Here is a 144,179-nt window from a genome sequence, read left to right as displayed (position 1 = left end):
TGACGTGATGAAAGCATACCACGAAAAATTGTTTGCTTGTATTCGCAATGGCCCCAGAAAAATTTGCAAGAAGTTAACCCTCTTAGACATAAACCTCGCAATCCTAATACCACTATTCCTACAGCTAATACAAGTATGCCACAGTCTTTTACAGCAGCAGAACTAAATAGGAATTTCATAAGTTATGGAACGTATATCTCATCACAATGTCATGATCCTGACAGTGTGCTACGACTGGAAAAACCTAGCATTTAGAACTCGATAGTCATGGCTATGGTGACAGAAACAGAAATAGAGAACATAATTAAAAATCTGAAGAACGAATCTGCGACTGGCTTTGATGATATTATGGCACATCCCTTGAAGCATGTAGCTGGCATTTTGAGCCGACCTTTAAAATACATTATTAACCGCATGTTGGAAACTAGTATATTCCCAGATGAGCTTAAGATTGCCCGTGTTTGCTCTGTTAGCATAAGATGCGGTGAGGCTGCTATAAATAACTACAGGCCGACTTCTGTTTTCCCAGTTTTGTCCAAAGTGTTTGAGATTGTTATAAACAAGCGTCTAACAAGTTCCATTGAGAAGTATAATATTATATCTACTAATCAATATGGATTCCACAAAAACAAATGTACCGAGGAAGCTTTACTAAATACCAAACATGAAATACTCCACAATATTGAAAACAAGTTGTTCACACTTGGACTATTTCTTGACCTATGTAAAGCTTTTGATTCCGTTAACCATGAAATATTATTTACCAAACTTTGTAATTATGGAATACGCTGTGGTGCATTAGATTTGATGCGGAATTATGTCACTAATAGGTATCAGTATGTAAAACTCAACAATGATGTATCGCCCAAACTAAAAGTAATCAGTGGTTTCTCGCAAGGGTCTATACTGGGTCCAACTTTATTTAATCTTTATATAAATGACTTCTCTGATATACCTGATTTCTCTCGTCTGATTTTGTACGCAGATGATGCTAATGTGTTTTTTGAATCTACTTCGCTTCCAAATCTAGAACGCACAGTTAATGAATATTTGAGGAAACTTTCAGCATGGTTGCATGCAATTAGGCTACAACTAAATATAAATAAAACCAAATATATAATTTTTTCTCCAGCTAATAAACCTGTTGAAACAACCACTACTATATTATTTAATAATATTAAAATAGAACACCGATCTATCTTGGAACACATATGTAGACAAGCTATGTGCGGAATTAAGTAAGGTTGTTGGATGCCTTTGTAGCTTACTAACTTGATACCTCTCTGGTTGAAGAAAACATTGTACTACACTTTATTTTATTCCCGACTATCATATTGCAGCCTAGTATGGGGTACTACGAGTAAAAAAATTATACCCGGTTAACCATATTACAGAAAAAATTTTTAATAATGTTTGAAAGCTTCAGGGGTAGACCTCAGGATTTACCTATTAAACCACTCTTCTTAAGACATGAAATCCTTAAACCTAGTCATATATACTATTACAAGCTTGCACAATCCATAAAAAAATAAGCTATATGATAACGCCGCGCCTAAGACACCAAGTCTATATTGCTTACGAAAAGAAACACTTAGCACACCACGCATACGTACAAACAATGGCACGCAACACTTACACTACCAAGTCCAACTATTTTTAAATAACCTAGGAAACAGGATTGATTTCAGCGCACGTATTTCAAAGAAGCCACTCAGAATATTCCTGCTGGAGAGTGAAAAATAAAGTATTAACTTTATATTTCTCCTTATGTTGTTTTGTTAAAATTCAATAATTTAACTTTCTGTTTAAACGTGTGCTACGTATAATTGATGTATTTTATATGCCTGCTAGTGTTTTTAGTATTATTTTGTGTTCACGTTTTCTGTCTGTACAAGATGTATGGTATATGCTTTCAAGTTTTGTGTTGAATTGCACCTTGTCGGCCGTTACTGCTCGATAGGGCAGGAACCCCTGACAGGCTACGCCTTTAGCTCCTACTCTATTGCGCGTTTGTTATCTGTTACCAATGAATGAATAAACTTCAAACTTCAAATCGCACAAAGCAATGCCAAATTTGATGACTTACTGCACCCGTTATTTTCAATACTCGGGAACGACCAGTCGATATACGGAAAATTGAAGTCACCCAGCAAAAAAAAAAAAGAAACTGGAATATTGGTAAACTAGTATAAATTATATTTAAGCTGTCATAAGATCCTGAGAGAATCCAGTGGGCTCAGATGGTGCGCGATATCAGGCACAGAGTAAGAGCTTTTGACGGTTAACTGTTGCCTGCACGCAAATACATTCTAATCAAGCCAAAATTTAACATGAAGGATTCGATTCGTTCAGACACTGCTAATAACACGCCGCCACCACGGCCTGAAGAGCGATCATATCGAAATACACTAGTTTTCGTGGCAGGAAAAAGTTTGTTGTCTATGACAGAACTGTGCAGCCAAGTTTCTGTTAGCACAATCATGTCACATGACGTAGTGTCCGCTGCACAGGACCAGCAAACTCGGTTACGGATGACACTGCATATATTAAGTAAACAAAAGCGAGATATCTTATCGCGCTTGTGTACATCTATGCGTCGGAGCAGCACAGAGAATCGGACCAATATTGGAAATGTGTTGGCAAATGCCGGTCCTACAAAGGACCAGCCTTTGCCAACATTTTTTCCACTATTGGCCCGATACCCTGTGCTGCTTGGGAACTCCGGTTAGCTACGGAAATGTGCTTGATTGTGTCTCGCTCATTGTATCACGTGCGCTTTTTATCTCCTAGACACTATCAGTGGTCGGACAGTACAGGACACACTTATTATTTAGAACTAGCTCATTATACCGTAGACTAAACGCTTCGTTGGGTGCTGTTCCTTTGGCGAATTTGAATAGCTTTTTGAGCGCATGCCCGGTAACTTGGCAGATGTCCTGAGATACCGCAATATCCGAATCCTTCAAATTCCTTCTGCCGCTGAATAATTGCTCTTTCACTTTTTAACTGCCAAACTTAACTATCATAGGCCTCGCCTTTTTGGAAAACTACTGCGCCAACCCTGAGGACCCGGACAAAACCGGTGTCATCTACATTAATTGACATTTAATTTAACATTGTATTCTTTGCTTCCTCTTCTGACTTAGCTCACGTCTCATTTGCTGATCTCAAATATTGTAAAACGCTGGATTATCCCTGCGGGACTTATCTTGAAGATCGTTGAAACGTGCCTAGAATGTTTCTTTCTCACTGATTAGCATATTGATGAATTCTTTCAGGGAGGCTAGGTCGTTCCGACGGTATTCTAATGCATCAAGTTCGCTTTCAACAGAATCCAGTCTACAAAGAATACCTGTAATTTTATTTTTAAGTAATCCTGATTGTCCTTGAGAGTTGGAATTGAGTCGAACATGCGCGCCTGTGTTTCCTCAATAATGCAGGTCTCTTCTTTGAGGTCACAAAACAATTAAAGAATGTCTGCATTGTCACGCTCCGCCAGTGCGTCATTCTGTGCAGCTGCTCGGTAATATTTCAATAATTAGCGCCCGGGTTCAATTCCACATCTCCCGATAACAATAGTATTAGCACAAAGAAACACTCGTAGGCATAGTCGAAAAGCAGTTGGGGGCATGGAAGCATAATAAGATAAATATCGTTTGAATGTTTACAAGCCATGTAGCACACCTACTAAAGGCAGCGATGAAACGGACTTGTAGCGAAGCCCCCATTCCCACTGAAATCATGGAGATGGTGGGAGGCATTTATGTGGAGCGGTGTGGCTGATGTTGATGTTGACGAAGCGGACGATCCGGAGGGAGCTACGTGGTCTTGCTTCAAAGCGGCATAAGAAGCGGTACTAGGGCAGATATTAGGTACGGGCTCTTGGAACAAGAAGCAGGAATCATCGCGTAAGGACCGATAAGGCACAGAGAGCACGCGCTGAGTAGAGTTGACAGCCGCAAAAGGCAGAGATGAAACGGGTTTGTGGTCTGCATCGCAGCGAAGCACCCTTGCCCACACATCTTCAAACTAGAAATGGATAGAAAATATCATTCAGTGTTGCCAGAGCTCAGAGCGGTTAGCAGAAAATGTTGGGAACCAAACCAATGAGTGGGTGAGGGAACAAACGCGGGTTGATGACATGTCAAAACCAAGAAAAAGAAATGGGCTTGGGCATTTAATGGAAAGGCAAGATAATCGCTTGTCCTTAAGGGTGACTGAGTGGATCCCAAGAGAGGGCAAGCTTAGCAGGGGGCGGCAGAATGTTAGGTGGGCGGCGCAGATTAAAAAGTTTGTGGGAATACTGTGGGCGCAGCTGGCAAAGTTCAGGTTTAAATGGAGACACATGGGGGAGGCCTTTGCTTTGCAGTAGGAGTAGTCAGGCTAATGATGATGATCATGCAAGTAAAGACAGAAGTTTTTAATTATCCAACAGTGGTGGTGATGTTGGTGGTTTTATTCCCCCCCCCCCCCCCCCAAAAAAAAAAAGAGAGTGAAGCGAAATTGGCGGAGTAGTTGTGCAAAATTTTCTGTGTTCATTTTAGACAGCAGAGCAGTCTATTTGTACCGACGGACATGGTGCATCGAACTTCCTTGCGGCCAATATGAAATGCCCATGAAATATGATAAAAGCCTGTGACTGCTCTCTGGCCCCATAGTACTGTAGCGCTGTCATTAGTATTTCGAACGAATTATGCGTGCGTGTTCACCTTGTCTAGTGAGTGGGCGACGCCGTTATCAGCATCAACTTGATGGTAGGTCATACCCTTGGAAGATATTTAAATATAGTTGAATATCTAGAAAGGCTAACGTAACGGAGTAAAAAATTGTTTTCTGTCTAGAATATATGCGCCGTATTTTATGGTAGCGCGGTTCCGGCATCGGTGAGTGTGTTTTCGTTCGCTTATTTTGCAAGCGGCAGCGTTTTAAAGTGATAAATATCTGATTTGCTTTCGTAACGACTTAGAATGCTATTATGTATTTAAAACCGATTCAGCTGTCTACTTCTGTGCAACTTTCTACTTCTGTGCCCAAAATCATGTCACGGTTATTTTCTGCTCCCACACTTTGGACCAAGTGGCACAAAACGGCACCCTGTTGAACTATATTTAAGACATCTGTAGCCCACCCAGTTTTCGAGGGCAGATGTTAGCGTATAATGCACGGGAGAAAAGGCATAGCGCCTTTTTTAGGGCTGCTCACAGATGAGGCTATGCGCACTCCAGTACTGGGCAGGCATTTCGGCTGCTGAACATAATCCTGCCTTTATCCGCTGTGATCGGCGAGGTGGGCAGAGTGCATGCATGGTGTCTCTCGTCGCTCTCAGAGCTTGACATCAAATGCCAATTTTGTTAGCTGGACAAGCATATTTGTCTTCTTTTGCACTTTTGGCGTTACGTGCCAGCGCGTTCAATGGATTCATCTTTTAGTGCATGCTTAAGATATCCAGGTGGTCGGGATTAATCCGGAGTCTTTCGCTACTGCACCTTTCTCCTTTTCCTCTTTCAGTCCACTCTTTATCACTTCCATTGTGACGTGGTTGAAGTGTGCACCGCGATTCGAGAGAGTTACTGCCTCCTTATTTTCCTCAAAACAAATTTTTTTCTATTTTCTTTTCACAGCGATAACTGTTAAGGCCAAAATTCTAGCACTTGTGGAGTAGTCCGAGGTGGCGATGTAAGACAAAAATTCGCAGTTTTTTAGGAAAGCAAATGGCGCAGTAACTGTGTCCATTTTCGCTGGACACGTCAACTGCGGAGTGAGGAAAGGATGAAGGTAGTAGTGAAAAAGGAAGGTTGGACCGTAGGGGAGGGCTTCTGAATGGTTTCGGCCACCTGGCTGTCTTTGACGTGCACTGACATCGCACACCACACGGGTGCCTGTTGCGCTTCAGCTTAATCGAAAGAGGGCAAATTGTGTAGGACAACGGGCTAACGAGAAGGAAAGGAGAACAGAGAAAGGGACATGTGGCGGCGTGGCGCACTAACTCCTCCGAACTTTTAGTGAAACGCTTTCGTTGCACCCTCGGATTTCTCTATTCCGCTTGTAAGTTTGGTCTCTACTACGGCGCCTCGGACGGCAGGATCTCATTTAGTGAGACGCTGTGCCTCGGCTTCGGCCCATCGCACGGCGGGATCGCTCAAGTCCTTGGCTTCTCCTTATGTTCTTGATGTAGTACGCAGAACGAAGCTGCAGGAGATGCTCCCTGATCCATCTTCTCTCAAGATTGTCTCTGAGGCGCAGTCTGTTTGTGTATCTTCCTATTGCCTTCACTCTCGACATGCCGTAATTCTGGGGATCCGCTATCTTACTACAACGCTATCTTACTACAACATGGACCGCAAGCATCTCACTGTGACACATTCTTCGCGGTGGAGAGAACCCGTCAGTTGCAGCGGCCACTGGTCTGCTTGGATTTGAAGCCACTCGGGTCCATGTCACCACATGGACGTGGACAAGATCTTTTCAATGGAAACTTCACAAGTTAAGAGGTCTACAGAATTGTGGCAATATTGGGTTCGTTCTCCAATTTCTGCTGCCCTGTTGCAGATAAATGGGCCCCACTTGACTGCGTCGCGGTGAATCTAGGTCAGAGCGATAATACAATCCGTCCACATGTTGTAGTAGACCCTGAGACTATGATAGCTGCTGCATACATGGATGAGCAACCTGTAACCTATCCGTGCTCCCAGCAGCTATAATCGAGGCAAGACCGTTCTCTTAAGTGAGGCCACATGGGACTTTCTTAGAAGCAAGCGTGCTTCTCTAGGAGTGGTCGTCATGATGTACACTGCTGCACAATATGCTAATGGGGTTTGCATCACAAAATACCTGTACTTCGAGTACTCTAGCTAGCTTGCGTCCGCCGCCGATGTACCACGGGATTAAAAGTGCTTGCATTTTAGGCAGCTGTCGTACCCACTCATGCCATTCGTTCATAAGGTCTTCAGGGAGATCCTCATCCGACGCGACACTACGTGACCAAAGTTTTTGGAAGAAGATTCGCATGGAGATGGTAAAAGAACCAAGAAACCTCAGGGAGTCGAAAATTCTCGAAGCTGCTTGTAGTGCCAACCGCTTTGTGTCCGACTTTGCTTTTAGGAAGTCCAGCAGACTCGATATTTAAAAACTGAAGTTGTCTTGTTCGGGATGCTAAGCAATGCCGAAAACTTTTACTGACGTCTCTCGGAGGACGACAATTTCTTTGCAAGCTTAGTTTTGTTCCTGCTCCAAGAATTGTATTAACCGGTTCGAATTCATAGTACATTTCCGAACGGTCATACCCGCTTCTTGCTTAAGGTCTTGCGCCTCGAGACACAGTTGGAGAGCTTCTTCGTCTCTGACCGCACCACTTATGTTGACATCAATACAAAACGATTCGGAAAGCATTTTGGCAGTCGCAGCTTTGTCGGTAAGTGCTCGAAAATGTTGAGGGTGGGCCGCGGGCAGGGAGCTAAAGATTGAACTCTTGGATGGTTAGAAGGGGGCGTTAATGAGTGCGCACTAAACCAAGGGGCAGTCCGGCACGTCACAGCGCGTGTTACCTGGCGCACACTATCAGCGCTCGTTCTCTTCTGCGCTGGCTGGGCAGCGAAGACGATGAAAAAGATTCAACACTTTATGCGGCGCGAGCTGCTCGGTCTTCTCGTCGCAGAAGTTTTGCGGCTGCTTCCTCGGCTCTCACTGCGGGAAATAGTCACTTTCTTCCTTTCGCTCCTGCTTTGGAACCTCTCACTGCTGGATCATAACGCTGTCGCCACTGCGCCTCTGACATGGAGGGGCGTTTTGCAGGAGCTTGGAGAACAATAGAAAGCCCGGGCTCTTCCTTGGCATACTTCCTATTGCTGAATCTGGCATTACAAAGTTCTAAGTGGCCCAGGTCGTTTACATGTGATAGCCGTTCTTATGATTTATGGGGTTTGACGACCGAAAGCGACTCCGTCTATTGGGAAAGCCGCAGTGGAGGGCTCCGGAAATTTCAACCACCTAGGGTTCTTTAATGTGTACTGATATCGTACAGTACACTTGCATCTAGCTTTTCGCCTACATTGAAATGGGACCGGCAAAGCCGGGATCGAACCCGCGTCCTTCGGGTCAGCAGCCGAGCACCATAACCAATGAGCCACCTTGGCGGCAGTTTGGCGAGGAATGCCAGCAGGCAAAATCTGTGCTGGACTACATCCGGGAGTGCCGAAAGGGTGGAGAGGAGAAACTCGTTATGATCAAAACGAAAGGCCCAGTAGCGATATCATCGCGCCGTGGGCTGTAGGAGGAAAGAGACAGCGAAAAAAAAACATGAAGAGAAGGACCCGCCGCGGTGGCTCAGTGGTTAGGGCGCTCGACTACTGATCCGGAGTTCCCGGGTTCGAACCCGACCCCGGCGGCTGCGTTTTTATGGAGGAAAAACGCTAAGGCGCCCGTGTGCTGTGCAATGTGAGTGCACGTTAAAGATCCCCAGGTGGTCGAAATTATTCCGGAGCCCTCCATTACGGCACCCCTTCCTTCCTTTCTTCTTTCACTCCCTCCCTTATCCCTTCCCTTACGGCGCGGTTCAGGTGTCCAACGATATATGAGACAAGATACTGCGCCATTTCCTTTCCTCAAAAACCAATTATTATTATTAAAGAGTAGGAGGAGGAGGAGGAGGAAAACTTTTATTTCTATTTACAGTGAGAGGTCGATGGGGCGAGCCGGAAGGGCCCGTCCCTTACAAACACTAGGAGGGAGCCCTAGTCCGGGATCCCTGTAGCTTCCGCAGCGGCTCGGGCTCTAGCTACCAATGCCTGTTGGGCATGGAGTTCGGAGGAGCCGCGCAGGGCAGCTTCCCAGGCTTCTCGAGTGGGGTGGAGGTGGGGTGGGTAGGCAGGATTGGAAGGGCATGCCCACACCATGTGGTAGGTGTCCGAAAACTCCTCCTCACAGTGTGGGCACGCGCCCGAGAAAGAAGAATTGAAGTGCTTAAGTACTGCCGGGCACAGTACAGTATTGGTATAGAGGCGGAGAAGCCAGCGCTCCTCCACCCTGGTGAGGCCTTTACAGGGAGGGGGATAGAGACCATGAAAATTTTGATAAAGAGAGGTGATCTCTTTAAAGGTGATGGCCGGATTGAAATTGAATTCCGGAGCAGGCTGCGGATGAGGCGACGCCCGGTGAGTAAGCGCGCGGGCGGCAGCGTCGGCTGCCTCGTTCCCCTCAAGACCCGCATGAGCCGGAGCCCACACGATGGTACGATGGGTCGGAAACCCTGTGTAATCGCATGCGTGGAGAATTTTGAAAGCACGGTCTGGAATGTACCCTTGCTCAATATTGCGGCAGGCGCCCCTGGAGTCCGTAATAATGACTCGGGACACTGGATCTGCGGCAGCCAGTGCAATGGCGATCTCTTCCGCAAATGTAATGTTTGGGGCACGGAAAGTAAGGCCCTGAACTGTAGTGTTTTGGTGGATGACGGCCGCCGTGTACCAACCCCCATGGTGCGGGCCGGCCGCATCCACATAGAAGACACCTGGCTTGTGGCCATATTGTTGAGAAATAGCCTCCGCCCGCGCGAGACGGCGACCATCATGGGTGTCTGCAGTCATGTTCTTCGGAAGGGGTCGCACCTGGAGTGCAAAGCGCCAGGCTTCAGGGATGCGGACCCGTTCTTCTGTATGTGTTGCGTAGGAAATGTGTAAGCGGGTTAGAAGGCGGCTCCCCGCAGGTGTTTTGCTTAGGCGCAAGTATTGATTGTTAAGATGAGCTTCTCGTAACTCCCCAAAGGTGTTGGTCATCCCCAGACCGAGGAGACGCTTGTTGGACGTCGTTATGGGGAGGTCGAGCGCTCTCTTATAAATCTTGCGGAGAACTACCTCTAAGGCATTCTCATCGCATTTGCGTAGGTGGAGGTAGGGAGCCGAATATAAAATCCGGCTGGTCACGAATGCATTGGCCAGCCGCAGGGCATCTTTGGATCGTAGTCCCCCCCTGTTATTGGACACCCGGCGGAGCATTCGACCCAACTGGTCCCCCACCTTACGTAACTTGTTTAGGGTAGTGTCTATCTTGCGCCTATGATGAATGAAAAGCCCCAGTACCCGGATCTCCGCGTGTTCAGGTATCGGTCCGCTAAGTAGGGAAAGGGCAATTTTGGTTGTGCACTTTGAGTTGGGGCGTATGTGCACAAATTCAGATTTGCTCGGGGAGCATTCAAGACCACAGCGACGAGCGTATTCGTCCACTATAGCTGCCGCTTGTTGCAGGTTGGTCTCGATGTCTCCAACCGATTGTTGTGTTGCCCAGAGGGTGATGTCGTCCGCATACAGAGCGTGCTGCACACCGGCGACCTCCGCCAGCTGGGTAGGGAGCTTCATCATGGCCAGATTAAATAGTAATGGCGAGAGGACAGCTCCCTGTGGGGTCCCTCGTGTACCAAGTTGATATGGGCCATATTCTGTGTCTTGTAGCCGGATATAGGATTGGCGATCTGTAAGGAATTGTTTGATATAATTGAAAGTATTGCGCCCACAATGTGTTTGCGACAAGTGGGATAGGATGATCTCGTGGGTCACATTGTCGAAAGCCCCCCGCAGGTCAAGTGCGACGACTACTTTATCATTGCCGGGGTGCTCGACGGGGTCGAGAATCTCCTTGTGAAGTTGCAACAGGACATCTTGTGCGGACCGGTGTGGGCGGAAACCGTACATGGTGTCTGCGAAAATGTTTTGTTGTTCCAGGAAAGCCGACAATCTGTCGCGGACCATAGTCTCCATCAGCTTCCCCACACACGAAGTGAAGGAGATGGGCCGGAGGTTGTCGGTGTTAATGGCTTTACCTGGCTTGGGAATGAAAGTTACTAGTGCCGTTTTCCAATCTATGGGGAGTGGTGTGCCTCCAATCCAGATAGTGTTGAAGTAATCGAGGAGAGTTTCGTAGGCGGGATCTGGGAGGTTGGCAATAAGCTTTACCGTCACCTTGTCCCGGCCTGGTGCTGTACCTCGCTTCATTTTAGCCAGGGCCGCTTTGAGGTCATGGAGCAGGAACGGTTGATCCGAATCCGCGTTCTCGGAACCTGCATACGAGTACGCCTGACCACGGGGATCCTGGTGTATACTCAAATATTGGTCGCGGAGCGCATCGGCCAGTTTGGCCGTGTCTCCAGTGAAGTTATGTATAGCCCTTTGAAGCTGTTTTTGTGTCTCAGTACGGGTTTGTGCCGGATCAATAAGAGCGCGGAAGAGGCGCCACGTACTCCGACTCGACATTTGCCGAGCTGCAGTGTTGCATCGGTGCACCCAATTGGAGTCGGCGAGTTGGGCCGCGTATTGTGCCGCCTGTTGGGTGATATCCGCAATTCGAATTTTGAGTTTCCGATTGTGTTTTTGACGACGCCAGCGGCGGACTAGGGTGTGTCGTGCCTCCCAGAGGTGGAGGAGGTGGTTATCCACCGCCGGGCTCACCTCTGAGAGTTGAACATTTTGCTCGACTGATTTCAAGTGGGATACTAGGTGTTGGGACCACGTTGAGTATCCTTGGTCCATTATCGATTGAGGATTGGTGTAACTGTTCCTAAATTTGATCCAGTCGGGTAGTTTTGTATTGGCCTGTGGTCTTGTGAGTGGCTTGGTATGGATTGTAGTGGTAATTATGCAGTGGTCACTACCGAGGGATTCCTCGGTGTTCCTCCAATCTGCATAGCGAATATTTTTCGTAAAGGTGAGGTCCGGACACGTATCGCGTGTAACGGAGTTACCTATACGAGTGGGTTGCGCGGGATCCGTGTGAAGAGTAAGGCCCAGTGTGGAAACAAGCTCCGCCAACTTGCGTCCGCGTTTCTCTTCACGTGTGTACCCCCATAAGGTGCTGGGAGCATTAAAGTCCCCAACGATTATGAGGGGATCCCGATTCGCCACCTTCAAAGCCCGGCTGAAGATATCTGCGAATGTAACATTTGGTAGCTTTGGGGGACAGTAAATGTTGAGTATGTGCAATGGGGGGTCCTGTTTGCGTAGCGGAAGGATCGTCACAATTACATAGGAGAAAGTAGCGCTAAGATCCAGGTCAACCTGGGAGGCCGTGTAATTTTTATGTACGCAGAGGCAGCTATGCGCATCCTGCTGGTACACCGTGTAACTGGCAAGGGTGGCGCCATTTCCTGGCTCCTGAAGGGCCACCACAGCAGGTAATTCTGGGAACGTTGTAAGGAAAAGGCGTAGATCGGCTCGCTTTGTGCGTGCCTTGAATCCGCGACAGTTCCACTGTACAATTTGAATAGGGATCGAATTGCTTCGCGGATGCTTCCTATTTCTAGGGGCGCCCGCCATGATCAAGGGTAGAGTTGTGAGTTTGGAGAGAGGAGGCTTGAGAGCCAGTGGCTCCAAAGAGAGGAGCGTTCTCTATACTGAGGATGGCACAGGGGACCTCTTCTTCTTCTCCGGCGATTCGACGCCTAGACGCTTTGAGCTGCCGGCCTGCGGAGGTTTTGAGCGGGCCAGCGCGCTTGGGAGCGCGGGTGAGTTGAGCGAACTGAGCGGTTATGAGGTTCGGGATAGATGCCGCAAGGTGGCTAATTTTGTTGAGTGCCGCCGTAAGTGTGGCATTGATTTGCGTTTCCAATGCGGATATTCTGTTGTTAACTTGAGTTTCGAGCGCGCTCACTCTCGCCTCGAGTGCCGTGAGGGCATGCGCAGCCTGTCCTGAAGGGGTTGCGTCGCTTTCCATTGCCTCTGCTGCGGGTGAGGCAGAGGTGTGGTTGGGGGAATTTTGGCGGGGCTCCGCTATTGCGAGGCGCTTTTGAAAATTTGCAACCTGCTCGCGGAGAGCAGATATTTCTTTTTGTTCGGCAGAGATTGGCCGTTGTTGGGATTGGGAAGGGGGAGCGAAGGGAGAAGCTGCCCTGCCGGCGCCGCTCACCTGGGAGTGTTGCTTGACAACGGTTGCCCACGTCTTGGAGCCGCCGTTTTGTGGAGGTCCCAGGGGCTTCGCTGCACCGGCTTGAGGCGGCGGTGGCGCAGCTGGAGGTTTCCCTTGGCTCCCAGTAGAGGAATTCACAGGCTGGTCCATGGCTTGGTCGGCAGCCTTGGCCTTCAGCTTGTCCGGGCGACGCTTGCCACGCTTGCGTCGGTTTCGCTTCGATTTACGCCCGCGCTCGGCCTGCGTGGGCTGGATAGCGCGATATTTAGCAGTACACGCTGGGCCCCCCGTGGCATGGGCCGCGCCGCACACTGAACACTTTGGGTTGCACTGGTGAGGGGCCCGCTCCCCCTCAACGAGTAGAGCCTGCTGTCCGCACAGGCCGCACCGGTCCAGCCTCTGGCCGGGGCAGGCGTCCACGCGGTGGCCGACCACACCGCAATGTCGGCAGGCTGGAATGGTTCGCTGGTATGGCCTAACTTGTACAAGCTCCGAGTCGTAGTGCACGAAACGTGGCTTCTCTGTTCCGGCGAAAGTCAGTCTCGCTTTGTTGGATGTCCCAAATTTTCGCACTTCCACGATGGTGCCGAAGCGCCATTGGAGCCTAGTACGGAGCGAGTCCGTAGTTTCAGAGTTACGGACGGTAATGACGCCGTAGCAGACGTCCTTGTCGTCTTGGCGCAGGTGCCCCACAAGGGGGACCTTCCCGTCGGGTCCATTAAGTTCAAATTCGCCGATGATACGGTCGGCTAGCTCAGGTTTCGCAGTGTGGACAATAATGAGGTTTTGTTCTCTTACCGGTATTATGGTAAGATCTGTTGCGGGTTGCGCGCCCAGGAGAGCCGTGAACGCCCGGCCGTAGCCGGTCTCCTGGAAAGTCTCGTACAAAGAGGCGCGGGTCCGGGGCTTGATGACGACGACGTAGTCGTCTGGAGCAGGCTTGGGAATAACAGGCGGTTTCCACTTCGTGAGCAGTCGCCGACTGCGGCCCGAGGCGCGCGGGGCGGGTGACTGCTGGTTTCCGGCGTGAACGCCGGCCGCGTCTACGGACGCCGGCTTTAAGGCTTGGTCTTGCGCTCGGCGCAGCACTGCGGCGTTCAACGCGGCGCTGCGAAATCTTGCCGAATCTGGGCCTCCGGTTGCCGCTGGGGTAACCGTTGCCGAAACTGGGCCTGCGGTTTCCGCTGGGTGAACCGTTGTCCAGTGCATGTTCTCGGGGTCGTAGCCTCGGCAGGAGATTTGCGTAGCAGCCATACTGGCGTCAGTGGCCAGAGGCCCCGATGTGCCGGGTACCGGTTCGGCCGTTAGGCCTAGCCGCGCCACCGGCCCGATCGGGCCATGTGTTGCCCGAAAAGGGGGTTTAACCGGGTCCACCTTGGAAAAAACTGGTGTCCAGATGTTCCCGACAGCTTTCGGTGCACGTTGCGGATGATCTTGCTAGGGTCAGGCGGAAACTACCGCTGCTCCGGCTGAAAATCGCCGAAGCCGACGACCAGCACGTCTGACTCCCCGTGCGAACGCCGAGCGAATCTCTATTAAAGAGTAGGCGTAGTGCACAGGCTGGGAGAAATGTTTAAAGTGTAGGGATAGTTCATGTGTATGTGTGACGTTGCCGCGTCATTAGGCAGTTCTGGCTGCGCACGTAAAACGCTGGCACAAAACCAACCGCGAAAAATTTTTCTTGGGGCTAACGACAGCCGTTGGTTGCGGTGACAGTGAAATTCTTGAAACACGTCAGTAATTGTAATCCTATATGTGTCGTGCAGTAAAATAATCTTACTAGTGTCGAACGATGAGCTCTGGCAGTTTGGCTGTTTGGTCTGTTAGCTACATTGCTGGCAGGGTTTCGGCTGTCGCCGCTGTTCCTTTGCAGAACAGGGCAAGGAACCCGGAATTTATTCCGTTTAGAACTGCAGTTCGCTCAGTGTCTCTCACTGCTTTCACTCTATGGCATTCCATAGCACTCGCCAGCTCAGTGGCCTTCGAAACAGCCCCGGAGGAGAACGAAGGGTGACCAATGTTGAATAATGATGATAAAGACTAGCAGTTAAACACGCTGCCCGCGTTATTCGGTGATGGCGAAGCGGTATAAGGCATCGGGTAATCATGCTCTGTGTTTTGCACTGGATCGAACGCCGCTCGGTGTTCTACTGTGGTAAATTCAACTGCTTGATACCATTCGAGCCTAAGTTCAGCTTCAGTATTGGGTCCAGGTTTGCCGCAGTTTTGGCGGATGTTCCTTTGGTTGCCCAGACTGGACAATAACACCAATTCATGCTTCAAAACTATCGTACATGCCTTGAAGCCAGTACTCAGCCGCGTTGGGGAGATATGACGACTCGATTGGAATTAAAAAATATTTATCCATCGAGCGGGAATATATTCTGTGATATATTTGCATCCTGTAAAGAAATATGAAAATTTTAAAAATTTTATTTAGAAAAAGGAAACCAGAACAAGGACATTAGAAAAATGAGAACCAGACCGAGTGAAAATGATTTATTTGCGTGTTCAGTAGATACCGAGGAGAAAAAATTAAATAAACCCCTCCATTCTCCGTCTCCCCCTTTTTTTCCGTCAACCCCGATCTCTTGTCCCTCTCCTAGCTGGCCACGGCCATTTTTTCACGTACTTCCATCGCTTTGCACTCCGTCCTTCGCCTTCTTCTCCATGCGGGGCTGCTGTGGGGGACATTCTCCATTACTTAGGCTCCTGTCCACTCACCGCGGACATAGTAGCATGGCTCCCCGGCTATCCACACTTGCTTTCCCCTCACTACTTCCCGTCTTTGTTGTTGTTGCTGTTGCCTTCGTGACACGGCACATACCCACGACGGGGGATTGGCCAGGGTTCAGTTGGGCGACCCCACCGAATAGGGTACGCTGGTGCCAAGCTAATGATTGTGCCTTGGGTTAAATTTCAAATTAAAAAGAAAAAACAAACAAAATATTGCGAGAAAATATCTGAGAAATAAATATATGAAAATAACCAAACGCTCTTATAAATGCGGTAATTTTGGAAACAATTAGCAAAGGAATCTGCCGGTACCTGTAATGTAATTGTGGAGGTATTCGCAAACTTGATGCAATGCTAAACCCCTGACGCTCGCGCGGAAAGAGAGGAGGAGAAGAACCGACAAAGTGAGTCCCAACTTTGTAATGGGAATTTCTAGGTGTGCTCTCCTCTGATGTGCAAACCTCCGGGAAGAGAGTAGGAAATTCTCCAATATTTCGACTTCACCACAAGCCACACAAAGGTTTGTGGGACCTGTCTTTGTAATCCTCCACTCGGTCTCATGCGCTGCTTATTCCCACTGGCGTTCGCGTTTATTCTTTCTTTCCACCCGCCTATCGTGTTTATTCGCGCCTGGATTGTTCGTAGGCCTACCTGCCATTACTGAGCTTCCCACATGTCTCATGTGGTCTTGGGCACCATATGATCAATTTTGGTGCCTAGGGACCTGCCCCTGCCGAAAGGGCAGGGGAACCTTGATCTTTACTCGTCCCGCTTACACCTGTAGTATTTCTTTTCGTTTGTTCTTCTTGTCCATTCTTTTTAAGTGTTTTTGGTTTTATTTGTGTTATTATGATTTGTTTCTTTTTTTCTCCTAGGGGTTAGATTTGAACATATGCTATATTTTTTATTTCCTGTTTGTTTCCTGCAATGATTGCTTTCCTTTTTTACCGTATTTACGTCTTTTAATTTTACTCTTTCTTCATTTTTTCTTCTCTCCCTACCGATTTCTCATTTCTCATGGTCCACTTTCCTCTCTCCCATATTTTTTATATATCCCCTCTGCTTTCTAAAGCCTATTTACTGGTTGTTTTTTTCTCGATCACTTTTCTCGCCTTTTCTTCCTTCCTACAGATCCCCGAACCTTCCCTCCTCCTGGACACCAGAGAGCACGTCAGAAGCTCCTGGGCACGCTGGATCCATCCATGCTTTTTTCTTCCTTCTTAATTATTAGTCCTCAGTGAGGGGGGGGGGGGCACTCCGCTCTAAAACCAGCTAGGTCCGGCCGTCATTTGCGCGTTTTTTTCTTCCTCTTCTAAATGGTTTACTTAAATTTTCTCTTCAGCGTAGGACACTATACTTTTATTTTTAATTGGCGTTGCCTGGAAAGACCTCTCGTTTGGTGCGGCCTTCCTGTCACAATTATTTTAGACCTTCATGTATTTCATGCACGTTTCATAATTAAGGGCGCAGGGACGACGCCGATATCAAATCTAAACATGAACTGTCTTTTAACGGCAGTGGTACAGACGCATTGTTGGGTAGACCGTTCTGTTCGACCCAATCCACGGAGAGTCCTCTTCATGCCGCAGGATGTTCACCAGAGGTCCTTCCGCCCGCGACCGTCTTCAAGCTGACGTCACCCCCGCACGGGCACATAGCCAAAGGTACTTCTAAACACGTGGTCGACAAGGGCTGCACACACAGCTGCGTGGTGGGGACTGTTTCAAAGAACTGGTTGCTTGGGAGCATGGTGTTTGATCCCGTGGCACCCTTCTGATTCGCTACTCATAAGAAGTCTAGGGCTTTCTTCGGCGTTCCTTTGCCAAAAATGCAGGCGCTGTTTTGCTCCTCAATCGTCCCATTTTACGCGACAGCGTATACAGCACGTCTGTTGGAAAAGCCCTCGCCGGTACGTTGGATTGAGAGGAAGGCCGCAGAAACGTGGCAAAAATATTCCCAAATATTAAAATTAAAAATTAACGCCGGGATTGGGGTTCGAACCCCACCCTCAGTATGGCAGGCAGGCACACAACCCATACGCCAGAAAGGGTCTGTTTTTCTTTATTGCATATAGATATTGCCAAGAAGAAAAGTCTAAGCATGCTTACGCCACAAAACACCAGGCCATCATACCCCTGCATGACCCGTCATTCCACAACATCAAAAGTCTGCGACGTACACGCATGCATCCAGATAGGGGAGACAGCTAGGCGGCTCTTACAGGGCAGCATATACTCCGCGCACCAAAGCGCATTCTTCACGACACGAAGATTTCAACGATCGTGGTGATTCGGCGTGGCGGTCCATCATGTGGCTCTTCTAGAGCCTAAATAGTCTCAGCTACATAAATGGATCATACGGCACAACACTGTTTTTCTCCACGGGCAAAAAACGATACTCAGAAGAACAGAGCATCAATGTACAGAATAAAACACTCGTCAATTGTCTCTGGTGCACTGCGCATGCGGCAGTTCGCCGACCATGGCGCAAGCATCTGCATAGTATGAAGAGTTTAAAGAAGAATGTTCCTGCAGCAGAAGGAATGCACATCCGCCTAACACGTTTTAAAACACTGGAGCCAAGGAACTCCCCAAAAGGTTGCCTATATATACAACGGTACGGGGAACAAATACTCTGTCAGTGCCTGAGCCCGTTGCCTTCTGCAGAGGCTATAGAGGTAGTCTGAGGAAAAGAGCACAGTGAAGAAATTGAAGCTGTCAGCAAATTCTTCAAGGAATCCCCATAATGGCTCCTCACGAGTGTGTCCAGTCGGTGCGAATAGGAAAGGCGAATGAGCACTGAGACGCCTAACAAGCACTGCTATTAAAAAGGGTGGTTTCACAATTTGAAATAGAAAAAAAAACGCGAAACAAGCTGATGCACGCATAAGTGAACACGGCCGATTTCGCCAGACTCTACAGAATGAAATAGGTTATTGCGACGCATGGGTTGCCATGGTAATGTCACCCGATTGTAGCAAATATTATGTGCGTCACCTGCACTTTCTTCCGCGCACAGTGGAGAACATGTAGCGCATAGGCAGGTTTTGCAAATAAAAATGTTGCAGACTTCGGCCGAGCAAGCAAAGACAGTTCCCTACCCATCCAAGCCTGGGTTTAGCGCCTTATGAAGACTATCTGTGAATCCCAGTATGCTCCACTTTTGCGAATTTAGTGAAGAGGAACGCCTAGGTAGTGAAGGGTTCCTAAGTCCCAGCTTATGCCACGATAATGATTTGGCCGTTGTACCCCAATGGCCCAACAAAATCCTTTTGGATTTATCTAGAATAAGAGCCGCACGTGATATATTCCAAAACAGTTCAGTCAAAGCCTCAAGCGCACTCTTTTTGTCAGAACAAAAGCGGGCGACATCATCTGCATAGGCTAAAATCTTAATTTCACATTGCGCCAGGAAGAAATCACGGATAGTTTCGCAGTTAATAATACTTAGGAAAAGGGGTTCAAGATATAGGTCAAACAACAAAGGCGATAATGGACAGCCTCGGCGAAAAGATAATATCAATGGAATAGGTTTGGTTAGCTCTTGGTTAAAAATTAGCCTTGTATAGGAATCTTTATAGCAGTCTTATGCGCCTAAGCGGAAATTCTCCAATTATTTTATGCTCTAAGACCGCAATCAAAAAATCGTGCGCAATTTTATTAAAGGCATTGGCAAGGTCAATCTGAATTAGAGCTACTTGTCCGGTCTCTACTGATACTGTCTCCACTACTGAACGTGCAATATGAATAAGGGTTTAGATGCTGCGGCTTCTCATACCGCAGACCTGATGCGTGCCTTTTAAGTGAGCGACAACTAGATGCAGGCGAGTACAAAGAACCTTTACAAAAAGTTTGTAACCTACATTACAGATGGAAATTGTACGATATTCCACAGCTATCTGCAACCGATTTGTATCTGTGCCTTTTGGAATTCATATAGTATGCCCAGAATACAAAGTGTGGGGGGGGGGGGGGGGGCAAAAACCAACAGCGTAAGAGGCCTAGAAAATCTCCATCAAGACAGGCGCTAAGGCAGGTGAAAAATGTTTTATAGAACTCGCTGGTAATGCCATCTGGCCCAGGAGATTTCTGAGACGCTGGACAGGAATTGTAGATTTAATTTCGCCCAAAGTGACAGACCCTCCACTACAGCACGCTGCTCATTGTCCAGTCGGGGAAAGGTTTCAAATAAGCGACTGTAATCTGATCACCTATTTGTGCCCGCACAACCCCCAAACAGCTTCCGATAATAGTCAAAGTAAGCCTCGTTGAACATGCTTTCGATTACACTGAAATTATGTTCTATATACATGATCTTTTTAGAAAGTTCTCAGAGAACGCCGCTAAATACATCTCAAAAGACCCAGCAACCGAGCATTGGACAGGAGGTAAGGATGAGCACGTCACCAGGAGGGAGTCCCACTCCAGTTTAAAGTCATTCTGTTCATACAATTTTTAGAGATGAGCAGTTATTTGGGTGAAATGAGATTCTGTCTAATCAACTGATTCACAGTGCTGGTCTATCATTCTTGTTTTTCATAAGCTGTACAGTTTAATCTTAAAAACATGCCAGGAGGTTCATAAATATATTGCACTCCGATGAGGTACAGTATGCAATGAGAAGTCAAATAAATCCACATTTTAAGGTCCCTTGCAACACATCCCAGAACAAAATTGCACCCGTACAACAAATGAAGCAATGCTTAATTGTTTGAGAAACATCGCAGAGGCGGCAGTGCACTGATTGCGAAAACATGTTTTCTTTTATCTGAAGCCAAGTGTTTACGGCGAATGATTCCGTATGTAACTTGTAGAAGAAAGGCGTTGCGCATGATGAAAGTAACATTTTTCGCACCCGCGTAAGTGCATCATGCCCTGGCAATCTAAAATTAAATGAGTGGTAAATAGGCGGAGGGAAAAACAACAAAATTGCCTTTGCACAAATGTTCGCACGACATTCGAAATACGAACTGTGTTGAAAGACGGACTGCCAGAAAACACACAACAAAATATACCTGATGCGTAAGCCCCAATAAACAAGTACGATCAGAGAAGTTTCAGGACAAAATCACTGTGGGCAAAGCATTAACTAAATCTGGCTGCAAAAATGCTGGAAGTATCGGGTGGGAAGCACCGCGAAAAATAATAAGAGGGTAACAATCTGCAACAAAAAGGCAGCGATGGCCTAGATATAGAGCATACGCCTCGCGTGCACGCGGACCGGGGCTCGAATCCTGGCGCCGCGTAATTCCCCACCGGGTAAAAAAAAAAAAAACTCCGCGTGTCGGTGGAATTTCATAACCAGGCCTGGAGTGCGGCCTGAGCTCGGTGACCAGAGCGCCCTCCCTTACCAGAACAGCATTTGGCCTCCCTGATGCAGTGCATGGCCACAACCTTCCATGATCAAACCAATTAACCCTCGGTCCTCGGTCCCCAGCAGCTGCGGAGCAACTGACCAAGGCGGCGGTCAGACCTGCGACGCAGCGGAGGGTGCTAAGAATCTCTGGATCCGGACAGGCCGCCATTGGAATCTGAACCTGGCAGCGTTCAACGCTAGAACCTTATCTAGTGAGCTTAACCAAGCCGTGATGTTTGAGGAGTTCGTGAGCATTAAATGGGATGTCATTAGGCTCAGTGAATGCCTTCTTGTGCAAACCAGAGTGCCGGAAGTGGACCTGGAAGAGCTTCAGTGGTGAGACAAAAAATGGAATCGAATTCATAAATGCGCTCAACCTGGAATCATTCAGGATGCAGACGTCCTCAGAAAGCTGAGCTATAGCGAAAACAGAATGGTATGATCTCGTATTAGCGTAGACGTGAAGAGGAAACGGAAGAAGCTAGTGAAGAGGGAGTCCATTAACGGTTAGTGATAACAGGGAAAATAGAGGAATTCAGGATATCGCTGCAGAACAGATACTGAGCCTTAACTGAGGAAGATGACCTTAATATTCATACAATGATCAATAATCTGACAGCTATAATTACGGAGTGCGCATTAGAAGTAGGCGGTAGGGCGGTTTGACAGGATACTGGCAAGCAACCTCAGGAGACGAAAAATCTGATTAAAAACGCCAAAGCATGAGGACGTCTAACCCTAAAGACTGGGTAGAACTAGCAGAGCTATCGAAGTTAATAAATAAGCGCAAGGTAGCCGACATAAGGAAGTTCAATATGGAGAGAATCGAGCATGCTCTGAAGAATGGGGGTAGCCTGAAACCGGTGAAGAGCTAACTAGGCATAGGTAAAAACGAGATGAATGTGTTAACAAACAAGGAGGGTGATGTAATTAATATATTTAAAGTAGCCGAAGAGTTCTGCACAAGTCTAAACAGCAGCTAATGTAATCAGAGTGCTAATGAGAGAAACACTAGCGCACAGCAATGCGTCATCCGGGCAGTAACGAAAGAGGAATAAAGCCTTAGGGAGCAATGCACATGGGAAAAACAGCTGTTGAAGATCAGGTAACAGAAGATCTATTGAAGGACGGAGAGGAAATTGTGGTAGAAAAACTAGCGACCCTGAATACGCAATTCCTTATGACCTTGACCGTACGGAAAGCTTGGAAGAACGCAAATATCTTTTGTTCATAAGAAAGGAGACGCCAAGGACTTGAAAATTTACAGACCGATCAGCTTACTGTTCGTTGCCTACAAGGTATTGACTAAGGTAATAACCAATAGAGTCAGGGCCAGCTTAGACTTTAATCAACAAAATGGTCAGGCAGGCTTTCGTAAAGCGTATGCCACAATAGATGGTATTCACACTATCAATCAGCTGATAGAGAAATGCGCAGAATATTCCCAACCCCTATATATAGCCTTCATTGATTACGAGAAAGCATTCCACTCTGTGGAATCGTCAGCAGTCATAGAGGCATTGCGGAATCATGGTGTAGAAGAGCCTTATGTTAATATACTGGAATATATCTATAGCTACTGCACAGCTACCATAGTCCTCCATAAAATCAGAAATAAAATTCCAAAAGGAAGGGCGCCATACAAGTAGACACGATCTAGCCAATGCTGTTCACCGCCTGTTTAGAGGACGTATTCTGAGGCCTCAACTGGGAACAGTTAAACATAAGAGTTAATGCAGAATACCAAAATAATCTGCGATTCGCTAATGATCTTGTTTTGGTTAGAAACTCAAGAGACGAATTGCAAAGCATGATCGATGATTTAGACAGGCAGAGCAGATTGGCGCGTTTAAAAATTGGGATGCAGAAATTCAAAGTAATGCTCTACAGTTTAGCAAGGAAAGAGCAGTTCACAAATGGAAGCGTGGTCCTGGAAGTGGTAATGGAATATGTCTACTCAGGGGAGGTAGTGACAGCTGATCCTGGTCATGAGAGAAAATAACCAGAACGATAAGAACAGGTTGGAGCGCATAAGGCAGGTTCTCTCAGATCATGAATGGCAGTTTACCAAGTTCCATCAAAAGGAAAGTGCACAACAGCTGTATCTGACCGGTACTCACCTACGGGGCAGAAACGTGGAGGCTAATGAAAAGGGTTCAACTTAAGTTAAGGAAAATGCGGTGAGCTATGGAAAGAAAAATGATAGGCGTAACGATAAGAGACCGGAATCGGGGACAGTAGGTGAGGAAACAAACAAGGGTTAATGACATCCCAGTCGGAATCAAGATGAAGAAATGGGCTTGGGCAGGGCATGTGATGCGAAGGCAAGATTAACGCTGGTCCTCATGGCTAACGGAGTGGATTCCAAAAGAAGGCAACCGTAGCAGGGGGCGGAAGAAGGTTTGGGTGGGCGGATGAGATTAAGGAGTTAACAGGCATAGGGTGGGCGCAGCTGGCATTTGATAGGGTTAATTGGAGAGAATGATGAGATGATTATTAATCTGCTGCACATCAAGATGTGTTAAACATTGTCCCCCCGCTCTGGCGGGCCGGAAAAAGATAGCCATGTCGCATGGGTTCCAGTGAGGTACCCTAAACAAAACTTTCAAAATCTCGGTGGAAGTGTTGAATATAAATGCTGCAGCTGTGATTATTCTGAAAAATATAATAAATTTTTGCTGCTAGAAAGAAGTTACAGGCGTTAGCGTTGCCGAACATGGACAGACCATGTGGGACAAATGCCTGAGCACAGCGCTGTACAGCTGGTACGCACTCTTTCCAACAGCTCTGACTGGGTCTGTAGGCTAATGGTACGCCAAGGTACTTTAGACTGTACAGAGGACCATGCCACGTCAGCATATTCAGCTGGTGTTGATCCCCACACACCAACCTACAGACCTCTACTCTTGGAACAATTCATCTGGATGCCCAAAACTGTGCTAAACACTCAGATAAGCGACTAGCTTCATCCATGCCAGTCTTGTCTGCGCAGAAAAACGCCAAGTCATCTGCATAAGCTAATACTTTCAGCTCACTATCTAGGGTAAGGAAACCTCGAAAGGCACTGTTCTCCAGAATGCTGATACATAATGGCTCTGAGTGGAGTGCGAACAGAAGTAGCAAAAATAAGATCCCTGTTTGACAGAGGAAAATGTGGACACGTGTTGTAACAGAGGACCACTCGCCATGAAACGGTTAGAGCAATTTTTGTGGCAGACAGACTCTGTCGTAGACAACTGAAACAACATTAACATAGCCTAATTGTGAGAAACGAAAATTGTGCTGCACACGATAAAAGGCCTTCGCAAGGTTAATTTGAAGCTTTGCCAGTTGTTGAGGGCTGGTGTAAAACTGTTGAACTGTTCGGGCATTATGTAAGTTAGTTTGAATGGAATGACTCCTTAAACCACAGGTCTAATGAGGTCCAATGGCAGTCGACTTTACAAACTGTAGCCGATACTCTAGTACTTCTTCAGAAATCTTCTAGTCCACATTTGATACCGTTATGGGCCTATGACTCTCTAGATACTGCAATTTTTTCTTTATCAGTGCAGGACTCCAATATTAAGACTAATGGTGAAAATATTCAGTAAAATGGGGACTCAAGACACACTTAAGGGCATTGTAAAATCCTCCAGAAAGGCCACCAGGGCCGGCTGTTTTTGAAAGTGGCAACTGATCAATGGCATCTTCTAGTTCTGGAAATTTAAAGGGCCACTTATTGTCGAGCACTCGTAATCTGATAGCGGCTTCACAAGAAAGACGAAGCGCGCCACAGCCTCAGGATCTGAGGCTTGAGCGAATGCGGTAAAATGAGACGCGCAGTATTTTTCGTATTCCGGTAGTAGAAAATTAGTGCTATTCACCAAGGCATTGCCATAGTAAAGTGCTCACACTCTCTAGACTACCACATGACGGCGCTCATCAAGCAAATCCTCACGAAACGGTTCCACAGAGAGGAAAGTGCGATTGGTGCCAGACTAGATACGGGCAGCCCTGTAGCGTTCCGCGTCAAACCATTGAACCTGGCACTGGACACCAGCGATTTCCTCCGAGTACAAACCAGGAGCGTCATAATAGTGATCATAAAGGTTATCAAGTGTTTTCCATACCTACTTCTCTTGTGCTTATTTAAAGTAGGACCTAACCGAACCAGTCTCAATTGCCATGCTTCCCACTTTCTGCTTAAATATCTCCCAAGCTCCAAGTAAATTCATTTGCCTTGAGAAACAAGATTCTAAAGGTAAATTTGCGCGTTCTATAAAACCCTCGTAGCCAGTAAGTGTAGCAATGAGCTTCCAAAAAGCCCAAGGAGGTTGCAACTCAGGACGGCTGCATTAATCCTTAGACACAATAACCTTCTTGTGATCTGAGAAAGGCACTGGCACGAGCTGCTTCGAGTAAGGACAAGCGAAGGAAGATACGTAGATTCAGTCCATACGGGCATGAGAATTTCCTTGGATACGTGCATAGGAGCAGGACGTCGTCTCGGACAGTCCAGTGTCTAGTAATCCCGTGATTTTTCTAATGCAAAATAGCACTGCAGCACTCATATAGCTACTTATGCTCAATACAGTGCGATCAATAAGGCTGCATGAAGTCCGACATAAAAACAACATGACGCTCAGGCTCAAACACTGCTAGGTTTTCAAAACACTTACGCCCTTTCTTTGATCACAGAAAGCGTCGACGTTAATCAATCGGCAAAACTCGCCATACGTCCAAAAGTCGCAACATATGAACCGCTCCTCCGTACCTACTCGGTCCACAAGGCAAGGAAGGGTGTGCTCTTCTTCAGAAAAGGAGGAAACCTGCCATGAGACCCACAGAGTGCGGCACGCAAACACTGTAATCTGCTAGAGAAGGCCGGAGGGCTTTCTGCGCGTCACCACTCTTTATCTTGGTCCGCACAGAAACTAAGTCGAGCCAACTGCCTCAAAAAAGGTGGCGCAGCTGTAGCTGTTTTTGGCGAGTACGGATTGCAAAGACGTTCAGAGTATCGAAGTGCGGTTGCTGGGCAGTTGCCATGATGACCTATTGACGCTGAAATTACGCATCCATGAGGCCAAACAAGAAGTGGGAGGGCGAGGCCTCTCTTGAGGCAGCACCCTTTCTCCTTGATCTTTAGCGACGTAATGTATTGTTCTTGGACGCTTTACAGACGGGCTTATGCCTTGCAGGAAGAACGCCCTCTGTTTTCTCAGATCTAGATGTTGGCGATGAGCACCGCTTTGCAGCGAAATTTTCAAACAATGGGTCTGCATTTGAGCATTCACCACGCCGCTGTACACGCGCAGGTTTTTAGGCTCTTCGATGGCGCACACTGACGTCACTGTATTCCACAGCAGAACGCAGCCGAGGGCATGTCGCAGCTGGCCCAACTCCATTTCTCTGGAACTCAACGGCCTTTTCAACACTGATGGACTTAACAGACGTTCCTGGTGCAGAAGAATCTCCGCAGAACTCGTCGTCAGGAGGCAGCAGTCCTTGAGACGGCTGAGATGCAGCAAGCATGTCCGTAGAAAGCGCGGCATTGGAAACTGTCTTTATCTTTCCGAGAGGCATCACTAACTGCTCCAACGAGCGCTCCATCTGATAGGCCGCCAGCCGAGTGCAGTACTTTAGAGCAATCAATAAAATTCTTCTTTAGGGCTTATAAGTATTACACACTGTTCAGTAGAGTGGCCAAAACGCTGAAAATCATTACAGCACGGATTACAGCAGTGGCACCCGACATGACCTACTTTGCGACACCGTAGCGACAATCGAGGCCACCCCGAAATTAAAACGAAATACTAAATTCCACAGACTGTCAAGAGATAAGGAACATTACTCACCTCGACGCCATGACACCATCAGCGAGAGTGAACACAATATTCCTATTCAATATCCACATCTTCTCAATTTCTGCGACTCTCAATTTTTCAACCGTGATCGACGTCACTCTGCCGCAAGATCGCACGGCGTCCGCAATGCACACTACCTTCAGATATGTTCTGGGAGACAGAGGAGTTATTTCCTAACTCTCTTCGGCTCTGGGTCAGTTACGATGCACTGACGGTTTCTGACTTGTAGTTTTCCGGTATTAACGAGTTTTTCCTTTGCTAACGCTGACTTGTAGGTGACCATCCATACGTGAGACATTTGAAACTGTCCGATGGAACTAACGTCACTCAATCGATGAGAGAACGCAGTGTCTCGAAAGTCCTGAGCATGGTAGCGACGTCCAGCAAGATCCGCATGCAGAAACACAGAATTGAAGACGAGCTTTCCCGCAGGCAAACGTTCGCGGTCTCTGTGATACGGATTCTTACTGCCGGCTGGTGCTATAGAGCGGTACCTATGAGGCAGAATGCAATACACAAAGCTTCACTAATTGAGGTCAGGTTCGGGGTATATAAAACTTGGAGTCTCACAAGGGTCCGTTTTTGGTTCCTGGCTTTTTGTTTTATACATCAACGATATGCTAATATTCTTTTAACCGCTGCCATTGCTATTTACGCCGATGGCCCTAACGTGTTCTTTACAGGTTGCAGACCTTTACTCAATAGAGCAGCGTGTTATCATCTGGATTAAGGAGCTTCACATTTGGCTTAATGTGAATTAGATTAACTTAAACGTTACGAAAACTCTGTTCATAATATTTCACTCTAAAACTAGTTAATGATAAAATCTTGAGCATTAATGATTCTAAAATATTACCCGCAAACTGATGTCGATTTCTAAGAGTTTTTTTGATGTCTGACTTAAGTTGGCCTTAGCACATTAATCATATCCGAGTGACGTTAACCAAATGTGTTGGCATTATATGCAGACAATTTTTTTTTTGTTTTGCCACTGCGTGTTAGGAAAGAACTGCATTTCTCATTTGTCCACTCTCACCCGACGTACTGCCATCCAGACTGGGGAACGTGCAACAAGGTAGATTTTGAGCGTCTTTCTTCCTTACAAAAAGAGTCTTGAAGATGACATCTTTGCTTCAATTTTCATCAACAGGCTCTCTGTACGCGAGTTTGAAGATATTACCATTATCACAGGTTTACAATTTTTGTTTCGCCACAAAAATTTTCCGCGGAGTTAAAAATGATTATGGCGCTTTTTCAAGCACATATTCAGATATATTTAAATAGAGATGTGACACACAACTTACGCACGATTTCATTGACGGGGTTAAGAACATTGTACTAAGATAGTACATAATCAAACAATTGCGCTGTGTAATGCATATCGATACTTAAACTCGCCAAAGGAAACGAAATTATACCTTGTTCTAAAAACAAGTAAAGCTGCTCCTGCTTCCCTCAAACGCATATTACCTTTCTCCTGATGGCCAATTAAAGTATTCTCAAATTCTTTAGAGGTTATTATTGCATGATTCAAGTTCATGTATCGTTGCTTTGTGAAATACTTGCTCAATGATGGTTCTAAATCCTGTTTGAAATTGTATAACCGTCTTCAAGAATAAATTTATTACAGTGTATATATATATATATATATATATATATATATATATATATATATATATATATATATATATATATATATGTTCACTGTTCTGTGCATACCTGGGTAGATAGCTTTGTATTTTTCACCGTGTCCAACACCCTTTTAGCGATTGTGTACCGGCTGTCAGACGTGCACGTACGGGGAGAAGGCCTCGTCAGGAGGCATAGGAGTCTCCTTTCGTCTTACCTCGCGGGCATATTTCACATCGTATATTTATGTCCGAAATAAATTGAAATTACAAAATTGAACATCAGGCACAATAATTCCGTTTTGGGTGCCCTGCTTCTTTTTTTTTTAACGTAAGCGCTTCTTTTCACTCCACGTGGGCCGTGAATGCAATGAAACGCACAAGTTTGACATTATAGCTTTTAATCGAGCTGTTTAGTACGGTATGGTGTGAAAACTCCGCGAGGACTATGAGAGACGCTGTAATGAAAGGAGCGGGATTAATGTAGTCCAGTTGAGATGCAATAACCTCCGTAGGCATCGAATAGTACACAGTATGCTTTTCCATTTAGCCACCATTGCGAGCCAACTTAAAGCCAGTAACCAAACACCATAGCCGAGGAACCACCACAATGGAGACGGTGCAGTTTTCTGGCATTATGGCTTGCAATCTTTCTCACGTGAGGCAACTGGTAAAATTTCCTGTTTGAAATGCTCCCGGAGCTCGCCTCAGATTGGCTACATGGAGCATCATGAGAAGTTTTTCAGAGCTTTTCACGATCTCCCGGCACAGTTTCTTTTAGCCGGTTCCGGGAGAAGCAGCAGACTGACGTACTCCTGCACTGATGGGTTAGAGCATGAACGCAGTACCATTTGTTATTTCTTGCGACCATTCTTGGCTACTGAGAGCTTTAGACTGCTAAGCTTAAAGATCCATGCGGCTCGACACCATGCCGCTTAAAGATCCATGCGGCTGGAAATGCGGGATATCTGCATATGTCGACAATAAGAAAAAACAGCTCGAGTGTTAAAACTGCTGATTATGAGGGTAAGGATAAAGCTGAGCGAATAAATTTTATTATGTGAGGGTGAGGACTAGGGAGGCACAGAGAATTTTATAAAGTAAAGGTGAGAGAGGGCAAGGACATAATGGTGAGGGTGAGTGAGGAAAGGCGAAAACAGAGCATTAACGCATCTCTGATCGGACTTGTGACGCAGCGGAGGGTGCTTAGAATCACTGTCTCAGGACAGGCAGCCATTGGTATCTTAAACTGACAGCGTTTAACCCTAGAACATTATCCAGGGAGGCTAGTCGATGAACTAGCAGGTATTAGATAGAATTTCATAGGGCTTAGCGAGTTAAGGACAGATGAGGTATAAACAGCGCTAAAGTGTGGGCACGTACTATTCTATCGAGGATTAGCGGACAGAGGAGAGCTAGGTATGGGAATCCTCCTAAACAAGGATATTGCTGGCAACGCTGAGGTATTCTATAGTATTAACGAGAGGGTGACAGCTGTTGTAATTAAGCTCAATAAGAGGTACAAACTGAAGGTCGTTCAGGGCTACGCGCTTAAATACAGCCACGATGATCAGATCGTCGAAAGCTTCTATCAGGTCGTGGAATCAGTAACGAGCAAAGTAAAAGCACAGTACACTGTACTTATGGGTGAACTCAATGTCAAGTTTTTCAAGAATATGGCTGGAAACCAGGAAATTGGGCTACTGGATATCTGTGAGAGAGTCGCTGAAGTGGGGCTGTGCTGAAACTGTACAGTGCATTCAGAACTTCAAGGAATTGCTTGCAGATAGGGATGTTTCTTTATTCTCAAAAGTGACACATATTCCTTTTCACTCGCAAACGGCGTTCCTGCATATCTGGAATGAAGGTAAAAACAATAAATATAAAATTTAGCTAGTCTTCGTCCTACATGGTTAGAACAAGGTCACAGCATCTTAAATTTCAATTCATTTTTCGCGCTACTGCTTAGAACGAATGGTGTCATACGAGAGCAGAGCATGGTCCCATGGCTAGAAATGGAACGAACCGGGATCCTGGTGTTATTTAATTGTCAAAAGTAAAGCGAAACTTAATTATAGATTTTTCCTCGCCGTGACCATTAGACATAGATGAATGGCTACACAAACTCTATTCGCAATTTCAAAGCGCCCTACGCGATAACACCGTAAGTGATGTTTTTTCTATGTGAACTGTCCGTTTTGATAAGATGAGTTTATTTATTAAGAGAACAAAGAAAAACGGCTCGAAATAAATTTCTTGGTTGTTTGTAATTTTAAAAACTAGGCATAGACCCCATGGATTACATAACTAAACAGTAATTTAAGAAATCTTGTCGTAAGCATAAAAACTACTTTGAACCCATTTTTGCCCGCAAGAAGGAATATAAAAATTCATTTTTTCTTAATACGATTACTGATTGGAACGCACTGCCTCATTATTCTACTTTGCTTGCCTCTCTTGAGTAATTTCAGCCGTCGGTTGCTGCTTTCTATGACGCGCTATGTTGTTGACACAGCGTTTTGCTTCTTTCTTACTGTGCCCGTTAAGCGTTGTATAAGTGTTGGTCGTCCTTCTTTAGTACTTGTTTCGTCATAATGTATGCTTTTTCTTCTTTTAATGCTGAAGTTTTTTACTTCATTGTTTTGTACTGTGCCTCTTGCTTGGACCGTATTTGGTCCGCAGTATGTGATAAAAAAAATTATATGAGGGGTGGCAACCAAAAGCGCGTCGCGGTCAGATGCGAGAAAGTACAGGGAAATGAGATGGCTTCCGCGGGCCGGCCATTCATGAGGAGGCTAGCGCAGGCTCGGTCTATGATGTGCTGGCACTACTTTGAGCCGAAACTTATGTTTCGACGCGTGTCCTAAGCAAGCAAGAAAACGCTGAACCCTGTAAGCCACAAGAATTTCGCACTTTTGCCTTGGTCATTTAAAGGTTTGTTCAGCTTATTTACATGAATAGCTGCTCTAATGCGTCTAGCTGTTTGGCGGTGTTGTGTAGACAACACCCAGAACGCACTCGCCGTGCGCCATTGTATGCCTCTGTGTTTCACAACATCACAACCTTGTGGCACGGGAGTTCTAGTACCTAATTTTTCTTGTGCAATGCGGTTTTACGTTTATTCTACAAACTTCAAACATACAGAAGCGAATTTTTTGTTGTTCGTTTCTCTTCCCTCTGCAGGAGTAGTCATTTAATTTTTGTACTGAAAAAAGCTGCTGTGACACGTTCGTGAAATTCGCAGTTTTCTTAAGGGAGCAGTCAAATTTAGAGCTCTGCGCATTGACAAGTTTCAATGGTTATATTTTGAGCATGTACAGGTATCTTAGATAAATGTTGTAGAACTTAAAATCAGATTTTTTTCTTCAACTCAACGTACTGAGGAACGAATACCTAGTATTTCTCTCAAAATGTCTATAATGGTCTTAGCTTGGGCTAAAGCAGACTTCAACACGACTCTGTTTGACACTTGTCTAGAAGCCATCTTAGCCTAGACGTTAGGAAGCTATTTTTGGAAGCATTTTTAGGTCTTCAGCTACGCCAGAGGTTTACAAGTCAGCTTCAGCAAGTTGTTTGCTAGACAGTCTGCTTAAGTTGTCTGGAGGGCTTCTTCACAAGATGTTTTACGGCTTCAGCTACATAGCCGCATTTAGAGCAGCAGCGCAGTATGCACTCTTAAACAGGAGAAACCTACAGTGCCGCGTGGCCATCGAAAATAGGCCATTAGTGTGGGGAGCGAAGGTTTTCTGGTAGAGTAGCGTAAATGCAAGATTTTGTATTTATTGATGTTTCGTGTCCTTGCGTGGGTGATTCTGTGGCTGCCTTTGTTAATCAGTACATCATCAACAAAGCTCGGTCAGGCATGGCGACAACTAGGCTTGTTAATCTAGGTGAGACTCCTGATAGCCGGGCTGTAGAAGGATTGGTGTTCGGATTTCTTGTGTCTGGGTTTTCTACAAGATATATTGCAAGAGCTCTTGGGGACTTTTAAACGAGTGGGGAACATCTTGTAGCCATCTTCTTCTATATGGCTACAAGATGTCTAGAAAAGTTTACCATGCAGTTCGCGAAATATCCTATGAAGACATCTTATAAGCTTTTACTGATAGTCTCAGGTGCCAGTTGAGACGTCTCTTAGACGGCTTGTTTATCGTGGCGAGATGAACTATAACAGTGCAGTAGCCTGGTTAGTGAGTGGAAAAGGCATCTGTAGACATTTATAACCAGTCAGAGAATTCTACAAGATGTCCTGCAAGAAGCCTCGCAGCCTAAAAAAGTGGGTGCATTAGTTGAGCTAGAAGATGACTACCGGGTTTATCAAAATACCTAGAAATGTCTTAGGCATTTTGTCCAGATATCTCGTAAACGTTTAGCAACTGTCACGGGGCCAGTTACGATGCTTGTAAGAGGGCTTGTTTATCCTGACGAGACCCCTTATAGGCGTCAGAATATAAGTTGGCATTCATTTGTTAATGCTGGAATTGTTACTTACTGTTTCTTATCGATGCCAGTTTATATATCTACAAGAATTTTATTCATGCTCGCATCTGGCGCAAAGTTTACAGCTTCGGCATAATGCCTCTGTTTCGATATTGGAATGAAAGATATTCATTTAACTTTATTTTTATGCGTTGCATGCTACTACAACTGTTGAAGTTTTACCAACAAATTCCGCGAAAGTCACACATTATGCCTGCACATAAGACACAGCTATATACGCCATGAATTTATGCGCTTTGGGAGTATGCGGATTTTGTAGAGGGTCGTCCAGTCTCAGTGCGAACATGCAAGCGCGTGGCAGCGCTCATCGGACTACGCGCATCGAAGTGAAGTGGCATATAACGAGAAGCATCACTTTTAGATCCACCTTCGCCTGCCCCACTTTGCTGCGGTGAGCGGCCGTGTCGTACGCAGTGGCGCCCCGAAGAGTGAGGCAGCCGCGCTCGCGCATTCGCACTAAGAGTAAATGAGCCTGTGAACAGTGAGTCAAATCTTGTATTTTGTGGCAGTGCTTGTTGGGGCCAGTTTTGTTTCGTTCGAAGTAGTGGTAACGCCTTTTTGGTATTTACACTACGGAATAAATTCCATTACAAAAGTAGGTGTATCCAGCTCTGACAGCGGATGCCAACCTATCTTCAGATCACACCCGCAACAGGTGCACGTAATCTCAGCGGCCTCTAAAATTTCCTTGAACACCGAAATATTCAACTTGTACAAAATGACTGATTGGTAAATGTCTAGTCTCTAAGAATTTTCGCCACATTGAAAGCCCTATGCCCAACTAAATATTTGTGCCTTTTTTTCCATGGTCCTCCGGTATAAAATTTGCATTTTCCGGAGATGTTCTACGTAATTGTTTCCTCGCGCCGAAATCGTCTGCAAAGAATTATTTTGTGAAGAACAAGAGATTTTTGTGATCAGGGGTGCGTTTGGCTTCATCTTTTTTTGCAGGGCAAGCTGGCTCACAATGTGAGGACCGGGTTTGATGACCTGAGAAAGTTCCGCGCGCATTAGTATGCTGGAGAGCTTTCTTTACATAAAGTATTAGTTACAGAATCTGAAGCATCCGGCTGGAGTAAAGTATATTCTTTTGCTCCAATTGTTCCTTTTATTTTTGCAGTGATTTCTGATCGTACAATAAGCGCGCCTCACATTTTCGCCACTGGACAAGGCAATCCTGTCAGCAACAAAATCAAGACCTTATTTAAAGTCATGCAGTAACCAAACATGTGTTACTTGTTTGAGAAGGTTTTTTTTCACCGAAACGTACGCAGGGCTTGGCAAGAGCGCCCTCAAAACATCCTGTTGAGAAGTTTTACATATGCAGAGCAAGACCTCATAGTGATCTTGCTGAAACTTGGCCCGAATGGTGAACACCGGTGATACAGTGAGCAGCACCACAAACTAGAGTCCTTTCCTCTAGGACATTTGCTCCAAATGTCTATATCATATTGGAAGGCATTACAATAGCGACATTGGCATGAGCGTCAATGTTGGACTGCGGGAACACGACAAGTATGGGCGCCGGCAATCATATAGGTACTCGGCCTAGAATTTTACCAAGAGTGCGGGTGAATGACATTTCAAGTTGCCACTTTCTAGAGTCAGAGCGATCGGCTTACCAGGGAAGTCAAAGAGGCGGCTGAGGTTGCGCGGATTTTATTCGGCTTTAACGCGAGCCTTTAGTTCGGTTCGCACGTATACAAATGAAACTTCTGGCGTCAGTAGCGTACAGGTGAGAAGCTGACAAGTCTCTAAATGGGGTCACTTTGTTTCATTCTCGACTTAACCTTGGATAGGGCGGAGTATGTGTACCGTGCCCTGTACAGCGAAGTTAACGCTAGAGAGAGAGAGAGATAGAGAGAGGGAAACCGGTTAATGAAAAAAAAAACAGGGAATTTAGCCGAATTTTAAAATCGCTGGCATGCTGCTCTGCACGGGGAAGGAAATTTGTGAGTTATAGCCGGAAAGAGAGCAGCGACAAAAAGGAAAAATAAAACGAATAAGAAAGCGAGGAGATAAAATGCGGCCATTAAATGCGAACTAAGGTGAACAGACGAGTAATGATTTTACATGTGAAATGATGACGCGCATAGTCCGACAAATGGGCAAACAAAATTCACTGCGTGAAAAACGTATCAGGATAACATGCAACGTGAAATTATAGCTTGTCCTTTAAATATACAAACACTTGTAAGTGCCTCCCCACTCGGACACCCGTAACTCTCCTGGGTCCCGCGAGAAAGAGTTCTAAAACTCTGTAGTGAGACGAGCCACACTGGTGTATGAATAAGCACTAACGAAGTAGCCTTTGTGAGCTCATTATTTTACAGTTCTCACTGTTGATTAAAAAAGGACTCGATTTCGCATTTGCGGAATCTAACGAAGAAATGGCTACAGCGGAGCCTTGCTGTAGAAATACACAGCTGCTACTGCCATTGCTGGACAAAGGCACTTTTTAAATAGCTGAGCCGAGATATCATCGCGGCTAATTACTGCGCTTCAGTATGAATTCTGCCGCTTGCCTATGTCATAACTATCAGTGGCTGATCACGCGCTGTTGCCAAGCAATGTGCAACACATATCGTGTTTTGTTTCACTTTTGCCGCCTTCAGTAGGTAAGATAGCGCTAAATTGTTTTCTTTAATCGAATTGTTGTAATCCTTTTGATGCTCTTCATTTTTTTCATGTGTTTATCAGCAATGACCTAAGACTGAGGCCGGCTGTGTCTTGTAAATAAATAAATACTCGAAATGAAGTATGCCCCCAACCAGCGTATTGATCCACAGGTAAAAGCTTGCTAATGAGCAAATATTTTCGATGAGTTATAACGCTCTAACCATTTTTCCGCTTCCTGGTAAAATCCTAGGGGAAAGTGGCTTTGGCGTTTTCAGAACAATGAGCCATCATCCGCAAGCACGGTCTCTGCCGCCCTTCGGCGCAGCTAGTGAAAAGAAGAGCCCGAGGCCCACAATTCCCAAGAAAATTTTTCAGTAAGGAAGACTTCGTCAGGTATTTTGCTGAAATAATACTAATTTTTGCAATGGAATAAAAGCCCAAAGCAGGATGAACCATTTCTTACCTTGAATGATGTTTACAACGCTAAGGCAGGAATACCATTGAAGAAACAGGAACGGTTACTTTAACGCCTGAACTCATCCTCGCATCACGACTTTCAGTAGATACTGTCTTATCTGCTGAAATTTGTTTTTATTGCAAAAACCGGCATAAAGCGCACATACCATGTTTGGTTTAGACCTGTTGCAGGGTGTTCCGTCGAGCGCAAACCTGATTGCATAATGTGGGTCTCCATTTTTCTTCCAGCCTATTCTGCAGCGAAACTTGCATTTTGAAAGATCGGAATCCCACTGTACATGAAGGAAAAAAAAAACTACAGTAATCGCTTTCCAAACGAACTTTTTGAAAGAATATAGATTCATAACAAGCCCATTACACCAGTAGTTTACGTCCACCGGAGAATTTAGGCTCCATTTAGCACTGATGACACTTCGTGAAAAGTTCTTGAGATGGTAGGCTCAAATTTGAAATTTTACAGGTTATGTTTGTCTAAGCACTTTAACCTCAATACCACTTTGGCTTCTTCTACAGCTCTGTTGGTATTTCTGGGGTAATAATAATAATAATAATAATAATAATAATAATAAATCTTTCATTGAACATAACATATACAGAGCAATGAAACGGGCCTCTCAAAGCCTCTAGTGCCTTGAGGGACTTGGCCCGGCAAAGTCGGCAGACGGACGTGCAATTTCTTAATAAAGTGTCAACTCTGTTTTGTCATCTGGCCGAGCACAAAGCAAAAACAGTAATCCCATATTGGAGAATGCTGTACACCAGAGCATGAGCAATAGTTTTCTTATGTGGAAAGGAACAATGAATTTTATATGGAAAAACAGCCAGGCCGCGCTCCGAAGCTTATCACAGACGTGTGATAGCTGGCTGTGCCAGACATATCAATGTCGAAGAAGACTCCCAAGTAGTTTACCGAACTCACATAGGTGACCGGCACGCACCGACCGAGAAAACAGTCGTGAAAATGTAGAAAGACCGATGCATTTATAGCTGTTAGTTTTAATGTGGATCTGAAGTAAACGAGTTTTGTTTTAAAAGGGTTAACCTCCGAGCAGTTATTAGTGAACCAAGTGATTGTTTCGTGTATATTATTCTGGAGATTAGTAATGGCCATGTTGTGCGAAAAGTGCTTGGAAAGCAAAACAGTGTCGTCGGCGTATTGAAATGTTAGACCTTTGGAAATTACTTGAGATAAGTAATTAAAAACAATGTGAAAAGAGGAGGTGATAATATAGAGCCCTGCGGATCTCCGGCCTTCAGTGGAAGTTGACTACTTACATTTGTCATCCCGTCTAAAACAACAACTTGCGATCGACCGGAAAGATAATTCTTGAGCACATCGTAAAACGGACCTCTGAAACCTATGAAGTATAGTTTTCTAATAAAATACCATGATGAACTGTTTCAAAAGCTTTGGAAATGTCTAAAAATAAAGCAACACTAACAAGTTTTGATCGAAAGATGAAAAAAAGTTCATCGGAGAACTCTTCCAGAAGAGCTACTGTACCACGATCGGCAACGAAACCAAACTGACGGGTTGACAAAATGGAAAACCTTTCAACAAAGGATGACATGGATCTCGAAAGAAATGTTTCGATTATGTGGGAAAGTATAGGCAAGATCGAGAGCGGTCGATATTTTTTCATGTCGCCTTTGTGCCCTCTCTTAAATACCGGTTTAACTATAGCAGTTTTAAGTTCATCCGGGAAACACGCAGTGTGCAGAAAACCATTCAGCATGAAAATCAGAACATCAGACAATGCCTCGAAGTTTCTTTGGAGCGAATTTGCTGACAAGCGGCCAATACCAGGAGGTTTATTTCGCTTGAAGCTAAAGATTATATCACACAGTTCTTGTTTTGTAATGCTGGCTAGAAAAGCGGACGCAGAGTTTGATTCTTTCAACGTGTATTGGTATGTCTGACTGGAAGATGTTTTCTGTGAGGCCAGTGCAAAAAAAAAAACGATTAAAACTATTTGCGACTTCGATGCAATCTCCAGGAAAGAAATAAAGCGGGGAGGTACTTCCAGAATTTTTGCCGCGAAGATGGTTTATTAGTGACCACGTTTAAGTGGCATTCCTTGACGAAAATACTATTTGTTGGGCGAGTTGGTATTCACGATAATCCATAACAGCGCGACAGACGGGACAGAGAATAGAGGACACAACACAATCTCCCACGTATCTCTCACCTGTTGACACGTGCCTGATGTACTGGCGTTTTTGATTGTTACGCAAGTCAAGCGTGAGTGTTTCCTTCCCGGCCACCAGGGCAGTATTTATACTGGCTGGCGGCCAATAAACGTTTTAGTTGTGAGTCAGCGCTCTGTGTTGAGTCCTCTCTTCTCTGTCCCGTCTGTCGCGCTGTTATGGATTATTCCTTGACGACTGGCGAAATTATTGAAAAAAGTACTGGCGCTTCGTGGACCTTAGCAGAGCGACCACTCTATTTCTTGCGGCTTTATACTCCAGACATAAGGCTTGATTTTTTTATACACGTTTGTATCGTCTCCAAAGTATGTCTGTGTATTAAATCGCACGCATTACGTTAGCGGTTAACCAGTTATATTCTCTTCGGCGCTCTTTTATTACGACGCGTGTAGAATTGCTCTCAAACTTTATTTCTTTGCCCAAGATACTATAGACCTTATGCGGCGAATTACACTCAGTTATGGCTAACCAGTTAAAACTGCTAATTAAGCTATCTATGATTTTTGGTCAGTTATTGTGATATAGATGATGTTATTTGGAACAGCGTTTCGTGAACCATTTATTAAAGAAAAAGATGAAGACGAACCACAAGCAACCGGATAGGGATCCGCGAAGCGCTGTAAAATAACACCGGAGGAAAAGAAGTAGTTAGGAGAACATTAGACAATTTGGTCTATACATGAACTGGTTAGATTATCGTTAACCATTTCGTCACGAGTTTGAACTGTTGTCGTATTTATTAAACCACATAAGGACAGGAAAGACAAGTAATCGGAAACGGTGCCCATTGTAAGGCGCAATGTATTTATAGTTAAGTCGCCTACTAAACTTATTTCTTCCGCGGAATTCCTGAGGTGCAATATTTTTTAGATTTATAACAGAAATCGGCTGATACTAGAGCACGGCGGCCGATATACAGCCAGCAAACTTAGACACCGGGCGCCGCAAGTTATCTTCAATGCTACACATTCCGCATAAGCGAAGTTCACGTCCGTCGATCAAACATCAAATATATCATTTACAAAGATGGCGATTCCACCACCTCGTCGATGAGACCTTGTCACAAAACGACTCTGAGAACCTGGCACTGACAATGCACGCAAGAAAACACCTGAAGTATTGATTTCTATCATCACGAAATCATCGACGAATTCCTGACGTAGCGACTAGCATGAATTCTTCGCAGTATTTGCAAAGGCTCCTGATATTGGTATTTACAATAGTGAAATCATTATCAACGCTCACACCAAAAGTGTCCTTGAACGACTGAAAGTTTGGAAGCCGGTAGCAGGTGTTAGTCATGACGGCTACACAATATTAACCAAGCCTGCTGTCTGATTAATCGAAGAAGAGACGATCCTTCACTCTTCTTCACAAAAATCTTGCCACGCTTCACCCAGGCAAACTTGTACTTCATTTGCTTTTCTCTGGTGCTAGCACGCCAGAATAGGTCACGTTTTAGTCTTTTCAGGTTTTCGTTCAAAAATATGTTTTCAAGCGAACCAGCCTCGGGGAGTTAAAGAAGCTTTCCTCGGGCATCGAACAGATTGTTTCTGGCAGCAATAGATGTGAAGCGCATGAGTACCCTCGGAATTTATCACGTTTGCCCGGCAGACGATGAATCGCCTCAACGTCCGACAGAGAAAATTTCTGGAGGTGTAGTTTTTCAGTGATATCACAGAGCACTTCCTTCAGATTTTCGTTCTCTTTTGCTGACAGACCATGGATTTAAAAGTTGATGTGGCTGCTGTATTGCTCACTCTCATTTATGTCAACCTGCAGCCGCTCTAGCCGTTCGGCTTCTGCCTGAACTGTTGCTCGGAAGGCGGTGATCTCCGCATCTCTAGATGGTGCTTGTTCTTTGGCGGTCTTCATTTCATCAAGAATGGAATCATATTGTTTTGCTAGAAAAGTCTCCGAGTCCTCTAGTTCACGAACTGACTGGGTTAAGCTGACAACTTCGGCTTTCAAGAGGAGCAATGCATCAACCGTTTTGTTAAGCTCAGGTAAACATTTTAGACACTTTTTTATCTCGAGCAGTTCCAGAAGCAACGGTGAATCCACACCTGAACCTTCATCAGCATCGGAAGCATCTTCCTGAGACGCGGAACCACCAGCTCGTTTTTTTTTGCTGCTCTGCATGTTTTACACACCCACATGTCCGTTTTGGCTGGGGCCATTGTATTTAAGGTACTTGGTGCAAGTCCAGAACATCTGTGACCTAAGTGGTACGATAGCGTACAATTCGAACAGATCATGAATTAGCCGTCATCGGGAACTTCTTTGTGGCAAGCAATGCATTCAGTAGTACCATTAAACATTGTAACTTGTATAGAGCGTACACTGAGCAGTCGTACGGAGCGTACACAGAGTGCAGTCTTCAGCAAATTCGAATTAACAACGCAGGCAGCGAAAAAGACACACTAATACAATGTGAAGTGCAGTGTGTCAGCGTTGGGCAACGCAATCGCCACCGACTGCAGATGATCCCGCGATGTCCAATGGATTAACTAGTTTTTCGATGAATTCAGGTCTTCAGACGAAGTTGGTGTTTGCCGTCAGAAGCGGCAGGATGGTTATCTTCGACGAAGGTGATAGTGGCATCCGGGGTATTACGGGAACTACATCCAAGACACCGCCTGTTGAAATACATTGTGTCAGCGTTGGGCAACGTAATCGCCGCCGACTGCAGAGGGTCCCGGGATGTCCGATGGTTTCAGTGGTTTTCCGATGAATTCTGGTTTTCAGACGAAGTTGGTGTTTGCTACCAGAAGCGGCAGGACGGTTAGCTTCGAGTAAGGCGATAGTAACACCCGGGGTATCACGGGAACTGCATCCAGGGCACCGCCTGTTGAAAGACATTGTGTCAGCGTTGGGCAACGTAATCGCCGCCGACTGCAGAGGATCCCGCGATGTCCAATGGTTTAAGTAGTTTTCCAATGAATTCATGTTTTCATACGAAGTTGGTGTTTTCCACCAGAAGTGGCAGGACGGTTAGCTTCGACGAAGGTGATAGTGGCATCCGGGGTATCACGGAACCTCGTGAACCTGTTTTTTGTGTCCCTTACTCTGTCCGTCGTCCGGTATTTGGCGCTTCCTATAGTTTACAACATCTCCGCAGCTTCTCAGCCGTGTGCGCGATTTTCACCTTAAACCGAGCATAAACCACGTAACAGCTATGACGTTATTCAGCAGCCGCTACCGCCACCGAAACAGAGCGCTCGCCTTTGTTTCAATAGGTCGCCGGTATTCGTTGTGTTCATTGCCGTTGGCGTTGACAACATTCTAGACTCCGATGATTTTGAAGAAAGGAAGGGCGCATAACTGGCTCCCGGGGTCAGTGGACGCCTCAAATCGTGCTATGAGGTACGTGGCGGTGATGAGAGAGAGATGCGACCTGCAAGCATTAACGCTGGCAACGTTGTGGCAGACACGTGTCACTGCAGCAATAGGCCGCAGCGTTCATTGGGTGCCCAACTTCTCGCAATCAACCATTAATTTAACTGCCACCTGCCAGGGTGTCACGGTGAGCGTGTTGCCGATGCAGTGTGAAACCTCACTCAACCTTGCAGCAGCCAAGCGGCGTCTGCTTGCCCGCTAAAGCACAGATTTCGCTCTCTAACCAGGTTCGGCAGTACTTAAACCGCAGCAATCTTTTTGTATTTTACAGGTGTAGAAGAAAGGTCATATATCAAAGTGTATTTACACTAATTATTCACAATGGTGCAGTTCAACGGAGTGCAGATCCATTCGCATCGTTCGCGCTTATAAAGAATAGCCAGTGATCTCTCCCAATTTTCAGCTCCCTCTTTCACACATTTCGGAATAAAATGCCTGAAGAAAAGAAGTAGGCACTGCTTCTGGCCTGCGGAAGGAGATGCGCCCAATGTTGGTGGTCCTCTTGGCTGCTAGGTAATAATTTCAGAGAGCGTAGAAGACAGGATCCTAGTTGCAGCTTCTTTTTGCAGCATAGAGCACTCTGGCAGGAGTCCGCGCTAACTGAGAAGTCCTGGAAGGAGCCGGATTCTTCGAGGTTGGTTCCCTCAGGCCAGGTTGAGTGGCTTGACCAGTACCTTATCCTTGGCGTTACCAGTTCCTCCACCAGATGCCTCGCTGTGCTGACAACACAGTGAACAGGCGAGCAGATTAACCTTGAAGGCGCCTCTAATACTCGAGCTGGAGCCCACAAAGAATTGAAAAAATCGGAGGCCTACGGTATACCAACATGCGGGCTCGATGGTCGTCGAAATACAAACCGCTCCGCTTTCCGACGGGCTGAATTGAAAGGTGAAATTTGGCCGAGTTTGGAAGCATTCAGCGCTTGTCTTGCCTTTGTCCCGCCTTTGTTGCGCTGTTCAGCCCCCTGAATTGAAAGCCAGCGTCCAGTATTCAAGATAAGGGTGCCAAGAAAAAAGGTAATCATAATCAACAGCGCCGGTGCAGAAGCGTGTGATTGAGTTTTTGACAGCACTGCCGTTCCTTCTTGCCGTATAACTATCGTGATGAGCCCCTGAGATAAGCTCAATGTGGGAATGGTGATAAACAAAAGCTGGAAAGCAAAGATGTCAGATGAAAAACCAACGCTACGCGCCAATAAAGACGGTTCCACCTTCTCAGAACCCCCACTTCACGTTCGTGTTAACTTAAAAGGAGGGTAAGAGTGGGGTGCCTGCGAGTACAAAAAACAACACGCACGTGATCTTGACGACTGCGGGATTGCGATAGCATTCGTCTGCCTCAAGTAATTGGTAATAGTCCAATGTCTATTTATGTTGGCGCTCGCAAGCCATACTGCTTTTATAGCTTGCAGTATTACAGTTTTGGGCCCGTTTTACAACCTTTCATGCACGCAAACTATACGGTAACCGCCGCGCTGCCTACGCTGCTAGGTATCTTGAAGGGATTTGATGAAAAAGTGAGCACAATTGTTTCATGAAAAGCAGAGTACTGCGATGTCGAAAATGTTGCCAGAATTGGAAGCTGTCACTCCTGACTCTCTAGCCACAGTGGCTGTAAGGCATCTGGTCCCTACGTGACGATTTACATTGAAAAAACTTTTTGTGTTCTGTTCTCTCAAGTAGTCGGAGACGTGGAGAGACACAATCAAGCGAAACGTTTTGTAAGGTGCGTACATTATTTCCGCTTATTCTTCTGGTTGTTTAACGTCCCAAAGTGAATCTGGCTATGAAGGGCGCACATGTACTTGATTTCCATCTACATCCGCAAATCCCGAGGCCCGTATTCGACCGTCACCTTTTTTCTCATCCCATGGCAAGTTTTGTTGTGAAAAGGCCAAATTCCTCTCTTCGCGCATCACGTGCCTCCTAGTAATGCACAGTTTCCTGCCAGCGCCTGTTCATCGCCGCCAGTGCGCTCAGGTTGTCCCAGCCCTTACATGGGCGTCTTGCTTGGTGGACTCGTCAGGTGGAAGTCTGATTTGAAAAAATTACAGGTTCGCACTTGTCTGCTATAAGCGAAAGTGCGAAAGCCTTTCCCTGTCGTCTTTTTCTGCATCTATTCAAAAATTTTCAGTTTTCTTTGTTTTTGATATGATCATTTATTTTAATTTCTTGCTTTATTGTTTTTATTATTTCTTCACTTTAGTTTTCATTTCATTGTTTTTTCTAAATTTTTCTTTCTTGATTCTTTATTTGTTATTTTTATTTTTCATTCTCGTTTTTTTTGTTCTTTGTTGCTGCTTATGAACTGTTGATTCGCACTTCGTGCCGGAAAACTTCTGTCTACAACTTCTGTCTACGCCACGCATGAGCCAAGGAAGGCTTACGCCTTAAAAAAATTCTATCCCCTCAGTTCGCACTTCTGTTTACGCTGTCAAGCGCTCATCGCGCTACAAGGACCGCTTTTCTACAGATTCTTCGCCATTCCCCATTCCTTTTTCTTGAGTTAACCGTTTGGGCATGGAATGCCGCCTTTTCGTCCTACTAGCTCGGACACCTTTCGGACACCATATTTACTATCCTAGATCTTGCCTATGCGAAAGATAGCTTGACCAGCGAAAAAAAATTAGGTTATTGTACACTGCTCTCCCTAATCCCTATGCCCAGTTTTCGCGCCTCCCATGATTGCACATGTATACAGAGAGGTACTACATGCAAACGGCGTCTGGGGCGGCAACTGTGGCTTTCGGTGGCAACCAGGCTCGCCGCCGTGTGGGTCGGTTTCAATGTCAGGTTGCCTCCATCGTCTACTGGGCTGAGGAAGTAGCATTTCATGAGGCCTGCTTCTAAGCCCTTAGAGCTTCGTCTTGAACATGACTTTACAAATAGTTTAACAGTAAGCACCTTCTAACGTTCCTATCAACTATAAGCATTACTGACTCACACATACAGGAGATTAGAACACATTGACCACCCTCTCTGTGGTCTGTGGGTTGGTTTGCTTCAAGTCAATGCCTATGAAGGCATATAGGGCAATGAACTAGCCTACCTCCCCACCTCTCAGCGCTATCGCCAGTTTTGGTGCTCCATCAGCAGTATGAGCAGCGCCACGCATCCCACTATGCTGTACTTGCTGCCGTCTCAGTGGTCACGCTCAAAACGAGGGCACCTTCCTTTCGACGCGGTCGTGATATACTTCATCGTTACTCGACTTCCTGCCGCCACTCCTCCCATTGCATTCCCTTCTTGCTGGGCATGGATGGTTTAGGCTGATTCACACCATGCATCGATGGCCTGCGGACCAGGTGTGACGTCACGTTCCATTACCGCTCCATCTCGTTCTTACCTGGCCAACATATTCGGCAAGCTAGGATAGCGAATGACCGTGGTCGTGTCTAATCCGCTTGACGCCAAGTGCGAAGGGAAGACTGGATGAGCAGCGATATGTGGATGGCATGCGTTAGCGCTGTTATTTTTGCTACAAGTAAATGGATTAAAATGGGTGCGGCGCTGGCTCTTGAGCGAGCAGGCCAAAATACCATGAACAATGTTGAGGGGGTGTTTGCCAGGCGCGTGCCTCACGGAGAGGAAGCGGAACGTCACGTGACGCCTGGTTCATGTGCGAGTGATCTCTGGTGTGAATAGGCCTTTTCCCGCCTGTTACTGACACTCTGACCTGAGCAGCGACTGGGTGTCCCCATGAGGACTTCCTTACGGCGGCATACCTCATTGGCGATGTTGGTGTACCTTCAGGCTCGCCACTGTCAACGAGCTCATGGGTGGCCTCGTCCCATACCCGCAGCTCACTTTCGCAGTCTGCCTAAGTCGCCCCATGTGCGAGCCGTTTTCATTCGTTAGAACGGGTGATCGAGGTGGTCGAGGCGTAAGCGGTACAATCCCGTCGTGGTCCTGCTCCGTGATTGAAACTGGTGACATATTTCCTTCAATATTTTCATAAGTGTCTTCCTTAAATGTCTTAATGTCATAACGTCCCAATTGACCCTTCCCGCGTCGCTCTTTATTACCCACCATTTGCAATTTATTTTCCTCGCTGAGAAGAGTATTCATTGGGTATAAAACCGCACTGTTCGCTGAATAATAGCCATCATGGTTCCACAGTTGAAAGTTTTACACAGGGATTTCCGCAGAGGTTCTACACAAGAAACGATGCATTTCATAGTAGCGTACTCACGCTGAATTCGGGAAAATACCTCTACTAAAAATTTTGAATTCGACTTCATAATGTCTGCTCCAGTGTAGTGCGATGTGAAGATGTAGCATTGGAGACAGTGGTTGGTCGCTATTTTTCATGGTCGTCTCGCCAACGACAGGGTCGTGAAGAGGCTGTTTAGAAAGGCTTTGATAAAACGATTCCTTTCTATGAATATCTGGTTCACTGAAGAAATTGAGAGAATTCGGGCCATTGCTCAACCATTGCTTCAAAACATTGTTTTGTCGGTACCGCATTCACTTGAGACGTTATCCATCAATGAGCAAAGTCTAGAGTGAATGCGCATTTTTTTTAAATTCTCACTTATGAAACGTCCGTTCCGCTAGAAACTTATTCTCTCAGAGTAGTACAGAGGGAAACACTCACCTTTATATACGTGACATTTTGTTTTGCTTTGAAGTAGAGTTTGCAGTACTGCGTTCCATTTATTAATACACCTGGCAACTTTGCAGTGGGATTGGGGAAGAAAGCGATGTGTCTTGACCAATCAAATTCCAAACAGTATGCATCGATTGTCCTGTTTCAAAGAGCATAATGTGAAGGCGTACAAAATGTACAAACCGGACCACACTTGCCTATAGTGCTCGAGCGGGGTTTGGTGTAAGAAAAACTTCCGGGACAATTCGCTTTAATCGTAGCACGAGATAGCGTTAGGGTCCTTACGGTCGCTTGGGGGTCCCCGGGCACACCCTTTCGCAGACTTCGCCACGTTTGTTGCCATCTCATTTTGCTTTATTACACATCAGTGTTAATTTCGTACTCTAATTTTTCACCCTAAATAACTAAATGTTCCTGCAATGCAATTCACATACTATGCGTTGTGAGGTTCCTGTAAATGGCTTCCAATTATCCCACTGAGCGATCGTTCCTTAGCCGTATAGAGGCAGCGTGCTCACCTCCCGACTTTAAGTACAAACGTTTGATTCCGCTTAACCTTTTTTTCGTTTCACCCCAACTGCTTTTATATGCCACAAACCTCTCGACTAATCAGGAGTTTCGCGGACGTCGACCCCGACGCCGCATTTTCTGCCGAGCGAGATCTTTAATGCTTTTCGTTAACAAAATTATATTCTAAAGCAGCTATTTACATTACGTGTTAATACTGTCGCACGAAACAAGACGACGAGACTTGAGAACAGCACGGCTGGGAACAAGCACCTTGCCTCTAGGAAAGCAGCTGCAATACCATTTAACTTTCTTCACTTGATCCACAGCGCACCACTCGAGCGCTCTTGACGAGTGTGACAAAGCCGGTAACTCACTTAAGCAACACTTCTGTGGCATAAAACACTGTCTTTGCAAAGAAGTTATTGCGTACTAGTGGTGAAAAAACGTTGGAAGTTGCAAGTGAACAATATTAAGAACTAATTTTGATCTGGGCAGTGTATTATTGAGTATTATACACTCATTGGTTACTCGCTCGATATTACTCCGGAGCATTCGGCTACGCCACACCCCGTATTACAGGGGAAGGATTGTGCCCAAGCATTCAATAACTTTATAAAGTGTCGTTTCATTCGTTGCCGCTTCTTTTTGAGCCAGTGAACGCTAGTGTTACGTCTACATAGGTGTTTTATATCTGGTGTAGCACCACAGTTTCAGGTGCTTCCCCTTACTTCTTTCCTTAGTTTTATTTGCGGAAGTTAATCAACTCACGTCATAAATGAAGCGATGTCATTCTTGCTGCAGTTAGAGAAATAGAAATTTTGCCTTCCTCCTGCACGAGGGCTCATTAAGTATCCATCTTTGTCTGAACAAGAGCTTGATGTTCCGTAGCCATCGTGATCCGAACCAAGCCTGCACAAAAAATTGTTATGCCTTTTGTATTTCTTTGGTAAACACAAAATCAAATCTTTCGTCACAAAACGTTTTCACGAAAGGGAAACAAGTAGTCAATCGACAAGCGGACTGCAGCTTTCAAGCCAAATGTTTTATTAGGCAAACTTCTGCAAAACAATTAAGGTAAGAAGCGGCTCCCTAGAGAGAAATCGACATTTACGGTCATTGAGGTCACGATCTCCTTGAATCAAACTTGATCTTTTTCAGAACACGGCGCAGAGATACAAAAGTATATAGCCAGCTTGCAGTCTCGAGAATAGTCAGGAGCAACGATCGGAGTCCTTGAATGAACTGGTCGTCTCCCACGTACATCGAGTAAAGACAATTATTTAATACCGTAGTGGCTATGGTGCAAGCAGCGGAGTTATATAGACCCCCGCCAACTAGGAAGCCAATTGAAGGACAAACATGACACTTAACCTCGCTGACAAGTAAAATATACTTGTGTGGAAGGAGCTACTAAGCACTTGAGTCAATGCTGGGTCCAATAAAAACTGGTCATATTTAATGGCTAGTTCAAAGAGTTCATGCTATTCTATATTGCTACGCTACTAACTACTCTAGTGGCGCCATACAGCGGCTAAACTGCATTTCCTGGCAGTTGGCAAGCCTTGAGCCATCTCGGGGCTAGATGCTTCTTCTTCATCTCTCGTGCTGCCTGCTGCCTTGCGCGTTCCAACGTCTTGCGCGTCTAATTAAACCAAGTAAACCAGCCCTGCTTACGCCAACCGTTTCTCAGTGCCATATTTGGTGGAGGTGCTGGGTTACGGCCCATATACGCTGACCTCGAGGGCACCTTTGACGTCAGATCTCAACGCGTGGCTACAACACAAGTCCACAAGGCGAGCCGCCGCCTGCGAGGCCTACAACCCGAGTTCGGCCAACTGACAGCGCCGGTAAGGGCCATGACATCCACCGCGGCTAGCCAGACAAGTCAGCACTCCGGGAGTGCCCCGCCATTTGTCCTTCACGCACATCGATCGCCGCCACCGTTCCACGGGGACAGGTTCGAGGACGTCGAAGACTGGTTGGCCAGCTTTGACCGAGTGGCGGGTTTCAATGAGTGGGACGGCGAGCGCAAGCTGCGCAACGTCTACTTTGCGCTGCAGGACTCGGCCAAAACGTGGTTTGAGAACCACGAAGCTTCCTTTACCACCTGGGAGGCTTTTCGTCGAGAGCTGCTAGCGACATTTACCAGCAGCGAAAGAAAAGAGAAGGCTGAAATCGCCCTGCGCTCGAGATCACAGCAGCCGAACGAGGGCGTCGCGATGTTCATCGAGGACATGACCCGACTGTTCAATCGGGCCGACCCTGCTATGCCCGAAGCCGAGAAGGTACGCCACTTAATGCGTGGCGTAAAAGTGCAGCTGTTTGCCGGACTGGTCCGTGACCCGCCACGAACAGTGTCCGACTTCACCAAGGAGGCAATGAGTATCGAGCGCTCTTTACAGGAACGGGGCGCCCACTACGGACGTCAGGCTACTGTAGCAGCCGCTTCCCAGTCCCCGTACACGCCTACGTCGCTGCCCGCCGAGGACCTTCGGGAGCTTGCAAGAAGCCTGGTGCGCGAGGAACTGGCGAAACTTCGCTTTGAAGCTCCACAGGTCAGCGTCGCTGCCGTTACGGACATGGTCCGCGAAGAAATCCGACGAGTTGTGCAGCCACCCCCAGCTCCACACCCGGTGCCCTCCGTTATGACGTAAAGCGAGGCGCTACGAAGTCCCGGGCCAGCTATGCGAGCCTTTTCCCCCATCGCTCCTGTGCAATACCTGCAGGAGCCAATCGCAACAGCACCCTCCCGTGCCGCAGGAGATCAGCCCCCTCCCCCCCCCCCCCCCACCCCGTGAGCAAAGCGCACGTTTGGCGTACGCAAACAATCGGCCGCTCTGTTACCACTGCGGAGAGGCTGGCCACATCCTCAGCCACTGCCCCTACCGCAGGATGGGTTTAAGGGGGTTTTCACCTGATGCACCTCGACCACGCTACGGTGGAAGACCACGGGATATCGAACAGTATTTGGCTGAAAACGTGCAATCTTCGACCTCGCAGCGACGCCAGTCCCGATCGCCATCCCCATGGCGGTTCTCTTTGCCCGGCCGCCCGTCATCCTCTGGCCAGTTCAAAGGTACGTCCCCACGTCGGGAAAACTGAAGACGGCGTCCTCCGGGGGTAGGGCTGCCGCTACTGGACCGAGTCAAGAGCGTCCACCCGACGATTCGCCGCGACGCTCCGACCGACGACGACCTGACCCGACGACCTCGACGACGCGCTGCGACCGACTGGCCTCCGCCGAAATTCCGGTATCCGCCGACAACCACGACGTTACCGCACTCGTGGATACCGGCGCCGATTTTTCGGCAATGAGCAGACGGTTAGCCACGGTCTTGAGGAACGTTCTGACCCCTTTGTCTGGGCCGCAGATCCGGACAGCCGGTGGCCACGTGATAACTCCGATCGGAGTCTGCACTTCGCGAATCCAGATCCGCGGCGTTACTTTCCCTGGCTGCTTTGCTGTGTTACCCGAGTGCTCCAAAGACCACATACTCGGTTTGGATTTCCTTCAAGAGTACGGTGCCGTTATCGACCTCCAGGAGCTAATCGTGTCGTTTTCCACCCAAGGTCCTGTCGACGACGATACCGAGCCACGCAGGGCTAAGTTATGCATCTGTGACGACCACATTTTGATCCCATCAAGATCCAGCATGTTTGTTACGGTAGAGTGCGATAACAGCACCAAAATTCGTGGCATTGCTGAAACCAACATGTCGCTGCTCCTTGGTCGGCAAGTCTGTGTTGCTCGAGGAATTGTTGAACAGGACAGGGGCCGAACCGAACTCTTGGTGACCAATTTTGGTTGTGAACCTCAGTGTTTGCCTGGTAGAACAGCTATTGCGTATTTCGAGGAACTCAGCGAATTCGCGAGACAGCACGCTTTGTCCGGAGCCCCAGCATCAGTGGAGGAACCGACCACTCCCATAAACACTGACGTGAACACAAACCTACCAACTAACCAGAAACGCTGCTTGGAAAGCGTTATCCAGTCTTTCTGCGACTGCTTTGCCTCGACCTCCAAGGTTAGGCAGACACCGCTCACAAAGCACCGAATTATAGTTGACGCCAACCAACGGCCGTTATGTCAGCCGCCCTACCGCATCTCTTCGAAGGAGCGCGATGCCATTCGCCGCCAAGTTCAAGAAATGCTCAAGGACGACGTGATACAGCCGTCGACGAGCCCGTGGGCGTCGCCTGTTGTTCTAGTGTCGAAAGAAAGATGGAACCCTACGGTTCTGCGTTGATTACAGACGTTTAAACAAAGTCACTAAAAAGGATGTTTATCCTCTCCCGCGTATTGATGACTACCTGAACCGGCTACGCCACGCCAAGTACTTCTCATCGCTAGATTTACGAAGCGGCTATTGGCAAATCGAGGTGGACGAACGCGACCGGGAAAAGACCGCCTTTATTACACCGGACGGTCTGTACGAATTCCGGGTGCTCCCTTCCGGCCTGTGCTCGGCTCCTGCAACCTTCCAGAGGATGATGGACACCGTTCTTGCCGATCTCAAATGGCAGTCCTGTCTCGTGTACTTGGATGACGTTGTCATCTTTTCTGACACGTTCGAAGAGCACCTGAGACGCCTGCGCGCTGTGTTCGAAGCAATTCGGTCGGCCGGTCTTTCCCTGAAGCCCGAAAAGTGTCACTTCGCTTTCGAACAGTTGAAGTTTCTGGGCCACATCGTGAGCACTAAAGGGGTTAGCCCAGACCCCGATAAGTCTGCTGCCGTGGCTGCTTTTCCTGCACCCACTGATAAGCGCAGTGTGCGCCGCTTTCTGGGTCTCTGCGCCTATTATCGGCGTTTTGTGCAGAACTTCTCCCAGATCGCTGAGCTCCTCACGCGACTCACGAAAGATTCTGAACCATTCTTCTGGGGCCTGGAGCAACAGCAAGCCTTTGAAGACCTCGTCTCCAAGGTACGCCCATCCTTGGACACTTCGACGAGTCAGCCGACACTGAACTACACACAGACGCCAGCAACATCGGCCTCGGTGTGGTCCTTGTGCAGAGGCAGGATGGTCTCGAACGCGTAATCGCATACGCGAGCCGCACATTGTCACAATCTGAGGCGAACTATTCCACCACCGAAAAAGAATGCCTGGCCATTGTGTGGGCAGTAACAAAATTTCGCCCGTACCTATATGGCCGCCCTTTCAGGGTCGTCAGCGACCACCACTCGCTGTGTTGGCTGGCGAACCTCAAAGATCCCTCGGGATGGCTTGCACGCTGGAGCCTTCGACTTCAGGAATTCGATGTCAGCATCGTCTATAAGTCTGGTAAGAAGCACAGTGATGCCGACTGTTTGTCTCGTGCTCCTATCGAGAACAACCGAGCTGACCCCGACGACGATTGTTTTTCTTGGTGCCATCTCCACGTCCATCCTCATTCAACACCAAAGGGACGACAGCGAACTACGGCCCCTCATTGAGTATCTAGAAGGAAGCGCTCAGTCTCCCCCGCGAATCTTTTCGCGCGGGCTGTCGTCGTTCTGTTTACGTGACGGCGCCCTGTATAAGAAAAACTACAGTCCAACAGAAGCTGTCTATCTACTCGTCGTGCCTACGGCCCTTCGCGACGAAGTCCTGCAGGCGAGCCATGATGACCCATCTTCTGGTCACCTGGGTTTTTGTCGAACTTTGGCGCGAACACGGCAAAAATACTACTGGCCAAGGGTTGCTGCTGTTGTGAAACGTTACGTAAGAACTTGCCGCGAGTGCCAGCGTCGCAAGACGCCGCCTACTAAGCCAGCCAGCCTACTCCAGCCTATTGATCCGCCTCAGGTTCCCTTCCACCAAGTTGGCATGGACATACTCGGCCCATTTCCGGAGTCCTCGCTGGGCAACCGCTACATTGTCGTCGCTACCGACTACCTCAGCCGATACTGTGAGACTAAAGCTCTTCGCCTTGGTACTGCTGACGAAATTGCGAACTTTTTAATTCAAAACATTGCGCTTCGTCACGGTGCACCCGCCATCGTTTTAACTGACCGGGGAACAGCGTTCACCTCGGCCCTTACGCAGGAGGTTATGCGCCTACGCGGCACCAGTCACCGCAAAACAACCGCTTACCACCCTCAAACGAACGGCCTCAGCGAACGGCTCAACAAGACGATCGCCGACATGATTTCTATGTATGTCGACGCGGACCACCAGAACTGGGACGCCATACTCCCTTACGTCACCTTTGCTTATAATACTGCGGTCCAGGAAACGACACGCTTCACTCCATGTCGTTTAGTACATGGTCGCGAAGCCACAACCATGCTGGATGCAGTGCTGCTTCCAGCTAGCACTGCCCCCTCTGTTATGGGTGCTGCCCACTTTGTTCGTTACGCTGAGGCCGCCCACCAACTCGCTCTACAGCGCATCCGGCACCAGCAAGTTCACGACGCTCAGCGATACAACCTCCGCCACCGATATGTGCGTTACCTTCCCGGCGAACAAGTCTGGTTGTGGAGCCCAATCCGCATGAGGGGACGCTCTGAGAAGCTTCTACGCAGATACTTTGGCCCCTACGAGGTGCTTTGCCAGCTCAGTCAAGTTACCTACGAAGTTCTCCCCCAAGGAACAGTTCGCTCTTCTAGACAGCCGACCTCCGAAGTGGTCCACGTCGCTCGGATGAAGCCGTACCACGCCCGCTAGCCCCTCGCGCTTGTCTACACCACACGCCAGACACGTGCGACTACTCTTGTGGTCCTGCCTGCAATTGCTACCACACCGAGTCGGTGTCTTCAAGAGAGGGGGAGCAATGCTACCGCTACTAACGCTACTAACTACGCTACTAACTACTCTATTGGCGCCATACAGCGGCTAAACTGCATTTCCTGGCAGGTGGCAAGCCTTGAGCCATCTCGGGGCTAGACGCTTCGTCTTCTTCATCTCTCGTGCTGCCTGCTGCCTTGCGCGTTCCAACGTCTTGCGCGTCTAATTAAAGCAAGTAAACCAGCCCTGCTTACGCCAACCGTTTCTCAATGACAATATCATATTGTAGCGTGCAGCCTTGTGTCCGGCTCCAGAAGAAGACGACATGCCCCAGCACAGCCGGTGGGCGCGCGCAGATCAGAATTCCACAGCTGCGCAATCGGATGTCGGCGCTGTGCCTTATCTGCTTGCCGGCGGCTAAACTCCGTCCTGGCTGAACGAAACCTCTTAATAAATGTGTGGACACCAGAAACCTTCGGTTTGTGTCTGGGATGCTCCTTCCACAAACTGGTGACGTGATTCGAACCCGCAACCTTCTCGGCACTGTGAGGCACTCCGCAGGGAAGGCCGTTCCCACTAGCCTTGTCACCGCGGCTCCTCCGACGCACACTACCATTCCCACACTAGTCACTGCTCGCAACCGTGCACCATCTCGAGCAACCACCGTCCTTGGGATTGCCACTGTCCACCGCCCTCGACGACCTCTTCATGGCCAGTCGACCGGCATGCCAGAAGTCTTGCACTGTTCCGACTTCCCTGCGTTTTCGATCCCGCTGTACGCCGCTGGTGCCAACTGCACCACCTGTGTCCGCATCTCCAGCACCCATTCAGTCACTCCTGCCGGCTGCCCTCTCACTATCCTGCGCCCTGCCAGAGACTGCGACGCGTTCGTTCGTATTTTGCCACTCTCACTGTTGAGGAGCCGCACGCCACGCCTACCTCAGCTTGTAGCTCCTGTGCCGAACCGAATTCATGAATTCAGTCTCGCTCAACACCCCGTAAGTGCTCTCACACAGCCCTTGAGCCGTCCTCGCCTCCAGACTCCATGGCGGTGACAGTCTTGTCTTCTCGTCCGCTTTGCACCAGCGGCTCCCTTTCACCGGTTCCGTATGTCCTGGCCTGCGAAGACGGTGCGGCTTCAGCAGCACCGCCTGTGCTTGCCGCAACGACCACGCTGCCCGCAATGACCATTACTGGCACCCCGCCTGGCCTGTCCGACAATATCGGAAGCATGCATGAAATGCCCCCGTCTGGGGCACACCTTCCCGATCGCTGTCTTCCGGACACCCATCACAATCTGAGGCCGGCCCATCGCAGGCTGCTTTCGCCGGGCAATGGCCGCACCGGCACGTCACCTGTCTACACCACCCTTTCAGATGTCATTTCTCGCCGCTGTGGCTCTTCTGCCCTACACTCGGACATCCGGCACCAAGTGCGTCCGCCTTCTGCCCTCCGCCTCTTCCTCGGCCATTATGATTCAACCTTGGCCGACCACCCGAAGCCTGAGGCCTTTACCGGCAGCTCCACACGGCCTAGTTTTCGCTGTGCCAACGGACTTTCCCGGACGACCCCATTCCACTCTGCATATTACCTCGCTATCTCACTACCATATCACTCGTCTCCCTCACGACTTCCTGGCTAGAGTGGGGGGAGGGGGGGAAGGAAGTGGCAGCGTGCAGCGTTTTGCGCGGCTCCAGAAGAAGACGAAGCCTCTCGGCGGGCGCGCACAGATCAGAATTCGACAACTATGCAGTCGGATTTCGGCGTTGCGCATTGTCGACGTGCTGGTGGCTCCGGTCGCTCCTGGCTGAACGAGCCCTTTTAATAAATTTGCGTATACCAGACACCTTCCGCTTTTGTCTGGGATGCTCCCTCCACAATATCATTACATGTCCACTCTAATATTTTCGCATTATTGGACCTCAATGTGTCCCAATTTCTATTTGACATGTTTTTAAAGGCCTATTTGCCTCTTACTACTAATGTTCAAAAAGAAAATAACAATTCACTAATGACCTACGCAACATTCGCGTTCTTTATGTTCCTCCCATATGTTCGAAGTCTTTTCGCTTTTCCTTCATCGAAAAACTTTTACGTATCTGTGGCACACAGAAAAAAGCACTTGTAACAAAATTTCAATCCCAAGGGCGTCTTCTTCATTGGGCCAGCTGGGGTACAAAGCATTAGATAAAGGGCTTTTTTCGCAATTCTTGCGTGGCTGCACTAGTTAAAGCTCTAAATGAAGCCCCAGTGCGATGAGTTTGCTGCCCTACCTTGCTAGTTTACCCAGGTAATATGAGGTTCGAGTATAAGAACATGACCGCGGCCGCTGAAAATGCCGTTTGTTATATTTTTAGGGATGACAAAAGAGAATTGCTTGAACCGCGGTTGAAAGCTGATAAGTAGTATATGGGTGCAAAATTAAAATTTGCGATCATTAATGATCGTGCTAGTTGGTGCACATGCAGCATTTCCGGAAGCGATGCAATAAACACCAACACTGAGAGAACCAGAGAATGACGAGCGCTTGTGGGCCACTATAGCGCTGAATAACACAGAAGAAAGGGCCTGTTGAACTAGGAAAGAAGTTTAGCAGGGTTGAAAATCAGGCTAGTTGACACACATACGCCATTTCCGGATGTGCTGCGCTGAACACGGACGCTGAGAGACAGACAAGAAGGACCCCGAATGTGTTTTATAGAAAACAGCAATCTGAGCTAAGGAACTGCGTTCAACGTTCTAGATCTTTCTCGCGAAGAGAATTACACCATTCAATTTTCAAGGCCCTTTTTTCATCAAGGGACAAATCTGTGAGGGTTTTTACATATTCATGCTTTGAAGAAATTGGCACAGGACGACTCACCAGACAGTACACACCGTCGCCAGATATAGCACCTTTTCGTAACATACGCAATTCTAATCGCCATTATCAGCTTCGTAGGCTTAGCTGCGCTACCTGCAACACAAACTAATCTATCATTTCCCTCGAATTCATCGTTCTGTGCTAGTGGTGGACACCTGATACCGCAGATTTTATAACCTCGTAAGCCCACCTGACACTCTGCCTTGATCTGCTATGACTTCATTTTCTCGTGGTCCTTTATTTTACTCTGCAGAGCCACTGATTATCTTGCCTCGCATTACATGCCCATTTCTTCTTCATTTTGACTAGAATGCCATTAACTGCCGTTTTTTCCTCGACCAACAATACTTCGTCTCCTCATGTTTCACCTTGCACTTTCGTTTCCATACCTCGCTGCGCTGTCCTAGGCATATTTTCAAGCTTTTTTGTTATCCTCCATGCTTGCATTCCATAGGTGAGTTCAGGCTAGCTAAAACTGTTGTATATTTTCCTCGTGAGATTTACTGGTACGTTCCAGCTCGCGGCCTTAAACTACTTGCCAAAGGCATTTAATTCTATTCTGATGCTCACAGCTATTCCACGCAAGTCGTCCGATCAGCGTTTGCCACCTACCCTATGTAGATATATTTTCTGACCCTCTCCTAATCTTTCGCTGCCTGCCGTAAACTGCTCTGATCTTCAGAGGGTATTGAACATTAGTTTATATGTCTTGATAAAAATTCTTTTACTTACAGTTCTGCATTACCAGCTCTACGTCCACGACCATTGCTTGCAGTTCGTTCCTTGATTGACTTGGTAACAGAATGCGACTGTATATGTTTTAATATGGATATTGGATTTACAGTTCTGCATTACCAGGTCTAGGTTCATGAGCATTGTTTGGAGTTCGTCTCCTGATTGACTTGGCCGCTGAATGTCTTCAAGAAATGGGGAATTACTAAAATATCCATTACATTTACTCCTATCTTCGTGCAGCCTACTTTCCACAACAGCTTCTGTGAACACGCAGTCAATCGTAGTCTATAGACCGTGTGTCTCAGCCAGACGCCCTTGTTGATTGGGAATTTATCCTTTTCTATATAGAAGACAATGACGGTTTTTAAGCCCTTGTTGATGTTTTCTCGTAGTACTGAGGAGACCGGTAGATTCCTGAAGACGCCATGCATCATTATCGCCACATGAAATTTGCGCTGTAAGTTTCTCGAGGTGGCACAGCCGGATCAGGAAACAAGAGAGTATACTCACAAATGTCCTATTTCGTGAGCAGCTGTATGTATTCCAGATAACATCCCAGGCCTATCTTCTCCAGCTGCAACCTGATACCGACTGCAAGCTTTTCCTCTATAAGCCATTCCTGCGGGTCGAGAGATAAGAAAAATCGAAAATGACTCGTGTGAACAAGCGAAACTCCTGAAGAATCTCATGTAAGTAGCAAAAACAATTCCCTTATTTAAGGTTTTTTTCTACCAACAAAGTATCTATCTGCTATATCTACGCACAAAAATATAAAAGACAACAAGCCCTAAATTAAAATCATAATCGACACCTCCGAAAAATTTCACCGCAGCCATTCTTTGACGGATGGTTCCAAACAAGATTTGGCATTCAGGTTTCTAAGAACCTGCATGCACTGTTTCTAAAAGTCTCAGATGTCTCTGGTGAAGGAAAAGTAGTGAGTCCCCGCAGTTTTTGAGCACTCTGCGCGCTTAAGACAGTGAGGATACCGCTTAATTTCATTGTCAACATTATCTAGAATGCTCGAAGTTTCGTGACAACCTGTGCGGGACGCTTCGAAAGGGTTCTGCTGTCGGTTGAAATGTGTTTCGGTCATCACCTCAACGGCACCAGATCTTTACACTGCTCACCACCAGCAGACATAAGCACCTTAGCGGCCCCGATACGCCCTGTTAAACCACTACTATTGGTGTAATAGGTAGCAATAAAATTTTTTTCTGCGGTTGTCGCTGTCCATAACATAAGTTCTGCGTGCAATGCATGACGGGTAGGAGTTACATTTCAGCAAGAGTTGTTCGGCCATTGTTTGACACGTTAAATGCTACTGAATACTAATTTGTAAAATATAGATGTTTTATAAAATTTTTGCGAAGGTACAACCATTCTATCGATGACGCAGCCATAGGATGCAATTACCCGCCTAACTCATCGTCCAGGGTTGATGCAAGCATGATGAGTCACTACATCTGCCACTTTCCTTTCCTTAGCCTTTCTTAGCGAGGGACACAGTGATCGGCTACCTTCGCCGACTTTCGTGTGTGGCAGCATGCGTGACCAGCCCCAGTTACACTCTCTACAATCAGAAGACAGAGGACGATAGAGAAACGTTGTGAATGATGTGTCAGCGATCCCGTAGTGTTTTTACCGGCAAAGAAACTCCACACCTTGTGTGTGGTGCGTAAATTTTATACTGTGCTAGATGTTCCCTGAATGTGGTATTCAAAAAGTTGGAATTCATTACATTTTACCTTCTACCACGAGGAAACGCTGCGGCGAAATCATCAGCCATGGTGGCTTTGACTTCTCACAAAAATTCCACGCGGTGCGGAGCTTCCTCTTTATACATTACCACCATAACAAAACCGGGGCCTCAATTGATTTGAATCGAGTAGTGGCAGTGCAGGTTAGCTCTACGCACTCATGTGTGAACAAACGCGACGCAGCGCCTACGGACGTGGCGTAGGAGCGGCGAAAAGTTCAGTTTATGTGCACTTCGTTTTGGGTTCATTCGTTTTAGCTGTACCTGCACACAAGTTGGATATTTTATCAACGACAGGTTTTTTTTTCCTCTTGGATCGGTACGAAATAAATATATCGATGGAAAACAGACGATCTAGAACCCTGAAATAGGAAAGCATGCATTACTTTCTCCATTCCAATTACAAATGTCGCAAACCATCCGTTATTCTTTGATTATCTCGCTAGCTATTTTTCGACGCTTCTTTGCACTTGTGGGGCAAGATCGTGAGCTTAAACCTCTACGATATCAGCAGATCTTAGAATATCTCTAGAAGCATACAGTTACTGAAAATAAATGATTGCCTGTCTAGAGCCCATTTTGTAATTTGGAGTTGGACATGGTTATGCCTGAGCGCTACCTCACTTCTGAAAATGTTTAACACATCTCACCTGTAATGATGACCTGTGTTTTAAAATTACGCTGCACACCGACACAAAACAAGCGAATTGCAGAGCAAAGGTAGAAAGCTACGTTTCCCTCAACAAACTATTGTGTAATTGCTGGTAAACAAGCCTAGAATGCAATTTTTTGTTGTTGTTGACCATGAACTAACGAGATTTTAATTAGCGGTGACTGGCATAGTTTTTTTGGTTTTCAAGTGTTTTATCAGTGTGATAAATGGTGCTGTTTCTATTCATTCTCTATGCATATCTCAAACATTTCAACGAGTGGGCGTACGTGGTTGCTCCTGTTATTGCAGTTTTCTTAGCTCGCGCAAGAGAATCTCGTTTATTCCTTTATCACATGTGGGTTAGGTTTTGAAGGCGATTTCATTCGAAGGTAGGAGCCATTGACGCATCCCACGACGCCCGTGATGCTTTCGCGAAGAGTGAAACGTTCCTTATTTTAAGCGCGGTCGGCCCAAGTCTTGGGAAAAGTGAGCCACCAATTCTTAACACGGCACAGGAAACGACACTAATACTGCGACTCAGTGGTCTGGTGACGGTCAATGTAGTGGCCTGAGCCTACGCTTCCCTGTAAACTCCCGGTCCTGTGGAATCGGAAGCAAGAGGGCTTGCTCTTCGACTATGAGTGATTGAGGCCCGCCACACAGTATTCGCAGACGTGGGTCGTCGCCAACCTCGTCACCCAGCCAGCGCATCGATGTTTTTCACACGCGAAAGTGAAGCCAGACCTCTTTGTCAGTTACGTCAATACACGGCTTAAGCCGGTCACATTGATACCTGGCGTCGCTCGAAGTGATGGACAAAGCTGCTGCTGCTACCTCCGCCCGTAACATGTGAAGTCGAATTCGGAGCATTTCACTATTTACAACTTTGGCAGAGTTCGCCTGTCGATCAAAATCACATTTCACACTGCAGCCGTAGCTTGTAATCCTTCTGGGCGTGAAAGCTACGGTTTGACCACGCCCAACATGCTTGCCACCTGCAGCAAAGCCGTGCTGACAGATTACAACAATATTGACCGTCGAAATATAACAGGTACAATGGACGACAGCAGCCACGGTGGCTCAGTGGTTATGCTGCTCAGTTGCTGACCCGAAATACGTGGGTTCGATTCCGGCAGCCACGGAAGCACTTCGATGGAAGCGAAATGCGTGTACTGTGAGACGTCAGTGCACGTAATGCACTCCAGGTTATTGAGAATGTCCGGAGCCCTCCTCTGCAGTGTCCTGCACAGTCTGATGAGTTTTGGGATGTTAAATCCAGTAAACCCGAAACGATACAACGGACGCCGTCACTGACGAATCGAGCATCACTGCGAAAACGCATAGCGCGGCTACTGTCGTGGGTTCCTTATTTCGAACTGCGTTGGCATAAAGACACTATAACCTACATTGTGATCACGTAGTGCACATTAAAAAGTTGTCGGAACGTCGCTGCAGATGCTTGCCGCAGATTACGAAGATAACGAACCGTTGCTATGGAGCTAGTGCCATTCTCCAACAGCATCTTACACACAGGTCTATGCTAGTTCTCATGTTTCGGCTGTCATCGAAAGGAGCCAAAGGGTTACATAAAGAATGCACCGCGCTTGCACTGTTTGTCTTTGACAGTGAATAAATAGATAATGACCGAAAGAGAAGAGACGCCTTTGACGTGCCCGAAAAAGGGGTGGCGAACGGCTTTTCGCGAGTGTGTGGATAAATAGCGGATAAGTCACAACATTACGATTTTCATTATTGCATTGATATTATAAAGTGGCACTGGCGCTGTGGCACTGTCGCCTGCTTTTGCAGGTTACGTGATACCTTCGCTAACTGACTGCAGTCGATTTAAGACGCAGAAAACTCAGGCGAGCGCAGAACTCGTGGCATCCTACATAGCAACTCTGGTCCGGAGTTCGAACGATGTACCTCAGCCTCAACGGGCTGTTCCTCTACCAGCATCGACAAACTGGTGTCTAGCATATAGAAGCGCGAAAGCGAATTGATCAACAGCTCGCAGTGGGAACTGTGTTTGTAAAATGTTTAGGGGGGTTGCAGCTTCCTAAGAAACTTCGCAGTTGTAGAAAAATTTCGCCTAGTCCGCGGTTAAAAAGATGTTGCTCCAATTTTAAGTGTAATCTTATGAAGGTGTAGTAGATTGGTAATAAGGGGCCAATTACTTATCCACCTTATTATTTGACCAGCACTGGACAAAAACCGTTATCACTTCAAGTGTGATCAATTCGCTGTCGCCCTACACTAGGCAAACCGGCCGCCTTAGCTGTGTTGGCAGGACGACTACCCTAGTATAAGGGCGTTCTATGTTTTGAACCCTAGACCAGGAATAATTTTTTTCAACTAAAAAATGTCTTTGGAAACGTTGCAGCTTTCCTTCTAGCTACATGTCAACGTTTTGGTGGATGCTAATGGGTAATTACACCCTTCTTGTTTGGTATTGTTCTAATTGTTCACAAATCGACTCCACCTTGGGGAATCATGCAAAGATTACACAAACGCTTGTACTCAGGTAGTACTTTTTGTTGACTAGTTGGTTCATTATGACATGTCTAAGGCAGAGCGAGTGAAGGTGCAGAAGTGCGAAGCGAAAACACAGTCGAAACGCTCTTTCTTGTCCATCTTCGCTTCGCCTTCAGGCCCCTTCGTTCGCGCTTGCTTATATCAAACGCTGGTACCTTCGCTACGGCCTCACGCCGTCGCTCCGTCGATCACCGCGGCTACGGAAATGCAAAAAAATATAGTATCGCTGGTGCAGTCAACAGAGATAAACATCCCCATGTGGTAGAAATTATTCCAGAGTCGTCCACTAAGGCATCTCTTCCCCATTTCTCTTTTCTCTCCCACCTTTATTCCTTCCCTTACTGCTCGCCTGATGTGTCCATCGTTTTGTGAGACAGTCCCTGCACCCCTTCTTTTCCTCAAAATCCACTCATTTGTTTAGCGAAAGCCGCCGCGGTGGCTCAGTGATTTGAGTGCTCGGCTATTGAACCTTAGAACGCGGGATAAATTGCCGGCCGCTTCCGCCCCGTTTAACGGGGGAGAATTATAAAATACACCCGCGTGCTGTGCAATGTCAGGGATCATTAAATGAACAGTTAGAACATCTCGATCGCATTATTCATTTTTGTAAAAATTGATTCTCGGGCTCTTTCTGCCTATCTTAACGTTTGTATAATAGAGAGAGACGGGCTAGTTGGTGACTATCAGTAGAGTGCATCTTGAAACCGCGCATAAAAAGACGAGACGAGGAAGAAACCAACAGAACAGAGCGCGGTCCGGTTGGTTTCTTCCTCGTCCCTTGTCTTTTTTTGCGCGGTTTCAAGATGCACTCTATTTAACGTTTGTCTGGCAGTTAAAAAAGAAGGTCATTTATGACTGAAAATAATTTAGAGCTTTTTCAACCACTAAATTCAAGTTTACACTGGAACACAACGAGGAGGTCTTGTTGATGCCATTTTAGAGTGAACGGAATGTAGCAAGGCTGCTGGGATCTGCGCCATAAATTGGGTGTAGACAAATGCAGTATATGTGAGAATTTGGCTGATGATGGCGAGACTTGTATTGTGATTGCGCTCTTTTCTCGGTTATATAACTCCTGTTTACTGTGGGAGCTGTATCTTTGCTATCATAATAACGTAGTGTATCGACACAGGCCAACTTAAAATTTTTCTCACTGCCCGTTTAAAGAACCCCGGGACATCATTAATAATTCGCAGCTGTTTACAACTGGACACAGCTTTCTTTTCTCCTTCACTCCCTTCTTATACTTTCCCTTAGCGGCGGCGCATTTAAGGTTTACAATAAGAAGTGAGGCAGTTCTTGCGCCCTTCCTTACTTGAAAACCAATTTGCTCCTAGCGGGGAAGGCTCGCATCGTATGCCCAAGGGCTCCAGGATCGTTAGAAGCCCTCCCGGGGCGCAAGGACTGCACTTCCTTTACCGCGAGAACCGTTGCTGAACCTGAAAACCTTAACACCGACAGCCGCTTTGACTAATCGCTATGGCGAACTTTAGTGTTTTATTTAAATTTTTAATTGAAGGTTGCAAACATTAAACTTTTTTCTAAAATTTGAACCTTAAATTACAAATTTCACTTTATCATATTAAACACCAAGCTAGACGATATCCTTAAAGGGTGAGTACAAAGATTGGGGTCATTCATTTCATAATTTCACACTGATTTTGAAATATTTTAAATGAAATTTATAATCACTTTGTTATTCAGTTTTAGTGAAAAATTCCAGAATTTTGAAATCAAATGTTGAATTTTAAAGTATCGATAATTAAATTTTTATTTTTAAATCCCACTGCAGAGGGACTCAGGTCAGACAATAATCGATGGTCCTTAAGTGAGGAGAGCGGGGCGTTCGCCAAATATCATTTTCCAAGTTTTCTCCCTATAAGGGTCGAGCACTACGCCGGGTGAAACTTTGTATCTATTAGAACATCGATGAATGCGCGACGGCACTATGTATTGAAGCCAGCACCCCCTGAATCTCAGGTGCATGTAGTAACGACTAGGCGTTAAAGTAAAATCCAGTTTTTTTCAATGGGCGTGGGGGGAGAGGGGGCTGCTTAAGTCACTTATCTTTTTTACAGAAAGAATACAATCCTGAGACTGTCGCATCTCTCTTCCCACTGATTCTTGTGATGGGCAGAACACGGAGTGCGAAAAAAGCAGTAAAATAAACTGTTTTATTGGAAAATAAATAAGTGCCCTACAATGGGGCGTTCCTGATAGCCCCAGTCACTTTAGCGCCTTTATACTCGCAAAACAAAGCTGAATGCGTAAACACCTGAGAACTTCAACCATCAACACTATCTGTCAAAAGGGCAATGCACCGCGCCAGCAGCGAAGCATTCACAACTGCTCGTTTTCTAGGCTGCTGTCACCTGGGCTGTTTGCGCCAGGCTTCTCGGTGCCTTCCAGATAACGTTTGATGAGTAATTCCCGCTATGGCCTGCCTTGGAACCTTTTCCGCCACATCTGGTCCCAACTGGCTCCTCTACCTTGTAACCTACGTTAATACCACACAAAGCAATCGGCACGGCATACTAACACGGACCGGAGGCCAGACGAACGGGGCATGACACAGCGCCAGCGATGATGCGCTCACAACGGAATTCCTGGTCAGTTGCATAAAATCTGCAGCACGTATTATAAAAAGCAATTACTGACCCCTGGCGATGTCTTGCAACGAGGCTTTCTTCATGTGTCCAAGCGGTTTTTATGTTTGCTGAATCATTTGTGGCAGTCATTATCTGACGTCGTCCTAATTCTTAACGGTGATGTTTAGTCCAATCGCAGTCGCTTGAAGAAGGCTGAAGCTAAGGAATTTGCACTGGTATTAGAAAGATGGAACAAGCTAGAAGGTTATGCATCATTCTTCGAAACAACCCAGAAGCTGGAGGAACGTCTAGCTGCTTTGCTGGAGGAAATGAAATGTTGTATAGAGAAGGAGGCTGCCGCAGAGAATGCAGCTAAGCACTTCAATGAAAGGGTGGCTGCACCTGAGGCGCCCGAGACTAACAAAGGGCAATCATCTTTGCTTGAGCAAATAAAAACTGTCAAACAAAAAGGCGGCCTCACACAGCAAAGGAACTTTTAAATGAAAGGGTAGCAACGCTAGAAACGTCAATCGCCAACCATCGTTCAGATGAGGCCGGCACACCCCACCACGCCTTCAGCACTGTCTCGAACCAGCTATCATTATTTCATCCAGCTCCGATGATGCTTGGAATCGGACTGAGATTATGCAATCAACTTTTCTCGGGAACAGAAAATGATTGTCATGAACACTGGGCAGCACCTGAGCAGAAAATAATCATCGTCTGTTCAGAAATGCTCGGGATAACCAGTACACAGTCCAAATGAGTACACAGACTAAGGAAGCATGACGAGGAAAAGGGTAGACCAATTATTGAAAAGACTATTTTTCGACGAATCACTGCACATTCTTTCTAGTGCACCAGAACTAAAGGGAATGAACTGTTCCATCGGTGAGGATTTTTGCTGACTACAGGACAGGTATGAAGGAAGCCATACGCATTTGCTAAGCCAAACAAGCCAAACCTTACAGGCGTTCTTTGGATATACAGCACACGGCTACCAAGACTACATATACGACGTTGCTATAAACCATGTTGTGCTTCCCAACTAATAGTTAAATAAGAATAGATGCGAAAATAATCGGCACTAGTCAGCAGCACGCAATAGTCATTTACTATCATTGTCATACACCAACATCATCAGCCTCGTGCCAAAACGCGATCTCTGCTGTATTCATTTCTAGAAGATGGCGTATCATGCATCATGATTCTCACAACATGGATGTACAAACCTTTCAGCCTGTCTTTCGACATACTGCATATGGCAGCAGAGGCATACATATAAAACACTACTGTAGAAAATATTGTGCTGCCCAAAAGATAGCTAATGACAGTAAATGCGCAAATAATCGGCGCGTGTACATAGCATGCAACAGTCATTCACTACAATTGTCATACGAAAACATCCACAGGCTCGTGCCAAAACGAGATCTGCTTTCTTCGTTCCTAGAAGATAGCCTATCACGCGCCACCATTATCACAGAAGCATGGATAAACCGGAGCTTTACTGACGGCGACTATTTTTCTCGTACACATTCGTACAACATATGCAGGCGTGGTCGTATTGATAAAAGAGGCTGAAGTGTTCTAGGAATGAAGTAAACAATCATGTCGCGCTCAATTAACACCGATTGAACTGTTGAGCTTTTCTGTGCAGCCTGCCTAATATCTCCCATCATGATATGCATAGACACCTGTTTCCGTCCACCAGATTCTAGCCATTCTTTCGTTAACGAGCTATGTATTAGTATCAGTTTATGGTTCATGGCAGTTGAACATCTGAAAGCGACTCAGGCTATGACGAACGCCGCAGTGAGGGGCTCCAGAAATTTCAACCATCTGGGGTTCTTCAACATGCGCTCGCATCGCACAGAACATGGGCCTGCAGAATTTCACCTCCATCGAAATTCGAAAGCCACGGCCGGGATCGAACCCACGTCTTTGGTGTCAGCAGCCGAGTGCCATAAGCACTGAGCCACCGCGGCGGCACATATTAGTGTTACTTTGGCGATTCACTAAATTTTTCTGACAACATCCATCTGATCTGAGATTTTAGTTATCACCTGATTAAGTGGGATCAACTGTCGTCATTTGTCATATTTGCAAAGAATTAAATAAATTTACGCTTGATTGCAAACTGTTTCAAATAGTTAACCAGCCTACCTGTGGCACTAACATATTGGATCTCATACAGCAGCACCGGAAACGATAACAGACGTGGCACAGATTGATTCAGCGATCATTATTTACTTCAGCTAAATAGAAACATCCCAGTTCCGCTCATGGGCTATACACTGAAGAAGTTTCATGATTATAGGAAACCTGATTTCACTGCCATGAACACAGAATTTAAGACTTTTTTATTCTACATTAATACCTTCATTAAAAAATCGATGCGTTGAAGAAAACTGCGTACTCAAGAAAAAAAAAGTTTCAAAAGTTTCATATTTGGTCAGCCGTGTGTCCCTATGATCGCAATAACCAGCGACAAATCTAACCCCTGGTTCACTAAGAGGCTCAAGCAACTTGGGGAAAAATGATTGTACCGGACTGCTAAGTGGACAGGAACCCGTTCAGCTTGGGACAGGCACGACTGTCTAAAACTTACTACTATCCGTTATCCGCCGCGAGATATATTTTTCACATGTTCTGCCATGACGTCTGAAAACTAATCTTAACTTGTTCTGGAAACAAATGCACACTGATCGTGATCGCTGTTCAATTCTGTTACAAACAGTCCCATTCTCGACAATGAGTGGTTCGAAGTATTTGACATCTTTTTTTTTTCACCCCTGTCCATTTGCGAAGATCATTGCGATCTTTCCGATGTCCCTTATCTTAACTACCGCTACATGACTCCCATTGAAATATCTGACGAAGGCATCATAAGTCTCATAAATAACCATAAGATATCGACCTCAGCTGGTGCTGAAGGCATTAATTATAAGGTATTAAAATGTCATTACACTGTCTAGTAAAATTTTATTTCTTACTGCCTTCAAAATGGAATACTTGAAGCACTGCCTTCCCATTGGAAGACTGCGAAAGTAATACCACTTTTAAAACTGAAAACAAAAGCTCAGCTGAAGACTACCGTACAATATTTCGCACATGCATATGCTGCAAAATGGTAGAAGACAAAATTGTGTCGCAAGTTTTCAGCCATCTTGAGGACAATAAGTTTTCTACGCTATTCAGCGTGCATTTAGTTAGGGTCATTTCTGCGAAATGTAGTTATTCGAGCTATTGACTGCTCTGCATCTTAATACGAGCAATAACGTGCAAACATATTGCATATTCAGTGATGTCGCTAAAGTTTTCGACTGCATCGTACGCTGCCGCATGATTTGAAAATTATCACCCCTTCGACTAGATTCGTTGATATTACCAATTAGCTTCGTAACTTTCTTTCGCATCGCCAGCAGTTCATGTTTGTTAGCAGTCTCTCCTCTAATCTCTCCCCGGTAACCTCCGGTGTATCACAGGGCATCACGCTCGGTGCTTTATTGTTTGCTTATACAATTTACCCAACTACATAACTTAATGTATGCGATTTTTCACGGATGACCGCATTACCTATAGTCTGACCACTGATGAACACCCGGCACCCGAATCAGACCTTCAGCTTATTAACGACTGGTGCCGCACGTGGTTATTGACCCTTAGTGCAAGTGACCTAGTGCAAGTGATCTCATTCAGTCGCAAACGCAGTAGTTGCAACTCCACATACCGTATTCAATATGTCATATTTTGCCACATATCGGATTTGAAACACATCGGGGTTAATATTTTTTTCAGATCCTTCATAGTCCTTTCATATTATATTCGTTCTGATTAGTTTGCATTCGTAAACAGGCTTACTGCACTTTTCTAAACTTGAGTTCGTTTCCCACATTTGGACTCCTTATAACAACAACATGGTCACCATGTTAGTCTCCATCCAGAACAGGGCCGCACAATTCGTTTCAAGAAAATATAACTACCATTCAAGCATCACTCACATCAAAACTGAGTTTTCACTACAGCCTTTAGCCACATGCTTTGACAGCGCTCTCAACACTTTTTCACAAGTACGTTTACCACAATAGACAGTCGCTTCACCTCGATGGTCGATTTCGTACAGAGTCGATCACACTTGTCTAGAGTGCTCGAGAGGTGCCATCCGGGGGAAATAAAGCGGAATTCTAAAGCAGGTATTGACTTTCACTGATAATGGTTGCGCCGGAGAGCAGCAGAATAGACACGTGAACCGCACAGGCACCACCGCCTTACGCTAGCAAAGCAGCTGCGAAAAGATTTCACTTAATTTGATCCGCAGCACACCACCCTAGCGCTCTAGACAAGTGTGATCGACTCTGTACGTCTAAAATATTCCAAAATAACCTCAGCTTCACACGTGCCTGTGGTGACACATTCGCCTTTTATTCATCGCTACTCCTCGAGCGATCCGATTATGAAATGATTTACCAGATAACATCGCTTCTCCCCCCTTCCATCACTTACTCATCGCACATTTTATTGAAGATATCGCATAACACGCCTTCGGTGACGCCCTTTTAATATCTTTCTTTCGCTGCACCTTTTAAGTATCGTTTTGATGCAAATCTTGTACTTATTTTTTATTTTATGCTTTTCATCTTTTTTGATATCTTTTGTAGTAGTGTGCTCATGATATCATGAATTGTACTATGTCCCGGCTTGTTTGATTGCGCACTGATAATAACACTAGCTACGTGCATTTTATAGTATTTCGTTGTGCTTTAACCTCTATTGCGTATCTCTATCTTATTTCCTCGAAGTTACTTTTTTTACTATTTCATTTCATGCGTTCAGCTAGTTCTGCTGTGCATTTTATTCGTCTTTTCATTCTGTTCTGCTCATTCTGTTAGGAATGAACTGTTTGAAATTTGACGCCCCCCTTACACAATGTCCTACGGATCTGTAAGGTCATCGTTATCAGCCTGACTACGCCCACTGCAGGACAAAGGCTTGTCTCACACCTCTTCGATTAAGCCTTTCCTATGCCACCTATGGCCACCCTATCTGCGCAAACTTCTTAATCTCATCTGGACATCTAACTTTGTGCCACCACCTGCTACGCTTCCCTTCCCTTCGAATCCAGTCGCGTACCCTTAAGGATCTTCGGTTACCTTGCCTTCGCATTACATGTCCTTCCCAATAAGGGGCCTGCAAGGTATTTAAAATAAAACAATAAACCGACATTCAGTTAATCTATTGCCTGAAAGTTGGTAGACTTGTTGCCTCCTTTTAGAACCTTCATTGCCCTGCCGGAGTGCCATTAGGGCACTAGTGTATGAACCAAATTGGTCTGCAAAATTGAGCACTTCTCACATTTGACAAGAGCGAATCAAAATTCAGTTAGAAAAAATAACAAAATAATTATAAAAACGAGGAATATACAATGCATTCTTTTTTAGAGGCCGGTTTATTCTATATCACTCGGGCTTTCAATTACAACAGGTACGAAAGTGAAACTTTACTACCGGTATTCCCACGTGCTGACAATTCATGGGAATCAGAAAAGTAAGTCAAGGTTTAGTTATAAACGTAACTGAAACTGTTTGCAATAACTACATCCCATTGACAATAGCTCCTTCCAGATTAAATGCCATCATATGCATCCCGCTAAAAAAACACCCGCGCACATGAGAGTGGAAAAATTTATGCTCGATCAAAATCTTAACTTGCACTGCCATTTTTGAACAATAATTGCAAGTTACATTTTCAAAGCATTTTTAGCTTGAAAATGTTAGGAGCTAGAATTCTTGCTGCAGACACAATATTTGCAGTTGATTTAAACAAGCCAGTCGTACCTAGTACCCCAGTGCTGAAGCCTCTTGGTAGAAGGTCAATCATGTCCCTCCTGAAAGGAATGAAGGGTAACGCAAGTAAGCTATATAGCACAATTGAAGATTCCTGCAAATGTTCGTTGCGCCGAGGTTTTCCTAACTGAGCAGCTGTATACGTTTTACTTCATGAATGCTAACATTGGTTCTCAACACTTGGTAAATGCTGGTTCGTGTTTTTCTCGATAGGTAGAGGCTGAAAGTCATACTCCTGCTTATTTCACGCTACTGAAAGTTGCAGGCTGATTTTCAAATGCACATTTTTAACTGAAGTCCTCTGAAGAACTTCCAAGTACCAGAGCTTGCGAAACAGCGAGTTTGTAGGAAGCACATAGGAAACTGAAAGAACTTGTGCATCTCTCTTTTTTTCTAATAATAAAAATATTTCGCTGTCACTTAGCCATGATGCGTTTCTGGTTTCATTAAGCAACTTCTCTTTATTGCTTATCAGGTATTTTCTACTGTGCTACAGGGGGGGGGGGGGGTGCTTTATTTTTTCTTGAAAAAGTTCTAGCGACGAGTTCAGCATTGTTTGTGTGCTTCCTGTTCATCTTTCGCTTCAGTGGGCTGGTTTTTCTCCGCGAGGGACAAAGAACTGTGCATGCTCAACTGTTTGCTGCACGTCGTCTGCGCACGCAAATTTTGCGATTTATCTTCACAGCGTCTGACCCGCCGCGGTGGCTCAGTGGTTAGGGCGCTTGACTACTGATCCGGAGTTCCCGGGTTCGAACCCGACCGCGGCGGCTGCGTTTTTATGGAGGAAAAACGCTAAGGCGCCCGTGTGCTGTGCGATGTCAGTGCACGTTAAAGATCCCCAGGTGGTCGAAATTATTCCGGAGCCCTCCACTACGACACCTCCTTCTTCCTTTCTTCTTTCACTCCCTCCCTTGTCCCTTCCTTTACGGCGCGGTTCAGGTGTCCAACAATATATGAGACAGATACTGCGCCATTTCCTTTCCCCAAAAACCAATTATTATTATTATTATTATTCACAGCGTCTACCGCCAGTATTGCCAAGTCAGGCATATTGGCTTCATTTTAAGCTCCTGCTGCACAGAATGGCAGGACCATTTTTTGTCTAGAAAAAAAAGAGTTTATTTCGCATAGCAAGAAATAAAGGCAGACGTTGCGATGTTCTACGACGTGACAATGCCTATTGCTGTCACATTGCTGTCACAAGGGCTGTCACAAGGGCTGTCACAATTTTTTTCTGCGAGGTGTAGGGCTTTAATAAGGCACATTGTTGGCTCAGTTTAAGTTGAAGAAGAGCTTTAGATGATAACCAAAATATGATTTGTGCACTATTGTGTTTCATAGAAGAATACTGCTGCGATTGCGTGTGCGTACGTGCCCGCGTGATGAGCCACTCATGTTGTCTGTGTTACAAAGGCGACCTCAATATACAAAAACATTGTGCGAATTTTCTGGATTGTCGAAGAATACTTATTCAGAAACATTGAACTCTCAGTCGTCGTTAACTGAATCTGATAATGTTCAACTCATTCAATTTCGCTGTACAGAGCGGTCTCTGGCAAACGTTTGCTTGCAGCCTTACAACGTGGGTAAACGCCATTCGTCACACAGAAACAAAAGAACCCGCAACGCTTCTCTTATTTCGGTTCAACGATAACGACTTCGAATTATGCAGAAACAATTAGGCAAGAGTATTAAGCTACTCAGAGGTGCCTTCACTAACGACGCAACAGCTGGAAGTTTAAGCATTCTAAACTGCTTTTTTAGACTGCCTGCTATCGCAAATTTGTAAGAATACTCACGCTGTCACCAAATAGACGACGTCACTATTTCGCATTGTGTAGTTCGCCCACATATACTTCGACAGGGCGAAAAGTGTTTCATTTCCAATCAGTTGGTGCGGACTCAGCAGCTTCACATAGCTTTCGTTCGTCTGCAACAAATGGTAGCACTGAGACAAAAAGAAATTATTGACCGCTCTACTTACTGTAAAAGATCCTGCAATGGCCGTCAAAGCTACGAAGGCGGGGGTATAAAGCTGCTGAGTGCGCAGGCTGACCTGCAAGGCACAAATGTCGAAAAAAAAAAACGTTAAGTTTCCTGCGTGCTTATTTCGATTGCTGCATGATTTAAACGATCATGCAGAACTCGTGGATGAAATGTGCGTTCGACCTCCGAAACGTGGGCAACCCTTTCAGACGCTATGCGCACAACTGTCAACCCGTTTGCATTCACAGCTATTAGTTCCCTCTGTTTCAGGCAAAACTAGGTTTATTAATATCGCGACTTGGTTCTCTACGACATGCTGAAGATGTATTTTAGAAACAGTGAACTCAGTTGACACACTATAACACGCTACTGCAGAGGTATTTTTCTCGCTTCGTAGCATAGCTTGCTTGTGCATTTTGTAGTGTTAGATTACTCTTCCGAATAAATGTGCAATTTCCGGACCTCTCGAACACTTATTCCACTAGACCTACTTTTGCAATGTTATAGTTTTCAACAATTGTGGCACTTTTAAAAATATATTTTGCATGAATGTAAAGGAGCAACCTCAATGTTTTGCTTTGCCAGCATTAACCCTTTAAAGGTAAATTTCTAAAAAATCTAGAGGAAAAATCACAACTCCCACATAAGGCCATATAATGAGCCCGCATTCAAAACATATTATCGACAAATTGTTCCTGCGCTGAAACCTAAGCAATAGGTAGGTACTGAATACACTACAATGGGCACTTTCAGTTCCTAGTACGCGTTTGGGAGGAAAACAGCTCGAATACGTTTATTCGTAAGGCATATCATAGAAACGGTTCTTTCTGCTTATAGTGAGATACTGGTCGCGTTTTTTAGCAACACGAATCTAACTGCCAATACAAGTAGACACATTGTGCAAAGCCGAAAGTTGGTCGAGTTCGATAACGTCCACGATGGATAACGTTCATGATGGTGTTCCAGCAATAAAGCCCAGTTGCGACTTAGCGCTTGTCTGCGTCGTTCCCTTTCCTTCCCTCGTGTTCCTTTTGCGCTAGTTTTTCCATCTTGAAGGTCACTCCCATTGTCCCTGTTACTTTGCAATGGGACATTTTGATGGACAGGCTGCTCCTGTTTATTCGTCATGTTCTGTTGTCTCTTCTCCCCGTCGCCAATGCTAAGAATGTTGAACGACTTCCTTTCTGAAACGTACGGGGAGTGTTGGATCACCACTGTCGCGGTCACACATTCAGCAGCTCACGGTAGAAAACAGCGAGCACGATACTTCTTCAAGGACAAACTTCAACACTGAAAGCGTGGCGACAGCCAAAGTTCGCTGTTGAAAGTTTCGACAAAAAGAGTTATCTTCATCTCAGTAAAGGCGGCCATCTTTGGCAAATATTATATAGGCCTTTTCATGCGACAAATCAAGCCCTGACTAGAATGAAGAAAGAGTGTGGACGGGGAAGAAGGTGACTGGATTTTGGAGGTTGTCTAAAATGTATTTCCATCTAAGAGTTAGTTCTTTCTTTACCAAATGGAGTGTTCCTCCTCTTCTTCATGCTTTTTCTTTCTGGAACAGTGGTCGCCATATTTTCTGACAAAGTAAGCGTGTCTTAAATTTCTGGAGACCTTGCTGCTTGTTCTACGAATTAAATGTGAGTAGAATCTCTGCCTTGTTACAGCAATAACAATTTCGCTATGTTTTATTCAACAGATGATAGGCGGCGCAAAATCATCAATACCATGCAATTGTTAGAAACTGGAAAGCAGCAAATTATTCTCCAAAACAAGCCCTTAAAACCATTGGATTCGTCTCAGTAAATTTTCAATAGCCTAGGAAGGGAAAATATTTTTTAGGACAAATCTCTTCTGATTTTCCCGTAACAGTTCTCACAATATACGAAGGGTTGAAATGCGGGCCAATTGGTTCATAGTAACTTGAAAGAAAGCGTCGCGGGGAAAAAAGCGTAAAGAGAGGGATTGCGATGAATTGTTTCCGCAATGCACTGGAAAAAAGCTGTCACCATGGTATCAAAAGGAGCCTTGATAATCAGTTACAACGTTTGGAAGCCACGGGGTTCCCTAAGCATCTTTTGAAAGCAGTGGCTGAATCGCTGCTTCAGAAGCTCAAGAAAGAACGGACGAAGCGGGCTGATGGTGGAGCAACTGAACGCAAGAAACTTGAGGTCATGCCGTACATGCATAAAGTTAGCCACAGCATCAAAAAAGTTGCGGCCAAGCAGGGAGTGAGTGTGGTGTTTTCTGACCCTTGCAAGCTGTCGGGTCTGTGCTCGCGCATTTGTCCCAGTCGTTGTGGCGTGAACACTCCTTCTCTTGTCCCTTGTCTTTTATGACTGTTTTTTTTTTCAAGTTTCAATATACGAGACGCGCACTCGTTGAATTCTGACCTGATGCTGTAAGGTCTAACGCTCGTTTATTTCACGAAATCTCGCTGACAGTGGAATGTTTTTTATGAAGCCGTTCGTACTGAAAATATATCGACATAACTTTTTTCATGCAAGCTGCGTGTACTGACTAGTACATTGTGTCGACCCGTGCGTGGCGAATTCAGGACACTGGACGTAGAAGCGTTAGTAGTTTGCTCCTTGTTCTCTGCATGGGCAATTTGCGCAGAAAATCATTTTTCTCGAGATAAATCATCAGCGGCGCCTCAAGAGGTTAAATGCAGCTAAAGTATCAAAGCTTATGAGTGCTTTCGTGAACCATCACAAAGGAGATCATGTGTGCAAATTTCGATGCAGCTGCATTAGAGAGGACTGTACATAAGCGCGTAGCACTGGCGAAATGAAGGTAATCTAAATGATATAATAATGGTTTTAGTACAACTGTGTTCGTATCCAAAGTAAAGACGTTCCATGATTTCTTGGCACAGTACACAAAAAAAAACCCGTACTTTCCTTAGCTTTACTAACAAGTTTAGTTCTTCGGTTCATCTTGCAAATCGGTCCATGACAGTAAGAGTGGGTTGATTTAAGTGGATCGAATTTTCTTTGGTCATTTTGAATCCCGACGTGATTAATCAACTCCAGTAGCAATTACTTTTTGAAACCTCCGACTACAGTACCTCTTTGTGCTACTCTCTCCTCACATAAAGAAAATAAAGTGGCTACGATTTCATTCAGCAGTTAGCGACTGCCGTTTCTGCAGATGGTGATATTGGTAACCAATCTTCCGTCGTAAAATTACCGCGAAATCGAGAAATAACGGAATGAAATGCTTCTTAGGCGAGCGCTTGGATCATAGATAATTAAGATGCATCATGCCGTAAGAATGGTATGCTGAACAACACTTAGTACAGTTGCCAATTCAATTAAAATAAATATTTTATGTTTATTCTCCACAGGATGGATATCTTTGGTCTCTTGCTAGTTGACGCAGAACAAATTTGCAAAGAAATAATCGGTTTTTAACTTCATTGTTCATATTCATGCGTGCAATATTGTCGTCATTATCAACACCAAACAAAAAGGAAATATTTGGGGGTGATAAAGAATAGGGGGTGGGGGAGTGGAATTTGAGGCGCTGCGCTGTTTTTATAGCGATAACCTTTTATGTGGTCGCCTCACAAAATTTTCCGCCTTCTCTCTCACAAATTCGATTATTGGTGGATAGAGGTCACGTGATCTTGTGATGGAATGTAGCTGACTGCGCACCGATACCAAATTGAATGCGATCGCCACGTGGTCACTATGGCGCTGCGCGTGAGCCTCGCGAGATCCGGTAGAGCCTGGGTCTCACAAGCTCTACCGGTGGATCCCTTTAAAACAGCCACCTGCCTGGGCAGTTGCACATCATTTGCCTGTTGCAACACTTCGCCAGTGCTGGTAGGAGGACTCCCCGCTATCCAGGGATGCTATAGAGAGGGTAGTGACGCCATCAGCACCACGTGACCACCAGTGGACCACTTATTGGACATCTCCAGATTTGAAAATCTGAAGACCCTCAAAATTTGGAGGCTTGCCCATCCCCAAAAATACTAATGGTTCCCAAAAGTTCTGGAAGCAGGCCCACCTTAGCAAACGAATTATTGTAAATAAGTGGAAATTGGTTGCTGGATAAGGTGATTAGTGGGTCGGATTAGGATAATACCATACGATGCTCCAATGGAAGGTATACTCAACATTCTAGAAGGTGATGACTCATGCATACCATACATTGATAAAGGAACTGGTTACAGGTTAAATTTTTCGGGCGAATCGCAAGAGCATAAGACAGTCTCTGTAGACACCATAGCAGACAACTTAAACGGTATCGTATTTTCTTCCTTATGAATGTTGTTAAGAATGCCCGAAGTTTTTATATTAATGAGTAGTTATCAGTTCATACGCGAGAAGAACCTGGCGCACTTAACAACCGGATAACGCCCGAGTTCATGTCGATACATTGTGTGTGCACTTAAAATGCTGGAAGAGCAACTCGAGCAAGCACGTATGCCGCAACAAGTTAAAGATGGCGCGTAAACCAAAAAACGCCAGATTCGATCTGTAGTCTGCCGCAAGACGGGCTGTGTGCAATCTGTTTAATGTTCTTTAGAGCGCGTTTCGATCACGCTGAAAGAGGCATTGACAGCCGAAAACGGGAACCTCAGTACAGTGAAGGAGTGCTGTGGATGAAGTTTAAAAGGTCTTCCACTGCAATTAAAGTGACTGTATTCCTTCTTTACTGAGATAAAGGTGTTGCTATGATAACTGCTAACTGAGCACGAAGCATGGCTGTCGCCTGAGAAATAGGAGCTTGAAACACAGGCACGTTCTAGATTCTCCTGTGGCGCTTCAAGGTAGAGGATTGTATTGTTTAGAAGGCTTAGGATAAAAAAAAACAGTTTCGGTAATGCATAGATCGTTTTGGCTCTTTGTGTAGACAGGCCTGCGCTTTACACTATTTTACCACTTTGCTGCCAACTGGCGCTGACTGCGTTTTTTTTTATTTGCTCTAGAGTGTTGCATGCGGTGCGTCCGTTGACTGAAGTCGGTATGGAACTCAGGTGTTTATGTGATTGTGTTGTTCTTTCCGGTCACGGAGCATTGCTCTACGCCATTACACACCGACAAAGCAAACTTGCAAAAATAAGTGCTAAGATCAATATGTACCTAGATCGGAAGATGATTTTTAGGATAAGTTCATGCACATAACTCCTTGCATATAATGGGCGTATACTTGCCGAGTGCATCAATACGGCTGCATATTGAATCCTTTCTTCCGTCCGATTTCCGAAATGCTTGGTATGTTCGTAGTCACTAATGTAGAATAACTCAATAGTGACGTCGTCTGGGAAAGCTCTTTTTTCTGTCGACGAAACAGAAATATAATATTCCCTTCTAACAAAGCTCGAAGAAAGCGCAGTGTAGACGTTTGGTTGGCCTGCTTGATCGGGCCTGGTTAAAAACAAGCAATAAACCGTTCGCATACAATGAAAGTGGTTTTCGCTAAAATTGAGGATCTACTTAATAAACCCAAATTTTGCTGGCACCTAGAAACGCACGCTAATTGCATTATTTCCCTGTCCGCGATACTGCTGATAGATATTCAAAACACACTATTCCTAACATGTCCTTTGAAACTGACAAGCCATGATTTCGCACCCCAAATGTGTATTGTAAATTGTCTGTCGGATAAAAAGCCTTTTTAGTTTTTAGAGAAACATATTCGAGAGTTGACTCTGATTCTCATAAAGAAGCAGTTACTCATTGGTATTTACTAAAGTGTACCCATACTGCTAAAGAGGAAATCTCTGCAGCTTCGGCAGAAACTTCGTATTTAAATGAAAGTTCGTACTGGTCCTGCGTTCAAACTCGGAACCACCGCTGCACCGGAGCAGTCGCTATAGCAAATGAGCTATTCGGGACGGCTAGCATATGGTAGGGCGGACCGCAGCGGAGGCCTAGTCGCTTGAGCATCCGCCTCGCATGCGGGAGGTGCGGGGTTCGCAGTTCCGCCGTGTACCCACTGGTAATACAATGGGCACAAGCTTTCCCCTGCCTTGTGCTCAGCTTCTTTAGCGTGAAATGCTTGGGGAATTTGTCTTTGACCCCACTTCGAATAGAAGAAAAAACGCGCCGTGGCGCTCTTTTGCAACAGATGCTCTTGCGCCATAAAAATTCATGATCCTCATCATATGGTAGGGCGAGACCATAATGAGTAGTAACTCAAAGTGGGAACGGTGTTTGCCCAACGTTTTAAAGAAATCTCTCGGGAGGAGTAAATTTGCAATAAGGGAGCAATTACCGACTGGCATGCACCCACGCGCAGCCGTGCGGCTAGAAATGAGAGCTATACAGCTTCCCTAGAAACTTCGTAGTTAGAGAAATATTTGCCACCAGACCAGTTCCCCTACCGACTGAGCTAACCGATGAAGCGTTGGTTCCGGGTTCGAACACCGGTGCAGGACGAAATTTTCTTTAATCACCAATTTTCTGTTCAAGCTGTATAGCTTTCCTCATTAGCCCTATGTCTGCGCTTTGGTGGATGCCAATGAGTAATTGCTTTCTTATTGCAACTTTAGGGCCCTCGGGGGATTCCCCAAATACATTGGACTAAGATCCGCATTCTCATGCAACTAAAGAAACCTACTAAAATGTGGGCTAAAAGTACCTGTGCGAGGGGCCATGGATCTCCTGTGAAATTTGTCCTCTGAAAGGAATAAAATAGTTAGCCTGATATAGGCAGAATTTAAGCGCACTTTCTCTTTCGCAGCACATTTGATCAACAACATGTGTTTCACTAGGACGCTGCTTTCCAGCGTGTAATGAAGGGCTTTCGCGTGTACACACTGAGCACTGCCTACAGTTTGCCAGCGAAAATTAAAAGTATATTTTGCCGGGAAAAAGAAGGGTGCCGAGTAAGGCTCATAGGGGGGGGGGGGGGGGGGGGGGGTGATGTAATTGTAGAGCGGGATGAGCCTTGCAGTGGTCTGTCGGCAATTATTCGCGCTGGGTAAGTGATTTTTAAAGACCACTGATCTGCCGAGTGAGAAAGTTCAATGCCTTCTAGCTTTCGAATCCTTGAGGTTTGGATGCCCATATGCTGACCGAGGCTTTCTTTTCTTCATTTTTGCAGTGTTGTTGACTGCACAAAGCTGAAGTGTGCCCTAGTATAAACCTATAGGAGGCTACTATTGAGACCTTCCAATTTGCGCAGCCGTCTACCTAGTAGCAGTGAAGGTGCCTCAGAGTGCATTTATTAAGTGGTCAATCTTTCTGAGTCCTCTGCAAACTAGGATTCTTTGAACGATTGCTACTAGGGTGATCTCAAGGGCTTGTATGCTGACATTGCGCCCCTGCTGTGGCCTTATATTTTAGGTCAACATTATATTGCCGAATCCAATAATGGCGCAGAATATAGGCAATATAACATAATTTTAATCATGTCGTAAAACGGTGTTTGTTGGTCCCCTGAGTTAAAAATTACCCATAGACACTTGAGGTCCGCTTTGTCTAAAACTGGGTTCGCTCTGAATTATATCAATTCTGCTTCAAATCAGGTTCACAGAAAAAAGTATTCAACAAAAGAATTTCAAGAACATACTTTTGAGCAAAGGACCGCGCACTGAGTAATGATCCGCAAGCAGTGCATAAGGAGGTTTATCGTTACGTGGGCGATTGCACGGTTCTAGTCGATAGAGGTAGTTTCAGAGAGTGCGGATCAGGCCTCATTTTCTTTCTGGATGCTCCAAAAGTGTACTTGTTACGGTTTCGTGATATCAAGCCGTATTTTAAGCCAAATCATGCCTGCTGTCAGCTTTGCCCTGGGCCAACCAAGCCGCTATAAACTTCAGTTGCAGGCAGTACAACCTCGTCAAGAACGACGTTGCTCTATCATGAATTCGGCCCGAGTTTCCAATACTTTCCATTCAGGCTCTGCGCAAAAGGTTTGATGCCCAAATTTTGGACTGGCAGCTGATGGGTATTCAAACACCGTTATAGCCAGCACTGCAATGTCGCTGAAAACGACGGAAGGTAATGCATCATCCACCCAAGCGGGAATTGGTGCAAAGTCAATGACACTTGGTGTTGTTTCGTACGCGCGCCGTTTGTCGCATGGTATAAGGCAGATCGCAAAGATATATGGTGTCAAGGTTTTTTTTCACCACTTCCCTAAGACAACACATATCATGCCCGATGGTTAATAGAAAGGCTTAAAGCGTGGTTCATGTCCCCCTCATATCAAATATCAATCATCTAGTGAAGTCCGAGCACTGCCGACTGTGTTTTATATATGATTTCCGACACCTGTGGACATACATGGATAGAATAAAGACAGCGCTGTATGACTGTCTGCATCACAGGGCACGAAAAGGCAACATCCTGTTATTTTGAAGGGATTAAAAACGCACATGCATAGGTTACCGGCCCATTTCCGACAAAACGTCGAAAAATTCGTACTTCTCGCTATGCACAAAAGAAATTTAGGGAAGTAATGGAAACATTTCATACTAGATCATGTACAAAGGAAGCCGTCACTTCTGCTCTCACGTAAATAAATACAGAACATCCGTAGATTGTAATGATGTAATGATTTTTAGTGCTTTCGTGGTTTGGTTTGGTTTGGTTTACGGGCATTTACGTTCAAAAGCGGCTCCGGCTATCAGGAACGCTATAGTGGGGAGCTCCGGATAATTTTTACCACTTGGGATGCTTTGACCTGTACTGAAATCGCACAGCACATGGGCCTCTAGCTTTTCGCCTTTACCGAAATGCGAGTACCGCAGCCGGAATCGAACCCGCGTCTTTGGGCTCAGAAGCCAAGCACAGTAACCTCTGAGTGACTGCGGCGGCTCTTTTTTAGGTTTATTGTACACCTGCACGTTTTTATGTTATTGTCATAGGGAGTACAATTACTGACTTTTTTTTTCCTCAAACTACTTGCGAGACGTCTTGTGAAGTTGGCTTCTCCTTTGTTATCATGCACAACACAGGTACTACCACACAAACTTGTCTCTATTGCGATTCTGGTGGGTAAGGTAGTCTGAGTAAACTGAACCACTCGACCGGCATTTAACATATATGCGAAGGACTCATTCATCCCGGCCCGTTGGACCCAGCGCTTACCTCACTTGTAGCAAATCCTCATCTCCACGTTATCATCCACCTATAGACTTCGAATGAGTAAACTGTAGTAACCGTTCGACATTTCACATATTTATAAAGGCTTCATCCCAGGCCCACTGAACACTGCGCTTCCTTCACATATTGCTAATCCCCATTACCAGGTTTCCGCCCACCAGTAGTTTCGTGTCAAGTGTGCGATATTATTTGCTGAGATTTATCAAACTACGGCTGGGCGTTCGTCCTGTCTTGGCTAATGTTGGACAATTTTGAAATCCACTTAATGAGTTATTCATTATAATGCGCCCTGAAAGGCATCCCTCAAAAGGCATTCCCTATAAACCACCTCCATTTCGCGAAGTAAACTCTACGCAGGAATAAACTCACGTGAACTTAACCACTTCATGTAAATTATTTTCACAGGACTCTGCGAAAACAATGCTACCGGGCTCTGGAAAACTTAACAGAGTCGCTGCAGACTAGCTTCGCATGAAGAACATCAATACACGACTTTTGTTGCGTTTACTGTACATGAACTATATATGAATCCTGCACAGTTTTTCCCTGTTTTTTTTCAGCGTCTCCGTTCGTAGTTGTAGAGGTGGGGAAGCCAGTCAAACGATATGAAACAATTGCACTTCTCTGATTGCACCGCCGTGGTGGCTTAGTGGTTATGGCGCTCGCCTGCTGACCCGAAATACGCGGGTTCAATCCCGGCCACGGTGGTCGAATTTCAATGGAGGGGAAATTCTAGGTGTCCTTTTACTGTGCGATGTCACCGTAGGGTAAAGAAACCCCATGCAGTCAAAATTTTATGAGCCCTCTACTAAGAGGTGTCTCATAGCTTGAGTCGCTGTGGGACGTTAAACCACCATAGACCGTGAACTTTTTGACTTCGCCTATTTTACTCGCACAAGGTGGAATAAAGACTGAGTGGACTCTTAGCTGTGAGAACGCGCATTCATGTTACGCAAACGTTGGTTTCAAAAGCTCAGCAGTGGAGCCACATGAAGTTTTCTGTATGGCGACTCGGAAATGTAACGTGAGTAGAATGCAGCTACATTTGCACAGAGTACCGTTCTGTGCATATAGAGCACTACTGATTTCGCAGTACTACAGATCATTCATTAAGCTGCGCCAAAGGACGAGGAAAGGAAAACAAAGCCAACAGCCGCAGCGCCAACTTCTGACGCTTTTATTACAGAGAATATCGGATCCTTATACCATAGATATTATAATCAAACCCACCATCATAGGGCCCATCGAAAATGGTCACCCAGGTTTTCGATGCGGCATGTGCTTTTGGGACTGCTGATAAGACGGCTGATATAAAAATCCAGGCATCTTTTTAATAAACCAACGTTGAAAGATAGCTCTGGCGGGGTGCGTTCTTATATACAGGTGTTCCGCCGAATAGACGGCAGTAATGTGACGCTCCTAGAAATTACCCCCAACAAATTCGAGAGACGCTGAGCGCTTTGGCCTACTCCATAATGCGATATCAAAAGCACAACAAAAATAAATGAGTTCGCTGGTTCAAATCTCTCGCTGTTGTACGCAACTGGATCCATGCTTCTGAGGTCGCGTTTTTAAGGGTTTTTTGTCAGTAATCTAGCCAAGCGTTAAAATTTCGGCATTTAGATTTTTCCACTTGCTCTTTTTGGAGTGGCTTGCACACGAATCAAAGATAATGATGACCACGACTTCCAAAGCACAGCGCAAGCGACTGACAGAACAACGCACGGGACGGTAGACTGGCGATGGCGTAGTGGCGTAATGCAGCGGTCAGGGAAGCTGCTCTGTTCGGGTCTCCACGTGTTCGAATTCCTCGTGCTCCTTATTCGGCTTTATTTTTCACATCCCAGCCAAGTGTGGGAGCAGATACCGCGGATGAGCCGGTGAGTTCCTTATGGAATCAGGTACAATTCTATCCCAAGCGCAAATCGACCAACCACCGGCGCAGACTTCGTTTCCCAATTAATATACGAATCAACCATCGCCGTTTTCCCGCAGCTGACGCATGCCCAATTGCTTTCGCCGTGCGAAATGCGAGAAAAGTCGGAATTGAGAACTAAATGTTTGCGCTTTAAGAATGAAACAAGAATGCTGCATGTTCAGGAAATAAATATTCGTTTTCAATCGTCAGTTCGGGAATCCTCAAGGATACTAAAAAGAACAAATTGATGCTGAGTAGGGTTTCCTGCTTCTGATCGGGATCGAAAGAGTGAGCGGCGACTAGGCCCAGAAGCGCGTCATTCAAGATAAGAAGAAACATGCTTCAAGTACGGTCCTTGTGCGGGCCTGACTGACTGATGCACCGCTAAAACCGATGCCTTGAATGTTGTTGACATGTTGCTGACAAGACAAGTATGCCTCTAGGTGAGTTACCTTCCGATCACATTAATATTATGTGGGACAAGCTTTCCACTCTTACTCACTGCAGCATTACTCGCAACGAGAACGCATTAATTTACTAACCGAGCAGACAGCAGGCTATTCAACATTATAATTTGACCGAGTACGGAGTTTTGAGGATAAAGTAAAAAAGTCAGCTACTCGGAATATTACATGAAAGCAACACGAAATACAGTAGCGTGAATCCGTGGCCAAAACTTGTGCTAATGTTATTCCATTTTGTATGATAACAAAAAAAAACATTGGCAGTGTATGTAGTGCACTCAACGAAAGCTGGTGGTGACGCAGAACAGCGAAAGTTATCTGAAAAGAAAAAAAGGAATCATACGCGACATGCTACAGGGAATTCTGTATAGCATTTCCCGTCAATAAAATTGTTGATTGTGCGCGCGTTGTGCTTGTCCTTCATGTGTTTGTGTCTATTGCCATTCTGAGGCCCCTAAAGCAGATACAACCAGTTCTGCTGTAGAGCAAGGTGCACCAAGAGAAAGATTAACTTATTTCAAAAATTGAACATACAAGCGTCATGCTCCTGCTTATATAATTCAGTAAACGAAGTAAGCATAAGCTGTAAGCGCAAGATAAAATATAAGCGTGAAGAGCAAAACCAGACGACGACGGTGAACGAAGACGAGAGGCACACGAGCGCTCGAGTGTCTCTCGCCTTAATTCTTTCACCGTCCTCGTCTGGTTTTGCGCTTCACGTTTATGTCACGTCTCACCAATACGTCCAAAGCGACTTTGCGCAAGATAAGAGAACAAACAAAGGTAACAAAGGTAATGGAGAATAATAAGTACAATGGTTGTGAGCCTTAGTATAGAGTGTTAGCTAAACTGCTAAAGAAGCCCCGATTGTCATGAATGTTGGCTGTCGATCCGGGAAGGCGGTTCCAACCTGCTGATGTACGGGGAATGAACTTGGTGGGATATTGCGGCGAACTAGAGATTCTGTCAAGGAAGCGATGGTTCGGAAGCTGCTTTGACGAGTGAATACGTGTGATTTGATAAGTACTAACGCTTTCCTCAGTGCAGTCACCCGCACTTTTGCTTGCCAGAAACTATCAAAACACGGCTTCCGTTTCTGCCAGTGGTGCTGACGAAGCCACTATAAGATGGCAGGGAAGGAAGTTATTCCAACAATGAAAGCTCTCGCTCTGTCCTTATAGTTTTTCGTGTTTCTAGCATAATCAGCGAGGCGTCGCTCCGTCGTTGTGATGGCAACGGAAGTGGGCGAAGTTGGAGCCAACAGAGGAGGACAGCAAGCACGTAATCATCATCAACAACAAAAACAGCAACCCAGTGGGTCGGCAGCGGCTGGCCAGGAAAAACGCAAGCAGCGACGCAAGCAGCCAGGCCACCATGTTGTATTTGGTTACAAGCAAAGAATCCTTGGCGGATGATGGGTTAGATCATGTCATGAGTAAAAAAGCGAAGAGGAGAATGTGTAACAGTGAGGATTCGTCCTCATCAAGCCCGTGTGACGTTATTACGACGCTAGATGTAAGTAATTTAGATATTCCTTGAGGCAAGTATCCCAAACCGATCAGGGACGTGAGGGTCAACAGCCTAAAGAAACTTTTGGATTTATGTGACAGTGTGAAGTGCCCTTGAATGTGGCCAAGGCAACAGTGGCATCGGTACGATATTTAATCGTTGCTTCTTCTTCATGCAGTTAGCGGCTGTCTTGCTGTCCATGATGTCAGTTGTGCCACACGGCCGGGCACAGCTTCTTCTGTGTCAGCACCTTTGGGCCAGGATCGACACATGCATGGAAGTTGAAGAATACTTGCCTTGCAACTGGCCTATCGCTCAATTGTGCAATAGCGTCGACATGTCCTACTTCAAATTTCTGGAAGCCGGTCATCTTGGTGACACTCATTTTTACCAGCCAATGATCGACATCGGCCGGGCTGTACCGTCAATGGTTAATGGTATAAACCACCAGCGCAGGGATCCATCCTTCAGTGAGCAATGCTGCAGTGCACCTGCCCCATGTTTAATCATAGCTTGATCTTCATGTAAGTAGTAAGTCACTGCTGTAATGACGATTGCATTAGGGCTGACGATTTCTTTTTGCTGCTGCTCCCTTGTCCACATGAGTTTGTGTCCTGGTGTTTGAACGAGTTATAACGCGCAAGTCGTCTCCTTCTGAGTGGTGATGGTGAACTCAGTCCAGGTCCCCCTAGACCTCGCCAAAATTCAGACAGTTCGACTAAGCATAATCAGTCACGTAATGACCCTTTAACCACTTCTAAAAGTTAATTTATTTCCGATCACGAGGACACTTCTGGTGAACGTTTTCCCCAATGCGCCATGACAATGTCACTCCATCTGTAGTGCAAAAGTTCACGGCACTCTTGAGAGAAGCAACTGGCCAGAGATATCGCGGACATTAAGGTGCTTGAAGAGTTAGTAGCCGAATGGTTTCATACCTTGAAGTCGCGTGTGACTGCTGTCGTATCTTCCACTGTATCCAGTAAATGCAAAATATTGTCTGATTTAAGAAATTAAATAACTTTTCTGAATAATAAATTAGCCCAGCCTGTCTTAAAAACAGACCATCTTGGAAAGCAGTCCGGAGTAAATAATCTTATTAAACCTGTCATTTCCGAAGACTTGCGCGAAGGCGCTAACACACCACATGCTCACTTTGCCTTTGTATTCACTAAAAATTGAAGATAGATATCCTCCGTATTGAGAACCGCGACCTGCTTAGTAAAGAACGCATTAATTATTCTCGACCTGTTACTATAAAACTTCGGGACTTTAACAACAAAACTCATGCTTTGAAAAAGGCGCCCAAACTCAAGAGTTCAAACCTCCCCATCATTGAGGACTTTTCTCTAATGGTTCTCTCCATTTGCAAAATATTGGCACTCGGTGCCTAGCGAGAAGCGCCGGGTGTTTTTCGCATGCGCAAACGCAGGGCAGCGACCACCTCCCATTATACATTATCGTTACTAGTTTCGCCGCATCCACATTCTGAAACGTTTGGAACGCATTGACTGGTAAATGTTGAAACCACTTATGAAAGGAGCACGCAGAGACGCCATTTCCACAGGTATAAAGGAGAAAAGCAAGCAACCTATGGAACACGAGCCATTCTACTTAGCCCCAAACGCGAAAGCTCACTGATATTGATGACCTACAGCACTTCCGATCACTTCAATGACGAGCAGAATGCATATAAAGGCGCACAAAGTCGCTTATCAACCTGAGGGATGCAAGGCGCACGCAGAATTTAACGCCTGCAGGCTGCACGCTGGAGTACATTCTTTGCATCTCTGTATCCCCTAAAGCGCCTGTTACGCATCATGAATGTTGTCTGTGGGATATGGAAAACTCCTCAACAACAATCATTCAAGTCTCTCGCACTTCACCAAAGACGTACTGTTGTTGAAGTTGGTGGGAACTTGGCAGCGGTAACGGCCGCACGAACACATTATTCAAGGTTTCCAAATATTGTAGCGCTCACGGCGTACTACTATTTTTCCGACATACAAGGGGCCGTTCAGCTTGCCTATAGCAAATTTTCTGCATACCTTTCTACATCATTCGGACATGCCAGAGCAACGGATACCCAAAAATTGTGGAAAACTATCATTTTTGAACTGGAAAGAATTTATGAACGCAGTTTTTTTATGTATTGTAAGATTTCAGTATAAGAATCAATATACCCGCAGACCACCTGACAGCAGTCCTGCATTATTTTTATCATCATCCTCATCATCATCATCATCAGCCTGTCTGCACCCACTGCAGGGCAAAGGCCTATCTCATGTCTCCAATTAGTCCTCTCCTTCGCCAGCTTTGCTCACCCAATGCCTGCAAATTTCTTATTCTCATCCGCCCACCTAACCTTCTGCCGGCCCCTGCTACTCTTTCCTTCTCCTGGAAGTCATCCACTCCGTTACCCTTAAGGACCAGCGGTTATCTTCCCTTCGAATCGCATGCCCTGCCCAAGCCCATTTCTTCCTGTTGATTTCGATTTGGAGGTCATTAACCCGCGTTTGTTCTCTCACCCACTCAGCCCGCTTGCGTTCTGTTAACGTTACACCTATAATTTTTCTTCCCATGACTCGCTGCGTTCTCCTTAGCTTTACGTGAACCCTTTTCGTCAGCCTCCACGTTTCAGCACCGTAGATGTGTACCGGTAAGACACAGCAGTTCTACACTTTTCTCTTAAGGGATATTGCTAAACTGCCATTCATGATCTCAGAGAACCTGCCAGATGCGCTCCGCCCCATTCTTATCCTTCTAATTATTTCTCTCTGATGATCTGGATCACCTGTCACTACCTGCCTTAAGTAGACGTATTCCTTTAGCACTTCCAGCACCTTGTTGTCAATTGTGAACTGCTGTTTCCTTGCTAGACTGCTCAACATTACTTTGGTTTTCTGCATGTTCATTTTTGAACCCACCGTAATGCTCTCTCTGTCTAACTCATTGATCATAATTTGCAGTTCATCTCCTGATTCACTCTCAAAGGCAATGTGATCAGCAAATCGCAGATTATTTAGGTATTCTCCATTTATTCTTATTCCCAACTGTTCCCAATTTAGGCCTCGGAATACCTCCTGTAAACAGGCGGTGAAAAGCAATAGCGAGATTGTGTTTCCTTGACTCTCTCCCTTATTGGAATTATTTTGCTGACTTTATGGTGGACTATGGTAGCCGTGGAGTTGATATATATATATATATATATATATATATATATATATATATATATATATATATATATATATAAAATTCAAAGTTGAAAACGCTTCATTTAGCCATAGATTTATTTTGAGTCGACGTTTCGGACAGAGCCTGTCCTTTCTCAAGACTGAAGTTACAGGGGTCTTCTTCCTCTTCTTAAGGAGTTGGCACTGGCACACATGTACGACACATGAACAAAACAAACAAACGGTGGCAAAGAATACTAGAAAAGATACAGATAGAAAGGGAAAAAAGGGAGAACAAATAAAAAAAAACGTGTTGTACCCCGCCGCCCACCCCGAAGCCGCGGGTCCGACAGGCGCAGCGCAGCGATGAAGCGGACGAGTTCAAGCGGGTCAACGAAGAAGCAGACGAAGTGCAGCTGGGTTTTTCGAACGACGCCTGTGAGTGTGCCCGTCGTGTCGCCGGTCAACCAAGATCAACCGACCTGTGCTTCAAATAAACGCCTTGACACTTGGTGGAGGTGCCTCGGTTCCCGTCCCGGTCCTCATCCTGGAACTTCGAAGTGGAACGCTCCTCGTCTCCGCCACCATGCCGGAAGGTACGAGTGAACCATCGCAGCCCATCCCTGCCACCGTACTCTGTCACGGGGTGCAGCGCCAGCGTGACCCGTCTCCATTTAGTGGCACCGATGACCAAGACGTCGACGATTGGCTGGCCTCCTATGAGCGCATCAGCACTTACAATCGGTGGGACGATTCCGTGAAACTTAGCAACGTCCTATTCTATCTAACGGACGTTGCCAATCTATGGTTTCGCAACCATGAGGCCGACCTTCGCACCTGGTCGTCCTTTAAAACGAGCTTCGCCGACGTTTTCGGCTGCCCCGCCGTCCGGAAGCTTCGCGCCGAGCAACGTCTTCGTGCTCGATCTCAGCTCCCTTCCCATCTCAGCTCACCTCTGCCGCCTACCCTAGCAGCCCGGCCTTTTATGCTCCACCGCCGTCTATACCCCCGCCGCAGGCCCCGGTTCGTCGACCCCGCCGAAACCCTACGAACCCCTTGCGTACCGAGGACAATCGACCGATATGCTATTCCTGCGGTCTTCCGGGCCATGTCGCACGCTTTTGCCGTCAGCGATCTCCTCGTTCTGGCGATTTCATGCGCAATTTCCGCTACGATTCCGGGCCGCCCTTGCCTAATGTCTCTTCTGCCTCCTCTACACATCGCTCCCAGTACCCTACTCGCCGCTCGCCTTCCCCTCGTCGACGTTCCATTTCTCCGATGCTCCGCCGCCCGGACTCTCTCCCAGAGGAAAACTGACTGCCGCAGTTCAGGAGGCAAGAACTGCGTGTTTTGCCAACTTTTTAAGTCCTCCGTGTTCTCCTGCTAACGTGATTGAGGTGTCTGTTGAAGGCGTCCCCGTTCTCGCGCTCGTCGACACGGGTGCTGCAGTGTCCGTAATTAGTGATGCTCTTCGCCGCAAACTTCGTAAGGTGACAACGCCGCTGTCTGACTTTTCACTACGTACGGCCACCTCTCAGCGCATCCACCCCATCGCAGCCTGCACGGTCCGCGTTTCTATAAACGACGTCGCCTATACCATCGAGTTTGTTGTGCTGACCGCCTGCTCTCACGATGTCATCCTCGGCTGCGATTTCCTCTCGACCCCCCGTGCTGTGATTGATTGTGCCCGTGCGGAACTTGAGCTTTCTCCCCTGTGTGATGTTTCGTTGCGTGACCTACCTGTGCGCTCCGCTAAGCTTCTTGTAGCTGCCGACACCGACATACCTCCCTCCTCTTCAGCCCTCATTCCGCTCCGCCCCGACTCTTTCCTCAGCGGCCCTGTTCTTTTCACACCTACCGCAGCAGCCACTCGCCATCAGCGCCTCCTCATTCCATTCGCCGTTGTCTCGATTTCCGATGGCCACTGCGCCATCTATGTCACCAACCCATTTTCTTGCCCGTCGTTTGTTCTTCGCGGCGAATGCCTCGGCTCTATTGAAGAACTGGACACTGCTCTTGCTTCCGAGTTCTCCGATACCCGTGCCTGCTCCCCAGTTACTGCCTTAGCCTGTTGTGCGGCAGCGCCCGATCCGATTTCCATCGACGTCTTTCGTCGTAACATCGCTCCCGACCTTCCGTCCGCTTACCGTGACCAAATCTTGGAACTTCTCTGCCGCTTCCGCCACTCTTTCGACCTTTCCCAGCCCTCCTTGGGGCGCGCATTGGCCGTCTCTCACACAATTGACACTGGTACCCACGCACCCTTGCGTCAGCGACCGTACCGAGTCTCGCCGAGCGAGCGCCGCGTCATCCGTGACAATGTTGACGACATGCTTCGGCGCGGCATAATAAAGCCTTCTCGCAGCCCTTGGGCCTCTCCTGTTGTCTTGGTGACGAAAAAAGATGGCTCCATCAGGTTCTGTGTGGACTACCGCCGTCTCAACAAGATCACACGCAAGGATGTTTATCCTCTACCCCGAATCGACGACGCACTGGATTGCTTGCAGGGAGCGGAGTATTTTTCATCCCTCGACTTACGCTCCGGCTACTGGCAGGTCCCGATGGCAGCGAACGACAGGCCGAAAACCGCTTTCGTCACCCCAGACGGCTTGTATGAGTTCAATGTGATGCCATTCGGCCTCTGCAATGCTCCAGCCACATTCGAAAGGATGATGGACACTATTCTCAGTGGCCTCAAATGGGAAACTTGTCTGTGTTACCTAGATGACATGGTCGTTTTTTCCAAAGATTTTCCTTCCCATCTGCACCACCTTCAGCGCGTACCCCCTAGCCTTACTGACGCCGGCCTCCAACTAAACTTGAAAAAATGTTACTTCGGTGCAACGCAGCTCACAATATTAGGCCATGTCATCTCCAAAGACGGCGTTCTACCTGACCCAGCCAAACTTCGCGCCGTCGCTGACTTCCCCAAACCAACCACCTTAAAAGAACTTCGCAGTTTTATAGGCTTATGCTCATCTTTTCGCCGCTTCATCCGAAATTTCGCCAGTATCATCGCCCCTTTAACGCAGCTTCTTGCCGGCAGCCCGAACCTTTTGTCTTGGTCCCCCGCCTGCGATACCGCGTTCAGCACTTTACGCCGCCTGCTGATCTCTCCCCCCATCCTTCGCCATTTTGATCCCGCCTGTCCGACAGAAGTTCACACTGACGCGAGCGGTGTGGGCTTGGGCGCAGTTCTTGCCCAGCGAAAGCCTGGGTATCCGGAATACGTCGTCGCTTACGCCAGCCGCGCCCTCACCAAGGCGGAATCAAACTATTCTGTCACAGAAAAAGCATGTCTCGCCATCATTTGGGCAATTGGCAAGTTCCGCCCTTACCTTTACGGCCGGCCCTTCTATGTCGTCACAGACCACCACGCCCTATGCTGGCTATCCTCCCTCAAAGATCCTTCTGGCCGACTCGCCCGCTGGGCTTTACGTCTTCAGGAGTTTGATATACACGTCATTTATCGCTCCGGCCGCAAGCACTCGGACGCCGACGCCCTTTCTCGTTCACCACTCCCATGCGAGTCAACCTCTGCCCTCGTCTGTGCCTACGAATTCTCTTCGTTCAACATCCCTGATATGCTCTCCGAACAACTGAAGGATCCTTGGATCACCTCGCTGCTAAACTTCCTGAGCACTCCCTCGCCGCATCATTCGACCCGGACCCTTCGCCGCCAAGCCCACCACTTCGCCGTTCGTGATGGCCTCTTATACCGCCGTAATTACCTCCCCGACGGCCGGAAGTGGCTGTTGGTCATCCCTCGACACCTCCGTGCTACAATCTGTGCCTCTTTTCACGCCGCTCCACAATGCGGCCACGCCGGTGTACTGAAAACATATGCTCGCCTTCGTCAGCGATTCTACTGGCGAGGTATGTACCGCTACATACGTCAATACATTCGGTCATGCACCGCCTGCCAACGTCGCAAGAAACCTCCCCACCCCGCCGCCGCTCCTTTGCAGCCATTACCTTGCCCTGGCCGTCCCTTTGACCGCGTCGGCATTGATCTTTATGGCCCGCTTCCAACTACTTCGGCTAATAATCGGTGGATCATCGTTGCCGTTGACCATCTCACCCGTTACGTCGAAACGTCGGCTCTCAAATCTGCTACCGCAAACGATGTCGCTCACTTCATTCTACACAGTCTTGTTCTTCGTCACGGCGCCCCGAAAGAACTTCTAAGTGACCGCGGCCGTGTTTTTCTCTCGGACGCCGTCGAGGCTCTGCTCAAACAATGCCAAATCGTTCATCGCTACACCAGCGCCTATCACCCCCAGACCAACGGCATGACTGAGCGGTTCAACCGCACTCTGAGTGACATGTTCGCCATGTACGTTGATACCGCCCACTCCAACTGGGATCAAGTGCTCCCGTTCGTCACGTACGCGTATAACACAGCTACTCAGACAACAACGGGGTTTTCTCCTTTCTTCCTCTTATATGGCCGGGAGCCTACATCCACCATGGACACCATCCTTCCTTATCACCCTGACCCTTCCGAGACCACCTTACTCTCCGAAGCACACCTGTATGCCGAAGAATGCCGGCAACTTGCCCGCTCTTTCACCACACAGCAACAATGGGATCAGAAGCACCGTCGGGATTCCCCGGACCCTCCAGCGTCATACCCATCTGGCGCCCTCGTTTGGCTCTGGGTGCCTTCCTCCACTCCCGGCCTCGCCACGAAACTACTGTCTCGCTTTCACGGACCTTACCGGGTTGTCCACCAAACTTCTCCGGTGACTTATATCGTTGAGCCGCTCGTTCCCTCTTCGGACCACCGTCGGCGGGGCCGCGAAACTGTGCACGTTGAGCGCCTCAAGCCTTACAATGACCCGCCCATCCTCTCCTCTCCGTAAGTCGCCAGGATGGCTCCTTTTTCGGAGGGAGAGTAATTGTAATGGGACCGACAGGCGCAGCGCAGCGATGAAGCGGACGAGTTCAAGCGGGTCAACGAAGAAGCAGACGAAGTGCAGCTGGGTTTTTCGAACGACGCCTGTGAGTGTGCCCTTCGTGTCGCCGGTCAACCAAGATCAACCGACCTGTGCTTCAAATAAACGCCTTGACAATATATATATATATATATATATATATATATATATATATATATATATATATATATATATATATATATATATATATATATATATATATATATATATATATATATATATATATATATATATATATATATATATATATATATACGGAAGTCGTGGGTTCGTATCTCACCGCCGGCATGGTTGTTTTTTCTGCTGCTTTATAAGTAATTTCCTTCCAGCAATAGATTAATCGAAGTATTATTATCCCACTGATCAGCACTACACATTAAAAAAATTAAACATTCCCCAATGCACCTTGGTTTCGGTGACTGTTGGCTCCCTTCATAAGTTTGTCAAACGAGCCCCTCATTTCCTTAACTTTGTCTGCTAATAGCTTAACGAGGGGCTCGGTTCTGGCAGTCTTGATGCCATAGGTAGCATAAGAGGGCTCTCACACAGTTTCCACCCTCGCCGTTAGATGACGTTCCACGTCACACTCGCGGTAATACAGGACGTGCTGCGCCCACCCCTATGGACGAGGGTGGCGCTGGTGAACACTCTCAAGGTTCCCTTACACCCAATAAACATAAATACTCACGAGAGCAGCAGACTGGAAAGCCGTCGCCGCAGCTCAGTTGTAGAGCACCGGACGCGATATTCGGAGGTCGTGGGTTCGGATCCCACCGGTGGAGTGGTTGTTTTTTCTGCCGCTTTATAAGCAATTTTCTTTACGTAATAGATTAATCGAAGTAATATTATCCCACTGATCAGCCCTACACATTTAAAAAATAAAACATTCCCCTATGCACCTTTGTTTCGGCGACTGTTGGCTCCCTTCATAAGTTTGTCAAACGAGCCCCTCATTTCCTTATCTTTGTCTGCTAATAGCTTAACGAGGGTCTCGGTTCTGGTAGCCTTGATGCCATAGGTAGCATAAGAGGGCTTTCCGCCCTCGCCGTTAGATGACGTTCCACGTCACACTCGCGGTAATACAGGACGTGCTGCGTCCACCCCTATGGACGAGGGTGGCGCTGGTGAACACTTTCAGGGTTCGCTTACACCCATTAAAACATAAATACCCACGAGAGCAGCAGATTGGACAGCCGTCGCCGTAGCTCAGTTGGTAGAGCACCGGACGCGATATTCGGAGGTCGTGGGTTCGGATCCCACCGGCGGCATTGTTGTTCTTTCTGCTGCTTTATAAGTAATTTTCTTTAAGCAAAAGATTAATCGAAGTATTATTATCCCACTGATCAGCACTACACATTGAAAAAAAAATTAAACATTCCCCTATGCACCTTTGTTTCGGTGACTGTTGGCTCCCTTCATAAGTTTGTCAAACGAGCCCCTAATTTCCTTAACTTTGTCTGCTAATATATGGTTTGGTTTGGTTTATGGGGGTTTAACGTCCCAAAGCGACTCAGGCTATGAGAGACGCCGTAGTGAAGGGCTCCGCAGATTTCGACCACCTGGGGTTCTTTAACGTGCACTGACATCGCACAGTACACGGACCTCTAGAATTTCGCCTCCATCGAAATTGACCGCCGCGGCCGGGATCGAACCCGGTCTTTCGGGACAGCAGCCGAGCGCCGCAACCACTTAGCCACCGCGGCAGCTTGTCTGCTGATATATATATATATATATATATATATATATATATATATATATATATATATATATATATATATATACATATATATATATATATATATATATATACAAGGAAAGTAAATGAGAGGCCCGTTTAACAAACTTATGAAGGGAGCCAACACTCACCGAAACCAAGGTAAATAGGGGAACGTTATTTTTTTTAATGTGTTCTGCTTATTAGTGGGATAATATTACTTAGATTAATAAATCGCTTAAAGAAAATTACTCATAAAGCAGCCGAAAAAACAACCATGCCGCCGGTGGGATTCGAACCCACGACCTCCGAATATCGCGTCCGGTGCTCTTATCAAATGAGCTACGGCAACGGCTGTCCAATCTGCTGCTTTCGTGGGCATTTATGTTTATTTGGTGTACGCGTACCTAGAGAGTGTTCAACAGCGCCACCCTCGTCCATAGCGGCGGACGTAGCACCTCCTGTAATACCGCGAGCGTGACGTGGAACGTCTTCTAACGGCGAGGGCGGAATCTCTGCGAGAGCCCTCTTAAGCAACCTGTGGCATCAAGACTGCCAGAATCGATAGATAAAGAGGAGGAGGGAAAGACAGGGATGTTAACCAGAATGGGGTTCCGGTTGGCTACCCTGCACTGGGGAAGAGGAATTAGGGGGCTAAAAGGAGGAAGAGAGAAGGGGAAAAAGGCATAACACACACACACACACACACACACACACACACGCACAACGCTGTCACAATTTGTCACTCAATCCAGTCGCTCTCAAGTAGGCAAAGAGTGCCTTATATGCCTTGAGGGCAGTCGACTGCTGTGGCCATGGACCGAGGATCTTTTGCTCTGTTAATGGGCGAGAATCGAGGCGGTCCAGGTCACACCACAGTGTAAGTCTTGCACTCGCAAATGCAGGGCACTCACAGAGATGAGCGATGGTCTCCTCACAACCGCAGCTTTCACAGACAGGACTGTCGTGCATCCCTATCAGGAAAGCATAGTTGTTGGTAAAAGCACCGCCTATCCATAAACGGCATAACAATGTTGCGTCGTGACGTGCTAAATGACGTGGAAGACGAAGGCGCAGTCCAGGGTCCAGTGCCTTGAGGCGGAGGTTGCAAACCTCTCCCGTGTTCCACGCTAAAAGTGTGAGCTCCAGCGCCAAAGGGAGAAGCCCACACGCCGCGTCAGGTCTTGATATTGGGATCCTCACTGGAAGTCCGTCGTTGTGAGCCGAACGCGCAGCCGCATCGGCCTGGTAATTACCGTTAATACCACAGTGTCCTGGCAGCCATTGAAAAATGATGTCATGACCTTTGGAAACGGTGCCGTGGTACAGTAGACGGATCTCAGCAACAAGTTGTTCCTTCGACCCGCGGCGTAGCGCAGCTTGCAGGGCTTGAAAAAATAACGTTCCCCTATGCACCTTGGTTTCGGTGACTGTTGTCTCCCTTCATAAGTATATATATATATATATATATATATATATATATATATATATATATTACTGATTATAGTAGAGCAGAAAGGGCTGGCGGCGTAGCAGTTGCACAAACTTACGCAGCAGCGGCGGCACCAGTACGGACTTCCAGAGCGTGCTCGAGCTCTCCAACGCGCGTGGAAGCCGGTTGCCGAGGCCGGCCGAATCTCTTCATCGTCGTCGATGGAGGTCACTGCTGTCTTCTTCATTGCAACTGCCCTGGCGTCAAGAGGGAGCCATCCTGGTGACTCATGGCGAAGAGATGACAAGGGGGTCGTAGTACGGCTTTGCCCGGCTGACATGAACAATTTTGTGGCCCCGACAGCGGTGATCCGAAGCGGAGGTCACTGGCTCGATGGTATAGTTCATAGGTGACGTGCGCTCCATGACACCGTAAGGGCCGAGGTACTTAACTGCAAACTTGGAGGCAGGCGGCACAGACAACCATACGAGCGAGTCAGTGGGAAAGTTATGGGTGGACTGGCCGCGGTCACTCGTGTATGTGCGGAGGCCTTGAGTGGTACTCGTCAACAGGCGAGCCAGCTGGCGGCACTGCTCGGCATGGCGGGCAGCGTCAGAGAGAAGTACATTCCGAGCTGTCTGGGTGGTACGGAAGGATGGTATCCAGGAGAAAAGAAGGTTGACGGCCATATAAAAGAAAGAACGGAGAAGAATCGGTTGTTGTTTGAGAGCAAGTATTTTAAGGAGAAGTGACGAATGGAAGTACTTGATCCAAACTGGAGGCGTCGCATGAAATGTACATGGCAAGCACGTCTCCGAAAGTCCGGTTGAAGCGTTCAGTGAGGCAATTCGTTTGGGGATGGTAGGCAGTGGTCTTGGGATGAACGGTGCGGCGCGCATCCGGTAGCTCGTGAACGACGTCAGATAAGAATACACGGTCGCGGTCGCTGAGGAGTTCCCGAGGGGCGCCGTGACGCAGGATGAAATGATGGAGGAGGAAGGACGCGACGCCCCCAGCACTAGCAGAGGACAGGGCTGCCGTCTCCGCATACCTGGGGAGGGCATCCACGGCAACTATAATCCAACGATTCCCAGCAGGCGTGGACGGCAGGGGACCATAGAGATCGATGCCCACGCGATCGAAGGGGCGAGCTGGGCAAGGCAATGGCTGTAGCGGGCAGGGGGACGGGCGAGGAGCGGACTTGCGCTGCTGACAGGCAATGCAGGAGCGTATATAACGGCGGACAAAATTGTACATTCCACGCCAGTAGTATCGCTGCCGCAGACGTTCGTAGGTTTTCAGCAATCCTGCATGAGCGCTTTTTGGGTCGGAATGGTGATGCGCACAAACTTCTGAGCGAAGCTGGCGAGGTATAACCAAGAGTCATTTGCGGCCATCCGGGTGATAGTATCGGCGATATAGTAGATAGTCGCGAATCGTGAAATGAGAAGCTTGACGACGAAGGGCCTGAGGTAATGAAGCCGTAGTCGGCGTATTGAGGGCATCTAGGAGCGAAGAAATCCATGGATCTCGACGCTGTTCTACGGGGAGGTCCGTGGCAGTGAGCGCGGCCAGCGCCGAGGCGGACAAGGACGAAAAGGGCGTAGGAGATAGCAGAGGTGAGCGCGACAAGGCGTCAGCGTCAGAATGATTGCGGCGCGACCGATATACGGCGTTATCGTATTCCTTACGACGAAGGGCCCAGCGGCCTAGGCGTCAAGAAGGGTCTTTTGAGGGTAGCCAACCAGCAGAGGGCATGGTGGTGAGTAACGACGTCGATGGGGTGGCCATAAGGGCAAGGGCGGATTTTTGTGAGTGCCCACACTATGGCGAGGCACTACTTTTCCGTAACAGTATTAGATTCACCTTTCCTGAGCGTACGACTGGCGTAAGCAACAACGTATTCAGAAAAGCTGGCCTTACGCTGGGCAAGGACGGCTCCGAGGCCTACGCCGCTGGCGTCGGTGTGGAACTCGGTTGGCGCACTGGGGTCGTAATGGCGCAGGACCGGTTGTAAAGTCAGAAACGGCAGAAGGTAGCGAAAGCAGCGTCGCAGGTTGAGTTCCATGCAGACAGATCAGCGGGCCCATTTAGGAGCTTCGTAAGCGGGGCGAAGATAGAGAAAAAGTTACGCACAAAGCGGCGAAAATAAGAGCACAGGCCGACGAAGCTTCGGAGCTCCTTAACAGTAGTCGGTTTGGGAAAGTTTGTGACATCACGAAGCTTCTACGGACCGGGCAGGATGCCATCTTTGGAGACGACATGGCCGAGTATGGTCAGTTAGCGGGCACAAAATCGACATTCTTGAGGTTGAGTTGGAGACCAGCATCGGGGAGAGAGCGCAGTATCTTGTGCAAGCGCTCGAGGTGTGTCGGAAAATCAGGCGAAAAAACAACATCGTCTGAATAGCATAGGCAAATGTGCCATTTGAGGCCACGCAAGATTTTTGCCATCATGCGCTCAAACGTTGCAGGAGCGTTACAGAGGCCGGCTGGCATCGCGTGTAATTCACAGAGGCCGTCAGGGGTGACAAAAGCTGTTTGCGGGCGGTCAGATACGGCCATGGGGACCTGCCAATAGCCGGAACAGAGATCCAGGGAGAACTCGGCTTCTTGCTAACAGTCGATGGCGTCATCAATACGGGGTAGTGGGTAGACGTCTTAGCGCGTAATGTTTTCTAGGCGACGATAATCAACACAGAACCAAATCGAACCATCCTTCTTTTTGACGAGCATGACGGGCGACGACCAGAGACAAGAAGAGGACTGGATAACGCCACGGTGCAGTATATCGTCAACCTGTTCAGCGATGACGCGGCGCTCTGGAGGCGACACACGGTAGTGGCGGTGGTGCAGAGGGCATGAGGGCCTGTATGAATGCGGTGAACGACGGTGGTCGCGCGGCCCAAAGAAGTTGTCTGGTGGTCGAAGGAAGAGCGGAACTTGTGAAGCAGGGCAAGGAGCTTCTCGCGGTGAGCTGGGTCAAGGTCGCTGGCCGCTGAACGGTGAAATATTTCCTTGGACATCGGGTCAGAGTCAGCACTAGGCGGTGTGAGGGCGGTGACGGAGGTACCACCGCAAAGAGCGTCATCGTCGAAGGACATGAGCAGGTCAAGGTGTTCAATGTGTTCAAGACATTCTGCACGGAGCAAGGGGAACTGATAGGGCGAGGGATTCGAGACGACGAGTTCGGTGGCACCGTGGCGTATGTCGAGGACGGCAAATGGGAGAGGTAGGTGTCGCCGAGAAGCGAGGACGGGCGAAAGCGCGAAGAGTACAGTCTCGCTGGACCCAGAGGTGCCGGACACGGGAACGAGCATCGTATTAGCGGGGGGGGGGGGGGGACATCGGTGTCCGCGGCAACAACAAGTTTGGTACCAGAGCGAGACAGCGGGTCATCGGCGAGCGTATCAGGGAGCACGGAGAATGCCACATGAGCACGGGCACGGTCTATGGCGGCATGATGGCAGGATAGAAAATCCCAACCAAGGGTGATGTCGTGGGAGCAGGAACTGAGTACTAAAAATTCGACGTCATACAAAACGTCCGCGATGATGACACGTGCTGTACAAGCAGCGGAAGGATGAATAGTTTCGGCGCTAGTGGTGCAAAGAGATATTCCTGATGGTGTGGTGGTGACGTTACGCAGCGAACGACAGAATTTTTCTGATTTAACAGAAACGGTAGCACCTGTGTTCACAAGCGCTAGTGCTCGAACGCCATCAACTAACACATTTAAAAAGTTCGGTGGGGAAAGGCGAGAAGTTGAGCTGGTTGAAGTGTGCGTGCCCCAGGAACTGCGGCTCCTAGTTTTCCGGTTCCGCGTGAACGCTGCAACGCCGCGTGGGTGACAAGGAGCGACGGCGAGGGGAAGGTGAGCGGTGCGAAGCGAATGGCTGGCGGCCGGGAGCAGGGTCAGAAGAGGGCGCTGGGTGTGGTGGTCCTGAAGGTGTGCGAAAGTTGCGGTAGGACTGGGTGTAGGCCGGCAGAGGTTGGGGCAGGCAGAGTACGGCGACAGAGGCGCGCGACATGGCCCGGTAGACCGCAAGCGTAGCAAAATCGGCCGGTTATCAGCCGTGCGCCAAGGGTTGTGAGCAGCCGGCGCTGGGTGGAGTCGGGGAGCAACAGGTACGGGAACGTAGGCCAAGGCCTCCGGCTGCGATGGGCGTGCGACGACCTCGGTATATGTGAGAGGCCCAGGCATAGGGGCAGGATGCATCGCAACGGTTGCACCGTAGCCCGAAGGTGCAACAACGGGAGCGGGCTGCATCTCGAGAAGGTTGACTTGAGGAGCCACGGTAACCGGCTGCCGACGAGCTGGAAGTGCATCGGCTATTTCCTGGGCGATGGTGTGCCGCACCTCAGGAGTCAGGACTGGGGACGAAGAGTGTGTGCCCGAGAGGAGCGAAAGCTGCCGGGCCACCTCATCACGTACGAAGTCTTTGATTTGGCCCAACAGGTCACTGTTGACGGCCAGGCCGGATATGAACTCGCCAGGCACGACGGGTGAGCGACGAGCGCCAAGGCGCAGCTTGCGCAACTTATCAACCCCTGGCAGAGGTTGTAAACGGAAGCGACGGTAGTTGGACTTTTCGCCACCAGCATGTGGAAAGCGTCGTCGTCAATTCCCTTCATAATATGCTTGATCTTGTCGGCCTCAGGCATAGACGGGTCGACACGTTTGCAGAGATCGACCACAACTTCGATGTAGGTGGTGAAGCTCTCACCCGAATGCTGAGCCTGAACACGCGAACATTGCTCAGCGCGAAGTTTCCGTACTGCGGGACGGCCAAAAACTTCTGCAAACGTCGTCTGGAAATTAGCCTAGGTTCAAATATCAGCCTCGTGGTTCCGAAACTAGAGGTTAGCGACATCACTCAGATAAAATATGACGTTGTTGAGTTCCATGCGGTCGTCCCAGTTGTTATGGCGCCTCACCTCTAGTACGAGACCAGCCAGGCTTCAACATATTGATCGCAGTGTCCGTTGAAAACGACTAGGTCTCGCTGCCGGACGGCACCGGAGCAGATGACGGGGGAGCCCACCTGAACGGCTTGGTGGCTGGCTTCGGGCTGAGCGAGCACAGCTGGGGTCGGTAGCGTGCGGTTGCGGATGTCCAGGGCGGTACGAGGACGGCAAGCCAAACCTCCACCAGGTGAAGAGCGGTTTATTGTAGAGCTGAATGGGCTGGCGGCGTAGCAGTTGCACACACTGGCCCAGCCACGGCGCCACCAGTACGGACTTCCAGGGCATGCTCGAGCTTTCCAACGCGCGTGGCAGCCGATCGGTGAGGCCGGCCGAATCTATTCATCGTGTTCGATGGTGGTAACTGTCGTCTTCTTCATTGCAATTTATATATTATAGAGTGTTTTTTGGTATTGTCATATCAGGCTCTTTTACGCACTCATTCAGCTATGCCTGTATGACTGCTGAGGTATCAACCGAGTCGAATGCTTTCTCGTAAATTCAAGGCCATATATAGGAGCTGGTTATATTGTGCGCATATCTATATCATCTGAATAATAGAGTGAATATGATCTATTTTGGAATATTCAACGTCCTATATATTAACGTTTTTGCTAACGTGAAAAGTGTTTAACATTGGTGTTCTGTGCAGCCTTAACTTTTCGATGCGATCGATGGAAGCAATTTAAAACAAACACTTCCCAATATATAAGAAGCATGGATCATTACCTTAAATGTTTCCATAAAAGCATCTTCCAATTTTCCAGTTTTCGAAAATTTTGTCAGAGAATGTCCAAAATGCCTACAAGGTCCAAGATATGGGAGTTGGAGTTCGTCCTTTAATTGCGCGAAATCGATCAGCAAGCTCCCAACATGATTAGAAGCAGACAATTGTGACCCTGTGCTAAATCCATTCGGGGAAAATAGCATGACATACTGCTTTTGCTGGAATCATGCGGAGGTAATGTAGACGTACTAGAAGTCACGGAAGCCTGGGACGCTGATGATTCAAAACGTGTAGTGTTGTCCGACTACAATTACTTGTATCTGAAGAGAAAGGCTTGGGAGGATGCAGTGTGGCCATACACACATTACATCCCAGTTTTAAAATAATTGCATAATATAGCAGAATAAACGCCAATTACGAAGCGTTATGCATCCTGGAGGAAAATAATATACTCGCTGTTTTTTTACAGACAGTCGATTTATTGTGGTTTATTGCGATTTATTGCCGTTTGCAAACTTTATTGTGTATATGTAAGCCCTATCGATAGAGATTTAAACAACGCCATCTTCAAAATTTGAAGCACTGCTAGAGGAGCTGATAATTCCCTTAGAATGCAATAATAATAGTAATATTCTGACAACTCCCACTCGCGTTACATCCGTAACATATTCCTTGATCGACATGTTTATTACAGGTACATCACACGAAACTCAGAGGAATAAGGACCTCATCTCTGTCATCACTGACCACTTACCAATCAGCTTAATCTCAAAGCTGCATTGGCCGTTAAGACGCGCACTAAGCTAGAATTCACGCATCGCGAAATATATCACACGAGGGTCATTCCCCGTCAAACGTCTCAGACTTTGCGCTCGACCCTCTCTAATTTGTTGAAAAAAATTCATGGAAACTTCTGATGTGCGTAATCAAAACCTGAAATATTTTTGCCGAAAGAAATTTATTCGTGAGGTGAGGGCAGTTTGAATACTTAGAAAAGGTGAGAAACCAGGCACTGCTGAACAATTAATGAAAAATTCAAATTTTAAGAAAACACATCACAATTTCTTTTGACATTTGCACACATTCTAGCTTTCGATATAATTCGGAGCATGGAGATTCATAGGGCATAAATATTTTTAAAAAATCGCAACGAAGTATGTAAATGTGCTATTTTTGTCGTTTTTTGTTTTGAATATGTTCTCTTTTTGTGTTTGCAAAATGTGTTTTAAAAATTTGAAATGCTTTAACTGTTCGCTGTGAATATTAATTGAGACGGCACCTGTTTTCTGCTATGTAGTTGCTATCTGCCGTATGTTTATCTTGCTTCATATTTACAAATAATAACAGGAGGACCCCCTAACAGTTTCCACTTTAGGACCTCCTTCTGTAGTAATTAATTTAGGTACCTCTTACTTGGGCTTGTTTTTTCAATACAAACGTTCAAACCGTTGAATATCATCTAGCTGTCGGAAATTCAGAAAAAGCTGCTTTGTTTCTCTAGATGTCTACTACCTATAAGAAACGTTACAGGTGATGAAACTGCGTAATTAAAAAAAATTGCAAAAAGTGCTTTTTGACCCCCAAAACACTCGTTAATTTTACCCTTAGGTGGTTCAATTAAAAATACTAACAATAGCGGGTTACGTAGAGAAGTTTATTGCGATTCATTACTGACATTATTATCGAGGTAATTTTCGTTTAAAGCGAGCAAAGAATTTTTGAAGTTGAGCATTTGCGGCGCAAGTTGCCTCGCCTTTTAATGCCTTTCAGAGGTATCTGAGAGGTATCACAGCACATAAAGCGCACATTATTCAGTGGCAACCAAGAATAGGGCTACAGATGATGCGCCACTCGGCTGACTGTATAACCTAGCATTGATAATGTAGGATGGCTATTCACCGCCATACGAAGTGAAGCTGATGCTAATGAAACATATGTAGCAGTGCCTCCCGCACAGACACAAAGAGGAAGGCCATGAATCAGTACCATATCATTGCTCAAGATTCATGCCTGGCATCGCCACGGTGGCAGTCCACATGTTCGGTGGCAATTGTGCAGTTACCTATTGATGATGCATTTCCTGCTGTCACCATTATTCAGCGACGAGATAAACTAAGGAATATGATGCAAGTGGCGTTCAGAAATACACCTGCACAGTAATAAATTGGTTGTAGTGAATAAATTGAGAATTATTTGCTATAATATTACGATTTCTTTCTACTTAAAGTGGCTGTAAATTACGGTGGTGCCGGTAAATTTCACGAAGTCGAATTGCCGCTTTTCATATCGACTACATGAGACAATGAAATGTATCTTAGCACTATTGCCATGCTGTCTTTTCTGTAAAGTTTCCGAAAGCATGCAGTGTGTGATATCTTGTGATAAAAAACTACTCTAATGCTTTTCTAGCACCTTCTAAAGCCACATTTTATTGATTATATTCATACTTGGATAAAAAAGAACGGTCCATCTATTAACAGGAGCTTTCAGCTAACCATAGCATTGAAACAGATTTTTATGAGATTAGCTCTCATCTATGTATTTTAAATAAGGCTCGCGCTAGGCTACCAAGCAGCATACGTAATCTGTCCAATATTGTAACTATGTGGTTTCACTTTGGTCTATGTAGGACCAGCATTCACGAATACATTTGCAATATTGGGCCGCTGAAGAATTAGGCTAAAGAATTCCTAGAACTATGCGCCACATTTTCGCTAACTCAGTTACAAAAGCCACTAGGACACTAAATAACGCTTCGAACACTCTTGATCTAATTCTAGCAACTAATCAAGAGTTAGCTACTGACATAACATATCTTCCAGGCATCAGTGATTACGTTCTGCTCAATTTTTGCGTAAAAATACTATGTCCAAAAGAGAATAAAATGAACAAATTCATTCTCGATTACAAACACGTCAACTTCACCGCAATTAACAATGAACTGGGCACATTTGTTGATTACTTTACTGCAAACTCAGACTACTGCTCTGTCAAGGATAACTGGATATCATTCAAAACGAAGGTTCACGAACTGATAAGTATATCCCTAAGCGCATCGTCACCTCTAATCCACAAGCAACATGGCACAACTCTCACATCAGACGATTCTCTACCAAAAAGAAACGTCTATACAGTCGCGCGTAGCTTTCACCATCTAATGCATGATGGGCGAAGTACATGTCTGCTTCCGACGCTTACGTAAACGCGATTAAACGTACAAAGATTAACTTTTTGTCTGCCACATTACCAACTTTTTTGAAAACGAGTGTTAAAAATTTTGGCGCGTTATACTCCCTGCGAACGACCCACTAATTAGACTAAAAGACGCCTCCGGTAAACTTATCCCTAATGATCTTTGTGCTTGCGTGCTGAATGACACATTCGTTGAAAGCTTTTCCTCCATTTTAAGCGTTAATCTTTCTTTCATACCGCACCACAAGTTCCCGACAATATCACCTATAACTGTTGATCCACCTGGAGTAGCCAAATTAATTGAATGTTTAAAAAATGATTCTTCACCTGGTTTCGATGCGATTAACGCTAAATTCAGAAAAAGTAGTTGTGCTTATATTTCAGTTATCTTAACCAAACTTTTTAAAGAGTCACCCGAGACAGCAAGCCTTCCTAACGATTGGTAAATCGAGAAGGTAGTTCCACTTCAAAAGTCCGGTGGTAAGCACTCCCCTCAAAACTTTTGTCCCATTTCGCTCAGTAGAACATGCTGCAGATTACTAGAACATATCATTTTCAAGAATGTCGTTACATTTCTCGATGAGAATACATATTTCACGCCCGCGCAACATGGTTTTCGTCAAGCATACACCTGTGGAACTCAATTCTTGCCTTTAATGATAAGCTACACCGCATATTTGACAACTCATCTTGCGCTGACTGCATTTTTTGTATTTTTCTAAAACCTTTAACAGAGTGTGCCAGAAATTGCTGCTACATAAACTGAGTCATCTTAATCTCAATCCTAACGCCTTCCAATGAAATAAATCTTTCCTTCTTAACGGTTGGCAAATTGTGCATGCTAACAACACTAATGCACCGATTCCTAACGCGCTATCTGGTGTTCCATGGGGATCGATCCTTGGGCCACTCCTATTTTTAATCTATATTAATGACCTTCCTTCTGCCATATCTTGTAACATTCACCTTTTTGCTGACGATTGTGTAATATTTCGGAAAATAAACGTCAACGATACTGACACTCTCCAGTCAGATCTTAATTTGGTGTCAAAGTGGTGCACTACATGTAATATGGAATTAAACACTAATAAATGTAAAGCTTTGCGAGTGTCCCGGACATCTAACACTCCTCCTTCATATTATCTTATTGGCACTCCTCTTGATTGCGTAAAAACATAAAAGTACCTAGGAATTCATATCACTCAAAACTCAACACGGTCTGTTCATATTGACTACGTGATTAATAACGTTAACCGCATGTTAGGATGCTTACGTTGCAATTTCTCTACCGCTCCCTTAACCCTTATACTTATACTCTATAAAACACTTGTACGACCTAAACTAGAATACGCAGCATCAATACGGGACCCTACGCAGGAAAACCTCGTATATTCCTTGGAATTAGTCTAAAATAATTCCGTTTCCTTTATTCTTGCAAATTACAACCGTACGGCAAGCATCACAGCCATGAAATCTAACGTCTCACTCCCACCATTACAATCTCGCCGCAAAATTAGTCGCCTAACAATATTCGACAAGCTAAATCATCACGTTGCGCTTCACGACTACTTCATGTCACCCCCTAATACATTTCACGTCGCATCGATGACCGCCGCAAGGTTGGCATCCCAACATGCCACACTAAATCTTCTTTTCAGTCTTATCTTCCCCGCACATCTGTGGAATGGAACCGCCTTCCCCCGATATTGCAGCCATTGCTGATTGTAAAATCTTTCACGACGCTGTAGCTAATATTGATTATTCGGAAGAAAGTTGACTGTGTGTTATATCTGCATCCACTGTATTGTATACTTTGTTTTTATACTATTTACGTTTTCTGCATGTTGTTTGCTTTATTGTGGAGGAAATTTATGTTGTAATATCTATTTTCACCGTATTATATTCATTGTTGTTTATCCTAGTTAACCCACTCCCCTCTGTAATGCCTTTGGCTCTGAGGGCACAATAAATAAATGAAAAATAAATAGATTCGTTGTGATGGGGCTATTGAGATATGATATGAAGTCAGCTTGTATGCACAGTGGGTGTGACTACAGAGCAGAACTTTATATCGAATCATTCTTACAGACACAGCTGAAAAAAATTGTATTTTCTTTTCAGGCTGCTGGACAAACCCTAAACAAACAAAAACGAAAAAAAGGCGGCTGGGGCTGCGTCGACTGTTCACAACATACTATGTCGCCTCAACAAGGCCGGCGAGGCGACGCACTCAAACGACAAGACTCAGGAAAAAAGTCACCAGATCAGATGATTTATGCGCTCATTGCAACCTTTGCGACACGTGTTGTTTAGGGAATCCCGTTTTTTCCTGAACGATATAACAGTAGACTCTCCGGGCGTTGTGCAAACGCCGGACGATGGCAGTCAAGGTCCACGTGCGCCCATAGACGAGCTACGGTCAGCTTAGCTTCGCACTGCAAGCCATTCGATCTAGAGCACTTTTGAAGCAAAGTACACTTTATCATTCAAGCAAACAACAAGTGCATTGTTGTAGACTGTACAAGGACGTCAGAGAACAACAGGGCCTGTGTTTACCGAGAAGTTTACGTTTAAAACTGTAGACCTCGGCAGAGCTTGTAAAAATCTTAGCTAGAGAGGTGGGAGGGAAGGAAGAAATATTGGTGACCAATACAGGACCCTGATGAAACGGAACGCTTGCTACGCCATGGTTCGTTAGTGATCCACAGATACCGAAAGAGACACAGAGGCTAATTCGTTTTACGGCAATAAAAAATATTCGTTTATGATTGGTAATTCAACGTGTAACGATTTGTTAGTGCATAGTGAAGTAAAAGATTCAAATGTGACGAAAGAAAATATTGAAACACGCGAGTAATGTTTCTCGTCCTCGCTTCCATAATAATAAAAGGATTGCATTAAATTTTACCCGACTGAACAGCGTCCTTTACTTTGTGCGTAGCACCAAAATGCTCTTCGACCAAAAACATCAGCCATTTCAAGTTACATTCGAAAAGAGCGACAAGCGGTGATGCTTTGCATTTTTTTCTTTTCCTTTTCAATAGGCGGCTGACAGTTAAGAAGTCACATGTTTCCTTTCGGAAAACTCACCCAAAGCTTCTACGATGCGGTGGGTTCCATCCTTGAAGGGGATCTTGAAGATCTTGTGTGCTCGAGCTCCAGATAACGATCTTTCCGTATATTCATCAGGCTCAATTCGATGTGTGAAATTCAGAAGCCCAGTCTAGACAAACACATTTGATGCGGAAGAGTGGTGAAGCAAGTTCGCGATGAGAGGGTTAAAGAGGATACAGGAGTAGAAACTTACAACGTCGTAATGCCCGTTTCCTCCTGGTTTAACAATAAGAGATGCTTCCCCCTTCGCATCTTGGTATAGATGTCTCTCGTAGAATTCGCCGTCAACCTGCAATATATTCACAGTAAAAATAAGAAGTGCCTAATTGATGTGGAAGACCAGCTACGGGTGGTAGCTCATTTGTAAAATGACTAACGCAATGAAGGCGCCACGCACCGCATTAGAACCGCTTGTTGCGGGTGGGTTACAATGAGCGCTTTACAGTGTGAGAATTGTAAGAGCACGCACATGAGGATCGAGATACGCTCCGTGTTTGCGTGCACCGTCCCGAGAAAGTTCATTTTCTCTGTTCGGCCCTCCCCACCTTTGCGGACTCGGCCACCCGCATAATTCCTCCCTTCCATAGAACGACGACTGGTCGTACAACTGTTCGGTCTCCTCAGAATCAAAGTGATGTGCCGGTGGCCGTGTTCCAAGCGGCAGAATCTAAATACTCTTTCAAATCCACAGCGCGACTAAGTCACGGAGTTCGAAATTTCTAAAGTGCGCGGTAAAAGACTAATCGAGCAGGTAAGTAGTAGGACTGAAAGGAAAAATATTTACTTCATGATAACTTCTGAATGGTGAAGGCACAGAAAAACTTAAAAAGCTTCCAAGTAACTCAAATAGCGGAGAGTTAAATAACACGTGCAAGAACTTTAAACACTCAGTGCGACGACGTGATGAAAGTGGAGGAAGGTCTGGGCAGGGCAGATGATTACAAAGAAAAAAAGTGTTTCATTTCAATGAAATACAAACCGGACAAGAATTTTTCACATATTCCAGCTTGTTTTACATCCACTAGCTTGCCAGGATTGCACATGACGCCGCCGTATTTTAGGCTGGAGCTGATCAGGCATTTGGATGCATGTAATGACATTTCGTGGCGTAACATGAAAATTGCGCAGCTAGCATCCGCGCCTATGTAGAGCTTTGTTAGGAATTAGATCCGTGTGTCGAAACTATGCTATATTTTACATGAATGCGAAGACGTATCTCTATTCTAGACGCGTTTTAGGTACTTGTCTTTGAACCAATATATGACAGGGAAGTAACTGCTCGCGTGGAGAATGACATGAAAACTTTTTTTGGCGAAATTGATGCATATTTTCTATGTACCACACAACTTACAGAAGTTTCAGAAAAGACAGTTAAGGTCATGATCAGGGGGGGGGGGGATTTATTTGTATGTTATATAAAACAATTGTCATCGTACAGGCAGGTGGTTGGTAATATAATAAGTGCTAGATAAATGACGTATATAAGGGTCACTGAACGTATACAGTGGATGTAACATGGGGAAAGGGTTCCTAGGGATGGGCTAACATTGCCCAGCGTCTGATGATTATGTCATTACTCAAGTGGGACCAATATGTGCGGGAGCGGCTCTTTGTAAAGCACAATGGTACCCTCGAAATCAATCTTGTGGTCATATGTCTCGCAGTGTTCCATCACCGAGCTCCGTTCTCTGTTCATTTGCTTGCCAGTTGGTAGTTTTTCGAGTCGCAATAGAGCAAAGCAGTCCAGGAGTATAGGAGGGACGGGGAAGATGTGGAAAGCAGGGGAGAATGACCGCGTTATATGCGGTCAGAAAGAATTTTTTGCCTCACTTGGTTACTGTACAGATAGTAAACTTAGCTTTCGCTTCCGTATGTTACTTTTCTTTTCCTTTTAGCTTTATGTTTAGCATCCGAAGCGGCGCAAGGAACGGAAGACCGCAAGGCTCTCGAGTATAAAGTACCTGCTAGCCTGTGAATCCGGCTCTCTGCTAGAGCCGCTCCCCCAAGAGCATGTCGTCTGAAAACATGTTATGCCATCAAACGAGTTCTTCCATTGCCTTTTTGTGGGTCCGATTTCAGCGAAATCCTCACAAACCAACAAAAAGTTACCAAAACTTTTACCTTCTCGGGTTTCACATTAAGAGTTCAAACCAGGTTCTCGCAATAATAAGGAAAATATAGGGTTAGGAATGGACAATCCGGGCAATGTGCTACTTCCGACAGTAGTCCACGGCGTAAAGGAAGTGAAGTTATGGCAGGGTGATTGAGGGTGGACAAACGGCGAACAGAGCGGTGTTATTCTGTAGGAATGTGCTAAATAGGTGACTTCAGGGAAGTCGGCAATATTTTCACGGGTCGTTTAGACGACGCGGGTCGAAGGCACGATAAGCATCCAGGACCACAGTAGCAGGCGCCAGAGACAGTCAATACGGTAGCGGCCGGGCTCATGAGCGAGTTCTTCCGAGCTTCTACCTCTTCACCGTCGATCGGCACACCGCTGGTTGGAGATGACGTTAAGTGCCAAATCAGGGAATACTAATAACACACACGACAATATGTACAAGGTCCTTGCATGAAGGGGAAATCTCCAATGCTTTCTCAGTAGGTATCCCTACTGTGAAACCTAGAGACCCCAGTGGTTTTTTTCGGGGCTATGCTGCAGAGCTCCGCTATTCATCACCTGCGACCCCCATCATTTAGAGCAGAGCGGAGTTCTTTTTCCCTTCTTGCCATCCAAGCGGCAGTCCCAGGACGACAGGGACTTGAAGGCTGAATTTTGCAATCCAACGGCACACGAAAAAACTCTACAGGTTGCAATAGGCTTCATTCTGCGCTTGTTTGACTGTGTTCTCACTGATTACGAGAATATGGCGAGTTATTGGCAGCCTTGGCAGAGACTCTCGCCTTCTGAAGCCTTTTGAAGCTCTTGGCATACGCAAGGAAAAACATAATGCGTGCTTGGCAGAGGGATTTGCAAACGCACTCCTACGTGCTAATTCTGGAATAGATATATATACACCACCGGCTTCCTCCAGGTTTACCATGGACGTCCCATTCACGCTTCGTGAGCTTCAGTCTGTGCTCAGTGGCCTGCGGCGCCGGTGTGCAACAGGTCCCGACAGCATGACAACCTAACGCTGAATAATCTGCCCTTGGAACTCAGGAAGCTAGGAGCTCCTAAGCTTCATCAGTCGTGTTTGGGAGACCGGCAATGTTCCTCCGTCATGGAAGCTGGCACATGTAGTTCCAGTACTGAAGTCTGGCAAAGACATGACGGACCTTGCTTCGTATCGCCCTTTATCATTGACCTCCTGTGTAGCTAAGTTGATGACCAAGCTAGTTAAATGAACGCTTATCGTCGTGCCTAGAGGACAACAAGGCACTACCAACATGTATGACGAGATTCCGCCAAGGTCTTAGTGCCCAAGATAGCGTCTTAGACTCGGTGAGTCACATTGAACACCAAAGAGCTTTCCGCCTTTCATCTTAGCCATTTCTTTTGACGTTGCAAAAGCTTATGACAACGTGCTTCAGAGCTCAATTCTGAGCAGTTTGCAAGGCATGGGCATACAGTGCGTGCCATGTGTTAATTTTCATTTACAAGGTTATAAATGATCGTGCGCTTCGTGTACGGTTAGGGAGTACCTTAAGCTCCGAAAGGGTTCTCTCACGAGGTGTGTCTCAAGGAAGTGTTCTTTCCCCCATGCTCTTTAACGTCGTAACGGCTGGCCTTGCGTATTCGTTGCAAAAATATTGCAGCCAAGTGTCAATATATGCTGACGACATTTGTATTTGGATTACTGGCTACCAACACAAGCGATTAGCCCTAATAGTTTTACAGGCTCTTTTTTCGTCACAAGCTTACCTTCAAGGTGCGGTATGGTCTCTATCAGTGGAGAAATCCGGCTTTGTTCTGTTTCCAGGTGTAGGAAGACGTTAAGCGCGGTTGAAGATAGACCTTGACCACTCTTGCATCTGCCAATTCAACCACACGCGTTTCCTGGGCGTCATTATTGACTCCTGTCTACAGTGGCGAAAAGTTGTCGACGCGATTGTTTCATCTCTAGCTTCGCGTCTCAATGTGATCCATAGAATATCAAGCGAGCAATGGGGAAACCATCCTTCTTGGTCGGGCTTCATAGTCAGACTTCATGAACCGCTGGTGGTCAGTCGCATAATGTACCAATTACCTTTAATTTCCTCCCCGGCATCGCAGCTTGAACGTCTCGAAGTTGTCCACAGAAAGGCCATAAGAAGAGCCATTGGAGTTCCCCAGGTGGCTTCGAACAAGGCAGTACTTCATGAGCCTCTTTCGAAACCTCTTAGCTTTGTCGCTTCTCAGACTACAAATGCATCTTGGCCGTCTAGGAGAGACGGTAGCTGGGCGATCCCTTCTCCAGCGGCTCTGCAAGAGATATGAGTCGAGGCCTACTTGGCACTTAATACTCTTAGTTCTTGAGGCCTTAATGTCCGAAGGCAAACTAAACGGTTGGAACCCCCCTGGGCTTTTCCGACCCTCGACTGTAGGGTCACAATTCCCCATGTGAGCGCAAAGCAGCTTTCCTTTGGCAGCAACGCGTTGGCTCGTACTTGAATATTTGGAAACAGAGTATGCCCGTCATCTTCAAATTTTCAAGGATGGTTTTGTAGACGAGGTCAAACAAGCTAGTGCAGCGGCTTTTTACATTCCTTCTTTGGACTGTGATGGGTCTGTACGCTTTACTGCTGTCTTGGCGGCTTGGCGAAAGTTAGGGTTTTGTACGTCTCAAACTGTTGTCATCCTAACTAATTCGAAATCTGCCTTTCAGAGGTTAGAGTTCCGATTCGATACTGATGCCTTTTCTATAAGCTCTCAACACTCGGTGCAGAATCTGCACAGCCGAGGCTTTGCTCTGTATTTCCAATGGGTACCCTCTCACATAGAAGTCAGGGGCAATGAGGTGGCAGCCAGTCTCGCCCATAAAGCTCTGTCAAGGAATCTATAAAAAAGTACCTCAAATGGAAACAGTCTCTACAGGAAAACAGTGCTCGATCATTTCAGTACCGCGTGGGGTGCGCCCCACAAGCCATGTGTGATTAAGGGACTGAGAAGATCTTAGGCGACCCTACTACATCGAATTCGCTCGGCCTCTGCTCACACTCCTGCTTGGATGCATAAGACGGGCATGGCATCGTCTCCGCTATTTTCTTTATGTGGTGTGTGCGGGGATATCGAACATTATATTAATACTGACCAAAGTACAACGCGGAAAAGTATGTACTGTTCGCTTCCTTCAAGAAGACAGGAACGCTTCACAGTACAGTTCAGGACATTGTCTACCCGAGGGGAAACAAGACATGCAGAAGGGAGGCTACACGCCTTCTTTTAACATTTCTACAGGACACTGATCTTGTTTCTAAATGATGACAGCAGGAACGGACTATGGTCTACTCTGATTGAATGTGTGCGTAGTGGTGTCTTCTGAATTGGACTATGTTATACTCTGAGTGAATGTGTGTATGGATTGTGGCACTGCAATGGACTATGTTCTACTCTGACTGAATATGTGCTTAGATGGTGACTTCTGGAGTTAACTGCGGTATGGACTGTTTGGCGTGAATGTGTGCATAGACGGTGACCGCTGGAGTGGAATATGTGCTTTGATAAGTGACTGTGCGCATAGCGGGGTCGATCCGACAGTTTTAAGGACATTATTAACATAGAAGTGACGCTACGGTAGAGCAATTGCCGGCAGAATAAGCAAGGCTAATCCCACCTGTAGCATTCAACACTAGAATTCAACTCAACTCGAAGTTCTTTTTCTCAACACAGCAGAAATACCACTAGCATGAACACGAGCCTAATTACACGTATTAGAAGCAAGTCTATTGGGTTTTTTTTAATTTGGACAAAGGCTGTACATGTTTGGAAATGCACCCAGAAGCGGACATCTTTTGCCAAAAACTTTTCATGTTTTGCTGTTCGCAATTGCAATAGCAATATTTTCGACGATGCACAAAATATATTCGCTTAATGCGGGTCGTTGCATTATTAGGAGACATGCAATGTTGATGGGGCCTGCGTTTACCCTTCTCCGTTCATGTACGTAGCTTGCGCACAAATACGCATTTATATATATGAAACATGGGATATGCCGCTGCTTATGCAAATGTTTGACGACGCGAGCATTAATGTCGTTCTTTCTTCGGACACAGCGAAGGAAAGAAAGGCGTTTTGCTGCCTACCTACGTCTAGAAGGGTGTGCACATGAGCACAGAGCTGTAACTGAACGCCAGATTGTACGAGTGTGCAAACCATAGCGAGCTCTTTCGAAAGCGTTAGACAACACGATATAGAACAAGAGAAAAACACAGAGCTGAACTGACTTTTAAACCGAGTATAATGCGCAGACTACATTTGACAGCCCATTGTTTATGTACTAAGAGTACGGTTTGTATATCTACTTCCGTGCATATCGCAGCGTGCATTTTTTTTTAATCTGCTAGTGGAACGTGTCGCAGCGGCACCGAAGGAACAGCGTTTAATCATGGCTTTATTAAAACCACCCGTTGTTTTCAGACACATTTCAAATAATTGCGGAACAATTTTTTCAAGTGAACTGCATCCTGCGAGCGCTTTCTGTCGCCGCAGTGATTGGCCTTAACCGGTTTAGTGGTGTTTTTAAGCTGGAAGGAGCAAGCTCAAGGGACACGAACCAGCTTGTAATGGAGGAGGTGAGAACATGCATAGCCGCCTTGAACAGTGACCTGATTGATCACTTGTTATTTACAGGATAGACATGAATCTTCCCGCAGTGGTTTCGCTCATCATACTACGACGCACCATGTTCTGGAAATACCTTTCAGATATCTCAAAATTGCCTCCAGTGGGGTGGTATAGGTGGGCAGGAATTATAGGGCCGTTAGTCTCGCTGGAGCTCCGAAGATTGTGCTTTATGGCTTGCGTGTTTTACGCAGATCGTGTGGTGTGAAATCACCTAAGCCCGTCCTCAAAAGTTTGGCTTGAAGAACCAGCAACGGATCTGTGCACTCAACCATGTTTTTAGGTCGCGAAGAATTCGGTGGTGTACTTTGGTCGGAACACGAAACGGAAGTTTAGATCGGGCGCCCAGAAAGACATATTTTCTGTTAGCATTTAGAGAAACGTAGTAAACATACGGCGCAGCGCTAATTCTATACTCAAGGACCTTTCAAGCGTACGTGGCATTGTAAACTAGAAGTCTGCTTCAGTGCTCGCAGCTGCAAATTATGTTACTGTGAACAGTCGATAGGATCAGCCGGAAGACCACTGACATCTCCATAGTATCGATCATGAAGCACGTGGTGGCGGTGTGGTCGCAGCTGAAGGACTGCTGCCATTGTGATAGCGGCTGCAGGCAAGCCGCCTTTAATGCTCGGCGTTGATGAATCCTGCCTTAAAAAGCACGGATGAATCTACTTAACGGCGTCGTCACTGAGTTGGCGTGGGCGCCAGCGGAAACAGAGGTTTCGCGAGCGCGCACTTCGACAATTAAGTTCAGGAAAAGGACGGCGGAGTCTGTTTGCATGAAATACTGCAGTCGGTAAGGATTTGCAGCGGTGATAGAGCGTCATCCAGGGCAAAAACTGTCCGTGATAACGCAAGTCGAGTAACGGCACGACACGGCCGAGAGGAAACCCGATAACATTTCTGTAACCCATTGTTCCATGTCAGTCAGCTCTGCAAGACCTAGCAAGCTGTAAAGGCGAGAAGAAATTGATAATTTCTAGGGACTCGATGTGAAAAGAACTTTCGCAGAAGAGAGGCGTCCATGGCTCTATTTAAGTCATCTATTAAGGTTTTCATGTGAAAACTAGAACTCTGCTTGAATGCTCGCCGCTGCGAATTATGTTGGTGTCAAGAGTCGAGGGGATCAGTCGGAAGAGCACTGATATCGCTATAGTATCCAATATGAAGCATGTGGCGGCTTACTTCTAAAAACGCTAGCCTTGCTTCGAGAATACAAATCACCTTATCCCCATCGCCGCAGATTATGCTGTATTCCTACAGCAAGGATGAACTATTGTAACCAAATGACATTATCGGTTACCGGCCATCCTAAATAAATTCGCGCACACCGGCAAGGATAATATCAATGTCAACAAGTCACTTATTCGACATTACCTCACTGACACATGTTATCAGTGCCATTCCATAGAGATTTGTTCTGCACAACATCGTTAATGGTGCTGCAGTATCATGTTTTTCATGTGTTCTGCGTGTCATCCCAGATGAAAATCTTCAACTGGAAATTCAACTGGAAGTAACTGGTTTCAACTGGAAGTAACTGGTCCCAGTTGGAAAGCAAACTGGTCTCAGTTGGAAGTCAACTGGTTCCACTTTGAATCCCAGTTGGAATCCAACTGGCCCCAGTTGGGGACCAAGTGGGAGGCAAATGGTCCAGTTCCCACCAACTGAGAAACATCAATTCCCACTTGAGATCCAGATGGGAGGAACTGGCGGCCAAGTGGGAAGTGAGTGGTTCCATTTCTGGGTCAAGTGGAAAGCAAAAATTTCCAATTGAGGGCATTCTGGGCAGAACGAGTCGTGGGTAAAGTCTAAACGGAAGTTTTTTTTACTGGTTTGAGGGACGTCTAGAAGGAAATATGCTGTTGCGGCTCAGCACATTGTATATATATTAGTGTGAGCAGAGCAAAAAGAAAGAAAAATAATGTCACCCAGCCCGCACTGCCAATGGCACAGCTAGCACATTTTACATTTGTTATGTTGGGGCAACCTTAAAAGAATGAAAAATAATAAGCCCCTGCCTGCAGCACATTGTACAGCCATAAGCGAATTGAACTTACTGTGAAATTAAATTTAAGTTGGCTTATCGGTGAACATCAATCCAATCGCATGTACTGCGTGTGCCACGTGAGAAAATGCCCATAGAGACTCTTCTGACGAATAACATCACTTCCCTCAAAACTCTGCACTGCGCATTTAGCATGGGTCGATACGCTGTAGCAAGTATCATGTACCTGCATTGTTAGCATTACAGCAAAATTTTTTTCTTATTAAGCCTGCTCCATTCCTATCGCCACCTCGTTAAGACATGGTAAACACTTCGGGCAATGTGACTTTATATTTATTGCTCGCCTGACCACTGTTCTACTGACCTGGCCCAAGCAGAAAAATAAAACGAGAGGAACGACCACTTTCGGGGCACTCTGAAGAAAACGAGGAAGCGTAGCTGGCGGTACACCTAAGTGACGAAGAGCAGCGCACTTAAATACCACAGTACTGAGACAACATTCCCACGGCTCTGACTATGCATATTCCGCAAATGGCAAAATCTATAAGCACACAAGCTGGCGGAAACGGCAAACAAAAAATAGAGGAAAACACTGGAAGAGACAAAAAGCGCGAAACACCTTAACGAGAGGACACTGGTGTCAATGGCACAAGAAAGCAGCCGACACAACCCGCGGCGCTGGCTGGCTCAAAAGCAGCACCCATGGCGGCATGTGCACAAAGTATTCATTCCTTCAGCAGAGGCGATGCAGAGACAGAGCTTGGAACAGGCTCCCATTGTGTCTGAATGGAGCACTTTCCTAACAAGAAAGATAATGTTAAAAGAATTTTCACGGCAGGTGGCCACCTGAAAGGGAACGAAAAGGGTACCAAGCGAGGCGGGACCTGGAAATGAGGCCTGAAAGCTTATGGGAGGGCAAGGGAAAGAGAAGTTGCTCGGAGGGCAGGGCAACGTTTTTGTTTTCTTTTTCATTTTTTTTGGAGGGGCTCTGGTGGACGTGAAGGCGGAGGGGGGCCAGGAGAGGGGCGAATGCAGATACGAGCTCGCGAGAGAAGTAAAAATGGCCTCCGAAAAAGCACCCTGTCTCGGAGCCTACTGCTAAAAAGCAGGAACAATAGCGCCTCTGAAGGGTACTTTTATTTGCATTCCATCACATACATGGCGATGCGCAAATCGGGTACCGTTGCATTATGGTCACCGCTCTTCAGTATGTCTCAGCTCACCAGCGCTGGCCTCGTATGTAGATGGCGCTGATAACCACTGTGTCCTCTTCTGTACTTACACCACGCCTGCTTTTGCCCTCTTCAATCTTCCTCATCCTCTCTCTATGCGAGCAAAAGCCGTTTGGCAAAGATGGATGCCAGAAAAGCCGGGCGGATGAGCTGCTGGACTTGGGGGCCACGGCAGCGCGCCCTTTGTTTTGCACGTCGGTATAGTGCTGTGTTAGTGCTGTGCCACGGACATGTTTCCACTTATTCAGTAAGCCAGGGATCTCAAGCGGCATACGTCGTCCGCGAAGACGCAATGCTGAACTCCCCATTGGACATCGAAGATCTGGACGGAACAATGAAGTGTTCTGGGACGGTGGCAACAAGCGCAACGGCTATCTACAATTCCCACATCATCCATTTGAGCGGTAAGTTTCCGTTGCTGCTAAGCGCATTCGTGTGGAATGAGAAAGGACAGTTAATTTGTAACTCTCGCAGTTAACCGCAGAAAAACAATGAAGTGCCTGTGTGGAGGAAGGAGCACAGGAGGGAGACAGCCAACGCAAAAGCGAGCCTGATGGGCAGAAAAAGGAGCGTAGATTGCGTGTCCCTGTAGCAGCTATTAGGGATTTAGTACGTAGCTTGTAAATATATAATATTAGCCGCGCGACACCCTTGAAAGGTACAATTTTTCCTCTTACCACGAGAGGCGACAGGGCGCTCGAGCGTTCGAGCTGTGTTATCCGCTAATAAAGGTGCGATGTTTTAATCTGAGTAGTTGTTTGCAGTTGCGATGGTTGAGCTCTGGCGCTGCATAGCTGTGCGAACGACGAAGACAGAAGCGCTAAGTTCAAAACAAAGCAGATGCGGTATAGTATTTCCCTTTGTTTGTCCCGTCGAATATCGCTCCAGCGCCGTAGTCAAGCGTGCTCATGTCTGTATATAGAGTCTTGAGCACACTTGTATGCAGCGTTCGACCGACTGTCTACCGAGCAAAAGACACTAAATTTTAACGCGGGTAATATGTCTCACAAGAAGTGCTTCCTATATGTGGGCTTTATTGTTCCAAATGTCAAAGTGGCAGCCTTCGGGTTAATTTAGTCGACCTGCGGTTTGTTATGCGCTGATGTCGCACGGCGCACAGGCGTTTAAAATTTCACCTCCATCGAAATGCGGCCGTACGTCCAGGATTTTATCCCGCAGCCATGGAATAAGCAGCCGAACGCTAAACCACTAAGCCACCGCAGCAGGCAGACGATATTTGCGCTTGAGCACGGCAAAAGAAGCCGCGTTTACATGAATGCCCCAATAGCGTATCACATCACCGTTGTGTTGTATCTCTCGCATGTAAGCCGGGATAATGTGCAATAAAGCTCGTTAATCCGCTAGTGGAATTTGGTGGAGGACTTTGACCAGAGGGGGTGACGCGTCTCTAATGTGTGCGTGCATGCCACTTAGGCCCTCCGCGGCGCCCCATCTGCGGGATACAATCCATTATGCACCAGAAAGAAGCGACAAAGGCCTCACAAGGGAGGTCGGCAACCGGTACCACTCTTATTTCCTTCCTTCTTTTACTTTGTGACAGTTTCTTTAGACATCATTTTTTTTGCTTTTTTCCTGTGCTGTGCCTGCATACCTTTAATTTCCTCTCGTGTGTAGGCTTCTCTTCTATGTGCTCTTTGCTGCTGCTGTATGCGACAATGCTGTATAACTGTGTGTTCACGCCATATCTGATTTATTAGTTTTATTCAGAACTTTCCTCCTTTACTATTCACTTAAAAAATAAATACAGCCTTGTTTATCCTGTCTTTCTCAAATTTATTTATCGTGCCTTTCTAATTGCTTTTCTCGTTTTCTTCAACTTTTTCTTTTCTGTTTCCTTCCTGTTAATTCTTTATTATCGTGTTATCCTGTCCTTTCTTCGCATGGTGCAGTCTTTTACTATCCCTTGCCTTTTTTATTCGTCATTCTGCAAACATATGAACATAAGGCATAATTTTAGCTCAATATTTTTCTTCCAAGTTTTCTTTATATTTTCTCAATTTTCATTGCTTTGTAATCGTACAGGTCTCCTTTGCGTTTTTGTTCTTCGCATCGCCTTTACTTTTTCTGTTTCTGTTTCTCCCGTCAGCTCTTCTTCATCCTCTTTTCGTCTCAATTTTGGCGACCATCTCTGCAGTTCTACTCCTTCCTGCTTATTATTTTTCTTTTACAAGCGTGCAGAGTGTTTTTTTTTTAAATTTTCTTCCTGGGTGTTTATTTTTTTAGCCTTTGGCTGCTTTTATTTGTTATCCAATTTAAGCGCGGCAATCAGTGCTAGCCTAGGTTTTTTTCATTTCTAATTTTTTTATTTCCGAGAGGGTTATTACTAGAGCGTCGCCCTGTTATTATGACACCGTGGTCAACTGCCTTTACCTGATAGCGCGCAAAATTAAGTACTAATTACTCGTTTTGGAAGTGTTCACTCAAACACTCCGCACTTTTCGCTAAAAAACATTGTTGCTGGTCTGCACTTTCATCTTCAATCAGTGCTCCTGTCTGTTCCTGGAAAAGTTTGATCATGAAACTCCACGCAGCCCAGACGTATTGAGCCCAGATGGGAATGCATCTGGGTATACCTTGAAGCACTACAAGTTGCAGCAAAGTGCAATCTTATTGTAGTACGCATTGCCTGGATATATTTCTGGGATAATGCCGTAGCACCACTCATATGAGCAGTACATGTTCAATTTATCCATTGTCAAAGCTGAGTAAGTAAAAGTTATAGAGGTTGGCTATCCAGTGAGCTTACGGGAATTTCTGGAATGAAATGACCAATCTGGGCGCTATTACAAGGTTGCTGTTGTTTGAAGACAAAGGAAGTTGGTTACTTAGCTCCTTAGCTTTGGAGAGATGTTGCAGGATAGGGATAATTCTGTTCATTGTATTTTACATTGTATTCTTGTAATTTGACATTCGCTCGTAATTAGTCGCACCTTTTGCATTGATACCTCTATTTTCGCTACTGTTTAGCAATAAGATCGACATGTGTTTGAGGAATTTTCAGCCTCTAAGTGTGTGAGATGCGCTTAATTTATGGTTGATTGAATGTGAGAATGCTATTCGTATATGCTTTGGAAAACATTGTGTGAGAGCATTGACGGGTATTATTGAGTAATCTAGCTATGATACCTATTATATAGTCTCTTTTAACAGTGTGTAGAGCCAGCTCTGTAATTGGGAAGGCAGACCATCCTGTTCTGAAGCGTCTCGCAAAATGTGTGTTAAAAGCATTTTGTTAACAGCAAATAAAATATTTTTTTCATGGAAACAGCGAAGCAGACGGGACCAAGAAAGGAAGACGCACACACGGGCGCTGTGTGTGTGTCTTTCTTTCTTGGTCCCGTCTGCTGCGCTGTTTCCATGAAAATAATGTACCAACTAGCCCGGCTTACTTCTTTGTTGGAAATGAAATATAACCGGCGAATAACTTGGTTACTTTAGCTTGGAGGTGTGCCTACAAGAGTCTTTGTGCTATAATTGGCCAAAATGCTTCAACACGCATCCTCTCACTACGCCGTACAGCAGACTTAATCCTGTAATTTATAGCTTGTGTATATTTAAGGAAATTGGGCTTCGCAGGAAGCGCAGCGGAAGAGCGGAGAGAGCGTGCAGAACCACTCTGTCAACATTGGTGGCTGACTAGCAGGCTCTCGTTTTCACAGTTTGGCAATGAGGCATGCAACCTCGTATAAAGTAGCTTGTGGTAAAGCACGAATGATTTTATTTGTGCGCACTTTTTCTGGAATCTTCTGCAGAAGGGAGGCTGCAGTGAAGCATACGTTTTGAAGCGCCACAAGCTGATGACGAGGTACACAGGGTAGGAGTGCTGGACCTTCACCACTGAAGCAAGTTTTGCAGCAACTTCCGTGTTGAGCGTAATATAGTAATTGCGTGCGCCACTGCTTTTTGTTCTATACAATATTTTTTCATGCATAACTACATAGTATATGCTAGATATATCTCGGCTGCCCGTGGAATAGGCTGAAGTGGAAAAGAAAGAACAACTGGCACAATTGTTGAAATCCTTTTTCAGCAGAGGCAGACAGACGTGGGCCACATGCTTTCACCTTTACGTCGCTAGCTTGACGGGTACATGAGTGTATCGCAAATAAATGCATCTCAAATTTTTTCTGCAAAATCATGCATCTTCGAAATAGGTCGGTATAAAACGTCGCCACGCCAAGCTGGACGTAGCCATGCATGCGGCGAAGCTTCAGTGCCCAGGACGCCCGAGGACTGCCAGAAGCCGAAGCATCGAGAAATTTATTAGGATTTATCTAAATGATGCTTTTACGCAACTGCTACATTGCAAATCTGTATAAATAATTGGTTAGTCTCCCCCAGAGGCTAGTTAACGACAGTTTAAGAGTTTTCATCTTTTTGTAATTCGGCTTTTGTGAAAAAAAAGTTCCATTTAGTACCTGCTGCGGTTCCAGAGTGCATCGGCGTTCAGCTGCTAATGTCAAAATCGAGGACTCCATCCCGACTGTGGTGGCCATGATTTCGACGAAGGCGAAATTGAAAACCGCCGAAGTGCTGTGTGCTATCAGCGCACATTGCAGAACGTCATAAGGGAGTAATTACTCATTGGCATCCACCCAAGCACAGCCGTTAGGCTACAAAGGAAAGCTGAGTAATTACCCCCTTGTTACAAAGCTACTCCACCTCGGGGATTCCCATAAACATTTGAATATTAAAGAGGATCACGTTGCTTAAATGATTCTGGGGCTCTTCATTATTTCGTCCCTCATAGCCAGTTGGACCATAGACCCCATAAATAAAAGAAGTTTCATTTAGTGCTATTTTTCAACTCAGTGTGCCTTTCTAGGTATCTGATTTAGATTTTTTCATTTAGGAAGCAATTTTTTATGAAGACACGTTTACTGGCACAAAAGCCATTCGATTCATGTTTCATTCACATATGCATGTTCTTCTTTCTCCGTGAAGGTGTCCTTGTTCAAGTAGCTCCTCCCCAGTGTCGAGGCTTGGACCTAAATAAACGGCGGCTACCCAGAGGTCTTGTTCTGCATGTGTTTTGCATGCTCGCACAATTTTCTATGCTGAACTGGCAGCTTCGTACGCATACAAAGAACTGTCGCGCCAACCGCCATTAGGACTATTTCGACATAGTGGACACTAGTAACATTCCACGCGTGTTAATGTGTTGATATTAGAAGTGAACAGAGTGACAATAGCTTGCCAATTGATTGTAGGGGATTCAGCAACCGACCATCAGAGACCGGAACGTCAGACTGCAGAGCATCACAGTGCAGACCGTCAGAACACAGAACAACGGACTACAGAAAAACAGAACGTCAGACTACATAACGTCAGAGTACATAACGTCATACTACAGAACGTCAGACAACAGGTCAAATTTACGACAAGACGACAGACCATCAGAAATACAGAACGTCAGTCTACAGAACATCAGACTACATGTCAAATTTACGACAAGACGACAGACCATCAGAAATTTTCTGTTCTTTTTTTCGACTGGGATGTTACATGCGAGCATTTGTGTTGTGTGATGTCAGTGAATGTGAAAAAGCTCACTACTGGCTTAACTTAAATTTATCCTGACTGTCGCCTAATTACTACCAATGTATATTGCCCGCGGGATGTACTAGCTTATGGCCGCCTGTAAAAAAATTTACAACTCAGTTTTCTTTTGCAGCAACCCTGACTTACTGGTCTCAACAGAAAGGAATAGACGCCATTGCAGCGGTTGCGAACCTTACAAATATTCTCAGTGAAAAAATTCAGGATTTCAAGAATGCACAACGGCGCAAAGCCGAATAAACATGATCATGCCCTCAAGAGTCATCTGCAGTGTTTTCGGCTTCCGTGACGGCCATCTACTCGCTTACTCAAGTGTATTTAAGCTAGCTGGAGTGCTTGGACGTCCCGATGCCCAACATGAACATCTGCGACAGGGATGGAGCATGTTCCAGTTGCATATGTGATTGCAACTGGTCCCAGTTGCATCTGGGATTTCAAACTGGGACCAGTTGCAATCTCAGATGCAACAGCAAATGTGTTCCTTAAACCAGGACTGAGACCAGTTGGAAACCAGATCGAAATATTCACCTGGGATCTTAACCTTTATTCCCTTGTTTTTAATTGTTTACTATGTATAATTTTGAAGTTCGCGGAACCCTGCCGTTGCCCATTGCAAGAGGGGTGAGAACGCAATCAAGCGATATTCGCTTTTATTCTCACGTCTCCCATCACCCTGTATTGATTGAAAAATAAAGATTATTATTGTTACTATTATTAGTAGGAGATGAGTCACCGAGCTGTCTACAAGTTCGCCGAATGCGAGATGTTGTTGATGGTTCTTGTGATCCGACAGTACCATGCACTGCATCAGGGCAGCATTCAGTGTTTGGTGAGGTTATCTGACGACGCAGCCGCTCTTGAGTCACGAGACAGTGTGCTGTTCACGTCAGAAGATTAGCGACGACATGCTTACGCCTTATCTTTCTCAGTTAGTTTGTTCGGCCACAAACTGCCTCCTAATGTGCAGGAATCAGGGCTATAGGGTGTCGATCTTGAAGTGCCGCTTTGTGATAGAAATTTGGAACGGCTGGCTTGAGCAATGCCGGAAGCAGTCGGCTCGAGCCATTGGCCGGTCATTACTGTCGTCAGAAAGACTGACAATTGTATCCGTTTTCGCCGCCACACCACTTTACACTCTAGTGTTATACACAATCTCTTTTACAGATGTCGTATCTACAGTGTGGCGGTTACCAACTCGCGTGAACCTCTTCTTGCGCCGATATATCGGCGTGAAGCTCCATCATGACCCAGCGTGGGAACGGCGAACGCAACTCCTCAGTGAAATTCTTCACAAAGCCGAGCAGGGTGGTGGTGTCCTCAGGAGGTCCCGCTATATAAAACGGCGATCAGCGTCAACGAAGATTATTTGGTGGCAGCGCCAGTGCGGCGCACATTGCTCAACATAACTATCTTTATAATCCCAGCCGATCTGCTAGCTTTCATTGCTGCCACCTTTTTGCCTGTGTTCAGTACGCCGACGTATACATGTTTCGCGGTACTCTCTTTTTGGTCGATGCTTCCCTTTAAGTTGCGTATCGTCGCACGAATTACCTTTTAAAGTTGAGCTTGCAACGAGAGGAGATACGGTAGAATCTTTCTAATCGTGTATGACATACTGACTGATGCAATGTTCAGAAATCTATTGATAACATAAAATTCTTCACGCTCTGGTACAGTAGTGCTTTGAAGGAAAGTTTGTACGTGTTTGGCTCTGAGACTAGCGTAAAATTCATGAATAGCGTGGTAAAGAAGCTCTGCGGTGAGAAAGCTGTACAAGCAGCAGTAACAGAGCTTTGCATACACGAATCTGGGATGGTCATCGAAGGCATTGCGCACATATGTGTGAAGAGTGCTTGACGTTCGGGCAAGCTACTGCAGAAAATTTTTTGCGTCTTATTTTGGCTTTAGAGTTACAAGTTTTTCACCAAGAGCGCCACGAAGTATAGTAATATTATTGTACCTCGGTTTTTCAGATGCTTTAAAAATATCTTAGAGTAGCACTGAAAAATTAAGTTACACTCTACTTAGGTGAAAACGCTTGTAATCCTGATATAACAACCCCATGTGTGTAAATGATCATTATGAGGCCATAAATCAGCATTTTGCTAAAAGGCAATTTCCCTCAACCAAGTGATGAATTGGAAATACTTCTGGATTGACAAAACCTCCATAAAGGTAATAAGAATTCCCAACAACCATTCCAATATCACTGCTGAACAGTCCGATCAGTGACTACTCCAGAAGTCTTCATCATGCCAGTGGGGCGCTTACATCACCCACTGAGCAAGGATCTCTTCCTCGTTTAAAGGTGAGTTGAATTGCTTTAAAACCATTACCGCAGTATAGTTGATTTTTATACCACCGCCTACGCAAGTATTCCCAATCCCTTCACAATTTTATTGCAGGATTGACCAGCTGCTTTACGATAACTCTTTCGTTTCGAATAAACACCCGTTATGTTCCCTATTTTTACGTGCCGGAATTCTCGCATCGGCAATCGGCTAACCATGGTGACTCTATGATCTATGTACCGTACAAAGTCCGGATGAACACAATCTTTATGTAGAACTAAGCATTTACGAAGTGTAGATCAGTGTGGACTGAATTTATTTCTTTTGAAGTAGCCGCCGCGGTGGCTCAGTGGTTATGGCGCTCGGCTGCTGACCCGAAAGAAGCGGGCTCGATCCCGGCCGCGGCTGTCGAATTTCGATGGGGGCGAAATTCTAGAGGTCCGTGTACTGTGCGATATCAGTGCACGTTAAAGAACCTCAGGTGGTAAAAATTTCCGAAGCCCTTCACTACGGCGTCCCTGATATCCTGAGTAGCTTTCGGACGTTAAACCCTCATAAGCCAAACCAAACTTTTGGAGCAATGACTGGAAAGCCATAGCTTGTTACATTCACTGCCCCCTCCCCATTATTCGTACCTGCCTCTTGTTTGCTTTTCAAGTTGTCAAAAGCATGTTCACAGCTGAAAAACTAAAACGTCACAGTCACTGCTGTAGCCAAAATAACCTTTCTAAGTGAAGATCTAGCAATTTCGCTAATTACTCTACGTGCTTTTAAAGCTGTGGCGACACACTCTGCGCATATTTCCGCGCAGCGCCCGCCTTGTTATCATCCGGCCAAGCGTAACAGGGCCACACGCCGGACTGCGTTCCCGTTAAAACACAGCGCCACCGCTGCGTCACCCGAGACATGGGCCACCGACGGTGGCTACAAAAACAGGCTGCTCAGCAGGGAAGAGAGCTTTTTCTACCTTCCGCTACCGAGACGAGCGTAGCGTCGGTATGCTCGCCCGCTGCCATCGGCAGTCGAATAAACGTTTGTTACGTTTTTGTAGCGTGAGCCACACTGGCCGAGGTTGAGCAGTTTCGCGTGGCTCCTAGAGAGCCGTGCAGCGCATGCGCGAGAAGCAGTGACGTCACACGGCGCACAGCTGGTGCGCCGGAGCCGCCACTGCCGTGCGCGCCTCGCTGCTCTGCGCATTCCAGAGGAGTGAAGTCTTAGCCGCTGCAGACGCACTGGCTCCGGCGCGGGCCCAGCTATGCGGCTCCGTTGCGCAGTAGCCAAGTCTGACGTTGCGCTGGAGCCGCTTGATAGCGCCTTTCATTTTGTACGCATGTGCAGAGGTATCAGTGGGGGTATACATATAGCGGGGCGTTTGCCAGTGTGGTATAGACATGAAGAAGGAGAGCGAAATTGCTTACTCAGCAGCTCAGCGTAGCTCACGCTACGTATATCCTGGCATAGCCGAGCTAAGCCACTGCTAATTTTTATGTTGGGATTCGTCCTTCAGCAGAAACGACATCCCACATGTGGTGGCCCGGACAACGGGCAATGACGCATCGCCATGGACAAGGAAGAGCAACAGCTTCCGAAACGGCAGGGCCAACTCAATAATTCCGTGCAGCAGCATGCTGTCGGCTCCGGCGAGGCCGTCAGAAGCCCGGCAGACGGCATCACGCACGCCGCCCCGCACGACGCATGGTGTATCGCTGTCATGTTTCCGCCGTTTTGGACAGACTCGCCCGAGATATGGTTCGCCCAAGTCGAGGCCCAGTTCTCCATCGCGCATATCACGCATGACCGGACCCGCTACGATTGTCGCCGCCCACCTCAATGCCCGCTACGCCAACGAGGTCCGGGATATCCTTGCCAACTCACCAACGGCCAACCTTTACGAACACCCCAAGACTGAGCTCGTCCGCCGCCTGTCACTGTCGAAAGACCAGAAGATGCGGCAACTACAGTCGGCAGAACTTGCCTAGCGCAAGCCTTCTAAGCTCGTCCGCAACATGCGTGCTCTCGCGGGCAACATAGAAGTCTTTCTGCGAGCACTTTAGCTTCAACGACTTCCACCGCACGTCCAGGCAATTCTGCAGGCTCAGCTTACGCTACCTCGCGACCAGCTTGCCGGGATCGCTGATCGCTTCATCGAGGTCTCTTTGCCGCAGTTGTCCCCCACCGTCCAGGCTGTAACCGCACCGCTGAACACCACAGAGCTTGCGCGCCGGATCGACGACATCAATGAACAGCTCAGCTGCATTAAACGACGCTTGGATCAACACTTGCCGACGCGCCACCCGCAAAGCCGTGACCGTAACACCACCCCGTCGCAGCAGCCTGGTGACGACGACTGGTGCTACTACTGTCGACGCTTCGGGGACAGAATACGACAATGTCGACCACTGTGCTCCGCTGTACATAAGGGAAACGGCAACGGCAGCTCGTGGACACGGCCGCGAGCTGCCAACCTGGAGGCCGTCGCATCTTCGTCACCGTCTAAATCAAAAAGCAGCGGTTCCTTGTCGACAGTGGTTCCGACAATTGCTTCTAACCACGAGCCCATCTTCAAGGTACCCGTTATCTTACGTCTTTCGACCTCAACGCAGCAAACCGGTCCAGAATCAAGACTTACGGCTCGCTCCGCCTGCACGTCCAGTTTATAAACCTACGCCATGGCCTTCATTGGAATTCTGTCGTCGCCGACGTCATCAAGCCAATCATCGGCTCAGAATCTTTGGCGCACTACAACCTCCTTCCCGACTGCCGCCACGACTGTCTCATCGACGCGACAACGGGACATTCTTCGCTAGGACAGCGAACAACTACCCACCAGCCGAGCATCAAAGTACTCGGTGTTGAAAATAATTCACCGTACCACGCCATCCTCGCCGAATTTCCTGGTTTGACGTGCCCTAGCGGGTTGCCACGTGATGTGCAGCGCACCACTGTGCACTACATCCGGACCACCCCAGGCCCCCCAGTTTTCTGCCGCGCCCGAGGCCTTGCCCCGAACCGCATGCGCATAGCCGAAGCAGAGTTCAAAGCCATGCACCGTGAGGGAATCGCCCGGCGCTCCGACGGCCCATGGGCCTGGCCACTTCACCTTGTCCCGAAGAAGACCGAAGGCTGGCGGCCCTGTGGGGACTACCGTGCCCTCAACGCCCCCACCATTCCGGACAGGTACCCCGTTCACCGCATACAGGGCTTCGCCCATCGCATTTATGGCTGCCACGTTTTCTCCGTGCTAGACTTGTTGAAGGCCTACACGCAGATACCCCTCAATCTGGACGACGTCCCGAAAACGGCAATCATTACCCTTTTCGGCTTGTTCGAATTTCTCTTCATGAGCTTTTTCCTGAGGAACGCTGGACAAAAGTTTCAACGCTTCATCGACGAAGTCGTCCGCAGCTCGACTTATGCTTCGTCTATCTTGACGACATATTGGTCTTTTCCCGCAACGCCGACGAGCACCACACGCACCTTCGTCTGCTTTTCCAACGCCTCGATGACCACGGCCTACTCATCAATGTCCCAAATAGCACGTTCGGCGTTTCAGTTGTCAAATTTCTCGACCATGAAGTTTCATCAGAGGGAACTCGACCTTTGCCTCAACGCATCTCAGACCTGCAAAATTACCCCCAACCCACCACCTCTAGAGACCTTCGCCGTTTCCTGGGCATGCTGAACATTTACAGGCGTTTCTTGCAACACGCAGCCGACTACCAGGCTCCCCTCCATGATGTCTTGGCTGGACTACGAGGAAACCAACCCGTCACGTGGAAACCGGCTTTAACACCACTTTTCGAAGAATGCAAAGCTGCTCTCTGCAACGCCACACTTCTCTCCCATCCCGTGGCAGACGCTCCCTTGGGGCGTTTCACGCACGCCTTTAACTTCGCCGTTGGCGCCGCCCTTATGCAACGCGTAGACAACACCTGGCATCCGTTGGCGTTCTTCTCCAAGAAATCCTCAACTCGGAAAACGATGGCCAGTCCGACCTACGAAACCACTACCCCCGCCCCGTCGAGTTCGCCAGCTTACTACAGAGAACTTCTGGCGATATACGAAACAGTTCAACACTTTCGCCACATTCTCGAAGCACAGAACTGCACTATCTATACCGATCATAAAACTCTGACCTACGCCTTCTCTCAACGCCGCAACAAAGTCGCGAAGGTCCAGCAGAACCAGCTGTCGTTCATTGCCAAGTTTACCACCGACATCCAAAATGTCAGCGGGAAGGACAACGTGGTCGCCGTCGCTCTTTCACATGTGGCAGCTATCAGCTTTGCGCAGATAACAGCCGACGTCCTCGCCGAGGATCATACTACGGACGTCGAACCTGCAAGAGTTTCTTAAGGGCGGGTCCTCACTACAGATGCACCAAGTCCCCATATCTGGATCGACAACGACTATCTACTGCGACAAGTCAACAGCACGAAGCAGACCTTACGTGCCCCTTTCCCATCGCCATGGCCTCTTCAACCAGCTGCATAATGTCAGCCATATCTGCATACGCTCCTCTACACGTTTCGTGGCCGAGCTCTATGTCTGGCCCTCAATGCAGCGGGATGGCCGCACCTAGGCACGCTCCTGCACTCAATGCCAGCGCGCTAAATTCACCAAGCATGTCACTTCACCGCTCGGAGCATTCCCCCAGCCCCCTGGTCGGTTTCAACACGTCCACCTTGGTATCATAGGGCCTTTGTCCCCAACTGGACCCTGTCGCTACTGCCTCTCCGCCATCGATTGGTATACCCGATGGCCTGAGGCATGGCCCCTCGAAAGAATCACCGCGGAAGACGTCACCTCGGCCTTCTTCGCCGGCTGGATTGCTCTCTTCGGGCCCCCTCACCGCGTCACCACCGACCAGGCACGACAGTTCGAATCGAACCTTTTCATGTTCCTCAGACTGACGATCGGGTACGAGCGCTCGAGGGCCACCAGCTACCACCCCTGCGCCAACGGGATGATCGAGCGTTTCCATCGTCAGTTCAAAGCAGCCATCATGTGCCACCCGCACTCAACCTGGCCCGAAGCCATCCTAGCCGTCGCCCTAGATCTTCGCGCCACCTTCAAGCAGGCATTCAGGTTACACACGCAGAGCTCGTCTACGGAAAACCACTCTTTCTCCCAGGCGAATTTCTTGCTGCATCGTCATCCACTACCGCGACGTCAGATCCAACCAATTTCGTCGCCCGCCTCAGACGCACCATCGCTTCCCTCCGCCCGTTACCTGCAGCTCACCACTGTAAGACTGCCCCTTTCGTCTTCAAGGATCTGGCAACCTATACGCACAGTTTTCTCCCGCCGACCCCATCCGCAGGCCTTTCCAGCCACCTTACAGCGGACCCTACCCACTTCTCCGTCGCGACGACAAAACCTTCACCCTGCGTGTTAACGGGAACGACGTCCGCATCTCTATCGACTGGCTGAAGCCAGCCTACATCGCCTCCGCCAAACAAGGAAATACAAGTGCACCCACAGGTGTCCATCCACGACCCCCGACATCGCAGCCTGCTTGTCACTACGCGCTATGGACGTCGGGTACGCTGCACAGATTTTTACAAGCCCTGAGGGCTTCCCACTCCGCGGGTGAGGGGGGGGGGTGATGTGGCGACACATTCTGAGAATATTTCCGCGCAGCCTCCGCCTCGTTATCGTTTGGCACAGCGTAACATGGTCACACGCTGGACTGCGTTCCCGTTAAAACACGGCGCCACCGCTGCGTCACTCGAGGCATGCGTCACCGACGGTGGCTACAAAAACAAGCTGCCCGGCTGGGAAGAGAGCTTTTTCTACCTTCCGCTACCGAGACGAGCGTAGCGTCGGTATGCTCGTCCGCTGCCGTCGGCAATCGAATTAACATTTGTTACGTATTTATGTTGGGATTCGTCCTTCAGTAGAAATGACATCCCACAAAGACTTGAAGCTGAATGCCTAAGCATACTTCCTGTCTAATCATACTTATAATGACAGTGCAATGTAAGTGGTCTCCTGCCCTCCAACTGCAAGCTTCACCGGACGCAAGCACTCTGAACGTTGACATTAGTGACCACTATTGAATTTAATTTCATAACCTGTAGATGGTAATCCAGGCTCTAATGACATGTCATCCTTCACGGAAGTGTTGGTTAAAGAAAAGTTTGCTGCTGCTGTCATGACTGATTTTCATTGAACTTAAATGATTCACAGCGATCTTTCTGGCCTTTCAGGACACTGCTGACACCATTCGATCATGCCGACTTCCCGACATGTAAACATACAATTAAGTGTATTACCGTCCCCTCAAAACCCATGAAAGGACGTTCTGCAAAATAAGAATGAAACCGACGTTTAATGCCGCACTACGCACTGGTTTCGCAAGTTCTGCAACTGCCATTATACGCTGTTTTAAAAGGTAACTGGATATTACTCCGCACACCGAATTCTCGAGTGCTGCTGTACTGCACAATGAAAATGGTAATTGATTGCTCCTGAACAAAGCGACACAACAAGCGACGTTAATATATGCCCCTCAAGACAACATCACTTCTTACAATCAAGATATTGCGGACTGTTTCAGCACTAATCTTATTTCTTGTGATAATATATGCCGGCTCCGCGACACGAGTGTAGCTTTAACTTCTTGCCTCTCTCCCTTTCGCTATGCACAAAGAAACCATAGAAAGTTGTTCTTTTCACGCCTAAATGTTAAGCAGTGCAAACTTTCAAGCCCTTTAACATTCCGAAGCAAAATCATTCCCGTTCTGTATGTGTTGTTTCTATCCTCATCAAAAGCATATTTAAAACCAGTATCTCTATTCGCTAACAAAAGCGCGGCAGGATACCCAAGTATTTCAGAATGGTGACATCTTCCTTGAATTTCTAGGGGGTTTTGCGCACTTTTTCTGAGAATAGGATTGAAAACTTAATTGAGAAATGAATAACAAAATATTTGAATAATGTTACTAATAAAGATGTAAAACTAATAAATGATTTCCTACCCTTACTAATGAAGACTTAGACCACGCTACTCTACTAACGTAGCAGTTATATTTTTTACTTATTGCGAAATACTATCAAGGCCTTTATGGAGGCAATGAGTAAAAAATAAAAGTATATGTATAACAGAGCCTACAAAAATACCAAAAATCTGTGAGTACAAACACTGTTAAAGGGATATAATTCATTGCAATTATCAACAGTGACAAAAAAGCCAGCAGAAAAATCGAATGGAATAAAAACAAAATAGGTGAAAAATTTAATAAAAAGAAATAAAATTACCCGGCCAGAAAAACACAAGCACATGTACGGAAAAAGTATAGAGGATAATAACCAAATGGAAGGTTGAAAGGGAAAAAAAGGCATGACTCATATGCATAGAAGTAAACTTTCAATGTGTTACGGATAAAATGTTCGACTAAGTGATCGTGAAATGTATACTGGTTGCGCTGCGAGCTCTAGGCAATGCAGTTTGGAGGAACATTCCACAGGCGTAAAGCACGTGCGATCAGCGAAGAGTTAAAGGCCTCAGGGCTGCCATAAACACGTGTGTAGCTGAAGTTTTTGTTCAGTGTCGTTTACCATTATAAGGGCCATTTACGTGCGATAACGGTGGCCGAGTGGTGTGGAGTAATTTGTGAAAGAGATATCAATTATCTGTGGTGTAACTGCTTTTGAACCTGGTTGGAGAACGAAAGCTGAGGCGTATAGGGCAACTAGACGAGGCATGGTGTGTGTAACGTTGAATTCGTTTCGTACAACTGTCAGCATCGGAGCTCGGCGAAGGGTCTACGTCGTCATTCCCTTCCACGTCGCCCGTTCATGAGCGCCTCAGTACACAACTCGAAGATACGTTTCGAAGATATCTGTGGATGGACGGACGGACGGACGGATGGATACGGCTGAGCCCTTTAAATAGGGCGGTGGCTCAATCCACCTAGCCATGACTAATGAAATTTTACTCTTCTCTTGATTTTAGCCACCAATCAGATAACCTTCGCTTGGTTACTTCTACCCACTTAAAATCTACTTTCCCTTCAGTATCCGTAAACCCCAATTCCTTGGTTAAATCAGCTCCGCTGCTTTCCACTGTAGAGTGAAGCCCTTTGCAGAAAAGTATCGTGTTCAGCCGTTTCACTAGTGTTCACTAGACGATCGCCGTCTAGTGGATCATCGCCGTACCTGCTTGTTTGGGATTCAGTGGGCGCCGCATGATGGCGCTAAGACTGCGCGCATTTGAGCAGAAAATTGCCAAAGAAAATATCTATAATAATTGTAGGGGAAGCTCTTTGTTGTTTGAGCCCAGGACGGGAGTTTTGCGGACTAAGACATATAGAGTCAGGTACCACGAGATAGACACGTTGTGCGTTGCGTGCGGAGAGGAGGAGGAAAAGGGCTTCACCTTACTGTAGAAAGCAGTGGGGCTGATTTATTCAAAGCAGTGGGGTTTAAGGACAGTGAAGGGAAAGAAGATTTTAAGCGGGTCGAAGTAACCAAGTGAAGGTTATCGGATTAAGGCGGAAACCAATACAGGAGTAAAATTTCACAAGTCATGGCAAGGTGGCTTGAACCAGCGCCCGTTTTAAAGGGTTAAGCTTTTCCATCCATCCATCCATTCATCCATCCATCTATTCATCCGTCCATCCGTCCATCCGCCCGTCCATCCATCCATCCGTACGTCCATCCGTCCGTTCGTCCATCCGCCCATCCATCCATCCATCCATCCATCCATCCATCCATCCATCCATCCATCCATCCATCCATCCATCCATCCATCCATCCATCCAGGTGAAAATTGCAGGCATTCCAATTAAGCGAACCCCTTAAAGCCGCACAACGCGGCGCTGGGGCAGTGGGAGGTGACGCTGGCCAGCCGGGCCCTCGAAGTCAAGGAGGCGCTTGTCGCCATCGCCACAGCGTCGGCAAAAGCCACTGGAGTCTTGGACTGAGGACGCCGCCCACAAACCGCTGTGGTCTCTAGTTTGCAAATAAATGTTTATTCTCTTCTCACCTCTCCTGTATTCATTAAAGTCTTTCCTCCTCCTGTAAGTTTCATGTTCATAATTAACTTATTTATGCACGCCTCAGTACATATCCCGAAGATACGTTTCTTAGACATCTGTACGTTCATTAGACGCGCCTTCATTCACATCGAACAGTCGAACCGCCGTGGGGGAGTCTGGTGTGTTTTAGATTAAGCACACTCACATTTCTCTTTTCGGTACTATTTCCGTAGAATAAAGAAGAAAAAATAACCGCCGTGGTTTAGTGGAAGCGTTCCCGTCTCGCATGGCAGAAACCCGGGTTTGGTTCCCACCTACAGCACAATTCTCTTCTGTTTTTTTTTATTGTGGCCGCTTCAAAGCCATACCTACGCCTTTAAAGGGCATTCGTGGAGATACAGCGATATCCGCGCCGCTAGGCTAGTATATAAAGCTTTCTCTTGAAAATGCAATGTCTCGAAGGATTCTTAACGGATGCACTGAAAGGTACACGTTCATTTGGGATACGCTTGAATAATGACTATAATTCCGTGTAAGAAAGCGACTAGCCCTATTTTAGATTCCTTCTAACATGGCGATTAAGTATTTCTAATGCGGAGACTCTTCGAGAGACATCCACTCAAGCTCAGATCTAACAAAAGTAGAAGAGGTATGTTTACGCGCGTACTTTGTAAGTTCGGCAGACGAAACCTAGTGACCTTGAGGCACTAGCTGAAATAGTGGTTATGTGATCAGACCCCGAGAGATTTTTTTGTGAGCGGTACGCTGGAGTATTTATATTGTTACAGGGAGGTTTCCACAAACAATTGTCCAATGAAGAGAGGTACTCTACGATGTGAGGCTTTGACAACGCTCACACACACAGTCAGCGTCGTCGTCTTCAAGAGCACCGATAGCCACTTTGTTGTCACTGATTGAAAATATTCAGTAGCACGAACCAATATGCTGTTGCAAATATAGAAAGAGAACGACGAATTTGCTTATTTTTAGTGAAAAAAAGTTATTTTACACTTGGAACGTTCAGCGTCACGAGCGATGTTACACGCGAATCAATAAAGTCCAGGTCATTTTGGACTGAAATGTGGTCGTTTGTAGTTTATTCACCTGTGAATGATGCACTCGCTATCAAATATTCGAATACTGTATGAAATATTAGTTGGCAAGTCATTAATATAAATAAATAGGAGTAAGCGATCAAGGACGCTCCCTTGCGGCATACCTGACGGGACATCATGACGTGGAGATAAGCGATTAAATACTGTGAACTGCTGCCGGTTCGAAAGAAAATTACGTAGCCATCAAAAACGTAATCTAATTTGAGCGCAGAAAGTAGATATTAAGCGACAATGTGCTACGCGATCAAATGATTTTGTGAAGTCAAGAAATGTGCAATCAGTGAGTAAGCTGCAGGTCATGTGGGAATGAATGTCAGTAGCGAATTCGAGTAACTGTGACTCGCAGGAAAAGCCTTTTTAACGCTATGTTAGCTGGGGAAAAAGATATGATTAGATTTCAGGTGACCGTTAATATGAGACGCGATAATGTGTTTGAGAATCTTGCAGCATCTAGTGAGATAGGGCGGAAATGTTCGCGTGAATGTTTACCGCCATTTTTTCAAACCGGTACGACCAGTGGTGTTTTTTATTGACTAGGAAACAGACCTTTTAATATGACTGCCAACCAAAACACATGAAGTTAAGATAACAGAAGTTTGGGCAAGTTGGCAATGCTTCATAATTTTTCAACAGCGCAACACAACGGAATGGCCAAGAACGTCAGAAGAACGCAAGCAAGTGGTGGTCATGCCATATGAACATGCCCTATCACAGAGATTGAAGAAAGTGGGTGCTAAGCACAACGTGAATGTTCTCTTCTCAGCCCCTAACAAAGTAGAGAAAGTACGCGTGCCCATTCAAATGAAGTATGAAGACCGCTGGAGGAACAGATGTCATATTAATAATGTAAATGGATATGATCCGTGTAGAAAGTGTATAGTGTGTGAAATTCCTCTTTATTTTGGTCGCACTTACATAGGCCAGACTAGCCGAAGCATTAATGTGAGAGACTAATTGAGCATGCTAACTCAATATAAAAGATGGAAACTAATCTAGCCAAGCAGTGCTTCACCTCTGAACGCAATTCGTTTTTTTTTGTAGGCACAAAGGCGCCGTATCGGCATGCATACAGGCCCACAAGGGAACTGGCTGAGGTGTTCCACAATATTAGGAAGGAAAAAGGGTGTGTCAGGGCATCAACTGCAATTATATCAGTCAAGGAAATGAGCCTACTACATTATAGATAATGCCTCCGTGTGTGCACTATTGATGTGTGAATCTTATCCGCGATAGGCACTTCTGGGTGTTATGCCTTGACTGACGATGCGCATGTGCGTAGATTTTTGAAATCTATAAATTGATGCGTGTTTTTTTCAATAAATCCTAGCTGTAATTCAGCGCCGTCTTTGTGTCACTTTTCGCTTTTGTCCTCGTTGTGTTGCGCTTTTGCAGAATTATGAAGCACATGAAGTCAGATGGCAGTAGATCTATCTTTAAGCCACGAGCTAAACAAGACAATCGATAAAAAATACTGCTAGCTCAATATTTGTATATTAATACAAAGCATTGCACGCAATTAACCACGCAGAGCTAGAAGGTCTGCCATTGCTACAATTTAAAATACTATTATAGGAGATTAATTTATCAAGGATGCCAGTAGCCTGCGGTAACTCTTTTCCACGCACTTAATTTCTCTGAAAATAATTCAAACCCACGCACATAACATAGTGAACTATAGCTGGAACGACTGTAACTTGAATCTTTTATAACATGACCATCGTATTAGGACAGGCATTGAACTCGTTAAATACACCGTTGGCATAATATTGTGGAAAATTATAAACGGCGCGCTTCTAGTGCTGTTTATCTCGCAACTATTACTGACAAAGAAAAACCTAACACGAATTGCAGGAAATATTAACCTACTGCACTCTAAGGCCTCCACTTTTTATGGCAAAACAACTGTTCATTTATCAGCTATCGTGCTGTAGAAGTAGTTACCTGTCAGCAGCGAATTAGTAAGAAGAAAAAAAAGGTTTATTCCAGAGCTTAAAAGCGATCTTTTATCAGCTAAAAGGTCATGTAATATCTCGATAAGAAAGGCGTGCTGTTGGGCTAGTTGGTGTTGCATAATATAAGGAAATAAATGCATAATTTAAAGCGCTTGTTCATCGTCATACGTCTCCTCTCTTGTTCGTTGTCTCTACTTTTGCGCCAGTTTCTTTACATAAATATCTGTATGATCATTGTTCTTTTAATGTTTCCTATTTCTGAAATGTTAACTTCTTTCTGTATCTAGGTAATTCTGCATTGCGAAGTGCTTCTCTAACCCCTTCGGCTCATTTTCAGAAGAATGTTGTTGTGCGGCTTTGTTTATTCATTAACCCGTTTGGTTTAAACGTGCACTTAGAGCGTTCTGGAAAAAAAATTTTTCCTTTTATTTTGTTTCGTTTCTCTGAATAAATAATTTCAGTGTCAGACGTTATAGCCCAAAACTAAGACCACGGAAATAAAAATTCTGGTCGAATACTGGCTTTCGCAAATCTCATCCCTCTCCAATGGACAACGAAAATACATCACCCGTGAAGACACCCAAAGCAATTTTAATTGCTGTTTTTGGACATGGCGTAAGCAGTAGTTTAAAAAAAAGGCTACATATTTGTGGTTCAGACAACACATCGATGAAATATCAAGCCCGTAGCAAGCGGGCTATGTTTCCTCCTTGTCTCCTGCTGCAGGGGTGATGTGTCAGACCGCCATCTCCGGTCTGACGCATCAGTCCAGGAATCACTGCGCCGTCTTCACAGTGGCCAGCCGCCACACGATTGGCTGAAAAACATTTCGTGCGTGCTTTCCGCCATCGCAGTCTTGTTGTTTTACGCCTACTCTTCGCTTCGCTTAAAAAAAAAACGAGAAAGTCGGAACCTTAACAACGACCTAATGCGGAAACCCGATGCACAGGATAATATTTGGAAACTTCTAATCATACTGAGAGCTTGTTGATTGATTTCTCGCTATTAAAGTAAGAAATCCAATTCACCTTTTTTGCACCTTGTAACCATGTCTGATATATTCGGATAAAAATTTTGAAAATTTAAAAATTCCAAGATACTGTTATGGAAATATTGAAGGCAATGATGTATTTTTCTTGTATAGAGCAAAATCGTTCTTTAAAGTGTTTACTTCAATCGATCGCACAGATCGGTTAAGTCCGCCATAGAACACCAATGGGGAACGTTTTTCACGATAGCAAAAACGTTAATAGAAAAAAAAACGTAAGACTGCCGTCGTGTGTTCTGCGGGTATGTTGATTGTTATAGTGAAACCTTACGGCATATAAAAAAATGCGCTAATAAACGCTTTCCCGCTCAAAGATGCTTTCTTCCTGAATTGTTGGGTATGAAAAAGTCTGATATTGGTAGTTTCTTTTTTAACCATAAAACAGAGCTCAATAATGCTTTCTGATTTTTAAAATTTCTATTGGAACTGTGTCTTGATTCGTGTATTATTAGTTTTTGCTGTTTGACACATCGGTTTCTGATTTCCAACTTACAATAGATCTGAATAAAGTAGCTGTCTATGGGACCGTGTTAAGTATTTAACATATATAGGCACCTATTAGATGAAGAAAAATACTCAATATGATTTCGTTTGACCCCGCAAGAGACGCTTCCACGAACCTTTAATCTTCATCTGTGGTATTACGCGTGGGTAGAATATAATAGATACTTTCTTCAAGTGTGTGCACTAAAAACATCAAATATCTGAGGATTGTCAAAGCACTTTCTATTAGGAGCAGACATTCGGAATCGCAAAAAAACTAGACAGTAGAGAACGCATGCGTGAGTGGCTAGTCCAGCTTAAGTCGTCATTTCCTTAAAACGCCTTTGCCATACCGGCGCTCAACCACTACGTGAATAAGGCGCGCAGCTGGAAAACACCATGCTGTGGCGATAGCCAGAGTTATGCGTAATCCAGATTTGCCGATAGCCGTTTTCAGCACTCTTAAAAGCCATTAGGTTTTTTTTTTATTTGCCAGTCAAGTACAAAATAGCCGCCTCATGTTTGCCACGAGGCGGAGCGTGCGCTGCGCCCCACGTGGAAACCTTGAGTGACATTATCTTAAGGAGGGAAATGCGATGGATGACAGTACTCACGTAAGTCTCACTGACGCCTTCATCCCTTATGTCCTGCAGTAGAAGAGTCTTAGCGAGCACTGAGGCTTTCTTCAAGTTGAAGGAGTACCCATCTTGAATTACAAGGACCTTCTCAGATGCTTCTTTGCGGTCCTCGTACACTTGAGGGTAAACAACTGGGGTTTCAATAATTTCTTTCGAGCTGGTAAGAACTGAAAAAATAATTTTTAAGCGTTCCGGCTACTTGAGTAAATTTGCGTGAAAAGATAGATTGCTGCAAACACAAATTCAAATTTAAGGAAGTTTTAAAACCGTTCCAAACGAAGCTCATTAGTATTTTTCCATTACCCAACAAAATAAGAAACAACTCCTTTTTGAAATACCTGCATAAGAAAGCAGGATATATTTTGCCCGTTCAGGAGTACCATTACAACCGCAAAGTATATCCTTGCATTTTAGTCATCGAGGTGCTTCTACGAAGTGATCTAGGACATTATATTTACAATGTTTGTTCCCACAGCCCAGTTTGTTTTAACCTGTATAATGTGAACATTTATATTTCATCTGTTATAAAATTTGCCGCAAGCAGCCAGGTAAGTGTCAGATTTCAATATCACGTACTTTACTCATCCAAATCGCTACAGAAGGACCCACTGTTGCCGCATCTTGAATAATACGACAATTGCTTAGGGTTCTGTGATCCACACTGATATAGCGCTACCTTTAACAGTGGCGTCAGAGTAGATGAGGGGGCGTTAATGGAGATATGAACATATAATCAGGAGACATTTTATAGTCCATTATTGCGCTAATAATACCTGCATAGCCTATGTGTGGAAAGAGTCTAATGTTGATAGCAATAAAGGTTGGGCACATGCGGTGATCACACGTTTATGCTGACTGAAGCGTTAGTTGACACGCAACGTGCCACGCGTCAGTACGGTGATCAAAGCTGAATATCATGACGACAGCCATGAAGAATTCAAGTTTTGTTTTTGTTCAGTGACGTTCCAAGGAAATCTTGCTCGTCCAGGCGATATACTTGACAACTCTTTGATCAACTGATGAACCGAAAACTTAGCAATGCACGAAAATGTTTGTTTCTTTGGGTGGTTTCTCTGGTTTAGAATCCGTAAGTGTACGGTCCCCGCCGCGGTGGCTCAGTGGATAGGGCGCACGGCTACTGAACCAAAGTTCCCCGGTTCGAACCCGGCCACGATGGTCACGGTTTGATGGAGGCGAAACGCAAAGGCACCCGTGTGCTGTGCGGTGTCGGTGCACGTTAATCCCCAGGTGGTCGAAGTAATTCCGAAGCCATCCACTACGGCACCTCTTTCTCTTTTTCTTCTTTCGCTCCCACCTTCCTTCCTTCTCTTAGGGCGGGTTTCAGGTGTACACCGATATGTGAGACAGGTACTGCGCCGTTTACTTTCCTGAAAAACTAATTTTCAATTTTCAAGAGTACGGCACACAGCAGTGTGACGTCTACAGTGTTCCAGAGCGGACGCTGGGATTTACTGCAAGAGAATAAAGACGAGCTACATACCTTATGGTACTGTAAATTCCGAAATATAACTGATGGCGGGTGCGGGTTACCACGAGACAGTGCTCATTTAGCCAGGGGGAGTGGTGCCGCATCTAATACAACGTATCGGAATACGGCGGGTGGTCTCGGCACGCGCAATAGAAAGGGCTCAAAGTAAACAGGATATCTAACATCCAGTTAACTGGAAGCAGAAATTATAGAAGCTAGATTTGAGAAACACGTAAAATTATAAAGTTTTGTCAATTTTTCGTTGGGGTAAATGATATATATAGTGCATAGGAAGCACTAGGAAGTTGATTACAAGAGAACGAGATACAAGAAAAAAAATCGAGACGTTCAAAAGTGTCAAGGTGATGTTATGTAATTTTGGGATTCTGTCTTCTTATTAGTTTCGTGATGTTTCCTGTTCCACGAAAGACGACCATTCGACGAACCGGCCACTGCCATGTCTAACAGGCGATGGTGACACCAGCCGGCCATCCATCCACGCGCGCTAATCCGCTGCCTCTAGGAGCACTGAAATGATCTCTTCCTTTGTTAAAAAGTACTGAACTCTACAAAAAGACTAGCATCTTTTCTGGGCGCAGCGAAGACCTTAATTTTCAAATAGTTTAGTACCAGTGATTTCTACACATCATTCACATGAACAAAGAAGCGAGTACACCAGCGTCGAAACCGACCAGGGTATCCTTAATTTGACTAAGTTTTGTTTGCGGCTTTTTCGCTGTCGCGGTTAATAGCAATATTTTATCATCTACGCCCCATCACCGTGCTTTATTGCAGGAATAAGGCCTGCCTCATACCTTTCCAACTAACGTCGCCCCGAGCCAGCTGCCGGCTTAATCCCGCAAACTGCTAAATTTCTTCTGCCCAACTGTCTGCCGCCCTCTGCTGCACTTTTCTTGTCTTGTAATGCACTTGACTCCCTCCAATGAACCGTTCTACTCTCCCGTAATACTTCACTGAAACTGTTAGGCACCCTCCTGTCGCTGAGATTTCAATATTGTCAGAAGGTACGTGAATTGAAGCACAGTAAGAATGAGGAAAGAATAAGCTTCACGAGCACGCAAAAAATAGAGGACAAAACACACTTACTGGCCAGAGCACTTGTAATGAGGAACACGGTAAGATGCTTCACACTCTGTCGGCACAAAAGTCGATAGACGAACATATTTCCCAAAAGTGCAACATACGATCTTCTGGATATCTTGGAAAACGAGCTAAGGTACTGACACGTAGGCATAAGCGAGGCTTTTATAGTTGAATTACGCAGATCTGAGGTGTCCGCACAACGCCGGGGACAATGTTCGTGGCATACGAAAATGTCGTGCCTTCGCGAGCGATACCTCTCAGTTGTTTTTTGAAGAAGTTCTTGTTAAATCTTAGAGATTGGCCTTTCTGCACGCTCTGAATAACATCTTGTGGGGGCAGGAGCAGTGTTGCAGGCAGCAAGCATTCATCAGTCAAACAAATGTCAGTGAGAAGCTATAGTAAAGTTTTCGTGCGCATAAGAATCATAATATGGCATTTATTTTCAGAAAATCAGTGGTACTAATACCCTTGATATGAATTATAATTTGTAAGGTATTAGTATTGAAAGCTTTATACTATTATTATTATTTTATTATTACTATTATACTATTATTTATTAAAACTAATGACCACTATAGAAATATAAAGTCTCTCAGGAATACAATGAAAAAGTGATCTATATAATTATTTTGTCTTAACGAGCTAGTCTTATTTCAATGTCGTAAATACGTACTCTTACAAAGAGGATAAAATACATCACATTAATATTCCTTCAAAACTACCAGAGGAAAACCAGGAATTATCAGAATTAGGTTATCTTAGTGAAAAATTGTTTGAAGCATAACCAGGAGCAAATTCAAAAATAATCAAGCG

General features: G+C 46.3%; 2 protein-coding genes across 2 annotated transcripts in view; both read right to left on the bottom strand.

Annotated features, from left to right (window-relative positions):
* LOC144120134 (A disintegrin and metalloproteinase with thrombospondin motifs 16-like) overlaps nt 1–57,697 on the bottom strand; it is a 62,914-nt gene extending 5,217 nt beyond the window's left edge. Inside the window, exons 1-4 of the mRNA XM_077652574.1 lie at nt 57,591–57,697; nt 47,543–47,683; nt 46,253–46,403; nt 36,196–36,321 (exon numbers count right to left, since the gene is read on the bottom strand). Of these exons, the coding sequence (XP_077508700.1) occupies nt 36,196–36,321; nt 46,253–46,403; nt 47,543–47,683; nt 57,591–57,697 (525 nt within the window). The remainder of the gene's footprint in view (nt 1–36,195; nt 36,322–46,252; nt 46,404–47,542; nt 47,684–57,590) is intronic.
* Nucleotides 57,698–70,359: 12,662 nt separating this feature from the next.
* LOC144120133 (venom metalloproteinase BumaMPs1-like) lies at nt 70,360–143,627 on the bottom strand. Its single transcript, XM_077652572.1, has 9 exons — nt 143,370–143,627; nt 140,750–140,940; nt 108,870–108,965; nt 108,653–108,785; nt 79,041–79,079; nt 77,611–77,735; nt 72,442–72,513; nt 72,257–72,387; nt 70,360–70,498 (listed from the first exon to the last, which is right to left on the bottom strand). The coding sequence occupies exons 1-9, from the start codon at nt 143,515–143,517 to the stop codon at nt 70,360–70,362; spliced, it is 1,074 nt and encodes a 357-aa protein (XP_077508698.1). The 5' UTR covers nt 143,518–143,627.
* Between the last annotated feature and the right edge of the window lie 552 nt (nt 143,628–144,179).

Source organism: Amblyomma americanum, chromosome 2, assembly GCF_052857255.1.
Source record: "Amblyomma americanum isolate KBUSLIRL-KWMA chromosome 2, ASM5285725v1, whole genome shotgun sequence".
Taxonomy (NCBI): Eukaryota; Metazoa; Arthropoda; class Arachnida; order Ixodida; family Ixodidae; genus Amblyomma; species Amblyomma americanum.
The sequence above is the reverse complement of the archived record's forward strand: the minus strand, read 5'-3'. Positions and strand labels throughout refer to the sequence as shown.

Bases quoted from the DNA above. Each gene is read 5' to 3' on its own strand.
- LOC144120133 (XM_077652572.1), bottom strand. From the start codon at position 143,517: ATGCCTACGTGTCAGTACCTTAGCTCGTTTTCCAAGATATCCAGAAGA. The intron at 108,966-140,749 runs GTGAGTACTGTC...AATATATTGCAG, and splicing joins AAGGCGTCAGTGAGACTTAC to GTTGACGGCGAATTCTACGA. The intron at 108,786-108,869 runs GTAAGTTTCTAC...GTGTTTGTCTAG, and splicing joins GAAACGGGCATTACGACGTT to ACTGGGCTTCTGAATTTCAC.